The 144179-nt window shown below is 40.5% G+C and overlaps 2 protein-coding genes and 1 non-coding gene across 4 annotated transcripts; 1 reads left to right on the plus strand and 2 right to left on the minus strand.

The window, feature by feature from the left end:
* Positions 1–1583: 1583 nt before the first annotated feature.
* LOC139000002 (U6 spliceosomal RNA) lies at positions 1584–1690 on the minus strand. The gene has a single exon (XR_011469499.1). It is a non-coding gene; the product is annotated as a U6 spliceosomal RNA (small nuclear RNA).
* Positions 1691–6157: 4467 nt separating this feature from the next.
* MYEF2 (myelin expression factor 2) lies at positions 6158–44479 on the plus strand. 2 transcript variants are annotated; one of them, XM_070423431.1, is made up of 17 exons: positions 6158–6389; positions 11287–11495; positions 12717–12769; positions 14236–14243; positions 14357–14450; positions 19837–20028; positions 20704–20857; positions 21384–21433; positions 21553–21616; positions 28589–28690; positions 30620–30670; positions 30948–31016; positions 31870–31968; positions 32268–32339; positions 34101–34309; positions 34389–34440; positions 42277–44479. In XM_070423431.1, the coding sequence occupies exons 1-17, from the start codon at positions 6223–6225 to the stop codon at positions 42438–42440; spliced, it is 1809 nt and encodes a 602-aa protein (XP_070279532.1). In that variant the 5' UTR covers positions 6158–6222; the 3' UTR covers positions 42441–44479. The 2 variants fall into 2 exon arrangements, with proteins under 2 accessions (XP_070279532.1, XP_070279537.1); XM_070423436.1 differs by lacking the exon at positions 32268–32339.
* SLC24A5 (solute carrier family 24 member 5) lies at positions 42852–63493 on the minus strand. The gene is given in 9 exon segments (XM_070423442.1): positions 42852–43177; positions 43180–43328; positions 43814–43915; positions 46226–46432; positions 48451–48734; positions 50289–50389; positions 50711–50814; positions 50907–50990; positions 63417–63493. Coding segments are annotated over 9 exon segments (1272 nt in total). The 5' UTR covers positions 63484–63493; the 3' UTR covers positions 42852–43003.
* Positions 63494–144179: the final 80686 nt, after the last annotated feature.

Raw genomic sequence — 144179 nt, forward strand, 5'->3', positions numbered from 1 at the left:
ATAATATTTGCATACTATTGAAAAATCATTGCTTCTAACAAATTAGACTCATAAGTAGCCAGCAGGAATGGTGTGACCCTTGTTAAACAGAGCTGCAAAATGGTAGAATTTTTGGATTTGGTTCCATTTCATAAAAGTGAAGTAACAAATCCAGTGGCAATGCCTAAAGGCAAGGGGGGTTATTTTTCTCTCAAAACAAGAAGTTTGGATATAAATAATCCAGGGCTTATACAATGGTTCTGTATAAGGTCATCGATGTTCCAATCTCCTAAACTAATGATCTGTCATCTGTAGCTTGTAGCTTTTGTCGTCAGAACTATTGCCTCATGGTTTCAAGAGGGATATTCCACCCTGGAGCTTTGCAGAAAAGAAGGAATGCAAAGAATTTACTGGGAAAGACCCTTTTAGAATTTGTAGCATATTTGTTTTCACAACTTCTTAGATAGACTTGTGTCCTATGGCCCCCTATTTTAGCTAGGCACATTGCTACTCAAGAAAATTGGGGTTCTGCCAATTAGGGAAAAAGGGAGAATGTATATCAGATGGGAAACTTGTAGTGTTGTATGGCATAAAGCAAAGGAGCAAATAAAAACCAATATAAATGATATCTTCAGAAAAAAATCTTAAAAGTAGTGTTTGTGGATAAAAATTGAGACTCAAATAAATATATGGAAATTAAAGAAATCTTTAGTTTTCAAAAAAAGTTCCAATATTTCTTACAAAAATCAAAAGTAAATATTATTGGGCAATAACCCAGCATTGTAAAGTTGAAAAATGTATACTTATCTAGGAAATTCAAGCAAAAATCTTGGTATTTTTCTGAATTATTTGAATAATTGAGGTGAAAGTAGAATTTCTGCCTGGATTATTCAGATAATTGCCCTAATTTTAAATTTCACTTCACTGGTAGAGAGCTTTTTTTTCAGAATGTGTTTTTATAATGCTAAATGCTAAAAAATAAGATTCCTAAATTAAGCAGAGAAATGGAGGTGGAGACCAGAGAAATAGTAAATAGTTGATTGTCAGAATAAGACAATACTTTTCTTTCTAGGTACAGTAACTGTCATCCACTTTTGTAAAATCATAGAATGAACTTCTATGATGCAAAAGGAAAACTACATATGGATTTCAAATATAACGTATAGTATTTTTTAAAATATATTTTTATTGATTTCAGAGAGGAAGGGAGAGGGAGAGAGAGATAGAAACATCAATGATGAGAGAGAAGCACAGATCGGCTGCCTCCTACATACTCCATTGGGGATCCAGCCCAAAACCCATGCAGGTGCCCTTGACTGGAATCGAACCCTGGACCCTTCAATTCCCAGACTGATGCTTTATCCACTGAACCAAACTGACTAGGGCACCTGTAGTATTTTTTAATGTTATATATTCCATTTTAATTCTCTAAAGTTTGGAAACTCAATAGCTCCAAATTCAGCCATTTAATTTTATAAAGTCAAGCAAATTGATTTCAAAATCATACTATACTTTCTGTTTAACTTCATATGTTTGTTCTTTGCCTTTGAATTCTTTAAAAAAATTTTTATTTTTTAATTACAGTTGGCATATGTTATTTTTTGTCAAATATGGAATGCTTCACGAATTTGCGTGTCATCCTTGCTCAGGGGCCATGCTAATCTTCTCTTTATTATTTCAGTTTTAGTATACGTGCTGCCAAAGTGAGCATTGCATACATTATTAATTTCCAGTGTACAACACAGTGATTAGATAGTTATATAGCTTAGGAAGTGGTCACTCTGATAAGTCTAAGACCTATTTGACACCATATATATATATATATATATATATATATATATATATATATATATAGCCAGCGACAGGAACGCTGTAATGACCAGAACGACCGGTCGCTATGGCCCTATGGCCCTATCAGGAGTTAGGGTTGGCCTGCCAACACCCCCACAGCCCCTCCCTCTGGCTGGCCCCACCCCTGATTGTCCCTATCCCAATAGGGGGCGGGACTGTTGGCCAACCTCCTGCAGCCCCTCCCCCCAGCCGGCCCACCTCTAATGGGCCCCCACTACCCATTATTGGCCCACAGCCCCTCCCCCCAGTCAGCTCCACCCCCAATCGACCCCCCACTTGAATCAGGGGCAGGGCTAGCCGACCAACCACCCATGGCCCCTCCCCTAGGCCACTGGTCCCCAATTGGCCCCACACCTCATTCAGGGGTGGGGCCAGCTGGCCCACTGTCTACAGCCTCTCCCCATGGCCAGCCCCACCCTCAATCAGCCCCCACCACCCCATCTGCCTGCAGCTCCTCCCCCATCCTGCTCCGCCCCTGATTGGCCCCCCTACACCAATCAGGCCCTCCCCATGGTCCGCCCTGCCCTCAATCGACCCCTCACCCCAATTGGCCTCAGCCCCTTCCCCCAGCCAGCCTCACCCTGATTGGGCTCCGATCAGGGCGGGCCGGCTGGCCAACCTTCTGCCATCTCCTCCTCTGGACAGGCCTGGCCCCGATCCGCCCCAATTGGGGCCTGGCCAGCCCGACTCCACCCGTGCACAAATTGCTGCACTGGACCTCTAGTGGTTATTATAGTATTATTGACTATATTCCCTATGCACTACTTTACATCCCTGTGATTATTTTTATAACTGGCAATTTGTACTTCTTAATGATTTCACCTTTTTCACCTATCTCCTAATCCCCCTTCTATATGTCAACCATCAATTTGTTCCTGTTTGCTTATTTTGTTTTTTAGTGACATCATATGGTATTTGTCTGTCTTTGTCTGACATATCATTTAGCATAATACCCTAGGTCCATCCATGTTGATGGAAATGGCAAGATTTCATTCTTTTTTATAGTTAAGTGATATTCCATTGTATATATGTACCTCAAAGGCAAAGATAAAAGGATGATTACATTCTAGTTGCCACTAGAGTCTCTTCTTTGGAAGTAGAAGTCTGATTAGTGAGCCCAAATCAAAAGTTATTTGCCAACCTTACCTATAGCTGGGTGTGTCATGTGACTATGTTCTGACTTGAATGGAAGTATTTGAGAATTCTGGATGCGATCCTTCTTTCCTGGACTCCAATGCCCACAAGATGCCTAGATCTATAGCAGTCACCTTGGACCAGAGGGCGACCTTCAGAAGGGAGGCCTCATACTTGGGTGGTGTAAGGTTAAGACAGAAAGAACCTTAGTCCATGATGATGGTGGAGCTACCATATCTGCTCTGAGATGCTTCCCTCTGCACTTACTTTTCTCAAGAGAGTAATAACTTCTATCTTGTTTCAGACACTATTATTTAATTTCCAGTCTCTGTTACTAGTAGGTGAACACAATTCCTAAATGATGCGCATGTTAAACATTAATTGAAACTATTTTGGGATTTTAGGGTTAAATTCCCAGATAAACATAATGACCTCTCTCTCTCTCTCTTCCTCTCTCTCTCTCTCTCTCTCTCTCTCTTCCTCTCTCTCTCTCTTTTTCTCTCTCTCTCTTTCTCTCCCTGTTATACACACACACACACACACACACAATGTGCACACACACATTTCAATTTGTAAGAAAAAAGCTAAGTGGTTATGTGAAGTTGTATTAACACATTTTATGCAATTACAAAGGGTTACATTTGTAACAGGAACTGTAAGAAGACAAAAACTAAAGCATTACTAAATTATTTTACAGCATGTATAATTGGACTTTAAAAAGTAGAGGGAGAAAGAAGAAAATACAGAAACAGAATGTAGAGCAATAGAATGTGAATAACTATTTTTTATTTTTTTGTCGATTTAGCTAAGTACAATATTAATAGCAAAAGAGGGAGAAAAGATCAATCTATAGAGCAGTCAGATGGAGGGGTAAGGATTAATCATTTTCTCTTCAGAAGCTGCCCCCAATTATCTTCATCTTTTAAGATCCAGCTCTTCTATGCAGCTCCCAGGGATGCCCATGTAGGAATTAACCTCTGCTCTGTGTGCATTTATAGAAACAGGACTAAGGTACAATGAGTAAGGCATTTGTTTTAGGCACAAAATTTAAAAGGGGGTCAAAAGCTCAATAATCATGATACATATTTTAATGGAATATTTAATTATAACACTACAGCATGCAGGCTGGTCTCCTGTTTTTGTAAATAATTTTTTAAAACCTTTATTGTTGGAAGTATCACATAGGTTCCCCCCCATTAACCTCTTCCAGCCCGAAATACATTTTTAATTATACTTTGCTTTTATCTTTATTATAGAACTCAAATAGTGCTTTTTATAAACATCCTCTCTCAACAGGCCCACACTTCTTTTTATATTCCTCATGCACCTACTACTCTGTTTCAAGCATAAAGGCCTCTTAAAAATATTAAATTAGATCTATTGGATGATCTTGCAAAAATATACTAGGGACTGCAGGATTAAGTTTTCATCATTAAATTCAACTATAGCAAAATAATAACTAGAGTAATGAATGTTTTGAAATGCTTATAATTCAGTTCTTGGGAATATCACCTGACTTCTCTATGACTAAAACCCTGCTCAGCCTGGAGAGATAGGGAATTGTAACACTACTTTGCATTCACATAGCGCTTTGTGTTTTCTTATAATACTTAATCCTGAAAGGTTAAGTATTCCTATTCCTATTTATTGCGGAAAAATTGAAAAGGTAAGTGACTTGTCCAAGGAGTTTCAGGAAGAAAGTGGCAGAGCTCGCATTCTAACCCAGGTTTTCTGGGTCAAAATCCAATTCCCATCCTGGCTGGTGTTGCTCAGTTGGTCCCTTGCACCGAAAGGTTGCCAGTTTGATTCCCAGTCAGGGTACATGCCCAGGTTTGGGGTTCATCCCTGGTTAGGGTGCATCCCCCCCCCCCGTCTCCCTTCCTCTCTCTCTAAAATCAATAATATATATATCAAATCCCATTCCTTTCTTCAAACACTGTCATAGGATTGACTGAAGAGAAACAATTTAATAGAGTAACTATAATAGAGTGTATTGTGTTTAAGAATCTCAGTAACACCTTCAGCAGCAGTATTTTAGCAAGTGTACTTAATGATTAAAATTGTTCTGATTTTTGTGTGTTTGATGACATAGATGAACTCTTCTAGCATAACATCAAATGTTGTGATTAAGCACAGATACCTGCATATTGAAATGTCAAAGAACAGGGGGAAATTATGTAATACTTGAGTATATTTCTAACTACAACTTTACTACTAATGTGTGCAGTATTTTGCAAAGTATGTAAATCATGTTTGCTTCTTCATGAAAAGAAACGTTTGAGAAATTCTTTGAACTTTTCAGCTGAAAAAGGTTATTTCAATGTGAAATTAAAGTACTTAATAGTTAGGAGTTAATCTTAATGGATTTTTTTTTATATACTTAGGGGGAAAATCCATGCGGTATTTAAAAACTCCATAGGGTAATTAAATTAAGAGTCTATAACTGCTTCAAATATAATTTCCATCAGCATATAATAAAGACATAACTAAAAAACAAAATATCGATTATTAGCCAATCTAGTGGTTTTCTTATAAAAATTATTGGTTCTCCTCATTGATTGTTTCCTAGAGAAATGAAAAACTTGTCTTCTTTTTATAAGCTGATAGCTGAGTTCCAAGGAAAGCCTTTGTCAAGAGCAACCAGAACTCACAAGAAATTCAAAGCCATTCATTTTGGTGAATTGCAACCAGTCATCAATTACTACGTATTGAACCACAGGGTGCCTCGGCATTCAAGTGCCAAGCGACTTATTTGCATTATTCAAAGGATTTCCCAGGGAAGCCTGGAGATTTGCAGACGCCTTTAAAGATGCAAAGTGGTGTGTGCTTCTCTCATTTAAACCGCTCCTACCTGAAATGAACAGTCGGAATGGAACCGAGCTCTAGAGGTTTCTATCACCCTGAGCCGCCCCGTCTGCAAAGACCCCCCTTGGGTGCCCAGCGGGCGAGCGACGGGCTGGCGAGGGGGGCAGAGCCTGACCCCACCTGGGGCTCCGGACCGGCCCCGCCCTCCCCGCCCGGAGCAGGGCCGGCGGCAGCGAGGGCGGGCCCACCGGCCACCGCATCTGCCCTTCCCCCACCGCACTCCCACCCCCCACCCCCACACCACCTCCCCGCTGCCGGCCCCGACTGGTTCTCGCGAGATCCGGGCCACTAGGCGCTCGGGACCTTTTCAAATCGGGATCCGTTACCGCGCCCCCGGCCGCCGCCATTGTCACGCTCGGAGCCTCGCAGCGCCGGCGGAGCAGCGGCGGCGGGATGGCGGACGCGGACAAGGCCGAGGTGCCCGGCGCCGCCGGCCACGACAGCCCGCAGCAGCAGCCCGCGGAGCCGCCCGCGGAGCCGCGGCGAGAACCGCACCCGCCGGAGCCGGAGCGGCAGCCTCCGCTCAGCAGCAGCAGCGGCAGCGCCAACGGCGTTAAAATGTATTGTCTTTTCCTCGGGGGACGGGACGGGGCGAGGTGGGGGCGCAGGTCGGCCGGGGGCCGTGGGCCGGGGCCGGCCGGGCCGGGTCTCGCGGGGAGCGGCCCCGGAGGAGCAGGTGCAGCCGGGCCGCTCCCAGGCCCGGCCGCCCGGCCGCCCGCCTGGGCCCGGCGCGCGGGGTGCGGGGCCGGGGGCCCTGCCCACTCCCGGCCGAGGTCACGGCTCACCCTGGGCCCGGACTCCGGCCCTCGGAGCGGAGCGCGGCGGCCGCCGCGGTCCCCGGGCAGCGCCGGCTTTTAAAGGCCCGCAGTTGGTGTTCATCACTAGGGAGTATCTAGGGATGACATCATCGACATGTCCTCCCGGCCCGGGCCTCGTGCTGAGCTCCGCGCATTCGGTTGCTCTGTTGTTTTTCAAAGTAAAGACGAATTTCTGAACGGATAGATAGCCAGGGGAAGTTGAATAATGCGCTGCGAGACCGAATCCTTTGTGTTACCCTAGAACTGGAAGAGGGACTTTAAAAGGGGGGAGAAAAATGTGCCTTGCTCGCCCTTCCCGCTCCTCAAATGTGTGTCAACCCCTGCAGGCTATTTTTTTTTTTTTTTTAAACAGTGTGTGATGGCAGGTTCTTAATTTGGTAAAATGGCATAGCAATATTTTCTTAATTGGAGGAAATGCACTACTTTTAAGATTACACCTGTCACTAGAGCCTCTAAAGGATGGAGTTGACGCGAATGCATCATAAATTTCTAGTGACTATAAGGAAATGTTATTACCCCCCGCTCCCCTTTGTTCTTGTTATAAGAGGGTATGTGAAGTCAGGCATTTATTTGTGTATGCCCAACTCTTTAAACCTGAAGTTGAAACTATGATGTTTTTTAGTGAAAACGTTATTTTCCTTCTTCAGCGTAGAAAGCAGTGACCATATGCTCATACTACAATAGACCAGGGACATGCCCTTTCTTCTGTTTTGTGTATGACTGTTTGAAACTGTAGTCAATCGGGACCAGTCTGTTTGTTTAAGGGGTGACTGCACATAAGGTTGGTTAGGGCACTCTTGCTCTCAATTTGGCTTGAATAGGATGGGCAGTGTCTTAGCCAGAATAAGAGGTGAAGGTATGAGCGAAGGAATGTGGGTCCACCTCAGTAACTGAGGAACCAAAAGTGACTGAAGCTCTTCCTTGCATGCCTGCCAAAACGTGGGCTTTCAGGGATTTGGCATCATAAATATGAATGCAAACCAGCGAAATGATACATTTAAAATGTGCTTTCTAAAAACATCTGAACATGGGTCTGCCACCCTTTTCTCTTGAACAAAAAGGATAGCCTTGGGTTACAGAGAGAAGCCCTACTTTACTTGGATGTGAAAAGTTCTATATGTCATGGAACAAGATTCCAGTGTGTGTGGAGCCCTGCAATGTGTATGTTTCCACAACAGGTAAAGCTGGTATCTAAACTTCCATCAGATCCAAAAGTCTCTAATCCCTTTTAAATGCGGTTTAGTTACCCAGGAGAGGAGAGAGGTGGAAAAAGGATCTCTTTAACTTCTAACTGGAAAAAGAAAATGCAAGGTGAAGAAATGTAGTAAATCCAAATGCAGATCCTTTTCATATTGCTTATTATTCATCCCTCTGTTATCTTCTTTTCCAAGAAGTTGAGTGAAGAGGTCAGTTTACTTACTGGGGTTTCTTGTACTGTCTACTCTAGTCCATAAAAATATGTAATGGTCCAGCATGGGTGACCTACTCACACTGAGTAACTAGCAATCTAACAACCATTTTTTTGGACCTTATGAACCAACAGGAGTAGTTAACACTCAATGCATAAACTTCAATTGGTTTCCATATATTTTTTAATGGTAAGAATTCATAGAGATGATAAAATTACCAAATATTATCTTAAAATATATATTGCTTAGAATTGAACACAGTGCCTCTTGTTATCAAGATTGAAATGACTTTTGCTGAGGTTAATCCATAGTCACAGGATGGGGACCACTATGTCTTCCTCATCTTTTATCCCCAAGGTATTATGATTAAAAAGACCCAATAAATATTTATTTAAGAAATGTAGAAGTGAACTTTATGATCATAAAACTCATACAGAGGATTTAGTGAGCATGTTCACAACTTTGGACAAGAATTTAAAGATGTTTTCCTAGGTGTAGTTGTCTTTTTCTTTGTGCCAAATAGTATCCTAGCTCTCTTTTTCTTAAGTGAATATCAGGAGGAAAAATAGTGTTGTTGTAACTCCTCATTATTCAAGGTCGATTAAGTATGTGGATATTGAGAGTTATATTAGGGTATTAGTATAAAATATTAAGCATTGGAGAAGGGTGAAATAGTTGAAGTAGAATACAGTAGGTCCTCAGGTTTATGGCTCAAAGTAATGTGATTTTCGCTGTAGGTCGGACCCACCTACATAAGCACCTACGTCACTCACATGGAGCACATACACAGCAGTAATGAAGTGAAACAGTAAAAAAAATTTAAAAGAAAGATAACAATTCCTGACCTTTACTTGTGGTAAATAAATAATAAAAAACAAAGCACATATGTACATATGTCGAAATGAGGAACTTTTTTTTTTTTTTTTTTTTTATAAATGGGAGATGGCGACGTAACCACAAAATGACGTACATCGAGTCTGACGTAACCTGAGGACTGTCTGTATTATTTTTAAAAATCATATTACGAGTAAAGAATGGAACTGGGCTTAATTTTGGATCTCATGCTATAGCTTTATGTTTTTAAAATCATATTAAAACTATGTTTTCTTGTTTGATGTTCATTATTGATTTTTTCAGAAATTTATGTCATTGAGTAGGCATAATTCAATCATAAGAGTAGATAACATTCTTGTGACTTAAAATAGTCATAGTCTGTACAACAATATGGTGATTACTAGAGCGAGAAGGGTTGGAGGGAGGAAGAAGAGGGTAAAGGAGGGATAAATGGTGATGGAAAGAGACTTACTTTCGATGGTGAATACATGATACAATATACAGATGATGTATTATAGAATTGTACACTTGAAACCTGTATAACTTAATTAACCAATATCACCCCAATAAATTCAATGAAAATTATAAAGAAAAAGAATAGTCACAGTCAGTATTTCAAGTACATTAAGAGGAAAGTTTGTCTAAATGAATAGTTTGGGAATTATTACATGAACTTCTGGATATAGTGCCAGTATTTTCATATTACATAGCATTGTTTTCCTAAGAGATTGTACATATATTTTTACTATGTCTTCCATAATGTATTTAGGACAAAGAAAGAGTTCAGAAATTGAGTAATTGTAGCTTAATTTCTTCATCAGACCATGCCTTTGGCTCTAAACTAATCTGCCTTCCATAGGTAGTCTTAATTATTCATGTAGATGAGCCGTTGCCATTTTTGGTATTTGCTAGAGTTGGACAGGTGAGATGATCCCTTCCAAGCTCTGCCATTTTTGATGAGGGAAGATGTTTGACAGTGAAGGTGTCCCTTTCAAGGTCTGAAAAAGTGGTAAAGCAAGTGTGGTCCTAATATCCACCATTTGACTGTAAGCTCATTTAAGAATTAACATTTGTTGAGCACATGTTATGTGCAGTCACCAATGCTAGATGCTACTGCTAACAGATAGTTTTTGTTTTTGTAGAGTTTTATAAATCACGTTTGGCTGTGTTTTTTCTTGCTCAGAAAAGTGGTGTGTGAAAGTTCTATATGTCATGGAACAAGATCCTAGTGTGTGTGGAGCACTGCAATGTATATGTTTTCACAATTGCTTGGCTTAGAAGATAATTTAGACCCTGGATTATGAAGCCTGATTGGTTATTGGATTATCCAGAAAGTTTAAAAAAATTTAGATTCCTGAGTGCCATTCCCAGAGATTTTTATGAAAAATTGCTTTAAAGTCAAAGTTTTAGTTAATTTTAAATTCACTAGTGTAATTAGTGATTTCAAATAAATCTGTTATATCTGTAAAAAAAAAGATTCCTTTTGAAAAGTAAACTGCATTTTAAAAATATATATTTAAATTTTTATCTATAGGGTTTACTTTAAGTGTACACTTATATCCAGAAAAAGGTTGATGGATAGCATCACATAGTTGACTTGTGATTATAGTTTTATAAATTAAATAACTTTTCAGTTCGGGCCTCATTAAAAGGTAGTTTTATAAAATTCTGGATGGTGTTATATTTAAGTACTGCTCCCTTCCTCCACTCCATCCCTCTATTATAGATAATACTAATAAAAATGACATGATTCTATAATGTGTCCAATCCTGGTTTATAGGTTAAAACTGAAAATGTTGAGCATGAAAATATTAGGATAAGTTACCAGTTTTCTATGTTGATCAAAACTGAAAATAGAAAAAATTTTGAGTCATATGGGAGTATATACATGTACAGATATGTAGATATGCCTATGTTTTTTTAACTATATTTTTCATCAGTGGAGAAGAAAAGTTCTGGGAAGAAACTGTTAACCTTTGAGAGATGAAAATTTTCAAGGTATCATTTTGTAGAATAATTTTTTAGAGTTCTGAATAAGGCCCAGAAAGTTAATTCTCCATTAAAGGTGGCAGTTTTACATACTGTAGGAATAAAATCAAGCATTTCCCCCTCTAAAGTTCCAATAACATTTTATTATGCATTATGATGAGAAAAACTGGGTGATTTTTTTGGATGCTGCAGCTATATAATATAGAAAAAAAGGATTGTGAAATGAGAATTTTGGTAATATGCCCAAATCCTTGCTTTGAGAGATGGCATTGGGTAATTTCAAAGCCAGCAGTCTGATTCTCCAGCTGCTTTGCTGATATCTAACTTAGTGGATAGTATTGTGAAGTGAAGTGATAAATATTGAATATTTATATAGACTTCCATTTTGTTTTATTTTTAATTCATAGGGAGAATGATGAATCAGTGAAAGAAGAGAAATCTGAATTAAAGGAAAAATCTACAGGAAATAAGAAGGCCCATAGATTTCATCCTTATTCAAAAGACAAGAATTCAGGCACTGGAGAGAAGAAGGGTCCAAATCGTAACAGAGTTTTCATTAGCAACATCCCATATGACATGAAATGGCAAGCTATTAAAGATCTCATGAGAGAAAAAGGTAAACATCTATGATAAACCCACTGTTGAATAATCACATTGAAGGGGGAGGGAACTAAGCAAACTTTTTTTTATACCTCTGAGCCACACAGACTCAAATAATTGATTTTTGTTTATTTCTTGACACATGAATTAATCATTTCCTCTTCTTTCACTTGACACAATTTCATTACAAGATAGCATGGATAAATAAAGTTTTTTTCTTTTTGTTATTTTAGCAGGATAGTAGAGAGCCAGCATATGCATGCCACCAAGAATTTTGTTAAAGTGATTGCTTTGTTTAGTTGAAGTTTTTATAGATTTTTAAAGGGCTATTGCATTAGTTAAGCAATACATTTAGCTGTTAAAGTATGAATAATAAGGTCTGATAATTTTTTCCCAAAAGCTGCTTTGTTATTATCTTGGTGGAGTCTGGAATCTGGCTGTGGAATTCACTTTGTTTGCATTGTCATGAATGCGATGATGCTGTCTCTGCAGTTCAACTTAAAAATTGCGTTACTGCTGTTGCAGTTTTGTTTTCAGAATAACCTGAAAAACTACATTTTATATACATGGTTGGTTTTGGGGGAAAATAATTTTAATACTTGATCTTGTAAAAGTTAGTTTTGTTATCTCTTGAAAAATCGAGTTTCAACAGTCCTGCAAACTATGTACTTGGCTTTGAGGCTGATCTCTAATAAATTTAAAAAAAATTGCATTGGTGTATCTGTTGTAAGGTGACAACTATTTGATTGGTTTTATTCATTGACTTTATTTAGAAAGTGTGTGGCTTGCTGTGAAGCATGACTTGTAAATTTAGTTTGATGGCAAACATGATTGAAGACATTCAGGTAGGAAGTCACCTTAAAACAGCTGTTGTGTGTAGGCGACTAAAGTTATTTGAAAAGTGCTAATGTTGATGTTCTAATATGATAGGCTAAGGGACCATTTGTATGTATATGTGCATTTGTTCACCAACTATATCATGCTGGCCAAAATATGATCTGTAGTATGAATTAGGTTAATATGGTGGTTAGCTTTTTTAGAGAATGTGGATGATGTACATTTCTGAAAATTAGTAAAATTTACAGAGCCATTGACAGGAGGTATGTTGGTCTGGTTTTGATTGTTGGTGAATAATAGGTGCTTTTCTGTAGAGTTGTGCACAGGTGTGCAGTAAAGCAAGATACTGGTGTTTAAATGTATTGTTTCTTGGTATCTTCCTTTTGTATGTCTTATGTAGTTGGTGAGGTTACATACGTGGAGCTCTTTAAGGATGCGGAAGGAAAATCAAGGGTAAGTGCTGTGGGCAGTAATCTGCTTGAGGTTTAAAAGTTCCTCAGCAGTTTACTTTTTGTATAATACTTGTACCAGTTTTTTGGAAACTTAAGTTTCATTTTGTTTTACTTTATTATGCAAGATTTGAGGCTTTATATTAGTAAGTCTGACACTTATACAAATCAAGTAGCTTCCTGGAAGGGATGGGTTTTGTAAATGCTCATAAAGGGCATTCACTTTTTTAATGCTCTAGGTAATGCTTCTTCTTAGACAATAGATTTTAATATAGGATTTTTTTTGTTGTGTTTTGATGTCTTCAAGGATATTTTTAAAGTCACTGAATTGATAATATTCCCTAAAAGTCCTATGAGAGGCCTATAACTTAAAGGTGCTGATTTGGAATGTATGTTTGGAATTTATATTGAAAAAACCTAATTTGGTAGCCTACAGGATGACATAAGAGGCAGTGCTCTGACCAATTGGTGTGAATGACATTGATGATTAAATTGACATAGAAGGGACTGGGTGGTAGTCAATTTTGATTTTTAGCAGCAAGAAAAGAATATGCTGAAGAAAGACTGGAAAGCTCTTAACAGTATTTAATTTTATTAGCAAAAAACAGTTGGGTGCATGAAACATGAAAACCTTGTCATTACATCCAGTGTCACTTTGAACAGTAATAATGACAAGGAATTATTTTAAAAAATGATACTACAAATTTGTTTCTTTAACATAGGTGACTTTTTTTTGCATTCTTGAGACTGGATGCTGTTAAATTGTATGCAGCCAGTTTGAGGACTGAGTTAAAAGTGAGATTAATATTTCCTATTTTGATTTTTATAAAATTGAAAAATATACATTTAAAACTATTTGTATACAATATAGCTTTTATTTTTTTTTTTTATTTTTTTTTTTTAAATATATTTTATTGATTTTTCACAGAGAGGAAGGGAGAGAGATAGAGAGTCAGAAACATCGATGAGAGAGAAACATCGACCAGCCGCCTCCTGCACATCTCCCACTGGGGATGTGCCCGCAACCCAGGCACATGCCCTTGACCGGAATCGAACCCGGGACCTTTCAGTCGGCAGGCCGACGCTCCATCCACTGAGCCAAACCGGTTTCGGCAGCTTTTAAAAATATTTGTAACTATGTAAGGTCAGGTATATTGGAGTCTTCAATTATTTCTTTGAATTACTTTTGATTGAATTTGTGCAATTACATTATATTAGTTTAAAAGTAAAGAAGAGTCATCTAAAATGTGCTTCAAGCTTATTACACTAGATCCTACTATCTTAAATAGGTATATTTAAAATTATAGAAAAATTGTGGTCACTGCCTTTTATGTTCTGGAGGTATAAAAGAAAAAAATGACTATTAACTGATTGCTTTTAATGATTTACATGTTAGTCTCTACCATTAACTTCGTCTACTGATAAAACTTTTTCTCTTTTGCATATATTGACAAATCTACCTGGATATAGGGTTGTGGGTAAGAATTTTTTTTTTAAGTATCTTAAGTCAAATTTAAACTTCTGATTGTAAAAAAAAAAAAAATTAACCTTAGTACATAAAAATTTCCCTCCAATTTTTTTCTCAATTAAGTGTGGTTGAATTTAAAGATGAAGAATTTGTAAAGAAAGCACTAGAAACGATGAACAAATATGATCTTAGCGGAAGACCCCTGAATATTAAAGAGGTAAGAGTTCCTATATTTGGAATAATTTAAACATTTGAATATAATGTTTGGATTTTTATCTGAGTACTTTTTTTTTAGCATAGATGCTCATTATCTATTGGTGATAATTTTGCTTGTACATGATTTTCTATTTGACTTTAAGCAGTTATCCTATCTAATAAAAGAGTAATATGCAAATTAACCATCACTCAGTCACTCTGTCACAAAGATGGTGGCGGCCATGGAGCTGGAGTGATCAGGAGGCTTGAGTTGCCCCGGTGATGGAGGAAGCGAAGCTCTCTACCCGCCCTGCCAGCCCTGAGCTCCGCTCAAGGCTACAAAGTTTCAATTATAGAAGATAAATAAATCCCAGATACCTGCTTCCAGCCCGCGGGCGTGGCCAACCTGAAAACGGCCATCAGCCCCTCAACCAGGCTGGCCAGGCACCCCAGTAGGGACCCTCACCCTGAAGGGGCTGTGGCCAGCCTACAAACAGCCCTCAGCCCCTCACCCAGGCTGGCCACACTCACATGGGGTGAGGGTCCCCACTGGGGGGTTGACCAGCCTGCAAACAGCCATCAGCCCCTCACCCAGGCTGGCCAGGCACCCCAGTGGGGACCCCCACTCTGAAGGGGGTGTGGCCAGCCTGCAAAAAGCCATCAGCCCCTCACCCAGGCTGGCCAGACACCCCAGTGAGGACCCCCACCCTGAAGGGGGTGTGACCAGCCTTCAAACGGCCTCAGCCCCTCACCCAGGCTGGCCAGGCACCGCAGTAGGGACCCCGACCCTGAAGCAGGTGTGGTCAGCCTGAAAATAGCCATTAGCCCCTCACCCAGGCTGGCCAGGCACCCCAGTGGGGACTCCCACCCTAAAGGGAGTTTCGCCAGCTTGAAAACAGCCCTCAGCCCCTTACCCAGGCTAGCCAGGCACCCCAGCAGGACTCCCACCCTGATCCGGCACCCCCCTCAGGGCAAACCAGCCGTCCCCACCCATGCACCGGCCTCTATCCTATATAAAAGGGTAATATGCAAATTGACCCTAACAGCAAAACTACTGGGAATGACTGGTCACTGTGACACACACCACCAGGGGGCAGATGCTCAATGCAGGAGCTGCCCCCTGGTGGTCAGTGCGCTCCCACAGGGGGAGCTCTGCTCAGCCACAAGCCAGGCTGACGGCTGCCAGCACAGCGGTGGTGGCGGGAGCCTCTCCCGCCTCCTCAGCAGCGCTAAGGAAGTCCAACTGCAGCTTAGGCCTGCTCCCCACTGGCAAGTGGACATCCCCTGAGGGCTCCCGGGCTGCCAGAGGGATGTCTGACTGCCAGCTTAGGCCCGTTCCCCCCCGGGGAGTGGGCCTAAGCCAGCAGGTGGACATCCAAGGGGTTCCAGACTGCGAGAGGGCATAGGCCGGGCTGAGGGACCCCCCCGAGTGCACAAATTTTTGTGCACTGGGCCTGTAGTCCTATATATTTGATTTGCTCCAAATTATTATAAGCAGAGGTACACGATTTAAATAAATTTAAGAGCCCAAACTGTGGCCAGTGTGGCTCGGTTCGGCATTGTCCTGTGTACGAGGAGGTAGCCGGTTTTATTCTCAGTCAAGGGCACATGCTCCAATTACGGGCTTCATCCTCGGTAAGGGGTGTGCAGGAGGCAGTCGATTGATGTTGCACTTTCACATTGATGTTTCTCTCTCTCCTTCTTCTCTCTAAAAAATAAATAAACTATTCTTTAAAAAAATTTATAGATGACATACTTTAGGTGCTGATTTTATTTGATGTAAACATTTTCAATTTTTAGATTGTGTTTAACTTGAGAAATATAGTAGATTTTCTTGTAGTTGGTAATCAAAGTTTGCTTAATAAGGCAAACACCTTATGGATTTGAATAAAATTGATACTCACTTTTAACAAAATTAACATGAAATTATACCAGATTAAAATTTTTTTAAAGTTATGTCTGTTAGTGAAATTTATAACTGGAATGTGGAACCCCCTAAAATGGAGATGTTCCCTTTGTGTGGAATTGTTGCAATATAAATACATCGATAAAAAAACGATCAGAAAATATATTAAAAAACTATTTATAGTTAGCTATAATTGACTTTAGAAATAATTAGCTTGAATAGCAGTCATTTTCTTGTCTTCCTTTAGTTCATATTGTTAATCATATCTGAATAATTTGATCACAAACCAGACCAGATATATATATCTTTGTTAAAGTCTGTATTAAAAAAGGATAGAGGATATAACTTCGAGATCCTGAAGAGTCTCCAGAAGCACGGATGTTAATCATTGGTAATAGAGCAGTACTATCAGTCACAATTTAACTTGGTAAAATAGTGATTTGAGTCCCAGCTCTATCACCTTTTAGCTGTGTGAGTAGGCATGTTACTTATTCTCTAAACCTTAGTAATTACAATAGTTCTACAGATAATATTCACCTAATAGGGGTTTTATGAGGATTAAATGAGATACATGGTAAACCTCTGTATTTCTTTATTTTCTTATCTCTAAAATGGGAATAATACTAAAACCTATTGATAGTGTTACAAGGAATCGAAGAGTTGATATATGAATATAGCATTTAATAAATGTTAGCATAGTGCTCAAAATATTGTAACTACATAATAAATATTAGCTGTAATAATAATTACTATTGTCCTTATTCTTGTCCAAGGTGGAGATGTTACTGGTCATTATTATCTTATTTCTGAGTATGAGTTGATAATGCAGTAGTTCCATTCTTCCTAATCAGCAAGGGATACATTCCAAGACAACTGGTGGATATCTGAAACCACGGATAGTACTGAACCCTAAATATACTAAGTTTTTGTGTGTTTTTTTTACCCATACATACCTTTTCACTTAAAGGAAGCTCTGTACAACTTCCCTTTGGCATATTTGAATTGCTAGCATCACTACTCTTGCACTTTGGGACCATGATTAAGTAAAGTAAGGGTCACTTGAACACAAATTCTGTGATATCATGATAGTTGATCTGATAACTGAGGTGCTACTAAGTGACTAAAGGGTGGGTAGTGTGTACAGTGTGGAAGATGTTGGACAAAGGTCTGATTCATGTCCCAGGCTGGATAGTGTGAGACAGCACAAGATTTCATCACACTACTCAGGACAGCACACAATTTAAAACTTACGAATTGTTTATTTCTGAATTTTCCATTTAATATTTTCTGATTGTGTTGACTGTGGGTAACTGAAGCCAAGGAAAGCAGAACTGTGGATAATCAGTGCCTGTTATAGTTAAAATGAAAGGCCATGCTACCAACATATACAGGTATCCCAAACCCCCTTTATTCAAGTTTGCTTCTGAATTCCTCTAATCCTGTTTGAACCTGGGTTAATTTTTTCTCTAACTGGGAAGACAAGTATTCTAGATTTTTAGTGTCTTTAATTTTAATTGGAAACAAAGTTTATTGGATGCTAAAGACCAGGTCCATATAGTTTGTCTTCTTTTAAGTTTTAGCAAATTGTAGATCCTCAATAATATTTCAGAGACCCTAAAATAGAGTTATGTGATCCATGCCGATAAAGCATACTTCCATTTTAAACCTAAGAGGAATTAATGGTATAGTTTGGCCTAAGTAAATGATGAGATGTTCTTTATTCAGTTAACTTTTTGGATTAATATCACTAAAGGCCCCGTTTCTGGGAATAACTGATTTTCCAATGGGTGGTTGGGTCAGTGCTGAGACCTACTAGTGAGAGTCTAAGGCAGTGATGGCGAACCTTTTGAGCTCGGCGTGTCAGCATTTTGAAAAACCCTAACTTAACTCTGGTGCTGTGTCACATATAGAAATCTTTTGATATTTGCAACCATAGTAAAACAAAGATTTATATTTTTGATATTTATTTTATATATTTAAATGCCATTTAACAAAGAAAAATCAACCAAAAAAATGAGTTTGCATGTCACCTCTGACACGCGTGTCGTAGGTTCGCCATCACTGGTAAGGAAAAGTTTATTTCTAGGATTCATTGACAGGTATTAGAATTTCACTTCATACAATTCATTGGGGGTTTGTAACAGTTGTAAACTTACTATTGGCTTTCTTTTAGCAATCGCAGGCAGTAACTAGCATGTTGACATCCAAGGGAAAAGGAGGAATAAAAACTATGTTATATACAATTTGTATTATATAAATTGTATATATGTTTTATATATGTGTATATGTTTATATATGTTATGTATATAAAACACAAATCAAAACCTAGTAATATATTTTATTAATGTTATGATAAGAACAAACAACCTATCTTAATAGTTCATGAAGCATTTATTCTACTGTGTTCTCCTTCATAGGTAACCACAATCTTAAATTTTGTGTTTGTGCAAGATTTTGAAACCTTAGACCTGAAACATTTATTATTTTATAGCATTCTCTAAAAACACTTATTTCTTTACTTCTGTATTTCTTTTTATTCTTCATGGTGAAACAATATATTGGAAGCCAGAATACATTTATTCTTGCATTCACTTTTTCACCTTCTATTCTCCCAGCCTTCCTAGAGAATTTATTACCTAGGGAATGTATTAAAGTCACCAAACTTTCTTTTTATTAGTATTCCCAGACAGGCCAGCAGAGTAGAGTTGATGCTTACGTATATCATAATCATTTGGTATTGCAGATGCAATAGCCTATTAATGTGTTTATGTGCTTTTTGGTTTTTTTATTTTTTGCATTTCATCTAGTGAGATGAGTGAGAAGTATGTTTGAACTTACTTTTCTTTGATTTAAAGGTAGAATATTTCTCTTATAAAGTTAATTAAGTAAAAAAAAAAAACCATTGTTTGCTATCATTCTTCATTGGGACACTTAGCCTTTCTTTATTCCTCCTCCCCCATCTTACATCATAATCATGTTGAGGAGGGAAAGAGGTTGAAAAGTGGATAATTATATTTTGCTTGTTCAGGAGTGAAATTTGCACATTGTCATAATTCCCCTCTACCCCAATATTCCTGGGTTTTATAATATTTTGTTCTGCTATTATAAAAGCTTTGAGTTAGTCTCAGTTTGTCTACATTGGTCATGTAGTGGTAACAATTCACTTTTAGTGAATTTGGGAAAGAAAAGAGTTTGAGTTATGTGTATGTGTGCTATATTTTTACACTAGTACAGGGAAAAATTAAACTAATTTCAAGTTCTTAAGTGACTTTAGTGATTGGAAAGAGGTATTTAATTTACATTCCTGGAGACTGTAATCCTTTATCTGTCCACAGGTTTTTATGGGACTGAATTTTCTGGATGAGAAAAAAAAGCTCACTCTTTAAGAGGGCCAGTAATTTAACCCAGATGGGATAGCTACTGTAGAATTTGAAGTTGTTGTTTTAATTGTGTAGACTTTCTGATGTATCTAGTGGCATTTAACATTCAATGTGTGTTATAGGATCCTGATGGAGAAAATGCTCGTAGGGCATTGCAACGAACAGGAGGATCATTTCCAGGAGGACATGTACCCGATGTGGGATCGGGGTTGATGAATTTACCACCTTCCATTCTGAATAATCCAAACATTCCTCCTGAGGTTATCAGTAATTTGCAGGCTGGTAGACTTGGTTCCACAATTTTTGTTGCTAATGTAAGTTTAAGCTTTAGTCTAAAATTTTGTCATTCAGATATAGTTCTAATTATGAGATTATTTATTTAGATAAATGGGTTATAGCTTTATAGAACATTTTATTTTTAACTAAAGTAAGCCAAACATAATTATTGTAAGCTGAAACCTAATTTAATTATATATATTAATTATATAGAGTGTATATAAAAGCATTTAGAATTTTTTAAAAAGAACTGTGGAATTTATAAACACTTAGCAGTTCTTTTATTTTATGTGACTTTTGTTCATATTGGTAAATGGATTTCCTTAGCTTTAATATTTGATGTCTGTGAATGTGCATGTTGTAGTTGGTTTGTCATTTGTTCTAAGCTTTTGAAAGTCAGTGATCAACAATACTTTCCAAAATATGAATTTCTTTCAGTAAAAATAGGTGTGCAAATTTCAAATGTACAAAACAGGATCGAGTAGGTGAGAGACTGTTTTTGGAATTAAAAAAAATTAAGGATAAGGAACAACATAGATGTAGCTTAACTAATTTTAAACAACTTAAGATCTTTTTATTTGAATATTATTGATATACTGCTTAACAAGAATTATAGTTCTTTATAGTTTTGAGAGTTTAGAAAAGATTTGTTTATTATTTATAAATGGGGAGGGGTTTATTAGGTACATAACTTTATATAATTTTATATTAAGCTTGACTTCAAAGTTGGTTGGAAGAAGCTAAAGGAAGTGTTCAGCATAGCTGGAACTGTAAAGCGGGCAGATATTAAAGAAGACAAAGATGGCAAGAGCAGAGGAATGGGCACAGTCACTTTTGAACAAGCAATTGAAGCAGTTCAAGCAATTTGTATCCTGATTTACACTTTAGGATTATTTAATAAGGTTGAAGAAGCTTAATACCATTTTTTGGGAGTCCTGGAATTTAAGGTTTCCTGGTTTAGAAATATGTGTTAGACTTTAGTCTCCAGTACGTAAAACCTTTTCTATGTCCAAGTACTAAAGTCACTCTTAAAACTTGAATTAGCTATATTGTCCAGGCCTGGTATGAACCTTTTTCTATTTTTTCTTCCTGCCACAATTAATTGTGTATATACATGCTCTTGACAGTTATGCAATCTATTGTAGATTAATACAATTGCTTTAAATGAAGCCTTGTTAATTTTCATTTTTCAATGATTGAATTAAAAGATTACATTTTATATATAAAATCAAACTGTAAAACAAAGAATTGAAGTTTTTGAATATATGGAAGAGTCTAATACAAATGAGTAAAATATTAAAGATAGTCTGACTCAATAGGATTATTAAAAATGCTTGTATTCAAATATAATTTTATAGTTGTCTTAACTGGCTTTCCTTGACTGAACCAACAGCTATGTTCAATGGGCAGTTTTTGTTTGATAGACCTATGCATGTGAAAATGGTGAGTTCCTATATATCACTTCATCTCTCCAAACTTTTCAAATCTTTTATCTGCTGTCCTCTACATTTCAGATCATTTTCATTATATAGTAACCTTATAATCAATTTTTTTACAAATAGGATGACAAGTCTGTCCCTCATGAAGACTATCGTTCACATGACAGTAAAACACCACAATTACCACGTAAGTAAAAGCCATTAAAAACAATACAAACTATTGTTTTTCAATTTCATTATGTGCTAAGCAGAAGAGTTTTGTTTTTTTTTCATTCCAGATTGCCCAAGGTTTGGAATTAGTTTAGAATTATGGAGTTAGTTTGGCATGATTGATTAGGAAGACTGAGAAGATAAATATTTGCCACTTTTTTCTCTTTTTGGTAGCTTTTCCTCATTGTAAAAATACAATATATATACTAAAAAATTTGGTTAGTTTATATACATGAGGGGGGAAAAAAAACCTCTTTGTAATTTTACCACCCACAAGCAACCTCCATTATAACATTTTTTGGTATTTTTTTCCAGTCTTTCCTTCTATGTATATTTTTTACATAGTTGAGAATTACCATGTAATAATTTTGTATTTTTTTGTTCAACATAAAGTATAAGTATTATTCCATGTTGAAAATTCTTTCCAAATACTTTTATCAGATGTATAGTATTCTATTATATGGATGTTCCATAACTATTTCACTGTTTTGTATATTTAGGTGTTCTAACTTTTTTTCCCTAAATACAGTAATTCACGCACTTTTGTCTACAAATATTTGGTATGTTTTTGGTTATTTCCTTAAGATAAATATCCTGAAGTAGATTTACAGGTTCTCAAAGTGTACTCATTGATCAGTATTATCAAAATGTTTTCCAAAGGATTACAAAACCACAGTGTAGTGTACTTAACACATGTGTCTCAATAGAGCATCTGTAAAATGAGGATGATAATAGTACCTACTTCATGGGATTGACATGAGTATTGCATAAGTTAATCCTATATAATAAAGAGGTGATATGCAAATTGACCATCACACCCTCGCACAAGATGGCCGCCCCATGTGGGCACAAGACGGCTGGCCGGGAAGGGCATTTGGGGTGACTGGGCCGGCAGGGGAGGGCATTTGGGGGCAATCAAGCCATCAGGGGAGGGCACTTGGGGGTGGCCAGGCCGGCAGGGGAGGGCGGTTAGGGGTGACCGGGCCAGCAGGGTAGGGCAGTTGGTGGGGACCAGGCCTCAGGGGAGGGCAGTTAGGGGCAACCAGGCTGGCAGGGGAGGGTAGTTGGGGGCAACCAGGCCAGCAGGGGAGGGCATTTGGGGGCAATCGGGCCGTCAGGAGAGCAGTTAGGCGTCTATCAGGCTGGCAGGGGTGTGGTTAGGGGGTGATCAGGCTGGCAGGCAGAAGCTGTTAGGGGCAATCAGGCAGGCAGGCGAGTGGTTGGGAGCCAGCAGTCTTGGATTATGAGAGGGATGTCCCAGACTAGGGGGTGTCCAATCTGGGAAAAAAGTCCCAGATTGGACACCCCCCAGTGCATGAATTTCCTGCACCGGGCCTCTAGTATATATATAAAGCACTTAACACAGTTGTCAGATAATATCAGCATTCAATAAATACTACCTCTTGAACTGTCTTACTGTACCTTCTTTGGTTATTATTAAAATTTTTAATGAAATATTTTAAATATGCAAACAAACTTAAAATTACTCAATGTACTAGTTCTGTCATAGATCATATTTGTTTTAGATGATTTTTTAAAAATAAAATTTTATAGATAAAGTTGAGATTTCTCTACTCCCCTGCTCACCTCCCACCAGATAAATAACTTAAGGAAACAACTTATTATGAATAGTGTTTATCTTTTAGGTTTTAATAATTTGACTACATGTTTATACATCCATAAATTTTATATGGATTTATTTTGCTGGATTTAAAATTTGGTGTGTGTGACATCGTATCCTATATATTTTTCTGCAACTTGCTGTTTTTAGTTTAACATCATTTCTTTGATATTTAGTTACATGTATGTAGCTCTGGTTCATTCATTTTAACTGCTAATATCACATTTTATATATTTTTCTGTTTTTTAGTTATTCTAATTTTTATTATTAGAAATAATACTAAGTTGGGAAGTGTGTGTTCTTTTTCTAATAGAATGATTGCTCAATGTTTGCTAGAAATTACGAGTAAAACAGTCTGGTCTTGGCATATTGTTTTGGGGAAGATTTTTAACAACTGACTGTTCATATTTTCTATTGCTTCTTGAGCCACTTTTGGTTATTTCTATATTTTTAAGAATTATACCATTTTTATCCATTTAAAGATTTATTGGCATAAAATTGTCTCTTTCAAAATGTTGCCATATCTATAGTTCTATCTTTTAAGTTTCAAAAGATTGCAATTTCTCTCTCTCTTTTTTTTTTTTTTTGGTCAGAGATTTGTCACTTTCATTAGTGCTTTCAAAGAGGCATTGTGTTCTGTATCTTAATTTCTGCTTTAAGCTTTAGTATTTTCTTCTATTTCTTTGGGTTTAGTCACTTATTTTTGTCCTAACTCCTTAAGTTGAATATTTCACTAATTTGCATCTTCTATTTTCTAGTATAAGTAGTTATGACTATAAATTTAGCCACTATACACAAGTTTTTTTCTGGAGTATTTTTATTGTGATTTAATTTTTATTAAATTACCATTAGGATTTCTTCTTGTTTTCTAACTTAACTGTGACCAGAGTAGATGGTCTATATCATTGTGATTCTTTAGAATTAATTTGGACTTTGCATTTTGGCCTAATATATGGCACATTTTAATAAATTTTCCAGGTATGCTTGGTGTATGTAGTATTTTGTATATGTCCAGTAAATCAAGTTTTTAAGTCATTTAAATGGTCTTATATCTCTCCTAATAATTTTTTTTTTTTGCTTGTGCTGTCAATTACTGAGAGAGAGAGAGAGAGAGAGAGAGAGAGAGATAGTAAAATCTCCCACCAGAGTGGTGATTTGCCTATTTTTTTGTTTTTACTTAAAATATTTTAAAGCTAACTTAGTAAGTGCTTCCAAGTTTAGAAAATATATTTTTTCCCAATGAATCAAACTTTTTTCATTATAGAGTGATTTTATTACTTAGTAACTACTCATTAGTCTTTTGTCTAATATTAATATAGATAGAACAGCTTTGTTTTGTTTATTCACATTTATTGATTGATTTGGATTAATTCCCATTATCTTTTTTCTACTGTCTTGCTTTTTCTCTTTTATTGGTTATCTTAGAAATTTTAATATAGCTTTATAAAGTCTCAAGTTAATGTACTTATCTTTTACTCAATAGTAGAGTGACCTTTGAATGCATTCATTCTAATTATTTTTCTATTGAATTATATGCTATTATTGCTCAGTGTTTTATTTCTATGTTGCTTTTTTAAAATTACACAAGTCAGATATTATTATTACAGTGGGGCCTTGACTTACGAGTTTAATTCGTTCCATGACGGAGCTCGTAACTCACATTACTCGTATGTCAAATCTTAAAGTGAACGAGTGAGACACGTGATGCTGGGCTGATGTTGTGGCGTTCACTGTGACGTTCGCTGCGCCAACTAGTGGTGGGGTATCTGAAGCTGGCTCATAACCCGAATTTTAGCTCGAAACTCAAAGCAAAAAATCGGCCGAGAGATGGCTCGTATCTTGAAAAACTCGTTAGTCGGGACACTTGTAAGTCAAGTCCCCACTGTACTTAACATTTTTTTAAAAATATATTTTATTGATTTTTTACAGAGTGGAAGGAGAGAGATAGAGAGTTAGAAACATCGATGAGAGAGAAACATCGATCAGCTGCCTCCTGCACATCTCCTACTGGGGATGTGCCCGCAACCCAGGTACATGCCCTTGACCGGAATCGAACCTGGGACCTTTCAGTCCGCAGGCTGACGCTCTATCCACCGAGCCAAACCGGTTCCGGCAACATTTTTTTGTCTCATTATTTCTCTAGACCCTGGCACTAATTTTTCCTCCTAAAGCATATATTTTAAAAGCTCGCTCAGGGAGCTTTTTTATTTTTATTTTTTTATTAGTAAATTCTCTAAATTTTGTCTGCAAAGATAGTTTTACTGGTTATATAGTTTAAGATTGATAGTTATTTTCTCTTAGCACTTTGAAAATATTCCAGTCATCTGGCTTCTATTGTTGCTATTAAGTCAGCTATCTGTTGAATTGTCCTTTCTTTATAGGTAAGCTGTGTTCTTCATATAGCTGATTTTAAAGGTCTTTGTCTTTGGTATGCACTTTCACTATAGTGTGAGTGGTGTGGATTACTATTTATTGAGCTTTCATAAAATGGATACTCTTTTTAAAGGATAAGGTAGAAAATTCTCAGCACATGTATCTTTGAATATTGCCCCTTCTTTTATAGGGCAATTCTTTCCATCTCCACCAAGTTTACCTTCTCTTTCAGGGTGTTATCTTTCAAGATCTTGGCTTTATGCAGAATCTCCCAATTTACCTTTCAACTATTAATACTCATTTATTTATATAAAAAGTAAATCCTCTATTATAGTGGTTCTCAACCTTCCTAATGCCGCGACCCTTTAATACAGTTCCTCATGTTGTGGTGACCCCCAATTTCATTGTTACAAATTGAACATAATTAAAGCATAGTGATTAATCACAAAAACAATACGTAATTATATATGTGTTTTCCGATGGTCTTAGGCGACCCCTGTGAAAATTTCCTCATCTATGGATAGTAGATGTGAAAACACTTAAGTACCATCTATATATATATATAGAAGGCTAATATGCAGAGTGTCCCCTCTGGAGTTCGACCGGGAGACCGGGAGTTCGATCGCTTGCTATGATGTGTGCTGACCACCAGGTGGCGGTGTGAAATGAAGGGAGGCCCCAGGCAGCAGCCGGCAGCCAGGGAAGGGAGGCCCCGGCCGGCAGCTGGAAAGCCCCGATCGGCCCTGATGGCCAGCTAGGCCTACGTACCCTACCCGTGTATGAATTTCATGCACCAGGCCTCTATTGTAAATATAAATATGTATTTATGTCAAAGATAAAAGTAGGTAATATAACATTTTCTTTATTCAATATTTTCATGGTAATTGACTTTTCAGTTTTATTTGAGCCATTTTAAAAGGAATTCTTAGATCTTAAGTGGTTCTAAAAATTTGATAAAGTCATTTTCAGATATGTATACCACATATAAGGTGATATAATATTCAAAATCCTGTTGGTATCTTATTAGTCCTTTTCCATATGCCTTTAATTGGGATATAAGATACACTGCTTCATAAAACATCTCTCATTATTTATAAACTAGAGGCTGGCGTGGTGGACGAAATTCGTGAACTGGGGGGTGTTCTCTCAGCCTGGCCCACGCCCTCTCGCAGTTTCGGAGCCCCGAAATCAATTGCCCCACAGAGGGAGGCCCCGCCCACCCGCCATAGCTGCTGGCCAGGTAGCCTGGGCCTCCCTCTGCGGGGTGATTATAGGGCAATAGCGGGACCCCCCGACCAATCACTTCCTACCGCCTTGGCTGGCCTGGTGCCAGTGCATGTCATAGCATGGTCGTCTGGACAGTCGTTCTGTTTGGCCATTCGGTCGATTTGCATATTATGCTTTTATTATTATAGATGGTACTAGATGCCCGGTGCACAAAAATTTATTCACTTGGGGTGGTCCCTCAGCCCGTCCTGTGCCCTCTCGCAGTCTGGGACCCCTCTGGGGATGTCCACCTGCTGGCTTAGGCCCGCTCCCTGGGGGATCGGGCCTAAGCTGGTAGTCAGACATCCCTCTGGCAGCCCGGGAGCCCTCAGGGGATGTCCACTTGCCAGCGGGGAGCAGGCCTAAGCTGCAGTTGGACTTCCTTAGCGTTGCTGAGGAGGCGGGAGAGGCTCCCGCCACCACCGCTGTGCTGGCAGCCGTCAGCCTGGCTTGTGGCTGAGCAGAGCTCCCCCTGTGGGAGCGCACTTACCACCAGAGGGCAGCTCCTGCATTGAGCGTCTGACCCCTGGTGGTCAGTGTGTGTCATAGTGACCAGTCATTCCCAGCCGTTTTGCTGTTAGGGTCAATTTGCATATTACTCTTTTATTATATAGGATAGAGGCCTGGTGCACAGGTGGGGGCCGGCTGGTTTGCCCTGAAGGGTGTGCCAGATCAGGATGGGGGTCCTGCTGGGGTGCCTGGCCAACCTGGGTGAGGGTTGCGATCCACAGGTTGAGAACCGCTGCTCTATTACATTTATACCTTTTTTTAAAAAATATATTTTATTGATTTTTTACAGAGAGGAAGGGAGAGGGATAGAGAGTTAGAAACATCAATGAGAGAGAAACATCGATCAACTGTCTCTCGCACACCCCCTACTGGGTATGTGCCTGCAACCAAGGTACATGCCCTTGACCGGAATCGAACCTGGGACCTTTCAGTCCGCAGGCCGACGCTCTATCCACTGAGCCAAACTAGTTAGGGCTACATTTATACTTTATATTGTTTTGTGAGGGCCGTTTTCAGGCTGGCCACAGCCCCTTCAGGGTGGGGGGGTCCCGCTGGGGTGCCTGGCCAGCCTGGGTGAGGGGCTGAGGGCCATTTTCAGGCTGGTCACGCCCCCGGTGACCCAAGCCCCAGCCTCTCCTTTTTTTCTTTTTTTCTGGGATTTATTTATCTTTATAATTGAAACTTTGTAGCCTTGAGCGGAGACCAGGTCGGCTGGAATCCTGGGTTGCCCCTGGTAATCTAGGCTCCCAGTCCCTCCTTGAGCAGAGGCCACCGCCGGCTAAAGCAGGTATCTGGGATTTATTTATCTTCTGTAATTGAAACTTAGTAGCCTTGAGTGGAGCCCAGTGCTGGCCAGGGCAGGCGGGAAGCTTGGCTTCCTCCATCACCTGGGGCAACCCAACCCTCCTGCTTGCTCCAGCTCTGTGGCTATTGCCATCTTTGTGATGGAGTGACGGAGTGATGGTTAATTTGCATATTACTCTTTTATTAGATAGGATTATAGTGAGGGTTCACTGTTCTGCATTGCAGTGACAACAAGAACCAGTGGTCTTATTTACAAATTTGTGAAGTTTTAGGGATACTACATTTAAATTTACAGGCTTATAGCTCTTGAAAAAATTGTAGTGCCAGTTAGATAATCATAGCTGGATTGGTAATATTATTATATTTGTGTTTCAGGTGGTCTTGGAGGCATTGGAATGGGACTTGGTCCAGGTGGACAGCCTATTAGTGCCAGCCAGTTGAACATAGGTGGTGTAATGGGAAATTTAGGTCCAACTGGTAAGTACTCTAACTTTATTTCTTTTTAAATTACACATTTGCTAGGTCATAAAACTCACATTTACTAGTTTGTAATAATGTTTAAAGACTGCATTTATAGTTGATATTTAGGATGTCACTTCAGTTTAAAAAAGGATGAAACTTTGGGGAGCAGAGAACATGAAAGAGGATGGGCAAATGTCAGGAGGTTTTCTCTGAGCCCAGGTGTACTGTAGCTGGTCTTTTAGCACTGTGGAAGGCAGAAGGTGAATATTCAACATAGAGCCTTGCATATCATAGATATACATTATATGTGGAATGGCTGAAAGTCTACTATATAATAAGCAATTTAAATTTGCATATTCAGTTGGGTAGGTAGCTTTTTACATAGCATTCGGCTCTTCACCTGAACTAACTTACAGTTTATTTTTGAAAATTGGTTTTTAAACTTTTTGGTTTTAGAACTCTTTTATACTCTTAAAATTTGTTGAGGGCTCCAGAGTACTTTTAGTTATATGGTTATATTAATATTTACTATGTTGGAAATTAAAACATTTATAAATTCATTTAAAAATAATAAATCCATTATGTTATCATAAATATACTTTTTAAAAATATATATATTTTATTGATTTTTTTACAGAGAGGAAGGGAGAGGGAGAGAGAGTTAGAAACATCGATCAGCTGCCTCCTGCACACTCCCCACTGGGGATGTCCCACAACCAAGGTACATGCCCTTGACTGGAATTGAACCTGGGACCCTTGAGTCTGCAGGCCGACGCTCTATCTGCTGAGCCAAACCGGTTAGGGCATAAATATACTTTTTAAAAAAGATTTTTAAAGTTGATTTTTAGAGAGAGAGGAAGGGAGAGGGAGAGAGGAAGAGAACCATTGATGCAAGAGGGAAACATTGATCAACTGCTTCCTCCATGCCCCTTACTTGGGATTGAACCCACAACCTGGGCATGTGCCCTGACTAGGAGTTGAACCAGTAACCCCTTGGTGCATGGAACAACACCCAACCAACTAAGCCACACTGGCCAGGGCCATAAATATACATTTTAGGAAAATAAATTATATTTTCCAACACAAAAGAATTAGAAGAGTGGCATTGTTTTACCTTTTTGTACATCTCTTTAATGTTGGGCTTAATGCAAGACAATGATGCTATTTGTATTTTCCGCATTTAGTTTGTTACACTATCATATATCATGTAGTTTTTGGAAAATTCCACATTATACTCATGAGAGAATGAGAGTATAACAGTCAAATAGTTATCTTAGTATGAGTGAAATAGTTTTGACCTATTGGGCCCTCCATGGTCTCCAGACCATACTTTGAGAACTGCTTTTTTAATTGATAGACTAATAAGTGTGATCAGATTCCTTTTTTTTTTTTTGAGATGCTATAGCTACACTTTAAATTGTGGGAATAGTTATGCTAATCATTTTGATCCAAACAGATTGAGATTTTCTTCCTTACTGTTAGATCTTCCAACGTCTTAAACACATACTATTTTTATTCTTTAATTTCTTATTGCTCCCTTAGCTATCATGTGTAGAGGATTCTGACCTGATGTCTAAATCTGCTATAGTGATACTTCTTTGTTTGTCTGGGGGGGGGAATCAGTGATAGTGATATCTTTTGTCTGCTCTGCAAAAATAAAAAATAAAAATCTAGTTAGTCCTAGATATTTTCTAAGTGAACATGCATGTGACCAGTGAATTTTGTTTTCTTTTCTAATAAATATTCAAAGAAGCCTTTTTGAAGACTCATGACTAGACATCTGCTGTGGCATAGCACTTTAAACCATCCCACCTATGTCCTGCTGCTTCTCTTAGTGTTCCATTGTGACTAAACCAGTGGTATCTATTTTATTTTATTACATTATGTCATTCTTTAGTCATAAAGATAAGATTACTGAAGTACATACTGTGTATTTTATTTGAGGTATGGGAATGGATGGTCCAGGTTTTGGAGGAATGAATAGAATTGGAGGAGGTATGTATAAGTACCTGTTTTTTGTATGTACCCATCACCATTTTTAGTAAATAAGGAACTGTATTGAGAATTCCAAGGGAAAAAAGTCATGGTTTATTGTTGGCTCACTTTCTAAAAATAGCAGAAAATTGAGCCTGGTACATACTTAAGGGATATAGAAGGTGATGTGCACAAGGTAGAGTAGATGAAGAGCTTACTGGTGAGACTTAACTTTACAAATGCATCTTTTAGCTAGACAACTGATAGCCACATCTCAAAATTAATCTTTATTCCATAGGAATTGGGTTTGGTGGTCTGGAAGCAATGAATAGCATGGGAGGATTTGGAGGAGTTGGCCGGATGGGAGGTAGGTAAATGTATGTAGTGGGTTGTATATGCTACATTTTATTTAACTTAATATTTAAAAACTAGAGTTCCAGTGCATGAAATTCGTGCACTGCTGGGGTGTCTCTCAGCCTGGCCTGCACCCTCTTGCAATCCAGGACCCCTTGGGGGATGTCTGACTGCTGGTTTAGGCCCCCAAAGGGTTCCAGATTGCGAGATAGATGTCCGACTGCCAGTTTAGGCTCGATCCCCGCAGGCCAGCGGGGATTGGGCGTAAACCGGCCGTCGGACATCCTCTAAGGGATGTAGCAGTGCGCCAAGCAGCAGGTGGCCAGGGAGGAGCCAGAACCAGGGCCATATGCTGTGCTGCTCGCACTCATCCCAACTTGCTGCACCTGCTGCTGCTGCTTGGTAGTGCTACTGCGGAGTCAGGAGAGGCTCCCACCACTGCAGGTGCGCTCACCAGCTGTGAGCCCAGCTTCTGGCTGAGTGGCACTCCCCCTTGGGAGTGCATTGACCACCAGGGGGCAGCTCCTGCGTGGAGCATCTGTGGTCAGTGTGCATCATTGCAACTGGTCGACTAGTCATTCCAGTCATTCCAGTCGTTCTCTCCTAACAGTCGCTTAGGCTTTTATATATATAGATGTGCCCCCCATACTTAGGGGTGGGTACTATAGATGTCTTCAGAGGGCATTTGTGGGCACTTGGTAATAGGGACAGGCACAGTGAAATGAGATATATGTAGCATGTGAGGTAAGTTGGGTACATCACAGACCTTTTTTGTATTTGTCACTTTTGCTGTCACTTTAGTTTCAATGAATTACTGTTTATTGATATACTTGAAAAGGGGTTAATTTGTTGCATGATTTTTTCAGAGCTATACCGTGGTGCAATGACTAGTAGCGTGGAGAGAGATTTTGGACGTGGTGATATTGGAATAAATCGAGGCTTTGGAGATTCCTTTGGTAGACTTGGTAGGCTGGCTGCATACTTCTTTTCTTTACGCAGGTTATATTTTTTTAAAGTATGTTTCTCCTTTTCGTGTGAAAAATTGGAAATTTATAATATTTCACACAATTTATTACTAGAAGAAAAACACTTTATGGATTTTAATGTACTAGCTCTCTTTTTCACTGTCTTACACATTTGAACCCTATTTCTAGAAGACTGTACTTTTCAGTTACTGTACATCTTCTGAGAGCATAGTACCTTGGGACTTTTGAAGTATGATTATTTAAATTAATTAGTGTGTTATCTTTCCATCCTTGTTTAGGCAGTGCAATGATTGGAGGGTTTGCAGGAAGAATAGGAGCTTCTAACATGGGTCCAGTAGGATCTGGAATAAGTAGGTTTAAATTTTACTAGAATTTATTCAGTAATATTTGTATGCTTGCAAATGACTGCAAGAGTAGTTATTGTAGTATAGTAATACTTTGTTCTTATATGTTAATGTCTTATTATAATTTAGAGAAACTTTGATACTTACTGAGCTTTTCTGTTTGATCACTGAAATTTCTAAATAACTTCGAATTTTACTTCTTTGATATTTCTAAACTAACACCAAAGTATGTGTTAACCATAAGACAACCCAAGAATCTCCTTTCCAACTAAGAAATCTGGGGATTTCTCTAACCATGTGTCAAAAACAACTTTTACCTTTGCACCAACTTAGTTCCCTTGCTTATTCTCTACAATTGCTATTGGTTTCTAGTTTATTTCACCTGCGAATACCTTCTTTGTCTTTTGGAAAACACAGGTGAATTTCCCCACATATAACTCTTCTAGAGAGAGACCTGAAGTTGAGGGATAAGGTTGAAAGAGATGCATATTTCCTCTCCTCTTAAACCTTTCCTGTGGTAGAATCAAGAGTAGTTGAAACACTGGGGAGTGCTGAATCTCTTCCATCTGTTTCCACTACAACATTTTATGCCTTAAGGCTTAACACATAGCTTAGTTTTTGACTTCTGTTGCTTATTGAATCGTGTCTCTATGAGCTCTCCGTACCTTATTGACTTCCTTTAATTGTTTGAAAAATCACCAATAGGAAACATAGTATATTTGAACTGTTCTAAGTGAGTTCATAAATCCTGTCAGCAGAAGATACCTATTTCCATTGTCCTTTGCTTCTCATTTTATTCCTTCTTTTCATCATCTTTTCAGCCCTGGCCATTTTCCTATTAATGCTAACTTCCCTACCTTCTGGTTTTCACCTCAGTGTTTATACTTTTCCGCTAATTTTATATTTGTTATCCACCAAAAGACAGTTTGAGGGTGATGTTAATTTTTAGAATTTCTATGTATGCGGATTTTAGGTATGAGAAAAAAGGATAAGTTTTGAGAATGAGTAGGACTAGGATATTTAAAGAGGACTCAACACCTAGAATGAAGTACATATGTGCTCTGAGCTAAATTCTCAAGTTCTGGCTAAAAGGGTATGATTTCATTTTTTTGTTGCTACCTCCTCAAGTTTTGTATAACATTGGATTAAAAGTTATATGTTTCCATGGTTATTGAAAATTGAGTTGATACAGAAAGAAATTGTATGTGAAACTGAGGTGAAAGGGAAGCTAGGGAAATAATATTATGTAGGAGAGTATGATGAGAGCAACAGTTGGTGTGTTGGAGTTGAATGATCTGAATTTGCCCCATTTATTTTTGTTCTAGCAATTTTTAAGCTTGGTGCATTATTAGAAAATAAAAATTAGGATAAATACTATAACATTAATGGATAAAGTAATTGGTAGAAAAACTATATAACATTTGATGAACTTTATGATCAGAGTATTCAGTAACTTATAGAAGTATATGTATATAATGTATTATGTACTGGCTAAAATTAACAAATTCAATTAGCCATTAACATTCAACTAACCAAATGTATACCAAATTAAATTCTGTTCCTTGGAATATTGTTAAATTGTGTGTATGAAATAATTTTTATGCTTACATATTATCTAATTACATAAACAAATTAATTTTTCTCTTCCTTTCTTTCTCAAAAATGATTCTTTCCCTCTTCTTCTCTTTCTTCCTCTTCCTTCTCCTTCTGATTTGAAAATAAAAACACCAAACTTCCAAATCCTCTCATCCCTTCCTGAAAATCCAGGTGGTGGAATGGGTGGCATGAACAGTGTGACTGGAGGAATGGGGATGGGACTGGATCGGATGAGCTCCAGCTTTGATAGAATGGGACCAGGTATAGGAGCAATACTGGAAAGAAGCATCGATATGGATCGAGGATTCCTATCAGGTCCCATGGGAAGCGGAATGAGAGACAGAATAGGCTCCAAAGGCAACCAGATATTTGTCAGAAATGTAAGCAACTAAATATAAAGGATACTTAAAATTATTTTGTGCCTTGTATATCTGTTACTAATACCTTTTTTCATTCTAGCTGCCTTTTGACTTGACTTGGCAGAAACTAAAAGAAAAATTCAGTCAGTGTGGTAAGTATGCCAATGACTGCAGTATGTTGATAGTGATTATGGAGGAAAAAGTGATTTTAAACTTTTAAAGACTGTGTTTAGACCTTTACTTGTCCAGATACTTACTCCTGGGTAATCTAATTTCACTTCAAATAAATAAATTATTTTGCTTTACTCTGACTTAGAGTACAAATTACTACTAAATAACATGATTTAGAGTAGAGCTTGTCATTGTCTCCTGTGGATAAAGAAAATGCTTAGTTTAATACCTGATTATTAAAAGGTTGCTATATCATGATTGTTCACATTTAAAAAGATTTTTTATTGGGGAAATACTAATGAATGGTGTATTTGTTTTCTTTTTCTTTTTTTAAAAAATATATTTTATTGATTTTTTACAGAGAGGAAGGGAGAGAGACAGAGAGCTAGAAACATCGATGAGAGAGAAACATCGATCAGCTGCCTCCTGCACACCCCCCACTAGGGATGTGCCCGCAACCCAGGTACATGCCCTTGACCGGAATCGAACCCGGGACCCCTGAGTCCACAGGCCGACGCTCTATCCACTGAGCCAAACCGGTTTCGGCTGTTTTCTTATTTATAGTATGTCACAGTACAATGTCAGCATGACCCAATGAAATCCTGTGACATTTAAATGATACGGAGTTAATAGATGACCCATTCTATAAAACTTATTGCCTACTTAGCTAATAACACAGAAGCCACTGTCTGGATCTCCTAGACCAGTGATGGTGAACCTATGACACGCGTGTCAGAGGTGACACGCGGATTCATTTTTTTGGTTGATTTTTCTTTGTTAAGTGGCATTTAAATATATAAAATAAATATCAAAAATATAAATCTTTGTTTTACTATGGTTGCAAATATCAAAAAATTTCTATATGTGACACGGCACCAGAGTTAAGTTAGGATTTTTCAAAATGCTGACATGCCCAGCTCAAAAGGTTCGCCAACACTGTCCTAGACATAGGTATATTCTGGTGGCCTTTCTAATTCTTTTATAAACTGATCTTGGATATAATGATACTACCTATGCAACTTAATATGTTCATTAGGACAGTAGATTACATGGTTTAGTACTTTTAAAAGAGGGCCTTTTGTGTGTGTGTGTGAGTAGAACAAAGTAACAGATTTTCTTGCTAGTATTTTTCTGTTATTGGGTGGTGTCCTAGAGACTGTAATCACAATAGTAAGCTATACAGTTGGCATATAATGATGAAAAGGGGCTAAACATGGTACATTCAGCCTTTGAGAGTTAATGAAAAGTTAATAGAGTATTTGGAATATATAATTTTTTGAGATCTTAAAGGGGATGAGTTTAATGTTCTCCCACGAAAGTAGCCTGTGTAGCCACTTACCACAAAGTGATAGAACACTTATGAACAAACTGCTCATTGTGGAATCTATTACTAGGGATCCAGTGCACGAATTTGTGCACCTTGAAAGAAACTGTGGGGCCGTGAGGCTGCGGTGGGCACAGGGGCAGGTCTCGGCCCATCCTCCACACCCCCGCCTGGTGTGTGGAGCGATTGGGGCCAGCGCCAGCAGTGAGTGCAAGCGGTGGCTGTTGCCCCAATCACCCCTCAGAAGCAGGGGGAAGTGGAGAAGCCCTCAGGGGCGATTGGGGATGGCAACCGCGGCTAGCACCTGCTAACGGCGCTGAGCGATTGGGACCAGCACCAGCAGTGGGTGCGAGGAGCTGCTCCGGCACTGGCGCTGGTAGCAGGTGTGAGAGGCGATTGCCGCCCCGATTGCTGCTCAGGAGTCGGGTAGGTGGAGAAGCCCTGAGGGGCGATCGGGGCCAGCAGCCGCCACTTGCACCCACTGACGGCACCGAGCGATCAGGGCTGGTGCCGGCAGCGGGTGCAAATAGCAGCTTTGCTGCCAGCAGTGGGTGCGAGCAGGGCTGGTGCTGGCAGCAGGTGCAATCGCCAGGGAGGACCATGGCACTCGGGAGCAAAGAATTTTCAGTAACCACCAGAGGCTCGCCCCGATGACAGCAACTGGCGCCCTGCCTTGGTCTGGCGCCCCCACTCACCTGCTCCACCATCCCGCTACGGCCCATGCCTACCATGTTCCATGCTCTGCCCCTTGGTGGTCAGCGCATGTCATAGCGACCAGTTGTTTGGTGGTTCTGTGTTTGGTCTATTTGCATATTAGCCTTTTGTTATTGTAAGATGTTCTCAGAGTACTTTATACCTAACTCTACTGTGATCATCTGTTCATATCTTCTCTTCCCTCCTAGGCAGAGGCTTTTGAAGGCTAGAACTCTCTTTTTTTCCCTGGTACCTTTCATTGCCTCAATACATATAGTAAGAGTTTATTAAATGTTTTTAAGTTAGTTAAATATTCTGAGCAAATCTTTGTCTATTTAGTTACTCATTTATCAAATCTACTAATACTATATTTTTGGCAGTTTGTTGTAATTAGTATTTGAAAAGGCAAACAAAATAATGAATTATGTTCACCTTCAAAGAACATTCAGTTCTAGTTCATTTAAGATGTACTTTAGGCTTCCTTTCTGATCATCTTTTAAAAATATTTAAAGAAGAGAAACTAAACTTTTTTTTTAATAAAGAAAAGTTGTTGGAAATGAGTCAACTAGTAAATAGTCCCTACTAACAGAAGGCAGACTTATGAAGTTGTTTTGAGGTGCTGGTAGTCTTTGCAGGAGTAAGAAGACCTATCAGAATGAGTAAGCAACATCTGGCCATGAGTCTTATAGATTATAGAGGAATGAACATGCTAGGGCCTTAACTGAAGTATATCAAATGAGGAGCAATGACAGTAGGTATAGATAATCTCTGTTGTAATTTGAGTGAGAAAAAACAATCTCCAAGTGAGATATGACATTATTTAAAGAAATAGAAATGAGCCCTAGCTGGTTTGGCTCAGTGGATAGAGCGCAGGCCTGGGGACTGAAGGGTTCCGGGTTCAATTCCAGTTAAGGGCATATGCCCAGGTTGCAGGCTCAATCCTCAGTACGGGGTGTGCAGGAGGCAGCCTATCAGTGATTCTCTCCCATCATTGATGTTTCTGTCCCTCTCCCTACCTCTCTGAAATCAATAAAAAATATTTTTTTAAAAAGTAAAAATTAAACAAGATAAAGAACAAAATGGAGCAAACAAATAACAATCAAAATGTGACCAATATTGAGTTGACTGTTCTTTATCCTATTTAGGCAGATTTCCTTTGATGTCAGGTATGAGCAAAGCTTAAAGCAAACAAAGTTTTTTTTGGTGGGCTTCTACCTGAAGTGGTATTGTTTTGACCAAAAGACATCAGCAATTAAAACATATTTTCTGAAAGGAAAAATTAGTACCCAAATCTACATTTATAAAATTTGTACAGCATTTTTGGCAATAAAAAAACCAGTTAAATTATTATTCTTTACTTTGTTATTTTAGCTCTATTCTTCTGTCCCTTTTCATTAGTCTATAGTTATATCATGAGAGCAATGGTTTTTATTTTTCTTCTCAATTCTAATTGTAAAACCTGACTTTTAGATTTATATTAAGATAATACCATACTTAAATAATTTCCTACCATCTTTCTGTTTTTAATCTTGAATTGCATTGATGGGAACAAAATTAAGTTTTATAGTAATACAGAATTAAGTGTCCCATCTATCAACAACTGTGGAAATTACCTGGCTTATATGAACTGAACCATCCATTTTCCTGCTACATCACTTTGTTTTTAAATCTTAAGAGCTTTTCTTTTTTACTTTGGGAAGTTTCTTTGTAACCTGCTTCAAGCCAGCAATAGACTGTTGCAGTAAAAGGCAGGTATGTTTTTTTCCCCCTACTGTGCCCAAGGCACATAAGTATATTCTCCTGGTTGCTTCCTAGTAAGCATCTAGTGGTACTCCATGTATCTCCCCCAGACATTATCTGCCAGTAAATGGCACACTAGCAGGCCCTCTGCTTATTACATTTCTATAGTGGTTAATTGTCCTTGATGGAGCAATTACAAAGGCTAAGAAATGTTGTACTTTGGGTTATATTACCCTCAATACAACGTTTCTTCAGCCTTTATATTTCAGGAAAAAAGGTGTTCACATATTCCCAAATATATAAAAAAAAGTAATAACTGAGTATAGTAAAATAGGTCTCTTTTATCCTGCCTTATATAATTCCTCAGTGACATTTTAAATAAATTAACTGACCCATTCAGAGTTGGACTCCATTATTAGTTCAGGTTGTGCTAATGAAGTCAAATGGGCATAGTCTTAAATTTGCTCTGTTTTTGTCTATACCCTTTTAACTGTACTCTGGCCTTCTGGCTTAGTTTGATGCAGGGCCATAGCATTTTAGAACTGCAGTGCCCATTCTTAGTTAATACTGTTATAAACTATGTAAACAAATATAGCTTTTTCCCCACAGATTTCTATTATGTAGTTTTCTACCTGAGTATGCTTATTAATTGCATAGGAAATGGGGACTTGATAGATTTTATTTACTAAAAGCACATGCTTCAAGCATGAATTGTGGACTTTGACTCTAGAAGAACTCAACAGTAAAAATAATATATGAGGAACATTTATTGGGATATAGGCATTTGTAAAGAAACACTAAAAACTTTGAGGTTTTTTGGATATCTTATGTCATAATTCTTTTTTTTAAAAAAATATTTTTTATTGATTTTTTTTTACAGAGAGGAAGGGAGAGGAATAGAGAGTTAGAAACATCGATGAGAGAGAAACATCATCAGCTGCCTCCTGCACACTCCCCACTGGGGATGTGCCTGCAACCAAGGTACATGTCCCTGACCGGAATCGAACCTGGGACCCTTGAGTTCGCAGGCTGACGCTCTATCCACTGAGCCAAACCGGTTAGGGCGTCATAATTATTTCTTGTAGAATATCTGATTTTACATTTTTTTCTCCTGTGGTTATGTTACAGCTTTGCTTTAGACATAGATTTCATTGAATCATGTATTTATGTATTTAGCTTAATTTGGTCTACTTTTAAATATGCTTTCACATAAGCATTTCCCAAATTATACACCACAAGAAATTAATAGGCTAGGTTAAATGAAGTAGAAAGTTTTCTTTTACTGAAGGATAAGTCATTTTTATAACTAGTAAAAATGTAACAGCAATACATTTGATTATTCTGTGATACCAATTTCTCATTGCATACTATTTTGTCCTATACATTTGCTAAAATAGTCCTGTTTTTGTTTTTCTTGGAATCATACAAGATATTTGTAGATATTTAAGTTACTAAAGGAAGTCCTCAGAGAATGTAAAAGCCAGAGAGGTCTAATTTTAATCAGTTATTTGAAACTCATTTTTTTTCTCCTTAAATATTTATCTTAAGAAAATACCTCAATTAATGTTTTTATGGGATTAAGAAGAAACTTAGCAGACAGTTCCTCATAGTTCTGTGCCTACTGGGATTTATGGAACAGTCTGTCTGTGAAACAAGTATCTATAGGCCACTTTCTATATAGCCTGAATGTCAAGTACCTTAGCTAAGAGACCATGTGAGGTCAGCAGTTTGGGTATCTAACTAATCTCTAAACCAAGTTTCAAGTATTTTTGCTAAGAGACCGATTATATGAAGTCAGCAGTTTGGGGATCTGAGTGATGATCACTAAACCAGGACATAAATTAAAGCGGGGGGGCGGGGGGGGAGCAAAACTTGTCCTGAAAGATTGAGATAGATTTTGCAAGAGATAATTACATATTTTCCTTTGAAGTTTTAAACATTTCTTGCTTGAGTGAACCTTACTATTGCTAATAAACCTATGGTGGGATACTTATATTAAGAAAAACCCTACATTTTTAGGTAAAGTTAGAATGATGAAAACTTAATTAATTGTAAAAGCCTTAGAAAATTAATCTACTAAGGATTTAACATAAAAAGTAAAATTTTTTGTTTTAAGTAGTTCTCTTTAAAATCAATGTAAAGTGCTGCCATTTACCAAGGCATACTTCTTTAATTAAAGTCGCTTTCTTCCAGTTCCCAGCATTCAATATATTAAGAGGACTCTGGAAATTGCTTTGTATCTATGTTAAAGTTTTTAAAAATAAATTTTCCAGTTTCATTTTACTATGTTAATTAGAAAATGGGATTTCTCTCTCTCTGTGTATATTTTCATGTGTGTATATTTTTAACCATTTATAGAGTAAATATTGTTTGGGTCTATTTTAACCATTATAACTTCTCTAAGGTTTAGTCTGTTTTATAACTTTCAGAACACAGTTAAAGACTTCCTGCTCTGGTTTATAAAATCATGGTTTTGGCTCAACATGACATTTATTAACGTGGACATTTAGTTAGTTTTGAGTGAATGAGTAATTGACTCTCAGTTTTAAAAAATAAAGTTATTGTGGGGGGGGGGGGGGGATGAAAAAACAGTAGGAAAGTACTCCAGGATGTTGCAGAAAAGAATCAATCAGATCAATATTTAAAAAGAAGGGGAAGAAAACACCTTACTGGTGCATTGAGAGTAAAAGTTGTTCCCATTGCCTGAAAAGAGCTTCTGAAATTTTTTGCTAAGCCCTTTGCTTTTACCTCCCTTCTCCTTCGCCCTTAACAGAACTAAATCTGAACTAAATATGCCTGGCTCTGATTTTGTTGCCAGACTAAAACTAGCCCATAGTGATCTGGCAACTACAGTATTCAAGGGTAGGGAAATATTATGGTAAGTAGTCACACACATCACACTTAAATCTTTGTGGATCGAGCGATCATACATCCCAGGTTGCTTGGGGATAGTCTCACTTTACATGTGTTATATACTCTCTAGTGTTCTGGTTTGGATGATAGATATTTATGGCCACTTTGTATTTTGATAAATTATAATTTACTTCAAATTCCAGTCTCTAGAGTCAGCAGTGACACGAACTGTATGGAATAATTGTCTAGTTTTCTTCCTCTTTCTGGAAACTCCTCTGAGGTTCTTCTTTGTGCTCTTACCATAACTGTTTTTACCTTTATTGATTTAAATCTGCAGTGTCTCTTCTATGCCTATTTCTATATATATTTGGTGCCATTCTTACGCTTGGAGTTCAGAATGTGATACTGAGTAAATGACTTTGCCACTGTGGTTGAAAAGCAGAATTAGCGGGGCCCTTCGTGACCTGGTAAAAATTAAATTTCTGGGCAGTTGCTATTATTTTCAGGGATCAAAAAGTTGACATGGAGGGTAAAGGGTAAGGGAAAGGAGATTGGGCAGAAAGGAATAATTTTGTCTAAATAGTTTTGTTTAAATTTTTGGTTTGTTGCCCAGCTGGCATGGCTCAGTGGTTGAGCATCAACCTATGAACTAGGAGGTCACTGTTTGATTCCTGGTCAGGACACATGCCCAGATTGTGGGCTCAATCCCCAGCAGGGGTCCTGCAGGAGGCAGCTGTTCAATGATTCTCTCTTCTCATTGATGTTTCTATCTCTCCCTCTCCCTTTCTGAAATCAATAAAAATATATTTTTAAAAAATAAATAAATTTGTGGTTTGTCATTGGGCATAGGGACTTGGTGGCATTTTGTGCTAGCTTGCCTTATTGCTATAGATTTTACTTCTGAAACTAAGGATTTAACATAAAAATATTTTTTTGTTTTAATAAAATATTAAATCCTAAGCAAATTTATTTTTAGTCCAATTTTGCATATTCTAACCTATAGATATTTATTACTTTATGTGAGTTCCATTATATTCAGAATATAAAGTGATGTGAATAATGCTTATGTTATTTTAAAATCATTAATGTTAATGTTTCTAGTCAAGTTACATATCACTTCATTGGCAATGGAAAATTTCAATCCTGTGTAGTTAAATATGGAACCTGTTTTAACTTGGCGAGTAATTCTATAATTTTTCTTATACAGGTCATGTAATGTTTGCAGAAATAAAAATGGAGAATGGAAAGTCAAAAGGCTGTGGAACAGTCAGATTTGACTCCCCAGAATCCGCAGAGAAAGCCTGCAGAATAATGAATGGCATAAAAATCAGTGGTAGAGAAATTGATGTTCGCTTGGATCGTAATGCATAATTTCAAACCACGGTTGGAACATTCTTACATCTGTTTTGCTGAATCTCCTAGTAAAAGTCATTTTTAAGTAATACTGTATGCTTACAAACGTTGTAAAAATGAACTTTTAAAACTCCCACCAGCTTTTAACAGTATAGTGTTAAATATACTGTGATTTTTGTTATCTCAAGTTTGGGTTTGTAAAGACAGCAAATCTGGTCATTCAGTTTAAATGAATGGTTATACTGTTTTTTAATGAAATAAGCCATTTCCATGTTATTTTCAGTACTACATTGTGGGGTTTGTTCAAGTTTCTCCAGCTTTTATCAGCTTATTTATTGTAAGTTAAAACATGTTTTTTTCAAAACTTCTGTTATCTATATGTAATTGTTCTTGATAAGAAAGTACTCGGACAAATTAGGATATGATTTTGGTTCATTTAAATTACTTTTCTTTGGTAAAGAATTATTGTAAGTTTTAGAGTCTAAAGTTTAGGATATTTTTTATTTTACTTAGATGAAGAAATGGAGTTTTCTTTCTCTGCCCCTCCCTATCATTCACATTTCCACCTATCACTATTAATATTAACCTCCACAGCCCCTTATTTTATTATTTCCAATAATTCCAAGTTCATATAGAACTGATAATGTAGCAAGTCCCAAGTACAATAATAGACAGACTACTCCCAACTTTCTGTCTAGTTTCCAGCCATTGAAGTGAACTGCTAAAAAAAGAAAAATAATTGAAACGTTGAGAGAGAGATGGTTATGTAAGTTAGTCCTCTGCTGTTCACTTCTACAGGAGCTGATGTGTTTATAAATACAGTTTTAATCACCCATGGAACACCTAGGCACAGCATATCAAACACATTGGATCCCACGATGTTAGACATAGCCATATCTCCTTTGCCTGCAAAAAAAAAGCATGGTGTTAAAATGTGCATACCAATACTGTATTTTAATAATAAGCTTCATAAGAAAAGACACTGGATACTTTTTTGTTTGTTGGTTTTGGAAAATTGTATTAGAGCCAAAGTCTTACTGAATTTGTATTTTTTAATTTGGGGAGGTTAGTATTTAAAGTATTAACATTTATTTATCTAATTATCTTTATTAAAGCATTTTTCAATAAGGTGTGTAGATTACTTGTTGCTTTTCATTCTAGTTTAACATGTTTAATTACAATTTAATACACAATTCAGATGAATTTTATTCGGGGAATTAGATTTAGTGAAATTAATGTTCGTTATTAAATAGTAAATCCTTCCTCTTGAGTTACTCCTTTTTTTCTTCAAGTATGTTGCTGAAGAAATAAATATATTTAAAGGCAACTTTGCTTAGTGTAGTTCCAGGCTTGAAGAGTGAGCATTGCAGCTTGAGGGACCTAATTCTTACCTTTTCTTGCAACCAGCACACTTGCAATCGTGTCTGGTATGCTTGTTCCTGCTGCTAATAAAGTAAGGCCCATTATTGTATCTGGAATTTCTAATGTTTCCCCTGTAATAAATATAGATGTTATAAGTTACAAATCTTATAGGTTCACTAACCATCCTCTGCAGATATTTCAGATATTTCCTTCCTGAACAAAAAGAAAATAGGCATATTTAGATTACAGAGCCAGTATGTATATACTTAGATTTTAGTTAGCAAAATATTTGAGTAAGATTGGTAAATGGGGTAACATGGGTAGTACAGATTTTTTCTTTTAAATACTCACCCAAGGATATGTTTTTATTGATTTTAGAGAGGGGAAGAGAGAGAGAGAGAAACATAGATGTGAGAGAGAAATAGCGATTGGTTGCCTCCTGTAGCACAAACAAAACCTAGCTAGGTATGTGCCCTGACCAGGAATTGAACCTGCAACCTTTTGCTGTAAGAGGTAGTGCTCCAGAGCAGGTAGGACAGATTTTTAATAGAGAAAATTCTACCAAGGAGCAGTTTCCCTCCTTGGTATGCTTATAGAAGTTTTGGATGTCATCACTATTATATCATTAAGGCTGTTGCTTAATGTATGCTAATAAGATTGGTCCCTTTTTTTTTATTAAAAACTTTTTTCTTAAAGTGTTCAGTGTTAAGCACATTGTTTATACCTATTTTAAAAATATAAATGTGTTAATATGGTATACATTTTAACTCCTACTTTAGTGATATACCTCAATTTAGCTTTTTCTTTGAGAAATATCAAATCTGAAGAAAACAAAATAGGGTTCTTGAGTTTTTTTAACATTATAGTCCTAATTTAGTAATACTTCTGTTAAATTTGATGTCAGTTCAACATTTTTCAGTAATGTATTTATTTTAGGAAACAGGACCAATGGGAAGTTAAAAAAAAGTACATGTAACTGCTCTTTTATTGTTATAATTGAACACTTGCTTTAGAATTATTCCTTTCTAATATTAATTTAAAAAAACTAAGTAGCTGTTTATTGCATGCTAATATATATTGATATTGGACTTGATTGTTAATTTTTGTTATGGTTGGCCAGAGTTCTTATGTACATAAATAACACATAAATAACATCTTGGGGGTGTTCTATGATCTGTTACTTGATTTTGCTCTTTTCCTGTTTTGCTAATGTCAAATGTGTTCTGGCTGAGAAAGTTTGGAGAGATTTAATATGCAAGCTAATTGGACTATTTTATCTTCCTCTTTAAAAAAAGAAAAAATATTTTGTTTTTTGCTAGCATACTATTCTAAGTTACATATTAAATTGGAAAAAGTTAGAGATCAGCAAGTTTTGGGTTCTTTTTGTTTGTTTGTTCTGTTTGTTTTTTGGTAAAGGGCCAGATAGTAATTATTTTAGGCTTTGCAGGTTATAGTCCCTGTTGCAATTATCCGGCTCTGCCAATGTAGTGTGAAAACATCCACAGATAATATATAAACGAATGACCCGATTAGCAAAAAAACAGAAGACCAGTGATACTCAGGAGGTAGTTTGCTCACCTCTGATACTAGTTTATTCAGGTTAACCTTTAGGGAGAAATTCCTGAATTTTTTGTTTTACATTTATATTTAGTTTGTCCTTCTGGACTAGGAATTCTATGGGATTAGAGCTGATTATGGCCAAGCAGTAATAGCTAAATTTTAATTGTGAAAGCAGTAGAAACCTAAAATGAAACTTTTTTACTTATTTCATAATATATTTATATTGCCATGTCAAAAAGCAAATTAAAAGCCCTGCTTGGACGGGTCAGTGGTTAGAGTGTTGGCCCACGCGCGGAAGGGCATGTACCTGGGTTGCAGGTGATATCCCTGGCCAGGTTGGGGCACATGTGGGAGGCGCCCAATCGATGTGTGTCTCTCACATCCATGTTTCTCTCTTTCTCTCCCCTCCTTCCCACCCTTTCACTCTCTCTAAAAGTCAATGGCAAAAACAAATAAAAAGCAAAATAAAACGTATTCTAGTTAAACTGTGAACATCATTGTTTTCCCCAAACAGTGACATCTTGCTATATTTTCTGTTATGTGATTGAACTTAATATAAAGAGTTATGGAGCCCATGCAATGTGATTTAATTATTAGTCTAACAGACATCCTGTGAATTTATTTCATTTATGAGATGATTCCCTTGACTCATACCCCTGGGCTGTATAATTTTGAGAATATAGTTGATATGGGATATGCACTCACAAAACCTGGATGATTGGTATATTAATATTGAATTTTTTGGTGGATAGCATTATATTTACTCTTTGCTAGAAAAGAAATTTGCTCCTTAGCTAGACTACCATAGTGAATGTATGGAGTTCTTATGTGAAACTGATTATTTTCTTTTTAAATTGTTCTCTTGTATTCAATATACATACCAGTTACCGTGACCATCCAAACAAGGATATATGTAAATGCAGATATCCAAAGTGCCGACATGAAAAAGGTTATCACAAAATAATTTTTCCAAAATTTTCTTCTACAATCTGGTGTGGTTAGAAAAAGTAAAGTGATAATAGGAAGGGATAGTACCCACAAAATTCTTTTGAAATCTGCTTCAGGCATGTTGAAAACACTTGGTGGATCTGTTGAGAAAAAAAATGATTCTGAATTTCTTAAATGGCCAATTACATTAGAAATGTCCATTTAGAAAGCTATATTGAAATAAATTAGCTGTATCAGTTTTAAGAGGCTATTTAAAACATTTGAATACCTCATTACTGGTATTGCTGGCAAAAAGAAACTAATTGAGACTTTAGGGCAAACAGTGTAAAATGTGATTCTCAGCATTTCTTGATTTCGGGCCTTCATCGAAATGTCTTGGGTCATTCACTGAATATGTTAGAGATGATGTTTATGGAGTGTCAGTTGGACATCTTTTGGTTTTCTACAGTGTGGATGATCTTCAGTAACTTTTTTGCTTATGGGATAGTTGTCTCCACTGCCTAATATTGATGATACCTCAGCCTGCCCCGTGTATCATATAATGTATACTTAGGGATTATAAAATAGAGTATAATTTTTATTAAGTTGAATATTCCATTCTAATTCTTATTGTAAGTTATTTTGAGGGCTTTTTTTCATTATTTTTTTTCATTAATTCACAATTCACCACCAATCTTAGAAACAACCTTAAGAAAATAGGAACTAGTATAGAATCTATATGTAATTTATAAACTTGAGTATGTTTCTTTATTCAATCTGTCTTACGAAGTTAATGGGAGACAATAGCATATTGGATAAAATGGGAATTCACTTTAAAATTGTTTAAAATTTGTATGGCATTTACAAAATAATGTACCAATATATTTGATCAATCACATTACAACTGATGCTAGTAAAACAACTAGTAAAATCTGCCAAGCCTCAGCCAATGAGCCATTAAATAAAATTAGGTATAATTTTAGTGTAAATAGTAAATTTTAGACTGATTCTTTCAGTTTCTTGTTAAAAAATTTAACTTAGAGATGAATAACTCTTGTACCTGAAAGACTAGAAACTAATTTTTGTATGAAGGGGAAGAGTCATGTTTTAATTTTTTGTAGGTAGTAAATTAGGGTAAGTTCCCTTCCTAATGTACTAAATTAAATTTAGAATCTGTTTTATACAACCATTTTATATAAAAGTAACCCATAAATTGATATTTCTGGTCATAGATGAATTTGACTTTCTACCAAACATATTTACCTAAATGGTTTGCTATTGCTTCAAATTACATGTTTAAAACTCAACTCGTTTCTTCTTCTCACCAACCCTTTCTCCTAAATTCCTAGTTTTTGCAAGCAGTGTTCCGTTTTCTTAGTCAATTCTGATCAAAGTTTAAGAATTGTCTCTGCTCCCTTTTCTGGCCATGTGTAGTCCTTTAATTGCCTGGTCTTTGTGATGCTTTCTCTGCATTGTCTCATGTGTGTTCTCTTCATTCCCACTGCCTTCTCTCTGTCTAGGCACCTATTAAACACATCAGCTGTTTAGTAGCCTCTTATAGACAGCCGTGTCTTTTATCCCATGTTTCAGTTCTAATAACCTTCCTGCTCACAAACCTGCAAGACTCTTACACAAACATTTAATTCTAATCCTATTCCTTTCTATCTACCGTTCTGCTTTCTTACTGTGCATATTCTGCCTCAGTTATGCTAGCACTTAAATAATTAAGTGCTTTGCTTATATTATTTCCTTGGCCCCAAACCACAGAATATACTTTATATTTACCTCTGTATCATTTACCTAATAAAGACTTCAGTAGCTGTTACTTATTGATTATAGATCAGATCATCAGTTAAAATCTTAACTATTCTGCAAGGCTCAGTTTAAATGCTTCCTTGTCAGATAGTCTTTCCTATTTAACCATTCTCATCAAATTTTAAATAATCTATCCCTTTTAGGAAACACAGTTGTACTTTATTTCTTTCTCTAAATACGTAAATCCTCATATCTTAGTCACTTTCCCCCCTGCGGTATTGGAAGCTTCATAAGGATATGGACTGCCTCTTCATCTCTGGGTCTCCAGTGTCTTCTATATAATAAGAATATATATTTGCTGAATTAAATGAAATTACATTTCACTAGTGAATAGACTTAGTAGTGGGCAGGATGTGGTTTTTACCTTCAGAAACCTGATTAAGACCGTGTAAACTTATAGAAAGCTGAGAGTAACCGGAATCCTCATAAAATATTCCACTGTCATTTCTTGATGGCCGACGGATGAATGGTCGACCCTCATCTTCCCATCCCATTAGTGGTTGTTGTTCACTTCTCTCCTCCATAGCTTTGGCAAGACGGGTACAGCAGGGACTGCATTTCTTTATAATATATTGGTTAATTTTAATGTCAAAACACAGAATCAGGACGTATAATCCATATATCAAAAGTAGTAGAATGCCTTCATACCTATAAATTAGAGAAATTTGTGTTTTTAAATTAAAAAATTAAAATTATTTGAGAGTTAATAGCTTTTAAGCAGCTTAATTTTTAATGCAGCAATAGAATAATCAAATGTTTCTAGGTATATTTTGGTGTTGTAGATGTGTTACAGCATTATTATAAATTTATTGATAGGAGCTTGACTGTCTTCTCTATATTTAAAAAAACAAGGATTGGAAACTCATCTTCATTTATAGATTCCTTTAAGATGGTTGGCATAAAAATGCTTTGAAAATAATGATCAAAATTAAAGTGAAACTAATGGATAGTAATGGGTAGTCTTCATCTCAGTTCATTGGCAGAATCCATTCCCCAAAATACATAATAAGAGACTACAGCATGTGTTAGTTCATTTTAACTATCTCTATTCAAATTTTATAGTGTAGAAATTTTGTGTAAAAACTCGGAATATATTAGGCTTGCTTTGGGGTTTTCAGTTTCCTATACAGAGTTTTTTTTTTTTTTTTTAAATAAATAATATTAACTAAGAAAAGGAGATATTCTCAAACATAAAATTATACCATAGGCACTGAGAACTTTTTTCCTCCACTGGTTTCCTATTTAAAGAATTGTGACTAGCTAATACCATCACATTTGAATCTTGCATTTACCTTTGATAGCTAGTAAGTCTGCTACAGCTAGAAGCACAGAGTTCTTGATCTCCGGGGTGGAGGGAGACTCTCACAGTCACTGTTCCCTTACCGATAGCTGCTGAGTCCCAGAAATACCTTGACTGTAACTCATCCTTTTTCTTTGGGAGAAGGACTAGTGTTCAGAATGACTCATTTGGATTTTGCTCCCTGCTCGATTTTAAGTTTTTTGATAGCAGGTATTTGCAGCACTGCTAAGTTGTACTGCAGAGGGGAGCCACCTGTGACATTTCTTTATCCCTCATGATTGTCAGTGTAGTGGCAAACACCTAGTAGGTACTTGGTGCATATCAGTTGAAAAAGTTATCTGTCTACTAAGTCACTCCCGTTTTTATTTTCTCAGAACAGCAAAGCATAGGGAGATCAAAAAAAAAGAAAGCAAGCAATTTTTAACATTAAAACCTAAATATTTTTTATTCTGCGAGGAAGAAGGCTATAGTTTTTCTTCCTAAATGAACAGAGGGGAAGATGCAAGAATTCAAAGGGACTTTTACTTCCTCCATCCCCATCTCCAATCTTGTGACCATGACTGCTTCTAGGCAAGGTGAGCAATAACACAATAGATGAAAAAGCCAACTGTTAGGACTTTAATGGACAACAATAGTTGGGAGACTTCCTGGTCAGTCAGTGGGGAGAAGGAAGGATGATAACATCCAGTGACTGAGACAGAAAAAGAGACTGACCACTAAAAAATAGCAAAGAAGGGAGAAAAAATGCAGCCAGCAATCGTGATGAGGAACTTTAGCCCAGAGACCACTGGAAAGGGTGTGAAAGTGGCAAGACATTTGAGAAGTTACTAAACCATTAGAATTTCATGAAATTTTCTCTGTGATTTTGTTTTACATAACAGTGATAATTATTTCAAGCTTACCAGTACACTTGGTTGTCAAATATTATGCCAAGAACTGTTGCTACACTAATTGCATATGCCGCGCAGTCTCTGAATAGGGGCCAGCACGATAGTGTTGAAACCTATAAAATGATAATTTTGTTTCCATTACACTGCAACTTCTTCAAGTACATGCTTAATGTAATAAAATTGTTTGTATATTTGTAGCTAAATATCTTTTGCATATTGCCTAGAGAAAAAGGAACTTTAAGGAAAATTGTTTCTAAACCTCTGATTTTCATAAATTTGACCTAGAGCTATTTGTGGGTTAATCTGAAATTGAATACATGTTGGTTTTTCTACTGATTAATAAACTTGATTGAACAGATTACTAGTGCCTTGTTTGTTCTACACAGTTCTTTAATTTTTCAAGACAATACATTGTGTTGAGTTTTTGTACGTACCACATTAGATAGCAAGCCACAGGCTGCACAGATGCCCAGGAGATTATAAATTGCGGATCCAAGAATGGTGCTAATGCCAATATCGCCCTTTGTGATAAATACACCTATGAACAAGATAGTAAGCAGGTAAATTAGTGTTGATTTGAAATAGATAAAATCACATGGGATTAGCAAAAATATAAGGTGCAATATTTACCTAGGAAAGCAGTAACTAATTCGGGAGCTGAACTACCGGCTGCCATGAAAGTTGCACCCGCAACATCCTGAGACAGTCCAAGGGCTGAAGACAAATGAGATTATGTTATGCCCAGTAAAGTGACAAATGAAAGTATATACTGTCTTTATAACTAAATACAGTAGATATTCAAAACTACAGCTTTACAGAAAAGCACTCATACTTCACTGGAAAAGTAAAATATGCAGGTTAAGAAATCGAGGGATCCAGTGTCTTGCTTTCATTGTCACTCCGTGACCTAAAGCTTCCGTAGGAAGGGAGATAAGGCCAGGAGTACATGGAAGCATGCTGCAACTAAGTACTCTGAGTGCAGTATGGATCTTATGGGACCCAGAAAAGATTCCTTCCTAGTTGTAGATGTGTAGCAACAGCACAGCTTTTTCAAAATTCAATGCTCCAACAGAAGCTGAGAAAACTAGGGTAATTCAGGAATCCTAATCCAACTTGAAGGAGGAGAAAAAGTGAATATTGGTAGTATATTATGATCTAGAAATGAAGCTGAATTAAGGAGCATGTTCACAAATTGGTAATTTCAACCTTGTCTAAATACAAAAGAGGAAATTAACAAAAAACAAGATTGACTACTGTATAACAATGTTAATTTAAATTATGAAACCATGAGAACTGTTTTAGATTAGGAAATGTAGGAAAATACTACTATTCAAATTGTGTGTATCCCCCATGTTAACAAGCATGCAAATCCATTATCCTCAGTGATTGATGAGATAAGAGACTTAAATGTTTAGCCCCTTCAGTTTAGAGCTAAGGGACCTGCTATGGCAAGGGCAGAGAAAGCCATGGGGCGGAAACCACCTTGCTTAGGGAAGGCGAAGACAAGGTTGCATCAGAAATCCCCAACCAGGCTTTGCTGGTAGAATGAAAATTAGCTGACAGGTAGCATGCTGGGCCTTCTTTACCCTGGGTCACACAGACTAAAACTCAGGTACCCAAGGCTCTTGATAGCCATCCTTTGTTGATGTTTATTATTTATTACATCTATTGATTCTTGACACTTCAGTCTTCCTGGGACCCTCAAATTCTGCTGTGCTTGCTTGAGTCACCTGTGGTCAGTATTTATTTTTGCCTGTGGGGACCATTACCTGTTGCTTATTCTCAGGTCCTCATGTTCTGTTTCTCTGCTGGGACATCTACTCTTGACTTTCCTGGTTTTTTTCCTTGGTGTGGCAGATTGTATTTTACAAAATTGGCTACAGTATTTCTGCTCACATGATTTCCCAGAACCTTTTCATTATCAATAAAAAAAAAAAAAAGGTGAAGTTTATGTTTATATCTCCTCCTGGGCCTGGATGCGCCTATTGACTCATGCTTGGACTGACAGAGTGGCAGAGCCATTATATTGCCAGGCTAGGACATAAAAGGTGGCAAACTTCCTCATCCTCTCTAAGAACATTTGCTTTAGAGCCACAAGTCGCCATATAAGAATCTGGCTGCCTTGAAATCCCCATCCTGGAGAGACCTCATGAAGAGCCCAAATTGAAGTAGAGATGCTCGAGGGACCCCTGCTGTTTTGAACCATCCCAGGCACCCACCATGTGAGGGAGGGAGCTTTCAGATGACCCGCCATCTCTTACGACCTTGAGCAAAACCACTTAGCTGAGCCCTGTTTGGGGGCGATTTGTTAAGCAGGAATGGATAATGGGAACATCTAGCTATTGGTAATTTATTTATTGCATTTACTGACAACCTACTATGCCAGATGCTTTTTCATGTGCTGAGAATATGGCAGTAACAATCACAAATGTTTCTGCTCTTGTGGGGCTTTAGTTCTAGTGAGAGGAAACAGACAAGAAAGCAAACTCCGTGTTAGAAATAGTGAAGAACAAAAGCATGGAGGGGAAATGTGAAATGTCACGACAGAAAGATTGTAATTTTGGATCAGGTTGCCAGAAAGGACTTCACTGGGACAGTAACTTAACACACATTTCAAAGGGAGGGAGCTAGGCACACATACACCTGGGGTAAGAGTATTCCAGGCAGAAGGAGGGTGTGCAAAGGATCTGAGGTGGAAGCTAGCCCATGTGTTCAAGAAACAGAAGGCCAGCATGTATGGAATTAAGTGTGTGAAGGGAGGGAGGTAGTTGATAAGGTCAGAGGTAACAGGCAGCCAGATCATTAAGGCCTTGTGGATCCTGGTAAGGACTTGGCTTTTATTCTGAAAGATTTGAAAGGGATTACAAAGCCATCCACATGCTGCCTGCTGATGGTACCAAAATCAGTCTTTTTTAAAAAATCCCTGTGGGGTTATTTGGTCTCAGAGGCCCAACCAGCTCTAGTCTGAGCTGTTTGGCCACCTGTTGAGCCTTGTGAAAGTGCTCTGGGGATAGTTGAGATGATCCAATTCAGGTCCTCTATCCTATTCCTCACTATTTGCCTCTGGTCATGTCACTTGATGAACACCCACCTGCAGTGACTAATGAAGGGAGAGAAATAATAATGACCTATGAAAGTAATATTTCATAGCATTTCTTTTACTGCCTAGAGTGAGATGTGTGTGTGTGTGTGTGTGTGTATACTAGAGAGCTGGTGCACAACATTTGTGCACTGGGGCGGGGGGGTGTCCCTCAGCCCAGCCTGTGCCCTCTTGCAGTCCAGGATCCCTCAGGGGATGTCCAACTGCTGGCTTAGGCCTGCTCAGTGGGCCTAAGCCAGCAATCGGACATCCCCCAAGTGGTCCTTAGCGCTGCCGCAGAGGTGCTCGCCAGCCATGAGCCCGGCTTCTGGCTGAGCAGCGCTCTCCCTGTGGGAGCGCACTGACCATCAGGGGGCAGCTCCTGCGTTGGGCGCCTGCCCCCTAGTGGTCAGTGCATGTCATAGCAACTGGTCGTTCTACCCTTCAGTCGATTTGCATACTAGAGTTTTATTATATAGGATATCACTTTATATGATATATAACAATTATATAATTATTTTTTATGTGTGTATATATGTATACTTTTATTACAATTCTGTGATGTGTAGTAAGATCAACTGGCCATGAAACAAAATAGAACAAGATAAAACCTATTGCTCTGTGATTAACTTTTTTTCATTTTAGGTGTGAAATAAATATCTTACATTGATGGTATGCAATTCACCCTCATATACATAATTTACTAATCTCAACTATTCTCAAATATGAGTGATGCTATTTCCATTTTACAGATAAGAAACAGGTCCAGGAGGTTAAATAATTCAGTTAGGTGGATAGTGAGGATCTTAAATGTGAGAAGTTACTACATAAACCCCAAGTATATTGGTTCTAAGTCCAGTGCTATTTAAATTTCATGACAGAAACCCAATATAACAATGGCAGTTAGGCAGGCCAATTATAACGTTATTTTCTTCTCTGCCTCGTGGCACTGGCACATAACTGCCCCCAATTTATTCCTTCCTTGGGGGAAAATAGTTACTGGGAGTCAGAATGTAGAAGTTTAATAATATTGGGTATTATCATGAATTCTCTAATCAAATCAGGGCTAGATAATATGTGGAGGAAATTGAAAAAGAACAAAATGCTTTATCTTGAAGGTGCTGTCCAAACTCAGTAAAACTGAAGAGCTAATGACCCCTCTTCATTTAGCTGAAGAGTGCTAAAATTCAATCCGCAATGTGATCTGTTGGGTTGTTGCAAGGTAGGGAAAGAGGTGGCCCATTGAACACTTCTCTCAAAAGGCAGTAATGACCAAGAGTGTCGCTCTCCATGGAGCTCTAATTGAGTCATGAAAGGAAAGAACTTGCATTGATGGGCATGTACTATTTAGAGATATTTTAACAAGTTATATCTTAAGGTTCTAAGCATATTTTGTAAAAATGGTTTATACATCTGAACTTTAGCATGGCCTGGATTTGTCTTCGCTGACCTTTGGAGAGCATTTCTCTCCTCTCTATTACTCTAAAGGAATAATCACATGTTCCTTCAGGATACAGTAGAAAAGTTTAAGGTGAGTTTGCTTTATAAGTTTAGATATCATCACAGTGTTTATATAAAGTGCAACTCGATGATAATGAACTGATTACTAAAACTCAGCAAACTTTTTCTCAAGTGTGTTTGCTTCTAGGATGCCATGTAGGGAAGTTTATAACCTCTGGAAATATAGGAGGAAAAGTTTTAAACTAAAATGGAGACCTGGATTCTGGCCCTGCCAATAAGGAACTTAATATGAGATTTTAGATAAGTCATTCAGACAAGGCTTGTATTTTGCCATCTGTAAAATGGGGAGTTGGACTACACAATCCTTAAGGTATCTTCTAATTTTTTCGATTTCTACTCAAATTGTAGAGTATGAATTCTGTCTTAAATGTCAAATAATCCCATAATAAAAGAAAACCCTCTATGTTATTTAAAATTCAGAAGATGGAGGAAATTAGAAGGGGCAGAGTTACTTACATGCTTACCATTGTGTTTAACCACTGCTATCATTTTAATGTATTTCTAGTCTCTTTCACATTTTAATAGAGTTATAACTATAGGCAGTATGCAATTTGGTATCCCTTGGCATGATTTTAAAAAGTCCTCATGATAGCAAATTTTCATGCTTTGTGAATGGATCTGAGTTTTGGAAGCAATCAAAAGTCATTCGGACTCAACTCTAATGACTCCAATGGGTAGTCATACTAAGTAACTCTACTCAGGGTCCAAAATGAAGTGTGACAGCACAGCTGGTGTGGCTCAGTGGTTGAGAATCGACCCATGAGCCTGTAGGTCACAGTTTGATTCCCACTCAGGGCATATGCCCAGGTTATGGGCTCAATCCCCAATAGAGGGCGTGCAGGAGGAAGCCGATCAATGATTCTCTTTTATCATTGATGTTTTAAATCCCTCTCTCCCTCTCCCTTCTTCTCTCTGAAAAAAAAAAAAAAGAAAAAAACAACAAAACAAAACATAAAAAAATAAAGAAAATAAAAAATGAACTATGACAGCAAACCAAAGCTTTTTATGGTATGCAAAACTCATGTTGACATCAATTTTAAATATTTTTCTAGAAATATTTTGAGTAAAGTTAGCATGCATTGGAATCAATGCCTGCCTCTCAATGCCCAACTGCATGTATATGCTCTGAGGTTCTTAATAATAAATAAAAACATTATGAGCACTTTCTGGTTGCCACCTTATATTTTGATGCGCTATGATGGAGTAAATTCTGAAACCCTGTACAACGGTTTTAAATGCCTAATTCCATTGAAAAGGCACTCTTTTCACTCCCAACCTAACAGCTATAATATTACAATGAATGTCACTGTCCTCAGCCTAGCATACAAAGCCCTTGCAAGACATTTTATCACCAAACCTCCCAGTTACCTGAGTTTTGGCCCCATAATTTGCCCAGTGTCACACAGTAATTGTAGAGATGGGATGGGCACCTAGATCATTTTTACTTGAAAAAGCTGCTCTTTCAGTCATCCGTGTAGGTAAAGTGAAGAGATTAATACTAATTATCATCATCATCATCATCATCATTGCCTATTCCTGCAATAGTATCTTGGTAATATCCAAACGACTTGGCACTTTATTTAGATCCAGGCACCTGGCGTAGATTTAGCAGCAATCCAAGGGGACCACAATTTAGATCATAAAAAAAGAAAAACAAAGAGGATGAAAATGCTCTTAAGAGGAGGATGAGTGCCCCTGTGGCAGGGAGGAAACACTATTCTTAGGTTCTTTGTTCTCTGGGAAGGCTTTGCTTCTGTAAATTTCACAAGGATTAAGAAAATCAAACACTGAAACTGTAGGCTGTCCAAATGCCATACTCACAGAATTACTCAACTCCCTTTCAATTTTATCAATTGAGAACCAAATCTACCTGGAATTAAAACTTGCATTTCTTTCTTATTGTCTATTTCTGAAACACAAAGTAGAACATGGGCAAATGTTAGTTCAAAGCAGAGTGAATAAAAATAATTTTAATAAAAAAGCAAATACTTTAATTATGTTTCTCTATATCTTACTAAGATTGTTTTCACTTAAGACATGTTATACCTCAAAGGATCAGCATGGTGGAGGGATTAGAATTGTTAATTGAATAGTATATTAGTGTGACATTTAAAATGAAAACTTTCATAGCTGGCTCATTGTGAACTTTGAGCTATGTCAAGTGACCAATCTTAAGGAGTTCTCAGTTTTTTGTGTAGATAGCTTAGGAAAAGTTTAAAAACAGGAAAAGCTGCTCTGAATAGTGGTTAAATAATTCTAGGAGAGCCCCATTACATATAAAAATACTAGAGGTCAGGTGCACGAATTTGTGCACGGGTGGGGGCTGGCCAGGGGAGGGGCCGCTGGTGGTTGGCCAACTGGCCCTGCCCCTGATTGTTTCAGTCGTTCCACTGTTCCGGTTGCTTGGCTTTTATATATATAGATGTAAAAATGATTTTTTTGTTTTTTGTTTTATACTGAACTTTTGTGTTTCTAAAAATAAACTGAGACCTCGGCTCAGGGGTCCTCAAATTATAGCCCTCGGGCCACATGCGGCCCGCCCCGCCGAAAACATTTATCCGGCCCGCCTGGTGTTTTTGCCGCCGCTGCCTGTTGCTTAGCAGCCGACTAGTTTTTTTTTAAACTATAGTCCGGCCCTCCAACGGTCTGAGGGACAGTGAACTGGCCCCCTGCTTAAAAAGTTTGAGGACCCCTGGCCTGGCTGGTGTGGCTCAGATGGTTGAGCATCGACCTATGAACCAGGAGGTCATGGTTTGATTCTAGGTTAGGGCACATGCCTGGGTTGTGGGCTTTATCCCCAGTAGGGAGTGTGCAGAAGGGAGCTGATCAGTGATTCTCTCTCATCATTGATGTTTCTATCCCTCTTTCCATCTCCCTTCCACTCTCTAAAATAAAATAAACAAAAAATTAAAAAAAGAGTATTTTAAAATATATGTAATTTAAATATAAATTAAATTAAAAATATAAACTATATTAACTTATAGTCCAAAATAGGACTATTATCTCTCAGTTTATTTTTAAAAATATACTTTTATTGATTTTATTTTATTCATGGGTCAATGCTCAACCACTGAGCCACCTCAGCTGGGCAAAAAAATTCTTTAAACAATAAAAGATTGCTAAAATGGAATAAAATGGTATGTATTTTAATGTAAAAGAAATAAAAGGAACTGTAAACAATATCCTAGAGATGTTTAAGGTATTGTTTAAAGTTGCCAAGTGGGTTATTAGGTGAAATAAAAGAATGGATTTAATAAACTTACTTCCTACCTTGTGGAGTAGTACTTGCTTTTATTTGCCTTAAACTTGGTATCCAAGCTCTAGCAGATGCACCTAGACATGGTATGCGCCCCAAGCATATTGATATTGACTTTGATCATTCACCATCTTTGCCTTCATCTTTCCTGAACAAAGGATTCTAATCTTGGTAGTCTGTTCTTCTGTAATAACGGACAGTTAGTGAGTGTTTGCTATGTGCTAGGTCCTTGTGTAAGCAGTTGTATTTCCTCAGTACTTGGCACACAGCTCTATGAACTCAGAGCTCTAGTTACCCTGCTACACAGCTGAGGTAGCTCAGGCAGAAAGACGTTCAGCACTTTGCCCAAAGTCAGATCTAGTAAATGGTGGTGCTGCGATTTGAACCTAGGCTGTGTCAGGCTCCAGAGTGGACACTTTCAACCATCTCAACTATGTGGCCCCGTAGCATGGAATGGCCTTCTCTCCCTGCAGCCCCTTTATGGATCCTCAGCATTGCTATAGACCAGTGATGGCGAACCTATGAACTCATTTTTTTGGTTGATTTTTCTTTGTTAAATGGCATTTAAATATATAAAATAAATATCAAAAATATAAGTGTTTGTTTTACTATGGTTGCAAATATCAAAAAAATTTCTATATGTGACACAGCACCAGAGTTAAGTTAGGGTTTTTCAAAATGCTGACACGTCGAGCTCAAAAGGTTCACCATCACTGCTATAGACCATTTAGCAAGTATCTCATAGAGGCGTAGAACAAAGAGGACAGAGCCCCAAACAGACCGTGCCAGATATGAGTACAAGGTGATGTGACTGACTTCACAAACCAAACCGAGCAGGGGAATTCAAACTTTCCTACGTCAGGCTTAATGAACGACAAGAGACCACCGAGGCTCCCCTTGCTTCCTTGTTGTCATTTGGAATCCTCTCTATTTCTGTCTTTGTCTGTCTGTCTTTGTTTCTCTTACACACACACTCCCAAGAATATCTATACAAGTACTGTCTAGAGCAGCACAACAGATGGGAATGAGGGAGGTCTCCATAATTTATTCCTTACCTCATATCCTTAGCTCTAACTTGTCTCAGATAATATTTCCCCTCTGACGACATCTTTTAACCTCTTATCCTGAATTTCCCACCTGTTTCCCCATTTAATAACATGGGTTAATTTTACTTCAGCCCTCTGTGGTCAAAGAATCATCATGATCCTCTTTTCCTATAGAATCTAAATGGGGGAAAGAAAGGGGTTTAGCAATAGCATTTTCTCATATAGGTTCTACACAGTTAAGATGACAGCACCATGTCTCAGGTTGTCCAATGGGGTATATGCTGCTTTTCCAGTGTCGAGTTAGAGAGGAGAGATTCTGTGACTTTCATGATTTCAAGTAGAACAAGGAGAAAGGAAAGATCCTTGCTCGAAGCCTCAGGTGGTGACAGCTCTAGAGGACATTGCCAGACCAACGTATACAGCTATAAACAAAGAGCACTTGCTTGCCTGAGCTGGGGCCGGGCCAGGGTGTCAGCAAGAGGCTCTGCCCTCCCCCTCCTCCTTCCCCTGCACAGAGATTCCATTCCTGAACTCTTCTAGTCTTCACCTTCTGGAGCCCCTTCTGCTGGCCAATGAACCATTGCTTGTGACTTGAGGAGGGGGTAATGGGATGATGGATCTGGGTGGGCCATGGTCCTGCCAAACCTACCACTGTATTCTAGGTTGGGACTCAGAACATGTCCCCCACAGAAAGTCATTGTATCATACATGATTTATCAATCCCCAATAGGTTGCCAAAAGTCTGAGCTGATTTTTCAAAGTGGATTCTCACTATTTTGTAGTATACTTTGTCCATTATTAAAGTGAGTATTTGATAAAGGTTTTCTTTGGGGGGGGGTATTTTTTGGGAGGGTTAACATTTTCAGTGCCCTTGGAAGGGACATATCTTTAAGATTGTTCATATAGAACAGTTCTTCTGAAACAACCATGTTACAGCAGCTAATCTGAAACAAGGATGTATAAAATTATATCATATAGCAATCAAGAACATTCTTGAGTTTGGGCGCAAGAGAGACCAGGGCTTTGCCATATACTGACTGTGTAGTCTGGAGAAATTGCATATCTTCTCAGCCTCAATTTTCTCTTTAATAAGCCAATCTAATAGTCCCTACTTCATAGGGTTTTTGTGGAGACTAAATGAAACCATATGTATTTAATTTAGAACCATTCTTTTATCATTGTTTTATGATAACTAATAAGATGAATGAATGAATAAATAACACTCCAGTACTTTGTGGAATGCATCAGTAAACTATTTTGAGAATAGTATTAATTAGCTGATGGGATGGGTGAAACTATTTCCACTCAATGCTAATCAAAGAACTATGGGGGAATGTAACACATTTGCATACTTCTCTGTGGATGTAAACCACTTTCAGGGAGATTGTTTTTTTATTGCTGATGTTTAAATGTGGATGAGACCATGCTAGATCTTGAAAAGAGAAATGACAAAGTTAACTTATAGGCGTTTTAAAAAGAATTGAGCTAGCACTATTTCTATCTCCTTTTGTTGTTAGTATTTCCAGTACTCAAGACCAGGTCAGTTCTTAGCTGCTGAGGAAGATTTGGCAGTGGCGTGGCATCATCCGTCAGTCACACATCTGTAATAGCTACCGTATTCTATTTCTGAGCCAGGAGTAGTGCGCTGAGAAGTGCATGTTGTTGATGATGTTTCAGAGTGATTCCACAAGTGGCATGGTGGAAGTGATTGTTACAGATACTCTGTGAAGTCACTCACTGAGGATTGTTCTAAAGTGGCAATCTAAACTTTAATGCAGTAGTCTCTCTCTGTAGTGCTAGAAGAGTTTTTATTTACCACTGTGAAGACAATTTTTTATGCATTTATTCTTTCAGTCAAGTCATTTTTTGATAATGTGAAAGCAAAAATGTTTTAAAATGATAATTTTACTTTCCAGAAAGAGAAAGATTCTAGGTGGGATAGTACCTTGAGTTGAAAGTCTCTTAGACTTATGTAATTAACACTAGTGGCCCAGTGCATGAAATTCATGCAGGGGGGTCGGGGGAGGATTGTCTCTCAGCCAGGCCTGCACCCTCTCCAATCTGGGACCCTTCAGGGGATGTCCGACTGCTGGTTTAGGCCCGATCCCACAGTTGGCCTGATCGCCCCCAACTGCCCGCCCCCCGCCAACCTGCTCACCCCCAACTGCCCCTCCCCCACGGCCTGCTACCCCCAACTGCCCTCCCCTGCCTCATCGCCCCTAACTGCCTCTGCCTCGGCCCTGCCACCATGGCTTTGTCCAGAAGGACGTCTGGAAGGTCTCCTGGAAGGTCTCTCAGTTTAATTAGTATATTACCCTTTTATTAGTATAGATTATCTATTTAGGTTTTCTATTTAAAAGTACAGTTCTTCCCACAAGGATGAACAAGTGGGTTACTGCAACAGAGTTGAGAGTATAGAAACAGGTCCACATGTATATAAGAATTTAGTATATGAAACTGATTAACTTTAGAAAAAAATAGCATTGTGTCCTATAGCAAAACAAATTCTTAGGGGATGAAATAAATAAATGTAAAATATATATATATATATATATATGTAAAATAAATATGCCAATTTTTCTCACCAATGGATAAAAAAGTCTAAGTATAAAACCAAAAGGAAAATCATAAACTATTTATAAGTTTACTTAAAATATATAAAATTTCAATGTGATAAACACACAAAATACAAAAGCAAACAACAAACCATGAAAAAAACATATGATATAAATTTTGTATTAGAAAAATGGTTTGAAAAAGTCTTGGAAACCAATAAGAAAAAGATAAATTACTTCCACCCGCACCCCCATTAGAACAGGGGCAATAAAACACAAAAGAAAAAAAATAAATTTCAATACACTTATAAAATGTTAACCTCAGAAATGGATAAAAGATAAATACAAACTTTATAAAATAAAGTACCATTTTTAAAGCAACTAACGAAGGCATTTAAAATGATATTGTTCATGGCTTTCTGGAATGGAAGCTACCACATATTCCAGAGGTTTAGGTTTGCACACCTCTGTGACATGCTTTTGGCAATGTGTAAGATAAAGCTTAAAATAGGCACAGCTCTGCATCTTTACCAGGAAATGACCAGAGAAGTTTGCAAAGATTTTTTTGCAAGTAGGGGCATAACATTATTTAAAACAAAGAAACTTAAAAAACAAATCAAATGTTTCATAAATTTATAATGTTAAAAATTATAAATTTCTACATGGTGACTACTATGCCTAAAAAACAGTTTTCGGTGATCAAGTCCTTTACAAAAATCCCAAAGTATAATGCTACCTACCATTAAAAATAAAGTTTTTGAAGAGCATTTAATCCTATGGGAAATGTACATAATTCGATATTACATGACAGAAAGGAAAAGACCTTAAATAGTACCTATCGCAAGATCCAAAGGCTGAAAGGAAATACACCCAGTGGTAACTGTGGGGAATCTCTGGGTGATGGGAATGTAGATGATTTTTACTTTTTTCTTCTATTTGTCTTGTATTTCATCAATCCAAGTAAAAACACTATGTTAAAGTAATTTAATCTCTATTAAATGAAAACTATCAATATCAACTTAAAACAATGGCAGCCTAAAAATGCATGTATTTACATCTACGTAAGTTAAATAATAATTACAATAAACTTATGCTGACCTACTCTATAATTTTTTTTTCATTAAACAGATATGTGTTGAGTGTCCCCACTGTTGCCAGGTCTTGGTTTAGGTCCTAGGGGACAGCTATACTCTAGTGAACAAGAGAACGCGCTTGGCTTGCCTTGCAGCGGGAGTGGGGGAGGAGCCGTGGGTAAAGGAGAGTGTTCATGCTCTTCTCTGTGAAGAAATGCGCACTGTTTCTGTCCAATGGGTGACTTGACCCTTGACGTAGACTTGCTCTGAAGTGAGCATGCCTCAAGAATGAAACTAACCATGCTGGCATTTTTGCTTATGTGGCATAAAACCTCTCTGATACCTTGATTTTAGGGACCAGGGTACCCATGGAAGCTCTATGCTCAGAATTCTATGTGATGCCCGTAACTGAAGGGATATAAACCGTGGATTTAAGCTGGTAGATCTTATCTTCAGATTCCAGTAATGAAGCCGAATTACAAATAGTGCAATTCTGCAACCGGTTGAGAGGGACAGCTTGCTGCTGAGCTATTTCAAGGACAGCCATGCCTATATATGTGTGTGGCACAACTATTCTGGATGGTCACCCGGGAGATTCCCAGCCACTTACATTCACTGATGAGTTCCAAGGAGGGCAGGAAGTACTTGTCACAGACAATAGACAGGGCCAGGAACATGTAAAGGATAATTAGGAAGTAGATTACGATGCCTCCATCTTTGCGCTCCTGTTTTGTGAAAAACCCTTCAGGAAACTCCGATGATGGAGAAAAAACACATTGGGTGCTATTTCCTGGTGAGGAAAAGGAGGTCAGAGTTTGAAGGATGTTGGAGTCACACATTCCAAGCTCACAAAGGGAAATTGCTTAAGAAATCTGTAAAGTATGGGGTTTCTGGGTGGAATTTTAAGAACCCTGGTGACAATGTACATAGCCCTTTTGAATGTGATGTAGTTTTAGATCCAAAAAAAAAAAAAAAAAAAGAAGTCTTTGAGACCCGAAAGAGAGGCTTTAATGAAATAAGCTGATGATAGTGGAAGAATTAAAAAGAGGAAATCATGAAGTCACTCCTCGTCTGCTTCATTTCTAAAAGGGAATTCCAAACCCCTCTTCCTCCTCAAGTAGAAACTATAATCTCTGATTATTAAGATTTCTAATATCTGTACAATTTCATTTTCCAGTTGCAGAACCCACGTTGTCCCCAGGCCCACGAACAGTCACCCAACTGTCTGCAGAGTGAGTTTCTGGGATGAAAGATTTTTTCTCACGATGAAGTCTCCAACAATAAAAACGGAGGCCGCCCTGCTTCATGGTGTCTGTGAATTATTTCGGCACTATCTTTGAGGCTTATTTGAGGGATCAAAAGCATTTCATATTCTTCCAAATGCTAAAAATCAGAGCAAGCACAGGAGGAAGCATAAGCCAAGGGGGTCAAGGGAGAATGTCCCTTTGTCCCTTCATTTATAGGCAGCGGCAGCAGCAGGGGTTGCTGACCCCAGCACCCACCTACCTGTGGCCCGTGGGAGACGCTGGGGCAGGGAGGCCCCCGGGGGAGGCAGGCGTGCAGCTGCCCAGAGGATGCCGAGGAGCAGGGCCCTTCTTGTCCACCGTGGACCCCCTTCTGTCTGCATGTCTGCGCTCTTACTGCAGTGTGCCGCCTGAGGAGGAGAGGAAAGGAGGGTTAAGCTGGATCATGTGAGGAGTCTCCTTCCTGCCAATGCTCTGCCCCAGACACATTTCAGCAAAGCCAGTGCAGGAGGGAGGGGGGTTGGGGCCAGCCAAGCCTCTCTGATCAGGATCCCCAAGCCCCAGGGAGGCTGGAGGAGGTAGGGAGGAGAGCGGGCAATCCTGTCTACATCTGCCCTGGGCCCACAGGCCCTGCGGTTAGATCCCGGCAGCTTGTACTTTATGGGGTCTTTATTTATTGTTTTCATACTGGCTCTGCTTTCGACTTTCTCTAGATTTGTAAAGATCTGAGCTTTTACACCTGCTCCCACTTCTCTCCAGCTCTTGTGTGTAGAAATTGTTGGGGCTGGTGTATGTGTCTTCTGTGGCTAGCTTGGCACCTTTTATATTTCTGTGTTTGCCATTCATTCTTGTCTCCAATTATTAGGACTAGACGCAGGAAGGTAACTTAGGAGGCTACTGCCATTATCTAGTGGGGGAATGAATGATGGTGGCTTGAGCCAAAACAGTGGCAATGGGCATGGAGAGGAATCAACAGCTTCAAGAACTGTTAAGGAGACAGATTGGATGCTACTTGATCATTGATGAGCTGTGCTCTCTGCCAGAAGTTACCCAAAATGGAAATTCAACAAGGCAGGGAGTGTTAAAATACAGACCTTTATCTTCCCCACCCTAACGCTGACCAGGCTTGTCAAGGTGTGAAGAACTTGTGCCATTATAGTAACGTGTAGCTAATCTCACAGGTTCTACAGCTAGACCACTTGGTTTGAGTCCTATTACTGCCACCTATTAGTTATGTGACCTTGGATAGGTTATTTAACCTCTATGCTCCTCGATTTCACTATCTGTCAAATGGGAATGGCATAGTACCACCTATATTTGGGTGGTGGTGAGAATTACATAAATGAATGCATGTAATCTGCTTAGAACAGCCTCTTCTACAAGGTCAATGTTATCTCTCCATTGGTCTATATAATAATAATAAGAATTATTATTATTACTTTTACTCTTGATTGAGATAGAAGTTTCTTGGCCTTTAAGGAATTTCATAGCTTTGCAGCTCTCATAGTTCCTTTGCTTTGCAGAAAGTGCATATGCTTGCTAACGTTTAGATTTAGAAACTGGGTTTTTCTGGAAAATAGTTGCTCCTAGATATTTGGGATCTTGGGTTGGTAAAAATTCTCAACCACCCTTTAGTTCTGCTGGGAATTGGTACCCACTATAAACCTCTCTGAAACTGTCATTTCGAGGAACTGGCTATTCAGATGTGTGGTGTGGTTGTGAGGCTGGGATGATGAGTCACTAAAGTGAAGCCCAGTAACAGAGTAGAGTTTCTGCTGCCCACACCCACGGGGGAGAGGGACTGGCCCACTAGACCGTGGCTCAGTACACAGTGGCTAAGACCAGGGAGGAGGCCATTTACTTTGGTGCTGAGTGGAAGTGTTTCATGAGCCTTTCTTCTCCAAAATGCATATAGTTCAACCAATGAATAAAACTAAACATTATAAAAAAGCAAAATAGCACACAAATGCAACCCATCGTGAATACTTCCAACGCATGGTGTTAATCCTGGAAACAGGAAGTATCTGAAGATATAAGCCTGTTACAATGGGACAGCAATGTCTTGCATGCAGTAAGTCCTTAATAATCATTTGCTGATTGATTACATTGTAGTGATTCTTAAAAATACACTTTATGAGCAAACATGTACTTGCTTTGAGTGAAAAGCTATAAAATAAAATAAGAATTTACCAAGAAAAAAGAATTTAGGATGCTACTTAAATTTGCTTTATACATTTATTCTTCATACTCTTAAAAAGCTTTTTATTGTAAAATAAAACACAAAGAAAGCCACACAAAATAACTGCAGTTTATTGTTATATTATTGTTGTTGTTATTGTCATTTTTATATGATAAACACCCCAGGTTAAGAAACAGTACTTAGCCAACCACCCTAGAAATCTATTTATATGCCTCGATCTCAACTCCCCCTTTTCTCTGAAAATAACCAGATTCCTGACTTGTATAGTCATCACTTTCAATGTGTATTTTTAATAGTTATCAGCCACCCCTAATTGGGTGTCTCCTTCGGATAATACAGCTTAGCCTTTTAAAAAAGTCCTTTAAGTCTCTTTTAGGGTAAATATTTCTTGTCCTTCCTTTTCTTTTCCTTATAATTTATCTGTTGGAAAATCCAGGCATTTGATCTGCAGAGTTTCCCAGATTTTGCTGATCATGTCCTATAGGACAGCTCGATATGTTCCTCTGTTTTCTGTATTTTTGTATTGGGCAACTGGATGCATAGGCTTGATCAGACTCAGTTCTGGCCCTCTGGCAAGATAGACTGTGGTGCGATCTTTCCTCAGAAGCACACAATGTCTGCTTGTTTCTCTTTTGGTGACGTTAGCAGCCTTTCACGCTTATTGACTTAATCCATTCATTCTTTAGAGGTTGTCTAAGGGTGGCATTCTAATTCTATAATTTCTTTTTCATTTGTTACTTGGGATATTTTATAATGATATGATTTCTATCATCTACTCTATGGGTACCAGGGATACCCAGTTTATATAGAAATGACAAAAATACATGTTTGATTCTTTTCCTTTTTATCAATTCTCCAGATTATTGGTTCTTTGTTTTCTTCCAAATATAATCAATTAGATTTTTAAAATTATTATAAATTAATGTATTGAAATATATTTGATGGGTTCTAATTGCAATTATATATTTTTTATCTTCATCCGCGGATATGTTTATTGATTTTAGAGAAAGGGAGTGGGAAGAGAGAGAGAGAGAGAGAGAGAGAGAAACAATTGGTTGCCTCCCATATGCATTCCAACTAGGGATCAAACTCGAAACCTATGTATGTGCCCTGTCTGGGAATCAAACCCAAGACATTTTAGGCGTATGAGACTATACTCCAACCAACTGAGCCACTGGGCCAGGGCAGCAATTATATTTTTTGAAGCTTGAATTTTCTCATCTTTAGCTGGTGGGAGCTTCTTCAGGTTGACTTCTAAGGACCTTTGACATGATCCTAATAGGTTTTGAAAGCTTTCTCACCACCTGATATAAAAAGATGTTCCAGGCTCATCTCACACATAAAACCAGCCATGTATCAAAAACACCTCTTTATTTTTTAATTGAAAAGTGTATTAAGACCACGATGAAAAAAAATCTAGGTTCCTGGAGATGCTCTTTGTTATGGGGCCACTTACGTTATCTGAAGGGATGCTATTCTGCCCCTTTGTTTCTTTTATTCTCAGAACTTTGTGTAGGATTTGACCTCCACACCTTTCATTTCCTCACTTCCATGAGAAATTAATTTTTCCTGAACGTTTAGAAGAAGGTGTTCAGTATAGCTTTTCTCAATGCACAGAAATCCCTCTGCCATTGTTTACCTGTAGTGAGATTCACTGGCTATGTCCTCCACTCCTATTTTTATTGGGAACTTCTCTTCCCCTTTTTTCTCTGATGTCTCTATCCTGCTCAGCTTTTATTCCATGTCTAGAAATTTTAAATCTCTATGCATCAGCCTTGACCTGGAAGGGAGCCCTGGTTGACCAGTTTTTATAATTCAAATATGTCAGACCTACTATGACCCCTGGTACTCACCCACTGTGGGACTGAGCCAAACCTTTTTTAGTATTAACTGCTATTCTCAGATTTTCTGTGCCTTTACTGTGCTTTCTCCCATAGAAGCTGCTGCCATGCATGTCTGGTGTCCAAGAGTGTTTTGTCCCCACTTATTTGTATTTGGGGTTTTGGAGATAGCTTGACACAATTTTACTTAAAATGTTGTTCATGGGTCTTTGGATTTGCTATCTAGTTGCTTTGTCTGTTTTATGTGGAGATTCAGCAAGAATGAAAAACCATGCCACTTCTGTCTCCATCTCGAAAAAACTTTTTGTTTTCAACCAAAGGAATGAATAGATTTAAGAATGGCCATGAAGTTTTTTTAGTACATTGAACAAATGCTTTGCTTTACAAAGATTCTATTTACATACAACCAATGGGAAAGTTATCTGTTACGTAAAGCTGCATACAGCTAAATTGTTAGATAGGTTCGTGCTGAGCTAACAAAACAAAGCTGAACCTATTGGGATTTTGATCTTGGGAAAATAACTTCACTTCTTAGGGCTTCCTTGTTCTCATTTGTAAAATGCAAGGGCTGGGCTAGATATTATTTTAAGATATGGTCTTAACTCTTCTCCTTACTAGCACCATATTAGACATTATTAAACTCTGAGTGGTGGTTTGTCCTGAAAGTGGAGATTAAATTAAACAGAGAAGTTCCAGAACAAGCGATCTCTTGGAATGGCCAAGTAAATTTAACCCATTAAAATGAGCGGTGAGGTGGTTATTGAGCTGTGATCAAGTTGTAGATTGGTAGTCATATTTGTTTTTAAAGAACAACACTATCAGAATTATCTTCAGCTCTTCCTTGCTCACTGACCAACTTTAGGTAAACAGTCTTCTCCAAGATACCTGGACCTCTCTGAGTTAGACAGCACCTGCGATGCCTGGGCAGCAAAGCTAGCAGTTATGTGTTTACTGAACGGAGGGTCTTCATGTGCATCATTCAGTACAATGATCCCATCATCTCTAAGGATAGAGGAGTAGGTCTCACTGGCTGCTCAATAGAAGAACCTGATGGCTTTTAAACTTACTGATGGTTTGGCACTTACCCAGACCAGTTGAATCAAAATCTATGGGGGAGGCTCTGGCACGGATATTTAAAAAGTTTCCCAGATGACTCTAGGAAGGTTGAGAACTACTAGATGCATATTGCTATCCATGCTTAACAATGATAGAGTGAGCCAATTGCCTAAAATCCAAAGTTATATAGTTCTCAACTAAATAGCAGAGCCAGGATGTAGACAAAATTCTATGTGTATCTGCTAAGCAGTGCCACCACATCAAGATGGAAGTTCTGTGAGGGCAAAACCATGTGTAACTTCCTACTGCACTTCCAATGTTCAACCAGGGCCGGCTGAGCACATGATGGGAATCGAATAAGTATTGTTGAATGAATAAATAAGAAGTTCCACAATGACTTTTCCTTGACTACATCTGCATAGGAACACACAGGGTGTTTGTTACTTGGCCCTTTGCTCCCATCAAAAGCCATCTGCTCCATTGTCTAAGCATTAGTGTCCCCTTTCTGAGTGGCTCAATTAGCTCTGCAGCTCCACCTGCTGATGCTTCAAACACAGTTGGAATTTCTAATTTCTTGTTGCAATGAACATGGGAGAATCTAAGAGCCCTTTGGAATCTGTCATTTGAAAAGATCTTTGACTCTCCTTCACGGAATGAAGACTAGGAATGCTGGCCACTTTCAGCCTTGTATTTTCTGCACTCCAGCACTGAAATGGAAGTTTTCATAGGCTGCCGCTGTTACTGTGAAGACAGAGGAAGGAAAAGGGAGCAGATAGCTCAGGTGTTCCATGCTGTGACTCCATATATAATATATAAAAACTATATAATATACATTCAGAAAAGTGTACATATTTTGTCACTGCCCTTTGCAAATTAAATATGCAGAGTTGAGACCCATGAGGTAACACTTAATAAGGTGAGGGATTGATTGTCACCATGTTAAGAACAACCTGGGAAAGCTGGGGTAAAGGGTGTGCTGCATGTGAATGCATTGCTGTAGCGCAGTGATGGCGAACCTTTTGAACTCGGCGTGTCAGCATTTTGAAAAACCCTAACTTAACTTTGGTGCCGTGTCACATATAGAAATTTTTTGATATTTGCAACCATAGTAAAACAAAGACTTATATTTTTATATTTATTTTATATATTTAAATGCCATTTAACAAAGAAAAATCAACCAAAAAAATGAGTTCGCGTGTCACCTCTGACACGCGTGTCATAGGTTCGCCATCCCTGCTGTAGGGAGCCTTCAATGTCTCAATTGCTGCTGTCCCACGAATGGCCCTCCCTCAGCTGCTCGCTGAGTAGCCTGGGAACCCGTATGACTCAGGGGTTTCAGTTCAGTCTACACAGCTCCTTCATATTTTTCCAACCATCACAGGAGTTGCTAGCTTGAGCCCCAGCCATGTCTGCCAGCTGGTCAGCATTCCATTCAATGGTTCACGCATTTAAAAGGTATCTGCCAGCTTTCCCTTGCCTCATCCTTAGTGAGTTCACCAGCAAAAATCGGGGTCAAGCAAGGGTTCAGAGCATGACTGAAAACTTTCCATTTTTAACCAGTTCATATTGGTCTCATTCACTGCTGTGTGGACACAACTCAGTGAAAATTATTTAAAATATTTTCAACTCCAAGAATACCTTCATGTTGCTCTCATTCCCCCACCCCCCTTTTCATGAGAAGGCATATTCCAATTCCCTGAATACTAAAGGGGAGTTCAAGGTTTGCAGATCAAATGTTATTTAAAATAAAGATATTTTAGAGTGCAAATAATTCTAGAATTAGCTAAACCTGAGTTAAATCTCCACTCCTTCAATTTATTTATTTATTTATTTATTTATTTATTTATTTATTTATTGAATCTACTGTGGTGACATTGGTTAATAAAATTATATCCGTTTCAGGTATACCATTCTACAATATATTATTCTGTATATTGTATTGTGTGTTCACCACCCCAAGTCAAGTCTCCTTCCTTCACCATTTATCCCCCCCTTGACCCTTTTCTACCTTCCTCCACCTCCCCTTCTCTCTGGCAATCGCCATGCTGTTGTCTGGAACTGAATACCTGGGGGACACCGCACATGCTATTTAGGCTGTGTGATTACAGACCTAGAACATAGACATTCATCCCTTCCCCCTCTGCATTGTAACTCCATGGGATCACAGTTTATATTACTAGAACTTGGCAGAGGCTTAGCTGTCAATGAAATTGAATGCACTGGACAGGCCATCAGCTAGAGGGAGGGAAAATAAGAGATTTTTATTAGCTATATTTAAAAAAAATTGAATTTAATTTTAGAATGTTTTTTAATATTGTTGCTCCCACTTCATTTATGCTAGCTTCGCTCTGTCTTTGTTGTAAGAATTTAAATAAAAGCCCTGTGTGAGTGTTCCAGTACTTGGTCTTGTACTGAGTGACCTGGAAAAAGGCCCGCCTCAGTCTGGCTTTGTCATTTTCTCCTCCGGCTCTATTTCATGGAGATGCTCTGAGGGACTGGTGAGTGAGACAAGAAGTGGAGGGGCCCTGACTCAAACATGCTGGAGTGTGGAGATTTATTGTCTTTACTTTAATATAATAAACCCCCTCAGGGTCTGAGTTAGCATCATCATTTTTCCTTAGTCTGCTCTGTGAAGGCTGCCAAATCTACGTGGAGAGATGGATGCCTCCTTTACTCTGAATAATAGGGACAAAGGCATTCATCAGGGATTCTTCAGAATTTGCTGGCCCTAGAATTTCTCCCCAAGGTTTGGAACTCAAGTGCCCTAGAGCATTTAGGAGGGAATGTAAGAGAATGTGGTCCTGAAGAGGGAAAGCCGGTAAGTGCTTTGTAATGCTCTCTGTGCTGGGACAGGCTGTTCACATTACTTTATGTATTTTGAAGTCCTTCCTCGCTAAGCAGAGGGAGGTTGTCATAACTCTGTTGTGTGTGTGGTGGGGGGAGGGGGCGGGGGGAGGGGGAGCTGGAGGAGTAGGGAAGTTGACCAGAAAGCGACTATTGCAATACGAGTAGCTCATGTTCCAGTCCATGACTGTTGTTGGGACAGACTGTGGTACTCAACCTGATCTGTTTTTAGCTAGATATTTCCAAAGAACTAGAAGTGTATTACCATCATCTGGAACCCAAGGACACACATATCTCACCTTTTGCCCTTCTCTCCCTCCCCCCGCCCCCCCCCCACAAATTGATAGGTCACTATGCCAGACAGGCAGGTGTACCTCCCAGGTTCTCCTCGAGGGAGGGCTTGTTGTCCCAACTCGGGGGTGGGGTGTTGTCAGCAGGTGGCCTCCAGAGATTGCCTGAGCTGTAGAGAGATGCCTCACCTGCTATCACATCATCCCCAGCCGTCTAAGCAAGACGGGGACGGGGATGTAGAAATCCAGCCGTTTCAGCCTGACACACAACTCTGATGGGCAGTGCTTTTCGGAGCTCCCCGTTGGCCTAGGCTTCGTTGGACCTGCCTTGAAGTTCAAGTTCTTCCACTTCCCAAGTCTGCTTCCTTTCTTCCCTCTCACAAGTGCTGAGCCCCAGTAAACATTATATGCCCCAAGTTCTATGTTCGTAACAACTTCCAAGTGCCCCACCTGTGAGAGGCTCTAGCCTGCCTGGTCACTGGTAGAATCCCATGCTCAGAACTCCAGCCTACTCCTGATATGTAAACAGTGAGTTTTAGATTTTAGAAAACACATTTTTCCTCTAAAACAAATCTTGGCTTTGAAACTTTTGTTGTCATGGATAGGAGAAACAAAACACAAATTGAATTTAAAACTCAAACTTGAGAAATGGCTCCTTTGTTCTAGGCTGTGTTTATCCTTTATTTTATTTTTTTTTTGAAGCAATGAATGCCATTGATTCCATGGTAGATAGCCACAAGGCAAGAGGAAATAAAAAAAAAGAAAGAGCTGGAAAGTATTTATAAAACATTGTCCACATTATAGCTACGATGCAGAGCTTTGTAAACTCTAGAGCACTAGACAACCTCTGTAGCTGTTGCTCTTTTGATGGAAGAGTGCTGTTCTTTCCGCCAGGTTGTTGTCCATTGAACAACTGGGCTGGCCGCGACTTGGTCTCTTCCTCAGCAAACGCTGCTCCAGGTGAGTCGGGAGGCTGTGTAGTGGGATGAAGCAGCAGCCACGATGGCAGGAATGGCTTTAATCTAGTTAGAATATTTTAATTTCAGCCCGTTTTTTCTGCCCTTCTTTTCTCAGGTGCTTATTTCCTGGCTCTGGAGTGCCCTTCTAATCCAGAGATTTTTGGACTTCCTCCGAGATACATAGGGAACGACAGGTTCTCTTTCAAAGGGTAGCCTCTTTTCTGTGCCTTCTGTGCTTACCTTTTGACTGTGACGGAGCAGCCATCAATTTGTCCTATGTGGGGACTCCTGTCACTGAGAGGTGTGGCCACTGGAGAACCCAAGGGACCAGTGGTCTTGAATTCTCTTTTAAAGGAATTTAGCTGCAGCATTTAGCATTCTTTCAGCAGCCCCTTAGCATCCTTGGCTTCCTTTTAGGAAGGGTCACGATGAGGAACAGGTACTGAGCTGCCATGTGGATCGAGTCTCTCAGCTGACTGTACTTTGTGGAGTAAAGGCCTTTATATGCCTGGGATACTGAACCAAGCTCAGATGTTGTGGCCAATCTCAAAATTCGTAAAGACCCATGGTTTTCTTTAAAAAACAAATTGCAAAATTTGGCCCTTTTACATGGTAAAGTAGATAAATGTTCCCTAAAAAAAAGAATATGAATTAAAAAAAAATATTTTTATTGATTTCAGAGAGAAAGGGAGAGGGAGAGAGAGATAGAAACATCAATGATGAGAGAGAATCATTGATTAGCTGCCTCCTGCACGCCCCCTAAGGGGATCTAGCCCGCAACCCAGGCATGTGCCCTTGGCTGGAATCGAACCTGGGACCCTTCAGTCTGCAGGCTGAGCCAAACCAGCTAGTGCAGAATATGAATTTTTTAAAAAGCTTTTTTGAGCATCTACTATGAGCCATCTCATGTTCTAAACCTTGACACATTATTGTATTTAATTCTTAGCAACAACTCTAAGAGAAAGTTTCTACTAATATTTGCATTTTATACAGAAAACAGGCATCCATCTGGTTCAGCCTCTCACTGTTCATAAGGAGTTGCTAACTACCTTTCTTTTTGAATTACTCAATAACTATTCACTGAGCACCTATTGCAGGGGTCCTCAAACTTTTTAAACAAGGGGCCAGCTCACTGTCCCTCAGACCGTTGGAGGTCCGGACTATAGTTTAAAAAAAAACTATGAACAAATTCCTATGCACACTGCACATATCTTATTTTGAAGTAAAAAAACAAAATGGGAACAAATACAATATTTGTATTTGCATGTGACCCCCGGGCCGTAGTTTGAGGACCTCTGACCTATTGTATGCCAGGTGCAATGCCAGTACTGGGGGTGGAGTGCGGAATAAAATACAATCACGGTCCCTGCATTGTTGGAAGTCAAAGATGGTTGGAGTGTGCAGTTCTTGAGGAGCAATACTTGCATATCAGATTATTTTTGTTGGGGAAAAAACCTCAAGCCCTCTGCTTGCTGCCTAATCCGTCTTAAAGGCTCAGTTGGGAGAAACCAGGTTTCTGGAAAGTTTCTAAAGAATGTATTGTATGCAGCCCATTTTCCTTCCAAGTTTCTGGTCTTAGTGAATGACACCACTCTGGTTGTCATCCTTGACACCCACTTCTCCCTTCTCCTACCACATTTGTCAATCACTGAGTCCAGGAGCTCTTTCTCCTAAACATCTCTTGGGTCAACATATTCTTCTCCATATCCAGTGCTACCATCACCTGTTGCCCAGACAACCAGGTGATGGTAGCCTCCTGACAAGGGTATCATCCCTACAGCCCACTGTCCATTTAACACCTGTGTGTGAAGTGGCCAGTTGGATATACAAGTACACAGCTCAGAGGTGCAGCCTGGTGGAAGAAGAAGTGTCAGCAAATGAATTTCACAAAGAGGGTTACTGAGGTAGAGGAAAACCAGAGGAATGTGGTGTTGCCAGGGTAGAAGATGGGTTGTTTCCAAGGAGGAAGTGATAACAGGTTAATATAAAACACAAAACAACCCATTATATTTGCCAGCACAGGGATCATGGATGACCTTAACAGGTGTTTCATTTCCCTGTGAGAAGGAAAGAGCAGAGGTGGGTGGTTGTTGTATTTTTCCTGTGTGTGAAAGAGAAATTGAATTAGCCGTTGAAGGAGAATATTAGATGTGGGATTTGTGTTTTTGTTTGTTTATACCATGGGAAATTCTATAGCATGTTTGCGCATTGATGGGAATGATCCAATAACAAGCAAGAGACTGAAAATGCAGCAAAGAGAGGGAATCCTTGAGGAGGTGCTGAGGATGAGGATCGGTCCCAGAGCCCCAGAGGACAGGCGGGCCTTTGTTGGAGGAGCTCTGTTTCCTCCACTGAAACTAGGGAAATGGAGAAGATAGAGATGGAAAAAAGAAGATTAATAGATTTTGTGGTAAAGAAGATATATGCATTCGTATCTGATGGTTTCTATGTTTTTTTTCTCTTGAACAGCATTTTACTTTTTAATTTTATTTTCCAATTACAGTTTACATTCAATATTATTATGTATTAGTTTCAGGTGTATAGCATAGTGCTTAGATAATCATTTACATTTGTTATAAAATGTTCCCCTGGATATTTCCAGTAACCAACTGGCACCATACATAGTTATTACAATATTATTGACTACATTCCCTATGCTGTACTTTACATCCCCTTGACTATTCTGTAACTACCATTCTGTACTTCTCAATCCCTTCACCTTTTTCACCCAGTCCCCCAGTCCCCCCAGTTCCCCCTCCCCTCTGGCAATGATGTATATGTATTTTTAAGCAAAAAATCATTTAAAATACCATGTTTAATTCACATTTGAATAAGGTTTGAGGAACAAGACTGTAAAAAGGTATAAAATAATCATTGAGACTGGAAAAGCTTACTAGGGAAACATAAGAGGAGAGTCAAGTGTTTTGTCCAGTTTGAGCTTTTGATCATGAATTTAAAGTGAAACTGGTCAGCTATATTTTGTGTGTATGTTTTTTCTCCAGTAACTATTTTTAAAAAATCTTTATTGTTGAAAGTATTACATGTGTCCCCCTTCCCCCCTTCCCACCTCCAACCCACTCCTGCCCCTGCCCCAGGCCCTCACCACCCTACTGTCTGCGTCCATGGATTATGCATGTATGCATACAAGGTCTTTGGTTGATTACCACCCTCCCCTGCCTTCCCTCAGAGATTCTGCACGCTGTTCCATGCTTCCATGTCTCTGGATCCACTCTGTCCACCGGTTTATTTTGTTAATTAGATTCCATATGTGACCAGTAACTATGTTTTAAATGCGGTGTGGATAAATTGGACTCAGCTGGGCTTGGTTTCATTCCAGGCAAGAGTGACAGAAGAAAGAGGTGTAAAGGAGGAGAAGAAATTTTCAAAGAGATGATTGTAATTATAGACATGTGATATAAATGAGTAAGAAGGAAAAAAAGATGAAACTTACTGGTGGATAATGAGAATAAGGTTGATGGTTTGGAGGTATCAATAGGTTAAAGAATTACATCAGTGAGCTGAATATAGAGGAGGGTCAGAGAAACCGATTTGGAGTTGATGCTGATTGTAATAATGCCAAGGTAGTGTGTAATAATGAGACTACTGATAGATCAGCTGTCATAAAGTAGAGAGAAAAGCAACTGGAGAGGAGGGACTCAAGGAGCTGAAAATTCAGAGTTTAGATGTCATCTCATTTTGCATACATCTCAGTGTTTTACAGTTGTTGGTCTATCTTTTGAACAAGTACTACATTTTTCCTGTCACGGCTTCTTTCCTAATTCCCAGTATAGTACCTGATCTATAAAATACTCAAGATATATTTACTGAATGCACAAATAAGTTCATTCTTTTTAAAAATTTCAAAGTTTCTTTTGAATCGAGAGCTGCACCCTGGACACCATTGTTTTGACTCCTCATGGACCACTTTTTGTGAGCTGCTTCGAGGGTAATGAAATTTACTGCTGCCATGGATGCTCTATGAAGCACTCCTGTTTAATTTTCCACAGTATTTTAATACAGGAGTATGCTGAAGAAGTCATTCCCGCCCTCACACAGCATTCTCTTCATTAGGACCCACAAGGGGAATTTTCCTAGGATTTCACTGCTAGGATAACCTGTGACTCTCCTAAGTGAACGATGCTTTGTGAGTCTCAAAAGCAAGCATGGTTTCCTCTTTGCTTTGCCCATTTTAACCAGATTTATGGCTCAGGCTCAGCTTTAGCAATTATGCATAAAAATGTGGTATGTATTTCTTAGGAATGATTTTACCCTTTGCTTTATCTGATTATCATTTTCTGATTTCCTCATCATGGTGACTTCTTCTTATGGTTTTTTCCCCTTCTATTCTAGACTCTTTCTTGAGTATTTAATGCTAAAGTGTGTTTCCCAAGTTTTAGCTACGTGAAATTTTCTTTTAACCACTTCAATTGGTGCAAGTTTCTGGTGATCATGGGGAAAGCAAACCTGTTATTTTATAAACGATGATAGTAAAGATTCATCAGATTATGGCCATTTATAAATAATACATGTTTCTGAGGATTTATGGAGCTAATCTTTTTGAGTTATGCTTAGAATGTCTACAGCATATAGTTTTAAAAATGTCATCTATTTTGGACTTAATAGCAGGCACAAAATTGCTTACAAAAAGTGAATGCATTTCTGAGCACTTCTCAATGAAGTAAAAAGCTCCTATCTGAGACTGTTAATTTAATTAAGGAAACTCATGAATTTTTGATCATATATTTGCTTAATCAAATGATATAAGAAGTGTAAAGAGAATTGAATCATGACCAAGGAGTCTTGGAGCCTTGTAAGAAGAGCACATGCAATACTAAGCAGAGGTCCGATGACAAATATGGACAGAACCACTGTTGCATGGGAAGAATGAATGAAACAGAAAGATAAGTGAAACACTGCAGGACTAAGCACATAGGCATTGTGGACACAAAAATCTACAGACTGTAAAGAAAATGAAAGGGGGATAAAGAGGAAGTGTTACAATGTGAGTTTTGCCATACAACAAATTGGAGAGTCATTAAATATAGTAAGTACATTAAATACTGTTGCCGGGGTGTTTCTCGGCATCTAGAAGGGTTCAGGAATCTGGAAAAGGGGCTGCAAGTAAATTAGTAAAGAGACTAGACATGATATATAAATTTGGAAGGCATTTTGGGGAGCCAAAGGAGACCTAGATTCAGTAACCAAGTTTTCTGAATCTCTGGAGCGCTAGCTTTTTATTAACACAAATTGCCCTAAAGCAAAACAGATATATATATATATATATATATATATATATATATATATATATATATATATATATTCCAGGTAAGGTTTGGTATACAGTAGGCATTGTCAGGTTGGGGGAACTGCTTTTGGCTGTTCAGTTCTTGGCCAGCAGCAGGTAATAACATGTAGATTTTCAGGTTTGGGGAAATGCCCTCAACTGTTTCAGCAGCAGGTAATATGAGTCAGCCCTGCTGAATACAGAAGCCCATCAACCTTTTGAGAACTTCTTGCATTTTATTATGCTCTGCTGGAATTAGCTTCCAGCATACTGTCACTGTGGGAAAGTTGAATTCATAACATTAGCTGAGACACCTACTGTGTTTTACAAATGTCCTTTTCCGCAGATAGACATGCAAGCCTGCGGGACAAAGAACAATACATGGGCACCCCTCAGCAAAGGCACGTGCGCCGGCGGAGTGAGACCCGACCACTGCGCGTAGGTTGGTTAGGGACAACTGGAGGCTTCTTTCTCTACAGTTTGATCACTAGTCTCAGTACGTGCTGTATAGAGAAGAATGAGATTGTTAATGGTGTTTGCAGTGAAATATAGGAATGAGTAAATAAACAGCATTAGAGTTTTATCAACAACTGTAAAGATCTTCCAGAAGGGTATAAGGTATATTGGCACAGCTAGTTTTACATATTTTTGTAAGCTACCGCCAGTCCTTTCTTGGGAGAAGCTGGGTTACTCCTTAAAGAACATAAAACAAGACTACATAAAGTCATCTGATCACTACTGGATTTTTAAAAAATGACTCTGGGGATGGAATGTTTATTGTTAGTATTATTAGAACTACTAGCGATCACACATTGTGTGCTTCTGATTTGTTAAGCAATATGCTAAACATTTTTATGCCTTATTTAATCCTCATAGCAATTTGATGATAAGTACAACCACTATTCCCATGGATGCAATCTGGAAATATTTAGTGAGTTCTTAATATGTGCTGGCAACTTCTCTAAAGTGAGGGAGACAAAGACCTTGCTTTCTTGGTGCTTCCCTTCTAATGGAGGACAATGAACATAGTAATGAATGCTAGGAGGGGAGTTCAGTTAGACAAGGGGATGGAGAGTGACAGGAAATGCCATTTCAGACAGGGTGATCTGGAAGGACCTCTCTGAGGACATGCCACTGGAGAGGAGACTGGTATACAGAGAGTGTGTCGTTTTTCAAAAGAGGAAAAGGCGAAGGAACTTGCCAAGGTCACACAGATGGAAAGTGATAGAGCTGGAAATTCAAGTCCAGGCGGATCAAACTCTGGAACCTTCACTTTTCACCGTTAACTTCACTGCCTCCAGGTTCCAGGCTAATTCCACTGCAGGCCCAGAGGGGAATTTTGAAGGTAGGATCTCAACTCCTGGAATTACAGCTTCCCAAGTCAGGGCTTGCTGCTTGTTGAGGCTCAGTGTGGCCATCTTGCTATGGCCACTGCAGTGTGGCTAGGCTACAGTTTCATGGCTGGGAATCCGTTTTGCTGTGTGAAAATAGTGGGAGGGGAGTGTTTTGGAGAACTGCGATGCACAGTGTTGGCATTTCTAACGTGCTGCTTGACTGGGAACCTGCAGAATGTTCAAACTGCTTGAGGGTAACCCACGCTGTGTTCTTAGCCTGAGCCCTACATGATAAAATTGGTAGCAGCGGAAACACATTTCCCCCCTCTGAGCTCCTATCATTTATTTTCAGTCATGCTGTAGTCACTGCTGGAAGGGGATGCGACTCTGTACCATTTACGCTCACCAGCCTACATTTGTCCAGGTAGAACTCCTGTAACCTTTCCATCTCCCCCTTGGTATCCCCAGTGTATATGTCAGTCTCTGGTGGTCCCATGGCACTGTGCATATAGGCTGGGTCAAATCACCTTCTCTTCCAGTCCAGGGATGAGCATTAGTAGTAGGTGCTTGTTCATAAGAAGGAGGGAAAACCATTCTATTGAGAGTAGCCTGGATCTGGGATAAGTTCCAGAAGAAAACCTGGCCCCTAAGACGTGCAAAATAACAGTCTTCAAGTGGATGTAGATTTGAATACATTGATGTCACAGATAATCTCAGAAGAATTATAACCTGTTCATTCATTTGCTCATTTATCAAGGACTTATTAAGTACCTTTAATCGGCACATCACAATTCTTAACGCAGGAGATACAGAGAGCACATGGTCTCATGGGAGAGAGAGAGACATGAACAAGATCATTGCATTTAGTGTTATAAGTGGTTTAAAGGAGGCATAGCAGGGTGATGTGGGAAAAACAAAGAGTGACACTATCGGGGAATCCAAAAAGGCTTTACAGAGAAGGTGCTGTTGCAGGTGGACCTTGATGGATGAGTAGAATTTGCCAGGGGAGGGAGGAATGAAGGGTAGTATAGAGGGGATGGCTTGTCCAAAGACACAGACTTCACACTTGACCTGGATTACTCAGAAAACAGCAAGGGGACCTGAGATGCCCCTGCAGGGAACTGGGGGAGGGATGACTGGCAGAAGGCTGGCTTGACCAAGGGCTTCTGCTCCCAGCCAGGGGGCCGGGCCTTTTTCTTTCCCTCCGTGGAATGGAACCATAGGTTTTGGGAACAAAAGGGCCCTTATAGAAATCTAGTCGATAAAGAACCAAGACTCAGATGGTGACTGAATTAAACTAGAAATTTAAAATAAGAATATGATTTAAGAGTTACTGTCAAAGGAAAAAAACCTCTTGAGGATTTCTGTTTTGATTCAATACATCTTTATTATTTATCAATGTAAACATTTTGTTTCTGAAATGTGCTTGTGTTTCAGTGGCGGACACTGAGTTGTAAAGATATCAGATTCTTACAGCCAAGTTGAGTCTGTCAGCAAGTTTACCACACAGCATTAAGATTAATGCTGTGGCCATGCACCCACACCACACAGGTGGGAGGATAAATTGGAACAGTCCTCCTGAAGGGCAATTTGGCAATGTGCATCAAACAACCTGTGAAACCTGAGCAGCGTTGACCTCTAAATTCAGTTTTAAAGAATCTGTCCTAAGGGAATGGCCAGGAACGCATTTACAATATATTTATTCATTGTAGTGTTGTTTATAATGTCAAAAAAGTAGGTAACTTACACTTTCTAATAAAATAATTATGGTACAATGGAGTACTTTGTAGACGTTAAGATGATTAAATAAAATTACTTGTTTATATGGAAATATAGTTCTAAATGAAAAAAAATAGGTTACAAAATAGTAACCCTAAACTTGTAATATATAAAAGGCCAAGTGACTGACCGTCTGTCTATCTGCCATCCGACCGACTGACTGGCCGGTACATATGACGTGCACTGGCAATTTAAAAATAAACGTTGACTCACACATGCATGATACATATAAAGCTCTTGCTGGTACCAATTGCGTACATGTGTTTTGAGCTGTCATTGTCCATCGTGAATTTGGTTGATTCTTCTATTATAGATAAAGGGCGAGTAACTATATTAAAATATTTCTTCTAATTAATTTCCTTTCAATGTGCATGAATCCATGCACTGGGCCACTAGTCTTGTAATATTTAGATATATAGTTTACGTATGTGTATGAAAAAATTTAGAAAAATATATACCAAGATGTTAATAATGGTTATGACTGAATGGTAGAAGAGCCAATTCTTAATTTATGCTATTGGTTTATCTATATAATTTTTAGATACAAAGTATTCCAATTAACATGTATTACCTGATTACTTGTGCAATATAAAGTTATACATTATTTCCCCCCATGTGTGCAGACTGTCTGGTTGCTTGTTCACCGCACCCATTTAAGACTCTTCTGTTGTTCCATTTAAGACTGGCCAACAACTGGGGGAAAAGAAAATGGAAAAGTTTGGAAGCATATATTATGGCTGAAAAAAACCCTGCCTGTGTAGGCCATGTCTGTGATGGGAAAGATAAGCTAGGCTTCTCTCTACTTCTTTATGGAAAACACAGATCTTTAGATTAAGCATGGCTGGCCAAGTTCCAGAATTTCCATTTCCTCAGTAACTGAGTGGTGTAATATTTGGATAAAAGCATCTGCCATTTTTAAAATCCTCTATGCTGAGCAAAAGTCTTACCCAGACACCTGGATTTCCTTTCAGAAATCATGATTTTCATATTCAGCATATAGAGATGGAAATAATGTGAGGTTAAGCCAGTCCTCTTAGGGGGAGTTGCTCATTTGTTCTTTTGCCCACTTATTTTGATTCTGGTATTCAAATGTGCATCACCCAAATCTAGTGTCTATTTCAAGCACTTTTAGAAAGAATTCTGTACCTTGGGTTTTATGAAGATAGTGAAGGAAGAAGAATGAATTGAAACACCATCCACTGTTATTTTTAAAAAAAATATATTTTGATTTCAGAGAGGAAGGGAGAGGGAGAGCGAAACATCCATGATGAGAATTATTGATCGTCTGTCTCCTGCACACTCCTTACTGGGGGGGTCAAGCTTGCAACCCAGGCGTGTGCCCTGACTGGGAATCAAACTGTGACCTTCTGTTTCATAGGTCAGCCAGGGGTCCATTCGCTGTTCCTATGCACAGACTTCAAGACGCAAATAAAAGGTATGCAGCAGATTCTGCCCTTTTCTCTTTTCCTTCCTCACCAAGGATCTTAGATATAACCTTTGATTACACTAATTCTGGTCCAAACTTAATTCTTTTCTGCAGGTCTCATGTTGTTCTTATGTGAAAAGATCTGCATCCTGCTTATGCCTTTATTGCAGAGTCTTTGCTTATGCCAGAATAAAGGACTGAGATATTGTGTAGATTTTCCATTTTTTCCTCTGTATTTCAGATGGTAAACCTAGTTGTTTGTATTTCTTTAGCCTGGAAACTTGCAGGTAAGAGAAGAGGAACTGCTTGAGAACAAAGGCTGCTCCCATGTGTTATACAATCTTGAGCTCATCAGAGAGACTGAGTTGGGTGCAAAACAAGGGTGGTACAGAGCGAGCACCTTCACGACAAGGTGAGAATAGGGGACTCCCGGGTATTAAGAGGGGTCTGGAGACCCGCCAGTCTGGAGAGCAGTTGGGACGCAGCCTGTTCCCTGTGCTCTGCAAGGGGCGAGACTTTGAGGGCGAAGGGCAGGGGAGCATCTGGGCAGAATGGGCATAGGTTCTCTGCTTCAGAGCAGTCAGACTTCAAGGGACCACGTGGACATAAACTTTGAAGATGTCAGAGAAGCCGTTAGAAAAATGAGGACCTGCCCCTGTTTTCAAATACTGGAGGCTGGAATAAAGTCTGAGAGACCATATAGCTCCAGCCCTGAATGGCACGAGTTTGGGGTATATGTGGTTGATACAAAGAAAATGTTGTTTCTGGCTCCAATGTCATTGGCTCCGAGTCCATCAGATACACTTCTTAGAAGGCCTTGTTTCCCTTCAGTTTTCCCTAACATGCTGCCTGTGGTCTGTATAGACTTCTGCTTGTTGTGGCCATAAAAAGAGGTTGGTTGAACTGTTGCATTCCCTTTGTAAGAATTGGTCATTTGTGATCCAGAAGCTGAAGTTTTAAGGGCTGTGATTATTAATGGAGTTTGTAACTCTTGTGCGGGAAAAGCCACTTCCAGTTTGGCGCTAACAATAGATAACCCATTTTTTTGTAGCTTCATGAGATCTCCTATATCACATTATTAAACATCATCCCTCCCCTCTATATCAGCTCCAGCTATAATTGTTTCTCTGTGCCTTGGAGCAGGTAATCCATTTTTAGTTGCACTATTAAAAACTATGCCATTGATTATTCCTTGGTTTATGTCATGGTTCCTGAGGCTATGATTTAAGTCACTGTAAGTCTGGATCTCTAATAGATGTTGCTTATGCATTGGATGGGACTGTCAGCACAGGCTGAGGCAAGGAGGACGACACACATGGAAATGCACATGGGTTACTTACTCCCTGTGGATGAGAAATAAAGCCAGGAGCCCTGACCTCAGGTTTCTGAGAGCTCAGTGGAAAAGTTAGAACATAGTTACCAACACCTTTAACGCAAAATAACCTTAAAATAAGGCAGGAATTAATAAGGGTGAGAATTAAGTTACAAGGCATTATGGGCATTTAAAGAAGGGAGAGTTTATTTCTGGATGGAATACTTGTAGAATAGTCATGGATGAGGCATAGGATTTGTGGAGGTGAAGGAAAAGGTAATTTCTATGTCTGTTTTTGAGGAGGCATTGCAGCGAAAGCCTGTGGATTTGGTTCTTAAGATAACCCACAGGCAATCCAATCCACCATATTTTTTTTTGTATCTTAAGCCTCAGTTGGAGGTAGATTGGAGCAAGGTAAAGTCATGTTCCGTTTCTTTTTAGGGGAGTTTGAATTCATTCCATTTCATTTTCCCTTTTCATTCCTTTTAACAGAAGATCTAACTGAGCCAATAGTGTAAGTTCAGCATTCTCCAGAGATAGGGCATGACTGGGCCAGGGGAGGGTTAAGACCTCCCTTACCCCTTGGCTTTCCCCATGTGAGGTATCCAGCAATTTATGGTGAACAGCCTGGAGACACTGACTCTTCCCCCACCCCGCCCCGACTTCTTCTCTGCTCTGGTGCCACTTTTAGGCCCAAGGGAGTGAAATGTGGAGAACGTGATTATCACTACAAGGTGCTCTCCACACGCGGCTGAGATCTTCAGTGAGGCAATGGTGAAGAGGAGAAGCACCTGGATAGAAAAGGCTCCACATATAATGGCACCAAGCCTGGCTGTTGTATTACAATATAAGTATAGTATCTGATAATTACTGAGCACTCGCTTGCCACAAAACCCTTGGCATACATTATCCTATTTACTCTGAATCACTACCCTATGAAGGAGATACAACTGTTCTCCTTATTTTACAGATGAGGAAACTTAAGCAGAAACGTTAAGACAACTGTCAAGGTTACCAGCTAATAAGCATTAAAGTCTGGTTGTAGAGTCCCAAAGCATAATTTCCTTTTTTATTTTTTTAATCCTCAACTAAGGATATGTTTTCATTGATTTTAGAGACAAAGAGGAAGAGGGAGAGAGAGAAAGAGAGAGACAATAGAGAGAAAGAGAGAGAGAGAAGGAGAGAGAGAGAGAGAGAGAGAGAGAGAGAGTTAGAGAGAGAGAAAGAGACATTGAATGGTTTCCTCTCATATGCACCCCAAACAGTAATCAAACCTGCAACCTAGATATGTGCCCTGCCCAGAAATCAAACCCATGACTTTTTGGTGTACAGAATTATGTTTCAACTAACTGAGCCACACTGGCTGGGACTTAAGCTGCACTAACTGCTTTCAGAGAGCAGAGCAGGGAGTGTACAGGGAATTTCTGCTAGTGCTCCCAGTACTCTAGTAGGTAATGGAGATATTGCTGAGTTTACTTGCATTAGCAGAGATAATTTAATGAACCGCATTAAAACAAAAACAATGGTTGTACTCACAGAATTCACGTCTCTCATTTCCTCAGATGTTTTCTCTGTCTTCTGCCGTCAATAGGGCAGTGGCTAAACTGGCATTTTAAAAAAGCATCAATAATGAATTAAAATAGCTTTTTGATGGACAAAGTATTGATAGCCTATAAAAGAGTAACACGTTTAATAACTTGCCTGGAGTTGACTGACAACAGCAAATGAAACACATTTGCAGCATGTTGTATTTTGTTGGTTTAGATTCTGAAAAATAAATAAGCCAATAAACTCACCTATTGAAGATTGCTGGCTGTGTGTCTTGAGTTACAGGACTGTAATATTGATTCTCCAATCAGGAAACATGAGTTTGAATCCCTAAATGTGCCTTTGCTTCTCAGACACGTATTTGTATAATTCTTCAGCTTCCTGTAGTAGGACTGATATTGAACCTATAACCTATGTTCACTTGTCATTTAGAGGTTCACAGTCAATTCTAGACTCTATTTCCAATACCAGAGAGAGAGGGAACATTTCTAAGAGAACCTGGTTAAAGGGAGAAGGTGAGGAGCGTAATGGTGTGCTGTGCATGAGTATGATTTGATAACTTCTTTAAAGGGGAAAGTTTAATTCTTTGTTTTTTAGTCAGGTCAAAATATTCTTGTATTAAATTATCTGCATCAAGATACCATGTGATGGAAGAAAAGGAAAGCAGTAGTTGCTATGGTGAGGGGATGGGGCTAAAGGGACCTATATTTTTCAGTATATATGATTAATTCTTTTTGCACTTCGTAGTGTGTGCATGTTTTACCTTTTCACTAAAACACAAATGAGTTTCCTTTAAGACTGTGTATGCTCTTAATAGACCTATTGCCCTGGGGTCCTAGAGAACAGTGCATGCCAACTCCAGGATCATACAAGGTTAAATTCCTTAACTTAATTTCAATGTATTTGCATCACAATCCACAATCTCTCTCTCTCTCTCTCTCTCTCTCTCTCTCTCTCTCTCTGTCTCTCTCTCTCTGTCTCTCTCTCTCTGTCTCTCTCTCTCTCTCCTTTAAGAACTTGGATTAGGGAGACAGGCAAATATAAAATCTGCAGAGTGGGCCATCAGGTTGCAGACCAGGCAGGGAAGAGCCGATGTTATAGTTCAAGACCACCTACTGTCACACCTACTGTCAGAATTCTTTCTTGCTGGGGAAGGTCAATCATTGGGGGGAGAGGTCAATTTTTTGTTGTATTTAGACCTTCAACTGATTGAATGAGGCCAAACCTCACTTGGGAGGGTAATCTGCTTTATTCAAAACCCACTGATCTAAATGTTCTCATACTCCAAAACACCCAAACAGAACCATTCAGAATAAATTTGTTCCAATATCTGGGCAACATGGCCCAGACAAAATGACACATAACATTAACCATCACAGAGACCTAGACACACAGGGATGAAGATGATATGAAGGATGATGTGAAGATGCAGGCAGAGATCAAAGTGATATTGCGTACAAGCCAAGAAATGCTACGGATTGCTGGCAACATCCAAAGGCCAGAGAGAGGCATGGAATGGTGTCTCGCATGGGACCTCCAGGAGGAATCAATCTTGTCAACACCTTGATTTTGAATTTCGGGCCTCCCAAACTGCGAGACAGTAAATTTCTGGCATTTTAAGGCACTTAGTTTATGGTAATTTGTTCCAGTAGCCCTAGGAAGCTAAACTCAGTAGTGACATGGCCTTATTTTCCAGTGGAAATCAGACCTGATGTCCCACTAGGAAGGGGTTGCATGTTCACGATGCCAGGCACATTGCAGAACTCTGTGTGGGCACTGGGGAGGGCCAGGGAAGGGAAAGGAAGGCTTAGAGGTGGGGTTTCCAGGGTACACCAGGACCAAAAGTCAACGCAAGCTACACACTGAAACAAGTATGATAGGAAAGTAGGGGTTCCTTTTCTTACATATGAAAAACTGCTGCAAAAAAATGTAATGAGAAAAATAGAAGTGCCTTTTAGAAATATGAGGAAAGTTGAGAAACAATATCCAAAGAAAGAATGACAAATGACTACTATATCACCACCTGGATGACCTGGCTCATTGTGCATCCTGACTTACATTAAATTTGTGCTCAAGATTTACTCCTTTAAGTGTGTCCCAAAGAGGCATGTTCAGAATCCAGCTTGTGAGCAGACCTACATCAGGCCAGATGAAGTAATGGGGGTGCTCACAGCTAGATCCATCAGCAGGAGTGCTACTGCTGCTGCTCAGGCATCGTGCCAAACCCGGAACCAAGGGTGTTGTGAAATATGAAAGCATAATCAATTGATTAATCAATAAAGAGGCATTTATTGAAGACCTCTTTTGTCTCCCACTCTGCACTGTGCACTCTGAGGAGCAGGAGAACAACATGTCCCGCTCCAACTACCCCCACCCCGCCCCTGCCACGGAGGAGGAAAGACTGGGGTTTAAGAAAGAACAGGACCACAACCCAGGGAGGATGAATTGATCGGTCCAGATCATATCAGTTCTGGCTATACATTAGAATCCCTAGAGAGCTTTTAAAAAATACAGATGCTACTAGAATGTTTCACCGCAGCACTACTTACAGAAGCTCCACACTGGAAATTATCCAAATGCACATCAGCAGTAGTGTGGCTAATACCTATGGATGACTCATAATGGAGTGGCAGCATTTAGCAATGAGCATGAGAGATGACAGCTACATGCAGCAATGTTGATAAATCTCTTTAGTATAATGCTGAGGGAAAGACACCAGATAAAAAAGTGTCATACTTAAATGGACCATTGTAACGTAAGACGTTAACAACAGAGGCAACTTGGTGCAGGGTATGCAGGATCTTTGTACTACTCACACTTTTTTCTATAAATCTAACCTGTTCTAAAATTTAAAAGCTTATTTAAATATAGAAAAGTCCTACTGTATGATTCCATTTGTGTCAAATGCAAAAACAGACAAAACTTGCCCTCTGCCATTAGAAGTCGGGGAGGTGTTCGCACTGGGAGGAATGGTGTCTGGAAGGGCACATAAGGGGGCCCTGGGGAGCTGGTAATGTTCTGTGCCTTTATCTGTATGCTGCTTACAAAGGCACGTTCCAGTGTGAACATTTATCGAGGTGAACACTTATTTGCACTTTCTGTATGTAACATTTTATTTCAATAAAAAGTTTTAAAGCTGGTCTGATGTCCGATTCTACCTAACTAAATCAGATTTCTTGGAGGAGGGCTTGGGCAGTAGTGTTTTATTTTTTGTTTAAAATGTATTTTTATTGATTTCAGAGAGAAAGGGAGAGGGAGATAGAAACATCAATGATGAGAGAGAATCATTGATTGGCTGCCTCCAGCACGCCCCCTACTGGGGATGAGCCCCCAACCTGGGCATGTGCTTTGACTGGGAATGGAATTGTGACTGCCTGGTTCCTAGATGGAAGCTCAACCACTGAGCCATGTATACAGGGCAGTAGTATTTTTTCTTTTGTGTGTGTGTGTTTTAATTTAATTTTTTGTTAATCCTCACCTGAGGATATTTTTCCATTGATTTTTCTAGGGAGAGTGGAAGAGAGAGGGAAAGACAGAGAGAAACATCGATGTGAGAGAAACACATTGATTGATTGCCTCCTGCATGAGCCCTGACCAGGGCCCGGGTCAGGAAGGAGCCTGCAACCAATGTATGTGTCCTTGACTGGAATTGAACCTGGAACCCTTTGATCCACAGACCGATGCTCTATCCACTAAGCCAAACCAGCTAGTGCCAGGCAATAGTGTTTTTAAAAAGCTCCCTAGGTTATTCTGTGCACCCCAGATGGAGAGCCCTACTATTTGTCCTGTGGGCAGTGAGAGGAGCCAGAAACCAGTAGAGCCTGGAGCTATGAGTCCCAGCTTCCCAGAGAAGGCAGACCATGCCTGGATCCCCTAAGACTGTGAAGGAATGATGAGGCCAGTAGGGGTCCACCATAAATGAGCATTTCCAGCAGAGGAATCATTCAATTTCAAATTCTCATTTTATTTATTTATTAATTTTTTGGTTGTTTTATTTTTCTGGTGGTGGCTGCATTTTCACTTAGAAACTTGATTCCTCATCTCAAATGTTCTTGTTGAACCTTTGGATTCAAGGGTCTCACCAGGCTTCATGCAAATAGAATTAAAACATTATTTTATCTATTTTTTACTCTTTTTTATTTTATTTCTACTCATGCTTTAGTAGGCCCTCTAGAAAGCTTGCTTGAAATAATGACCAGAAAAACAAGCCTCGGCATTTAGGTTGCACCATAGAAGCAGTCCCTGTACTATTAGTGATCAGCTGCTAAGACAGAACACGTTTACGACTTCTCAGGGGCAAGGATGGATAGATCCCCAGCTCACAGCAGCTCTTACGTCTGAGAGTGTGTCACTGTTTATGATTATTTTTAGTTCAGACAATCCAGTTGAGTCACTGATGAGTGTCACGAGGGGCAGGGAGCTAAGGAATTTACACTAAGAGCATCTGTGAACTTGTTGGCATTTTCATTCTCATAGCCTTTACTTCCTTGGGAGCAATGATGATAACAGCTGGCCTTTATTGAATGTTGACATCACACCAGGCACTCTGTCAAGCCCTTTTCATGAGTTATCTAATTTAATCTTCACTTCAATCTCTTGCACCCCCACTTGACAGATGAAAAAACTGTTGTACAGGATTAATAACTCAGCCAAGAACCCAATAACTGTTAGAAGCAGAGCCTGTTGTGTCAGAGTAGTTGACTTCCAGACAGCACTTTTAACCACGGTGAGATACTGCCTGTGGTTGTCCCGTCAAGTTGGGATGATGTGACCCTGTAACAACTTGTCCTTAAAGCCCTTACCGCCTCTCCTTCCCTATCCTGATTACCCCACCCCACCCTTCATCTTACGATTTGTCACCTCATCTTTTCTTCTCCCTCTGGCTTTCTTTTTCCATCTCCCGATACTCAAACATTTATTTGTTTCTCCTCTCCCACTTTTTACCTCCAGATGAGTAGATGATAAATTAAATCATACTAAGATGTTGGGATTTGCTGAGTAATTTCTTTCAAGAGCAATTGCATTTGAAGAGAAACTCTGCAAGGAGGATAGTGCTTGCGAAGGTGAAGTAAACTAACCCAGGGTTCAGCAAACTACGCCTGCAGGCCAGGCCCTGTTTTGGTTAAAAAAAAAGTTGTTTGGGATAAAAGCTGTGCCCTCTTGTGTATTTGTTATTTATGATTACTTTGGTGCCACAGGGACGAGTAGAGTAGTTGCCACAGAGGATTGTATGGACCACAAAGCCTACTTGCTGTCAGAGCCTTAGAGAGGAACTTTGCTCACTCCTGTGTTACCCTGTGGAGATGCCCTAGTCAGAACTGGGTGCATAGGTGCTCAAGAAAGGCCAGTTTCCTCTTCTGCAGGTTTCAGGTGTCTCCCTGCGGTGAATTGTGGGCAGGTTCTGAAATCACCTCTGCTCATTCGTGGTGGGCATAGAGGCTGCAGTCCTCATGGGATATCCATTTGCACTTTGGCAAGTAAAAGGATGACAAGGGTCCTCAGAGAAACAGAGCAATGCATTATTCATTTTGCAGAGAGCATTTCCTGGTATGCAAGCAGCAGGGAAGCCCAGCCTGGAGGGAGCAGCCAGGAGTGGTGGGCTGGATGGCAGGAGCCATGCCCCCGTGCCACAGATGCAGGGCAGTTAGTGTCCTGACAGCCGTTTCTTTCACCAGATAGAAGAAGGGACTGGATTTCTCTTTCTAATTATGTTTAAAATATCAAAAACTGAAATTAGTTTTCAAGCACTTGAAATTAACTGTAGTATCTGCTTCTTTATTATACTTTTGTTAAGGACCATTGTCCATCATGCAATCCTTGTTTTTCATGGATTAGTGGCCGGGGAGGTGTGGGAATTGTGGACATAGACACAATCGAAAGGCTAGGCTGCAGAAGTACTTGCTACTGGCTCCATTCCAGGAACCCACTAAATGCAACCCCCATTCCTCCATGAATTCTACTTTCTCTCATTTGCACTTATGGACCATTTTTCCCCCCAGGAAATTCTATTTCCCTTCCAGGGGACACCCAAGTACTGGGATCTAGTCTTTTCTCCATGATAACTTACCTGTTAAATCCATGAGCTGGGACTTGCTCTTTCACACTGTGCTTCTCAGCACTCTAAATAACACCGACTCCGTGTGGCTGGTTCAGTGCTGGAGATGGGAACTAGTAAGAAATTAATTCTGCCCTAGCCAGGTGGCCTAGTTAGTTGGAATGTGATCCTGTACACCAAAAGGGTTGTGGGTTCCATTCCCGGTCAGGGTACATACCTAGGTTGCATGTATCGGAGGCAACCAATCGATGTTTCTCTCACATCTATTAAAAGTTAATCCTGTTGTCCTAGCCTAGCTTCCCTGGAAGGCAGGCTTCCTGGAACAACTTCATTCCTGGGAGCAAGAGTGAGGGAGGAGGGCAGTGAGGCAGGGGGGAGGAGGTGAGGACCAGCTGTAGAGCTGGCCTCCTCTGAGTGAGAAGGATCGCTTCATCTCAGGAGAGCCTTTTCCAAGAAGTTGTATGAACTGGGTCTGGGAGAGTTGATCCTGAGGAGAGAAGTGGGGGAGAATTTATCTACCGGTTCCCATCTTCCCTACCAGCCCCTGAAAGTGTCATTCATGGGCTCCCATGCCCCGTGCTTCCTGACTACAGGCACGGGCCCTGAGTGGGGTCCCAAGAAGTCCCAGGGCTCCTAGGCACAGGGGTAGTCACTTGGTCAGCACTGTGCGGGTGCCCCTTGGCACCCTTAATTCCTCACACACATTGGCTCTCCAGGTGAGCACCACCTGCAGCTCTCTGGTGAGGCTTTCTCTAGAGCAGCGGTTCTCAACCTGTGGGTCACGACCCCTTTGGCGGTCGAACGACCCTTTCACAGGGGTCGCCTAAGACCATCCTGCGTATCAGATATTTATGTTACGATTCATAATAGTAGCAAAATTACAGTTATGAAGTAGCAGCGAAAATAATTTTATGGTTGGGTCACAACATGAGGAACTGTATTTAAAGGGCCAGAAGGTAGAGAACGACTGCTCTAGAGGCAGGCGCATGCCTGTCCCATGTACCAGGATTGGAGAGTTGGTGGCTAAACACTGCAGCATCACTCCATTGGGTGAGCCAACTATGAAGCCTGTGCTGTGCATTCTCCCAGAGGCTTCTGGTGGCCTGGAACCCTGCTCTCCACTGCAACACCCTCTCTTAAACACACCCTGCCTTGGCTTCCCTCTCCTCCCCACCTCACTCCCCCACTCCCTTATCAGTGCTTCTAGGATCATCTTTAAATTCTTATCGCAGCATCTGTTTCTGGGAGAACCCAACTGGAGGCAACAGAGAGGCCCTGGAGGAAGTGCCACTGTGTGCTCTTCCTGAGTAGCTGCTCCAGCTGCAGTGACAGCTGGGGCGGAAGTCAGGCAGCCGAGAGGACCTGAGGTGGGCCGACAGATGTCTGATGGGTTCTACTCCTGGCAAGAGGATTCCAGTTCACTGATTGTAAGTGGGCCCCCAGTACATTTACCTTGTGCAGAGACTGTGCTGAGCACTGCCTGTGGATCACTGCACCTACGCCTCACCGTTGTGAACCAGGCCCTGTGATCATCGCCCACATTTTACAAATGAAAATCCTGAAGCTCAGAACAATGCAATAACCTGCCTAAGGCAATATAATAAGAAAGGGCAGAGGCGGAACTTGAGCCCAAGCCAATCTGTATCCGGAGCCTGTGCTGTATGTTAATGGTTAAGGGGGGTGCATTTTAACCATTGCTGTTGGCAGGTGTATCATGACCCAGTTTCACGTTAGGGTACAGGGCCTTCCGGGCAGCCTGTTCCATGGGTCTTTTATCAGGCTCCGCTTCTTACTTGAGTACGTGAGCGTGTGAGAGTGTGAGTGTGTGTGTGAGTGTGTCTGCATTGGGTGGTGGGAGCACGGGCCCTGGGGGGTTAACATGTAGCGACCCCTTTCCCTGCAGGGTGACTCAACGCAACAACCTCCCACAGTCTGCAATCAAAGCAGGAGCTGGTCGCAGTCTCGTGTCTGGCTTTAGGTCCTTTTCCAGGACCACAGGCTATTTCTAAATTAGACTCTAACTTACTGGCCATCAAATAGCACAAAGCAAAACAACTTTTTGATGAGTTAAGTGTAAATGAGTCAGAGGCAGGGAGATTAAGTTTTCCCTCAAATACACATGGGTTAAAAGAAATTATAGTCTCCAGAGGCGCCGGCTCCTGAGGCCCGAGTTTCTGCAGAGTCAGCACGTTGAGAAAGTTTCTGACTGCCAAACCCCAAGCGCCACTGGCAGCCGAGCCTCAGCTTCTTGCTGAATCCAGAAGGAATCCATCTTTCTAAATCCTTGCTGTCCGTCAGGCCCGGGAGCCCATTTCTGTGCAAATGATTCCTTGTTATAATTTGTTATGTCACCGCCTCACAGACTCAGGGACTTTTCCTTCTTTTTGACACCAGTGCCTATGTAGTATTTCAACACATCTCTTTTCCTCCTCTGTCTCTCTCCTGCTCTACCACCGTCTCTCTGTGCCCAGAGTCAAAACAGGAGTGTGTGCCCTAGCCAGTTGCTCAGTGGTTAGAGCACCGGCCCACAAACCAAAGGGTCACGGGTTTGATTCCCGGTGAAGGGCATGCACCTTGGTTGCAGGCACAATCCCCAGCCCCAGGTTGGGGCGAGTTCAGAAGGTAGCCAATCGATGAGTGTCTCTCACATCAATATCTCTCTCTCTGTCTCTCCCCTCCCTTCTACTCTCTCTCTAAAAGTCAATGAAAAAATATCCTCGGGTGAGGATTAACAAAAAACAAATAAACAAACATAAAAAATCACAGGAGATAGGGCTTTCTTGGAGGCCAGCCCCAGCCTCACCGTGCCTCTGGCAGCACATTCCTGACAGGTGCAGAGCAGGCAGGAGAAACGACAGCACCGTGCAAAACGCAAGCAGACATATAGCCTGCATCGTGTTTCTCCTGCTACTGTCCCTCTGGGTTCCTGTGAAATCATCTTTGGAGACAATTATTATTATTTTACTTAAACAGAGACATCACTGTACATAGCATCCTCCAATTCCACTGTTAAGAACCAACGATTGGAAAAGGATGAGATGATTTGGAGTATCTGGATACTTCCCATCCCAAGATTTGGGGTAAAAATTGTCCCCTGTCACAGGGTGGCTATAAAAGTGCAAGAGCAGGAGGACCATTGAGGTGTCCTTGAATTGTGCTGGTAGGGGGCAGCGGCATGGCATTTATAAGGAGCACACAGGCTGGCCGGTGTGAAGACTGAGCACAGACTGGACCAGCTTGCCTGGATTTGCTCATTTGCAGGCAATTCCAGTTCCAAGGTGGGTGAAATGAACAATCCAGAGCCAAGAAAATAAACTTCTTCTCTTTGCATTTCAATACCAATGGATACGGTTTCCAAAACTGAGCCACTGGCACCGGCCAACTCCTTTGCCTTTGGCGTGAGTGTTAATGAGCACCCAGACTATAGCTGTCTCTCAGGTTTTCTGCACAGGATCAGATGATGGCTGGGAAGCCCACTGGTAGAGCCTACGCCAACCCCACCTGCAGCATTCCAGAGGGCTTGTCCAGAGGGGCACTTCTCATTCTATTGACCCTGGAAGGTGGTTGGGTCTGAGTGTGGGGCAGAGTCCAGAAAACATGCACATCAACCTTTCAAGTGTTCTGTTGGATTTGGTGGCACACGCTGGCATAGAATTGTGCTCACTTAATGGTCTGCACGCAGCCCATGAAAGGATTCTGAAGTGCTGCTTTCTCTGACACTGAGCCGTCCACGTGGAAGCCTTGGTAAAGTTGAACAGCAGATGGAAAACTCCATTGAACTTTTTATTGGCCATTTGTCACTTTTGAGTGTTGGCCAACGCACTAACTTTGCAGCTAATATATAATGATTTAAACAGCAGAAAGAACAGCTGCACTTTGGTGTCTGATGCCCTTCCTCCAGGTGGCTGGAGTTTCTTGAGCCGCTTTCTTTAACCCTGTGAAGCCTCTGAATCTCCACCGGGTGCCACCAACTTTGGAGCTGCAGCCAGCTTAGTTGGTTGATCTCTCTGCCTTTTCCTCTCTGAGGCCTGAGGTTTATACTTCTTTGAGATGATCATTATTTAATTGATAAGAAAATGCTGCAAAGCACAAGACACGAATGTTTTTATACTTCTGCCTGCTTGGCTCTTTCTCTTCTTGGATGCAGGGCCCCTTGCATTCTCTGTTGGGGTGACTGGGCTGGCCTTCTGCTCAGTCTGCAGGACGTGTCCTTGGAGGAGACTGTGGGGGGGCGGCTCGTTCTGATTTATGAGGACATGACCTGGGATGGTGTGCCTCTGGAAAAATTCAGCTCTTACTGTCAGAATCTTCTAGAAGGAAATGATGAATATGAGGAATAGGGAGAACAGGCCACCTCTTGGCAATTTGGTCTCTCCTGGCTCTCCAATCCCACGCAGTTGAAGTGCCAAGTCTCCATCCCAGCTGCCGTGGACATGCTGGCTGGCTGGCTGAGTGCTTGAAGCCTTGTGCAAAGAGGCTCCTTGTTATCAAGTGAGAGTTACATGGTCGTTTCTGGGGTCAGTGTGCTGGAAACTGCCAGGAAAGAGGAGGAGAACAATATGAATTTAAACTTGCATGCCTGCCAACCACTAACCCAATAACTCACTGTAGGAATATATGATTGTTGAAGTTGTGTAGATCATAAAAAGGCTCTATAGTTGTCACTCTAACAAACTCCAACTCAGGTTTCGGCATATTAATTCCTGCAAAACTCAGCTACCTCCCTATTATTATTCAAAAGACTTTGGACAGCATTGTGGATAAAAATTATAACAGAGTACATCAAACCCAGTGATTTCTATAACATCTGGAGCGAAGCACATTGCGCGGGGACTAAATAGCACATTCATCATGGGTGTTTGGGTTTGTTTTCTGTTTTTACAACGAGAGGAAGTAAGAAATACCTTTCCTACAGGGATTTTTAGTTATCTGTCCCTGTGCTGAACTGGACACCTCACAGAAAAATTATAGCCTCGGTTTCTGTATTTACAGGAGTTGATTCTCTTTATAGGCTTGATTAACATTTTGTCCTATAGTAACTTCACTTTGGGGAATTTATCCTACAGATAGAACTGCTCTGTGAAATAACATGTGTACACGGCTAACCATTCCAACATTATTTTATGAAAGCAGGAGATTGGAAACAACCAAAACATTCATCAGTGAGAGTAGACTGATTTATAACATATTCATACACTGAAGGCAGCTGTATAAAAGAACCAAAATGCTCTCAGTAAACAGACATGGAAAGAGCTCCAGGACCTTTGGTAGTGAGTCAGGCACAGAAAGTAGTGCACAGTGTATTATATTTTGATCCATGTAGTATGTGTACACACATAGAGAGACTTTGGGAGGGTGCATGAGACAGTAGGCTGATAGGACAACACGACCAGAGACCCATGGCTTCTTAACCTCTTGGAATCTGGCTTTTGTAGCCACTGTTCTGAAGGAATTTTCCCTCCTGGCTCACATACTGTGTTCTAAATGCCACACTCTCACCCTCCGTGGTGTCACTCCCCTGGTTGAGCGTAAACTTCTGTGGAACAAGGTCACTCCAGTGTAGTACAACCTGAAGTTCTGTCGCCCCCGAATTCTGTGTGCCTGGGAATGCTGCTTACGGTTCATGAGCCTCAGCAGATACAGAGAGCAAAGAGGAAGGAGTGTGTCTGAGTTCCTGCTATCTTTGCAGAGCATCTCTTTTAATCATTACAATGGCCTCTGACATGGGTGCCATTATTATCTCCATTTTCAGATGAGAAGATGGGAGTTCAGAGAACTTAACTGATTTGCCTCAAGCCTACATAATAAGGTGGAGACTTGAACCTCAGATGACTAGTCACTCATGCAAACTTGTAAGGGCTCTTGTGAACGGGAAATACAGCAGTGTTTCCATTCAGCTCTTTGTATTTTCTTCTCCCCGAGTCTCCACTAGACTGTTTCTTCCACTACTCTGGCTGCTTATTTCTTGGCTCCCTTTGTTGGCTCTTCTTCTTCTCCTCAAACAAGATTGTGCCCAAGGTCTTGCCCTTGCCCTCCTAGCTAACTTCCCTTCCCAGAAAAGTTTTCACTCGCACCCTGTGAGTTTACCTTCCAAGCCTGTGTCTGTCTCTCCAGACAATTATTTCCACTTGCTTGAGGGACATTTCCACCTGGACATCTTGCTGGTACCTGAAGGCCAAAACTTCCCAAGCTAAATGTATCCTCTTTCGGCTCATAATTTGGTTCTTCTTTTTCTTTCCCTTTTCTAATAATACACACCCCAAACTCCCCATCCCTTACTCTCAAAATCTAGGGAAGGCTTTGATTCCTTTTTCTCCCTTGCTTCCAGTTTCCAGTAAGTACAATATTCTGCTGTTTTGACTTTGACTGCCTTCATATAGCTCAGTTGCTCATCGCCTCTTCCCCCAGTGCTCTCTTAACTGGCATCCCACATCCAGCTTTGTTCCTCTCCTAACTGTCTGACCAATAATCTTCATACAGTGTGGCATGCACACTAAGACCTATGTGAGTTAGACTTTCAAATGCTAATGAAGGACATACTCACAAAGACTTCCTAAATGAAAAGGCCAGGAGCACAAATTATTACAAAGTTGCCAATTCTCCCAAAATTAATCTATAAATATAATAGGGCCTCAATAAAAATACCAACAGGGCTTTTTCATATTTTTTGGTAACCAGGCAAGCTGACTTGAGAGTTCTTATGAAAAAATAAATATGCCAGAGTATTCCAGGAAAATCCTGAAAAGGAGGAATGAAAAGGGAGAACTAATCCTAAAATATATTAATATCATTATAAAATGACTAGAGGCCCAGTGCACAAAAATTGTGCACTTGGGGGGCGGTCCCTCAGCCTTGCTTGCACCCTCTTGCAGTCCGGAGCCCTCAGGGGATGTCTGACTGATGGCTTGGCCTGCTTCCCGTGGGGAGCGGGCATAAGCTGGCAGTCGGGCATCCTTAGTGCTGCCATGGAGGTGGGAGACCCCAGCTTCTGGCTGAGGGGCCCTCCCCCTGTGGGAGCGCACTGACCACCATGGGGCAGCTCCTGCGTTGAGCATCATAGCGACAGGTTGTTCCGCAGTTCGGTTGATTTGCATATTAGCCTTTTATTATATAGGATAGTAATTAATATGGTTAACATCTGTACATGAATAAACAAGCGGAACAATAGACAAGAATAGATTCAGAAATTGGTCCCAATACTTTAATGAGAATTTAGTATTGATAAAGGTTGCATATCTTAATCAGTGGGGAAACATTTACAATTCAATAAACGGTGTGGGAACAATTGGGTAGCCATCTGGAAAATAATACAGTTGTATTTCTCGTAACTCTTTACACCAAAATAAGTGCCAGATGGACTATCAACATGAAAATGAAACTAGCATGTTTTTAGGGGGAAATGAGGGAGAAATTTTAATGATCTTGGGGTGAAGAATGTCCTAAACATGATAAAGTTTAAGAGACATAAAAGATGGATAAGTTTGGCTCTAAAGACCAAGCATTTCTGCATGGTAGGAAATATAAATAAAATCCAAAGACAAATCATAAACAGGGAAAATATTGTTAACAGATACATCAAACAAAGGGCTAAATTTGTTAAAAAAAATATATAAAAATAACCCTTCTACAAATCAATAAGAAAAAGATCAACAGTCTGACAGAAAAATTGGCAAAGGACAGGAGCAAATACAGAGAGTAATCCCCCTTATCCCCAGAAGATACATTCTAAGACCCCCAGTGGATGCCTGAAACCATGGAACTTTCACCCGTTCACTTAAAGGAAGCACTTTACAGCGTTTCTTTGGCGCATTTGAGATTCCAGCATCACCACTGTTGCACTTTTAGGCCATTATTAAGTAAAATATGGGTCACTTGAACACCGGCACTGCAATACCATTACAGTCAATCCGCTAACCGAGGAGCTACTAAGTGACGAATGGGCAGGTGGTGTGGACAGTGTGGATCCGCTGGACACAGGGATGATTCCCGTCCAGAGTGGGAGGGAGAGGGACAGCTTGAGGTTTCACCACACTACTCAAAATGGATGCATTAAAACTTATAAATGGTTTCTTTCTGGAATTTTCCTCATAATATTTTCGGATTGCAGTGACCCTGGATAACGGAAAGTGAAACGGCAGAGATGGGGGGTGCCTGGAACTCACCAAAGGAAACACAAAGGGTGCTAAGACAGTTGGAAAGACGCTAGGTTCCCACACAATAAGCAAATGTAAATTGAAACTGCATTTCTCCATCCAATATCTAGAGTTTCTTAAAATGTATTTTTGACAACCTGTGTTTGACCAGGGTGCTTGGGAAACAGACATCTATACATTTTTAAGGTATGTAAATTGATACAACCTCTAAAGAGGGCAATTTCAGAAAATATTCCAAAATTTAAAATGTGCCTATCCTTTAACACATCAATTTCATATTTAGGAATTTCCCCTACAATTATATCTAAGCTTGTGCCTGAAGAAATATAAAAGGATGTTCACTGCTGTACTGAGTGTAATAGCATCTTTTACCATCTCAAAAAAGAAATGAAAAAATAAAAAAGCATGGAACCTGCCACATTTAGCCTCTACTTAAATTTTCCGGATTGTTTCCCACCAGCTATTGAAATTTCTGTCATCTGGCTCAGCCTGCCTTTGCTGCCTGTACCGTGCTGCTCTCTGTTATCCTCATGTTGGGCCGCATGAGCACATGATTTGCCCTGCACCTGCCCATCTCCTCTCTTTGTGCTGATCCCATTGCCTGACACAGTCCTCCCAGCCTTGCCTTGTCCTCATCTGTGTAAACACTAACTCTCCTTTGTCACATGCTACCTCTTTCTGAAGGCCTCCCTCTGTAATCCCTCGTCCCTAGTTGAAAATCTTTGCCTGTTCTGACTTTGACATGACCCCATGTCACAGCAACTTGGGGGCAGTCTCTTGAAGGGTGGTGATATTTTGATGTTCTCCCTTTGATGCAACTGCTTAATCTTGGGACACTTCGTTGGGACTTTCGTAAGACACCATTAACTTACGTTTTCCTAAGAATGAAACTATTTTCATTGTTTGTTTCTAATAGGCACATACTCAAAAAAGTAGAAAAGCTCAGGACTCACGTGTATGTGTGTGTGTGTGTGTGTGTGTGTGTGTGTAACAGAATAAGGGAAAATAAATTTCCCAAAGTAGATTATTATTCCCAAAGAATATACATATTTAAAATTTTGACATATGTTGCCAAACTGTTCTGTGGAATGACTCATAATTCATTCAACAACATTTATTGAGATCCTACTATGTGTTAAATACTGTGTGCTAGGTACTTAGGACACAGTGGTGAGCAACACCAGATGTGGTCCCTGCCCTAGTGGTGTCTGGTATGTTACTAATGAGAGATACATAGAACTGTTAGTACAACAGAGAGGATTTGGCTTAGTTGGGGAATTCAAGGATGACTTCTTGGAAGAAGTGACATTTTAGATAAGGACTGAAGGGTAAGTATGAGCTAACTAGACTAAAAAGGGATATAAGAGTTCTTCAGCCACAAACTAGGCAAATATGGCAGGACAAGGAGTTAAAGTGTGGCTGGAGTGGAAAGTGAGGAGGAGCACAGTGCGAGATGAAGCTGGAGATATGGGTAGAGAGCTGTAGATGAATATGTAGGTCTTATGAAAGTTTTATTGTTATTCTAACCTTGAGCAGAGGTATAAGCAAGACTTAGGGATCATATTTGTGTTTTGAGAAGATAACATTGGCTGAGTAGAGGGAACCAATAAACAAGAAAGAATGAATTCAGATGGACAACTTAGGAGGCTGTTGTACTAGTCCAAGTGACAGGTGATAGTAGTTTAAACTATTCTCATTTAGACAATACTAGCAGAATAGTCAAGGCATAAGTACAGAAAAGTGGATGATTTTATAATTTTACCAATTAGTATCATAAGTAGTATCATTGATTGCTTTTGTCTTTGTTAATCCAATGTGTGTGTAAATATATATATGTTATATAGTATGTATTACATATAAAATTTTTTATTATTAGTGAGGTTGGTGATCTTTTCTTATTTATTTTCTTATTTATTCTTTTGAATTATATGTACACTAGTAGCCCAGTGCACGAAATTCGTGCACATTAAAAGGGAATTAATTGCCCTAACCAGTTTGGCTCAGTGGATAGAGCATCGGCCTGCAGACTCAAAGGTCCCAGGTTTGATTCCAGTCAAGGGCATGTACCTTGGTTGCGGGCACATCCCCAGTGGGGAGTGTGCAGGAGGCAGCTGATTGATGTTTCTCTCTCATTGATGTTTCTAACACTCTATCCCTCTCCCTTCCTCTCTGTAAAAAATCAATAAAATATATTTTTTTTTAAAAGGGAATTAATTAGCGGAGATATTTTAATATTGCTATTTGCCCTTTCTCTATAATAGAAGTGTGAGAGATGAAAGGAAATTAGTAAAATGTATATGAAAATAATATATAAATTTATTAATAAATAAACAGTAACAAAAGGATATAACAACAACAGAGGCATGATATAAAAACAACAAAAACATTATATGAAAACAACAAAAACATTATATAAAAACAACAGTGATGCAAACAATGACTGATAAAGTGATTAAACTTATTCTAATATCTCCCTGTACACCACATTAAGAGTGAAAACACTTTCAGAGTGCTTGACTAATTTCCCTTGTGATGAAGTATTTAGAACTTTAACTGTAATGTCACATGCTCTTCAAACTCAAGAGAAAGCAAAATATAACTGACCATGTGCGAAAATGGGTTCAGGTAGGAATAAACCTACTTTGTCTAGAGTTTGGCCTTGTGATTTATTAATAGTCATCACAAATGCTGGCATCATGGGAAACCATCGTCGAATCAATTTAAATTGGAGGCCAGTGTCAGATGGGGACAAATTAATTCTTGGAATCAGAACAACCTCTCCCACTGCAGATCCTGTTAATACTTCAGCTTCAATAATGTTAGGTCATAATCTTTTGATAATAAATCTGGTACCATTACAAAGACCCCATTTACTATTGAGATTTCTCAAATGCATGATGATTGCACTCACTTTCAATTTTAATTTATGACATGGCATTCCCGAAGGAGTAATACTATTAAGAAATTTGATGGGAAAATTTTCCTTTTCAGCATCATCTGTGGAATCAATGGAATCATCACTCAAATATGTGTGAAAATCTCCATCGAGTATATCCAAATTTTCTTCACTTAATTTTTGAACATGATCATTTTTTGGACAAATAATTGCATGTGTAGATATATTTTTAATATTATCTATAGTAGTGGTTCTCAACCTTGGCTGCACATTAGAATCACCTGGGGATCTTTTTAAAATCCTGATTCCTGGGCCTCATCCTCCGGAAATTCTGTTTCTTTGTTTTGGGGTGGGAACACAACATTAGTAACAAAGAAACAGAATTTCCGGAGGATGAGGTCCAGAAATCAGGATTTTAAAAAGATTCCCAGGTGATTCTAATGTGCAGCCAAGGTTGAGAACCACTGATCTATAGATATAGTATTTCCAAAGGTAGCTTCAATAATCGATCCATTACAAATCATTTCACTTCCACGCTCCGCTCCAAGGGTAGGTTCCTGCCTGAAACCTTGCCCTGAGGGCTGGTTCCTGCCTGAAACCTCATCCTGAGGGCAGGTTCCTGCCTGAAACCTCGCCATCCAGGAAACAGCTGGGGGCGGGCGCAGCCATTTCCAAGATGATCCCTGCAGGACTGACTTCCTTCCGGTTGGTCACACTTCTGGCCGTGATGTTACACCCAGGGTTTTTATATAAGTAGATATCTATTGTCCATTTTCTTGTTGGGGTGTATGTCCTTCTGTTCCAGGATGCTGTCCAAGATCCCACATTGCATTTCTTCATTGTCTCCTCTTGTCAATGACAGTTTCTCAGGTGTATCTGTTTTTATTAATAAACCATTTGAATAAACCAGTGATGGCGAACCTATGACACACGTGTCAGAGGTGACACTCGAACTCATTTTTTTGGTTGATTTTTTTTTGTTGTTAAATGGCATTTAAATATATAAAATAAATATCAAAAATATAAATCTTTGTTTTACTATGGTTGTAAATATTAAAAAATTTCTATATGTGACACGGCTCCAGAGTTAAGTTAGGGTTTTTTAAAATGCTGACACACCAAGCTCAAAAGGTTCGCCATCACTGGAATAAACCATTGTTATACTGAAGCAGTGAAGAGCTTGGTAAGACACCAACTGCAAAATCAAGGTAAATTTAAAACCAATATTTTTTTAAAAGCAAATGACCATCTGTGATATATGTTGCAAATATTTTTCCAGATTTTTAAAAACTTGCATTTGTGTATATGTGTGTTTATGTGTGATACTATAGTCAATTAATCTTTTTCTTTATTATTTCTGGTTTTGGTATAATGCTGAAAAGTCACTCCATCCCAATAGATAGAACTATTAAAATGAGTTATCTTCTACTACTTTACAACCATACATTTTCAGGGTATATCAAGAAAGATGCAAAAGAGACATCCCCACACTATTCCTTGTTCTCCCTGCCTTCAACTGCACCAGATGGGGCAATAAGAATCAGTAGTGAAGTTGTGCTAGTGATATAAAACCAGCAATGTCAAGCCCTAACTGGTTTGGCTCAGTGGATAGAGCATCGGCCTGCAGACTCAAGGGTCCCGGGTTCGATTCTGGTCAAGGGCATGTACCTTGGTTGCGGGCACCTCCCCAGGGGGGAGTGTGCAGGAGGCAGCTGATCGATGTTTCTCTCTCATCGATGTTTCCAACTCTCTATCCCTCTCTCTTCCTCTCTTTAAAAAATCAATAAAATATATTTTAAAAAAACCTAAAAACCAGCAATGTCAAAATGACAGTGTCATAGTGTCTTGCTCTGCTCTGAACTGCTTTGACTTTGTACTTAACTTGGGTGCTGACCAAAGCCTTCTCTGTATCAATGCTATTCTTTTATTGTCTTACCAGTCCTACCACATCATGAGCATCTTGAGGTCAGGAACCACTTTGATTTCATTTTGTGTAAACACCTGTAGCTGGGTCTCCTAACAGTCTCTGCCAACATAGCATTTCAACATATCTATCCCCATGAAAAAAAAACAAAAACACAAACTCTAAACACATTGATGAAAAACCTGATTTTCTCAAAAGTTTTCTGAGGTATTTATTAGAAGTGAGGATGCACATAAATCATACAGCACAGCAATCAAATTTCTACATCAGACAGTATTTTTGTTTATTTCTTTTTCCCTCTTCTCCACAACCTCTCCAATGAGAGTAATGTCTACTCAGCAAAGTAAAATCCTCCAAGTTAGGCTAACAAAGACTGTTTATTTTTCCTTGAACCTGCCTTAAGGGTTTCCAGTTCTTCTTATTATAGCTGTATCCCTTGATGAGTTTATCACAAAACTTTGTGTCTGACACAGAGGCAATAAGTGCTTATGGGAATCAATGAACGAGGTAATCATGCTGTTCTGATACTGGACTTATGCAGTGACTTAGTTGGTATCTAGGAAGTAAAAAAGACTATTTTTTTCTAATTCTTCCTTGTTCTTATGGAGTCAGGATTCTATTGGAAAGCCCTCCCTAGTTTTATGGGCTATCAGGCCCAGTTAATGATAATAAGGATCCATCTTAAATTCTTACGAAAGGGCTTAGTTACTGAAGAAGCATTTTCTTAAGAAGTCCCTCAGCACAGACACAGAGGACAGTGTTACTGCCAAGTGAGCAGACGGTCTGGGTGAGTTGAAAATGCGGACATCACTGGTCTGTCCTGGGTGGCCTGCAAGATGCAGATCCATCTGGGAGAGAGCCTTTGGGCTAGTAGTTAACAGCCCCCAAATGGAAAGTTTTATCTCTTCCCTGAGGTGTGAGAAGAGAGGAGTTGAGACTCTAGTGCAACACTGGACAGAGAAAATCTTGGTCCTAAAGAGGAAGCCATGCACCCACAGGTGAGCAAACCAGATTAGAGGGGTTGGGAGGGTAGATGCTTAACTTCAGGCCACTTGATGCCTCATTGAGGGCTAGGTTAAGCACCAGGACACAAGATGGGGTCAAGTTCAAGTTTTTAAAGGACTGGAGCCTGAATTTTGGCCCAAATAATGGGGTCCTTTCTTCTTTTTTCCTTCCCTCTTTCATTTCCTACTAGCCTCACTCTGCTCTGTGGGCCCTTCTCAGTCTTAATTTATCTGTAACAAGCTTACATTAGGTGAACGTATTCTCGTGAGTGATGTGACCTCTAAAGAAATCACTTCCTCTCTCTTAGCCTCAGTTTTCTCACCTGAAAAAATGTAAGGAAGATCATGAGAGACACTGTGGGTAGAGCAACCAGCACAGCACCAGGCACCTAGTAGGTGCTACTGTGGTTCACCTTAGAAGGAGCTGAGGCTGCTTCCAGATTTCCAGATGCCTGAGTTGTCTCAGGCCTTTGGATGGGGGATGCCTGGAGCAGCAGAAATACCAGGAGCCTTGCTATTCTCTGGTTCCTTGTGACATCAAAGTTCTCAGCATTTAGACTTCTTGCCTATTTTGAAAGGCTGGATGATGGCTCCCTGGTATCTCCTCACATGCCACAGCCCATGAGTTACAGCTTCTGCTCACCTCTCTGCGGGGCAGGACAATGGGCTGGTGACAGCTGCGGGAACCATGGTAAAAAGCCAGCAGTCAAGGCTGCCACTGGGTTAATGACACTGTGGCGTTGGGTGGCTATCTTGAGGATTATAAAAAAAGGAAGGAAAGAAAGAAAAACAAGGGAAAAAATCCCAAGCCCCAAAACAAAGACAGATGTTTTGACTTAGGAAAAGAGCATAAAGAGAGAGCAGTTTAGAAATTTGTTTTCCTAAGAGCAAAGAAATGACACTTAATTGGTTTAATATAAAATAAATTGGAAGACATTTTACATTTACATCAAAATTAAGACAAAAACATAAATGAAGATCTGGTCCTCTCTACTTCTCCATTTCTGTCTTCATTTCCTCTCCCTTCCTCCAATACAATAAACGCCCCTCCACCTCCTTAATTATCCCATGGTGCCCAGGGGACTGGAACCGGTGCTGTGGGTGATGTAATCCCTAAATGGGAAGCTTGGAAATCCCACCCCCCAGCTTACGCTGCTAAGTGTGCTTGAATTTGACTGAGGCCGCTGAGTCTGTTCATTTAAATGTGAGTTTAGCCCTGACCGGTTTGGCTCAGTCGATAGAGCGTTGGCCTGCGGACTGAAGGGTCTTAGGATCTATTCCAGTCAAGGGCATGTACCTTGGCTGCGGTGGGAGGTGTGCAGGAGGCAGCTGATCGATGTTCCTCTCATCAATGTTTCAAACTCTCTATCCCTCTCACTTTCCCTTTCTCTCTATAAAAAATCAATAAAATATATCTTAAAAATTAAATAAATGTGAGTTTAGCATGCTAATGACGTCAGTGGAGACCCGTTATCACTGGCGTTTGTGGAATAGCGCAAGGACCCCAAGGCTGGGGTTCAGGACACATGGGTTTTAGTTCTGAGTTGGCCCCTAATTGTTGAATGACTTTGGGAACACACTTCAACTTCTTGGGGACTCCACTCTCTACTGTCTCTTCCTCGTCTCATATTCAAAGTCTGTGCCTTGGGCAGAGTTGCTATTTAGGGTTGTGAACCTTAACAGCCCATTCTGGGCACAAGTCAGGGTTGCAGTCCGGCCTCTGCTCCATTTCCACGGCTCTGCCTGCCCAGAAAGGGGGCACTGGCTGAGGCCCTGGTAATGGGCCTGGTAAAGCTGGAGCAGAGAGGAAAGAAAGGCAAGCATTTTTAAGAGACTGGGTCCTGAAAGCCCAGAGAGGTGGCTGTGCTTGCAGGATGGTCAAGAGTGACCAGAAGGCAGGGGAAGTCTGCAGGAGAGCTGATCTGGAGTTTAGGAGAGTGAAGAGGAGGCTGAGAGGCGGGGAGGGGGGTGGGGGAGGCAGGAGTGATCAGAGAGAAGTCTGTGGAAGGCAGGGGGAGGATCCCTCCGAATGTCAGGGTGACTTGGAGTACAGCCCAGCCTCCCTGCAAAGATAAGACACAGAGAAACTGGAGAGGGAGGCCGGGGCATTCCCGACAGCCTACACAGTTAGGACAGAGGCGGTGTTTTGGCGGGTGGACAAATAGTGGCGGGCTGGGCTATGGGGGTGGGGATAAGATGAGAATGGCACAGACTCAAGCCTGTGCTTTCAGGGAATGCAGAGCTGGGATTTGAATAGAGAGTCTTCCACCCCATAGGAAAGTGGCTTTGCCTGACTGACTGGCCCCAGGTTGCGTTTTGAGGTCCTAAGGTGCTGAAGAGAAATGGAAGGCCCAAGTGGTGTTAAAAATAAAACCCTCTGCTAGGGCTCCCCTGGACTGGTTTGCCTTAGAGGGTAAGATGGTTATGACCTGGAAAACCAGGGCAGGAAACGTAAATAATTTTTTTTTGAGTGGCTGCCAAGAGATGGGTGAATCCTAGGATGTCCCCAAAGAAGGCTGGGGACAAAGTGAATAAAAGGGAAAAGAAACCTCTTCTCAAGATACACTCAGACCCGTGGGACCGGGAAAGTGGGGGGAGTGCTGGGGAATGCAGGGGAGTGAATCAGCAGCTTCGGGCGGAAGCACTGTGGAGAGGTGGATTGGACCTGGAGCTGGGATGGGAGCGAGGTCCCTTTCACCACCTGCCTGGAGGCCGAGGAAGAGCACACAGGGAGTTTGTCATGGAGTGAACACGTCACTGGGTTAGATGAGTGAGATGTGGGTGCTAGCCCCTCCCTGGGGCTGACCTTGCTGACTAAATGGGCCCCTGGGTCTTAAAGGCTCTTTTTCATTCTCTGAGATTGAGAGGAGCCTCGTGCCCCTTTACTGAATGCCCTCAGCTCAGCGCTCATGAAATGCCAGAGGCTTGTTCAGAGGGTGTCGTCACAGCAGAGGCGCCCGTTCACCCTGCACAAAGCCGGTCTCCGGGCTTGATGCCTCCCCTGCAGCCCTGCCTGAGGGCCCCGGTGCCCACTGAACACCCAGGGCTTGCACACACTGCCCAGAATCCCGACATCATTTTCTTACGGAGCAGATGAGAAATTCAGAGTTCAGGAAAGGTAAGAGGCCTGATGTAGTCACAGAGCCAGCAGCCAGACCAGACTATCTGCTCCTATCCCACCTCATCTCCCCGATGAAGTCCAGCTCCATCCTCAGGCCTTGAATTGCTCTCATTTCCTCAAACTCCCAAATGTTTCTTTTACAAAAGGGATTTCTATTTCTTGTAGCAAACACACCTTCATGGATATACTGGTCACCAGAACAGACACACTCACACAAACACACCCTTGGCAAACATTGTCAAATGAAGATTTGCAGGCTGGAAAAGAAAATCAGATAAAATTATATTCTCATGTTTCTTTAAATCTATCATAAAACCAAAAATATCCTATGGACCAGAAAAATCTCCCCATAAAAATCATTAACTTAAAAGTAAACTTTAAAACTTGACTGACAATCAACAAGAATAAACAGAAAACTTAAACCCTTCAGACTATAGCAGTAATTATTTTATTGATCTGAAGGATTAAAGCAAAGGAGGAAACTTGGCAATAGATGATGCTGGATGATTGCTGCCCTTTTGTCTGGGAACTTTGAGACATGATGGGTGGTGAAGTTTTAGGACCCCTGGAGGGTCCCCACCATGAAGAAGTTTCTTTCAACAGGTTTCTTTGGGGTATAACCCAAAGCAGTATTACTAGCACCCGCCTTTGTGGCCATATGATCAGATAAAAATGCTCTGTGAAAGGTGTTACAAAAGCAAGTGGCGCCTGAGTCCTGGAGGCCAGACTTTAGATCTTGCCTACTGTTACATGCTCAGAGGTCCTGGACTCAGTAAATATTTGTTGAACGGATGAGTCAAATATTCTACAGATAATACCCTTCTTTCTGAGAATACTCCTGATTATACTCAAGGATTGGGAGGAGGCAGGGATGCTCATTTACCTTTTATTTGCAACCTAAAATCTGCCCTCAATGACTTTATTGCATCCTATTTTGCCCGGGGAGTCTTATAGAAAAGGACTCCTGCCCTAGCTGGTTTGACTCAGTGGATAGAGATCGGCCTGTGGACTGAAGGGTCCCAGGTTCGATTCCAGTCAAGGGCACATGCTCGGGTTGCATGCTCGATCCTCAGGAGGACGTGTAGGAGGCAGCTGATCAATGACTCTCTCATCATTGATGTTTATATCTCTCTATCCCTCTCCTTCCTCTCTGAAATCAATAAAAAATATATTTAAAAAGAAAATAAAAGAAAAGGACTCCTTTTATTGAGAAGCAGAATGGAGGAGATGACACTGACGATCCTTTCAAGGGCCAAGATTCAAGGACTCATTGTGAACTCATTGGGGTTCTCCTAGTGACACCATGTGATTCCCCTCACCTTGCTCACCGCCGCCCTCCTCTGGTGGCCCTTCTGGGCTGACTCAGGGTTCATGTCCACCCCTAGAAACTCAGACATCACTTGATTTCTGTGATCTATTCCTCGGAGTTTCCTTTCCCAAACCATATGTAAGACCATTGAAGGTACACTGATGTAGTCTTTTATGTTTCTCTTCACTCATTTAGTCAACAGATATTATTGACCACTTATGAAATGCCAGTAACTCTATTATTGAAGTTCCAGTCCTGAACAACACAGACCAGTCACTCCTCTTCTCATGGAACTTGAAGGTTGGTGTCTGGAGGAAGGGCCCGGTCCCCAGTGGGCTGGGCTGTGCTGTGATCTGCCTCCACCTCTGCGGCTCCTTTGCATTCTGATTAGCCCTGGAGACTGGGATGCTGGTGCAGATGCCACACAGAGAACTGCTCCCAGCCATGACTGCCTCCTCGCCTGTCCCTTCATCACCCCTGCACCTTCGCTCTCTTTCTCTGTAGAAGTTGTGCAGCACAAATGGATTGGTTCTGATATCCACTGAAACTCTTTGGCTTGGGATGTAGGAACAGTGTTCTGCCATCTTGTTCTCAAAGGGTGCCCTTGTAGGAACCTGGCTGCCTGGACACTTTCTTCTCTCCAAGGAGCCCTGTACTATGGTAGCTATGTGGTACTAGATCTCAGCTGTGCACTAGGGTGATGAAGCCATGCACCCACAGGTGAGCCTTCTTCCAGGGTCATGATGAAGCAAGGCTTTACTCTGCTACAGGAGCTCTGTGAGGATGCTTGGCCTCATGAAGCTGTGAGTTCTCACCCCCTTTGCCCTGGTTTTCTGCAAAAAACTCGCAGGGAAGGTGTGGTCCCCACTAAGACTCCTTGCCGTCTTGAACTGTAAGAATTCGTGTAGTGAGACACCACCCAAACCCCCAAGGAGCTCTGATGAAAGGAGCTGTCAAGTCCAATGATTGGGTCCAATTTCTGTGTGAAATATTTTACCCCAAATCTGGAATGGTTCCAGCCAAATTGTCAACTTCATATTTTAGGAGTCCTTGAACAGATTTGACCTGGTCATCTGAACTAGTTTGAGAACCTGGCTCCATGCCCTACCTCACTCCCAGGAAGCTTGAGTCATTTGGTCAAAGATTTGGGAACTCCAAGAGGTTATTTAGTCAGCCACCAAAATAAACAATTCCTTGAGGCCACTTAAAATCCATTCTAGAATAAGGTGAGGTTATAAATACAGAAAATAATAAAAATAAGGAATTGATATTTGGCATTGAGGGATGGACCATGTGAGAGTGAAAATTTCCCATAAGTTTGGCCTTTGCCATAACAAGAATTTGTCTTGTAGGGCTCTGCCCACTCTGTCCTGTCCAGTTGCCTGGTTATGTATAAAATGCCCTCTCTGTAGCGAGAACTCTGCTTCCCCTTTTTCCTCTTCCCACCCCTCCCTGAAAATGGGGAAGCAAACAACCAAGACTCACAGGAACAACGCTAAAAACTACAAAGCATTAATGGAATAGTCACTCGAAATGAGATTTTTAAAGAGGCACTTTAAATGCAGCAAAGACCTTAGCACTGACATCAATGTTCCTGTAAGCAGAAAATAAAATCTACAAATAAAGTTTTGTTGGAGGGTGTATCATTTTATTTCGTTAATATTCACATTCCGGACTCATATAGGCAATGGTGGAAAACTTCATGAGACAATTTTGTTGTTCAGAAATAAACAGCAGCCCCAGAGCAGCTTAATAAACATTCAAAGCACCATCCACACTGGGCACAGGTGTTCTCCAATTGCTGCCTGATCTGATGTGTAGTGAGCTAGAGCTCCAAGCGTTATTACCATTTCTGTTCTGGCTTTGCATCCCACGTGCCACTGGAATGAAATTGGCCAATTTGTCCTGCCTTTGTGTTTGTGGGGACAGGCCTGTCTCCGGGACCCTCCTAGTCATAGACCTGACTCCCAGTTTACCATATTTATGGTAAAAATGACACATCTCCCAGCCCCCCGACTGTTCAAGGTCAGGTTAACCCTGAAGAAAGGTGCTTGAGAGTATCCTGGTCCACTTCTCTGTTTGATGTGGCCTCTTACAGCTGAGCACTGGGGAGGCCTTTAAACCTCGACTTAGTGACCTTCTCTGAGCAGGTGTAAGGTGGTGAGACAATGTATATCCCCATCCACAACCTGGAGAGTTTGAATCTTGGATAACCTGACCTGGCCTGGGAGAGAATTTATTGGGCTATAGGAAATGACAGCGCTTTGCTACTTACAAAAAACAAACATATGCGCTGTGTTATTCAGCCTTCATGTTGGCATTCCTGCTATCCCCGGAGGCACCGAGAAGTGGCTTTACAGGCTCCCAACACGGGGCTCTTGTTCCCAAGTGCAGTGTTACTCCTCTAATTCTACAGCTGCCCCAAAGAGTCATAATTCCCGACGGAATTGCCTCTACATTAAGTTCCTTCAGGTCATGTCGGGGGTAGGCCTGCAGAAGGAACATCCAGATGAGAGACCCAGGGCAGAAACCTGAGGGAAAACCAAGGGTTTCAGCAAAATGCATTTGAATGGGAAGGGATCCTAGAGGCAGGCCAAGGGGGAAGCCACACAAATTACAGCTGAGAAACCAGGGGAAGTGTCTGACCTAGATAAGCAGGGTTTGGTTTAATCTCTAGATTCTGGTTGCTTAATTCCTGGGCCATTTGCTGTCAGGTCTGCACAATCGATTGGCCTAAGGAGATAAGAGACCTGTTGAGATTCATGTCGGGAAGAAAAGCCAGCACACTCCGGTGGAAGTGTAGGTTTTTCTCAGCAAGTAAGCTGAGAAAGCAGAGCAAAGAGGAGGTGCTGATGGTTCCACTGCATTCCACCCGACTGGTCAAAGCTCTGGACCTCCCGAACCCTGTCCCTACCTCTCTCCCCACCTGCTGGGTAGGAATGAGGAGGAAGTGAGCTCACGTGAAGAGAGCACTGTGAACCCAGAGCCGCTGCATGAGGAGGGCACAACCCTGGCCTTGTTGAAGACCAAGGACTTGTCTGTAACCTCAAGGAGCTGAAGGACAGAGTGGCTCAGAGCACAGGCCTCCGTGACTGGTTTTGTGGGATCACATCTAATGATGCCACTCTACATTGCACAAGGGCCTTAGCTGCTCTGAGTCTCAGTTTCTTCCTCCCTAAAATGAGACTAATAAGACGGATGTGTAGGTCAGGTGAGTAACATACTATTTGCAACAGTGCTTGGAAATAGTGTAGTAAGTGTCTTCATGATCGCTACTATTGTTATGTTTGTTGTGATGGCCTATCCAGGTTCCATTTATCCATATTCTTCTGTTTCAGTAGCTCTGAACTGAACTGAACTCTAGATCTAAAGAATCAGGATCTCTGTGGTAGTAATCTGCATTTTAATAAATGCGCCAGGCAAGTCTGGAAAACACTGGCCCGCTGAGCCAGTTCTTCATCTGGGCCCTGGAACCGATTTAGGATGACGTCCACCTCTTAGGCCCACTTCATCTCTCCTCAGCTACTCTGCCCGCTGGCCACACCTTCCTTTGTGACCAGGAAGCATTCTGTTTTCCCATCCTGTGTGAGGAAGTGCTGGTTTCCTCCGAGAACCTGTGGACTTTCCTGCACCCTGGCCATGCTCAGCTCTTCCTTCCCCTCCCATGGCCAAGCCTTCCCCAATTGGCCATATACCAATAGTAGGCATTTTTTCTTCTTGGAGGCCTTCCCTCTCTCTTCGCCCTTGTCCAGCAGAATTTCTCATGCAGCAGAGCTAGCGATGACCATCTTCTCCATAGACCTGTCTCCCAGCTCACCTGCAATGCCCTTTCAGTTGGAAACTGGACTCTGATGGTGAGAAACTAAGGAGCTGTGACCCCTGTGTCACCAGCTGGTGTCTCTTCACCCAGTGGTGGTGGGTGTGGCTGAGGAGAGGATACTATTGTCCCAGGAGGCAGATCTTGCACTTACTCTCAGACTTGCAGTACTGATCTCACATCACATGGCAAACCCTTGGGCCCTCCACACCCCATTTAAGTCCTTTACCTTGTATTGGGCCTAGTTCCCCAGAATTGCTCTGTTGTCACTTTGCTCTCTCCACCATCACTGCCCACACAGGATGTGGGTTCTATCTCTCCTGCCTTTGCTCAAGGTCTGAAACAGCCGGATACAACCACCACCTTGGTCTGGCTGGCCTGGGGTCCCTGCTGAGCTGCCAGTGGGAGAGAATTTTGAGTCTAGATTGTGAGGTCCGTGGTGATAAGGAGGTCAGAGAGGAGTCTTGGGGCCACAGACCAACCTCAAATGGCAGACCTCCTTGGAGACACGGAACTGGCTAAGGGCAGCCGAGGGGCAGACATTCCTGGTGTTTCTGCTGCTGCCTCTGCACCTCCTGGGGTTCACCACATGCTTATTTAGATCTGTTGCTTGACTGGCTTTGTTATCAGAGCCTGTCTCCCTCCTCCCAGCCCTCCCTTTCCTCTATCCTTTGCCATAAAGGGGGTGAGGGTACAGAGGCAGGGGGTGAGGTAGAGTGTGTAATATTTCATGCCCTATCATGAGGCAAGGAAGCCCCCACGTATGGGAGCCATGGCTCGGGCGGGGTGGGGCGGGGTCAGCTGTCTTCTCGCATTATCATTTCTCCAAGGGCAGGGAGAGGGCAGTGAGAAGGCACAATGATGGTGTTTATATACCAGGACTATTGACTAACTTCTTGTACAGATTCTATTCTTTCTCCAATAATCAAAGCTGACTTTTTGTAAGAACAAATACATGACTTGCTCTTATACTTATTCTTTTGTTAGCAAATATTCACTGAGAATGTGCTCTGCCTGGGCCCTTGGGGGAGAGGCACTGAGAAGAAGCCTGGGAGGGTGGATGAGACAAGCCTGTGGCTGACACAGCACCTGAGGATGGGTAGGCCTCAGAGATTGGCTCTTAAATGGAATCAGGCAACTCCAATGAAGGTGCTATAAAGAAAATATGTAAAGGTCAGAAACTTTCTTGGCTGCAGTGCTTAGGGGAGGTATCAAGGTTAAGATAGGACTTGAGGTGACTTTGAAGAACAGGTGTGCATATCACCTGCCAGGTGAGGTGGACATGAGTTGGCCTGAGCAGATATAGGGAACTGGGAGGGTTCTGGCATATTTGGGAAGTGAATGATGTTTAGTTTGACTAAAGCCTAGCATTTCCTAAGGGAAAGCCTATATAATAAAAGCCTAATATGCAAACTAACTGAATGGTGGAACGACTGGAGGAATGACCAGTTGCTATGACGTGCACTGACCACCAGGGGGAAGACACTCAATGTAGGAGCCTCAGCCTGCAGGTCCCAAGCCAGCCAAGGAGGGTGCCAGGGGGGCCCCGATCACCCTGCTGGTCACCCCTCAGATTAGCCCTGATTGCTGGCCAGGCCTAGGGACCCTACCCATGCACAAATTCCGTGCACTAGGTCTCTAGTAGTTAGCTAAAAGTCTGGAAAAGCTGTCCAAAGCAAGGCAGTGGAAGGCCTTAAATACAAGACAGGGATTTCAACTTGATTTGGTCAGATAGGTAATAGACAGATGAGTGAACATGGCAACAAATTTTGCTTTAAAAAATGGAATCTTGCCTTCTAGATCAGGAAAAACCATTAATAAAAATGTTTGGGAGGAAAAGGGTGGTGGCAGTGTGAGTACAAAGGAAAAGATGAGATATTGCTGGTGGCCCTGGGGAACATGGACCATGGAGGAGAGCCCAGGCTGGCTCACACTATTCTCATGGGAAAGAAAATCAGAGATGATTGAATACTTTGTTTTAAATACTTCATGATGTGTTGGATGAGGGAAAAGGTATCCAGGTTCACTAATTCCCTGGATCGTTCATTAATTTTGTTTGGCTTTGTTTCATTCAGTAGCTATTTCTTCTTTTTAAAAAAATTATTGAATTTACTGGCTTGACATTGGTAATAAAATTATATAGGTTTCAAGTATACAACTATAATATAGCATCTGCATATTGTATTTTGTGTTCACCACCCCAAGGCAAGTCTCCTTCTATCACCATATACACCTCCTTTACCCTCTTCTACCCATCCCCTTCCCTCTGGTAATCACCATACTGTTGTCTGTATCTTTTTGTTTGTTTGTTTATTTGTTTTGCTTACTCCCTTTACCTTTTTCACCCAGACCCCCAACCCCATCCCCTCTAACAGTTGTCAGTCTGTTCTCTGTATCTATGAGTTTGCTTCTATTTTGGTTGTTAGTTTATTTTGTTCATTAGATTCCACATATAAGTGAAATCATATGGTACTTGTCTTTCTCTAGTTGCCTTATTTTATTTAGCACTAGAGGCCTGAAAATTCATGCACTCAGGAGGGGTCCCTCAGCCTGGCCTGTGCCCTCTTGCAGACCAGGAGCTCTTGGGGGATGTCCACCCCCACCCCCTATCACCCCACCACTGCTGCTGGTGGCCTTCCTCTGTGGGAGGCGACTGGTGGGGCGATCGGGGGATGGCGCCGGCCTGTGAGTGGCTGGCCCCACCCACAATTGCCTCTCTGCCACTGCTGGCTACTGCCTCCCCATCACCGTCCCCTCCCTCTGCCTGCTGGCACCTGCCTTGGCTGGCCTGGCGCTGCCTGCTTTTTGGGCTCACCCCCCAAACGTTCAGCTGTTTGGTCGATTTGCATATTAGGCTTTTATTATGTAGGATAATACTCTCCAGGTCCATCCATGTTGTCACAAAAAGTAAGATTTCCTTCATTTTTATGGCCAAATAGTATTCCATTGTACAAATGTACCAAAGCTTTTTTATCCACTCATCTACTGATGGGCACTTGGGCTGCTTCCAAATCTTGGCAATTATAAATAGAGCTGCAAAAGACATAAGGGTGCATATATTCCTTCAAATTAGTGTTTCAGGTTTTTTCAGACTATTCTCAGAAGTGGAATCAGTGGGTCATAAGGCAGTTCCATTTTTAATTATTTGAGGCAACTCCATACTGCTTTCCACAGTGGCTGCACCAATCTGCATCTTCACCAACAGTGCTCAAAGATTCCCTTCTCTATACATCCTCATTAACACTTTTGTTTGTTGATGGTAGCCATTTTGACAGGTATGAGGTAATATCTCATTGTAGTTTAAATTTGCATTTCTCTGAAGATTAGTGGTGTTGAGCATCTTTTCATATGTCCTTTCATCAGTATGTCCTCTTTGGAGAAGTGTCTATTACAACTGTATCAAAGGAAAATAAAATACCTGGAAGTAAATCTAACCAAGGATGTAAAAGACCTATACTCAGAAAATTATAAGATGCTGAAGAAAGAAATTGAAAAAGATACAATGCTCAAGGGTTTGCCCATTTTTTAATTGGATTGTTTGTTTGTTTGTTTACTTATTTATTTATTTGGTGTTGAGTTGTATAGGTTACTTATAATTTTTGGATATTCATCCCTTATCAGATGTATCTTTGGTAAATATGTTCCCCCATTTAATGGGTTGTTTTTTCAATTAGTTGATGGTTTCCTTTGCTGTGCAAAACCTTTTTAGTTTGATGCAGTCCCATTTGATTATTTTTCTTTTGTTTCCCTTGCCCAAGGGGATATATCAGAAAAAATAATGCTATTAGAAATATCAGGATTTTACTGCCTATTGTTTTCTTCTAGAATTTTTATGGTTTTGAGTCTAACATTTATGTCTTTAATTCACTTTTAGATTATTCTTGTGTATGGTGTAAGAAGGTGGTCTAGTTTCATTATTTTGCACATATCTGTCCAATTTTTTCAACACCATTTATTAAAGAGACTGTCTTTACTGCACTGTATGTTTTTGACACTTTTGTCAAATATTAATTGGCCATAAAGACATGGGCTTGTTTCTGGGCTCTCTAGTCTGTTCCATTGGTGTATATGTTTGCTTTGATTACTAGAGCCTTATAGCATTGTTTGATATCAGGTAGTGTGATTCCCCCAACTTTGTTCTTTCTCAAGATTGCTGTGGCTATTTGGGGTATTCTGTGGTTCCATATAAATTTTTGGAATATTTGTTCTAGTTCTATGAAATATACCATTAGTATTTTGATAGGAATCACATTGAATCTGTAGATTGCTTTGGGTAGTATAGACATTTTAATGATGTTAATTCTTCCTATCCATGAACATGGTATATGCTTCCACTTATTTGTATATTTTTCAATTATTTCTTCAGTGTCTTATAATTTTTTGAGTATAGGTCTTTCACATCCTTGGTTAAATTTATTTCTAGGTATTTTGTTTTCCTTTGATACAATTGTAGTGGGATTGTTTTCTTAGTTTCCCTTTCTGATAGTTCATTATTGGTGTATAAAAATACAACTAATTTCTGGATCTTTATTTTGTATCTTGCTACTTTACTGAATTCATTTACCAGTTCTAGTAGTTTTTTAATGGAATCTTTAGGGTTCTTAATATACAGTATCATATCATCTACAAATAATGACAATTTTACTTCTCAATTTGGATGCCTTTTATTTATTCTTCTTGTCTGACTGCTATGGCTAGGACTTCAAGTACTATTTTGAATAACAGTGGTCAAAGCAGACATCCCTGTCTTGTTCTTGATCTTAAGGGAGACACTTTTAGTTTTTGCCCATTGAGTATGAGTTGGGTATGGGTTTGCCATATATGGCCTTTATTATGTGAAGTATGTTCCCTCTATTTCCACTTTGCTGAGAATTTTTATCATAAATGTGTGCTCCAGAATCTCAGTCACTACTTGTGAGAATGGGGCCAGCCCTTTTCATGTCTCTGCTTTTCCTACCAGTCTTGATGTGGCTTCTTTAGTAAGTCCTTAGTTATAAGACTTCTCTTTTGCTAGTCTTCAGTTCATTATCCAGGTTGCTTGCTCTCTATTTTAGTTGTAGTTCCAGTTTGGTCCTAAGAGGAGGTGAGTGTGACATTCACTTTTTCTGGTGCCATCTTGAATCTCAGTGGCTATTTCTTTTGACTTTATGGTGGACTATAAATGAAGTCACAAAAATGAGTAAGAGTCCTTTCTCTCTCTCTCTCCCTCTCTTTCTCTTGGTTCTCCCAGCTTTTGAGGTTGATCAGAGGAGCCCAAAATAACTACAGCCTGGAGTCAGGAAGAGGACAGAAGCCATGGAGTGTGGGACTGAAAGGCAGGTCTGTGCTGTAGTTGGGGAAAGGAATTGAGGAGAGTCTTTGTCAGAGATATGGCATTTTAGCCGGGTGGAGTAGATCAATAGGTAGACATAGCAGAGGTGAGAGTGGCATTCCTGGTGAGAGCAATGGTGAGGAGATAGAGAGCAAGGGGCAGGTTTGGAACATGTTACCTGGTCCTGTTCAAAAGGTATAGAGGATGAACATAGCCTTGCTTATAGCTAGGATTTTGTTTTGTTAATGAAGTAAAGAATAACGGTTGGAAATTCAATTGAGTGGCTTAGAAATTGTGGTTTAATTGTTTCCAGTTATACAATGTTCTGATTTTTTTGTTGGGCCTAAAGACATTCTTGTCAGTTAGCCAGCTGTCAAGTGTTCTTTGATTAGGAGATTTTTCTATTCTTGCCCAGAAGTATATCTGTTGGGCTTTGACTTTTGGCAATAATGTGTTCTTGGGAAGGAGACTTTCATTATTCACTACCCAAGGGGTGCAAATCATGCTGTTTTCTTGAGGGAGTCTGTTTAGGGACATTAAAATGTGTGGGTGACTAGACATAATGAGGAAATATATGGAAATCACCGAGTTTCATAAACATATTCATGGAAACTCAAATGCTCAAGGCCAGGACCAGGCTGAAATTAGTCTTTTGTACTCTCTTATGTCATCATTGTGGATTTTCCTTCTCTCTCAGAGTTGTTGCTTCATCAAAGAACAAGTAGAAATATTATGACAGTAGTATCTTTTTTATTCTAAATAAGAGGACAAGAAGGACCACCCAAGGGTAAGAGACACAATTAACCAACTTAATTATCAGCAGTAAATTGTCAGTAAATCTTAACTATGTTCTTTTGGTAACATTATGTGCTGGTATGATTAAAGTAAATACAAGCATATATATATATTTTCTCTTTGACAGGGCATGGTAGGAGGATGGTGGTTGCAGTGGGGAATTGCTTATCAAAACAGAAAGGATTCTAATGAAACCACAAGAATCAACTCCTAGACATGTTTTCAAGAATGAAGTTTTGAACTTGGTACCTGATAATATTCTCTTCCTAGGGCTGACATAACAAACTACTACAAATTAGGTGACTTAAAAGCAATAGAAATTTATTTTGCCTTTTTGGAGACCAAAAGTTTGATATCATGATGTTTCCTGAGACCACATTTCCTCTGAAGTATCTCAGGGAGAATCTTTCCTTGACTCTTCCAGCTTCTGGTGGCTCCTGGTGTTCCTTACCTTTAGGCTGCATAACTGTAATCGCTGCCTTTTTCTCTGTCTGTCTATGTGTCTGAAACCCCCCTCTGCCATTCTCTTACAAGGATATCTATCTTTGGATTTAGGGCCCACCCTAAGTCCAGGATGATCTCTGAGTTCCTTCCTTTAATTCCATCTGCAAAGACCCCTTTTCCAAGTAAGGACATCATAGGTTCCAGGAATTTGGATATCTGTATCTATATCTATATCTATATCTATATCTATATCTATATCTATATCATGTATATGTATATGTATATGTATATGTATATGTATATGTATATCTATATCTATATATTGGTGTGTGTGTGTGTGTGTGTGTGGTCGGGGGAGGCACCATTCAACCCATGGCACTGAAGATGTATTCTCTCATTCTCTGCTGGTACAAGGATGTGGTCCTGGATGTTCAGCTAGTCCTTGTTGATGGACAGGTCATCCTCAGGACAGCAGAGCAGGGTTGGACTGGATTCAGTGCAGGGAGACTGGAGGTTGCTGTGAATCTCTCTAATTCAGCCACACTTGGAACAGAAGAAGTTATATTTTTTACTGGACAGAGATTATAAATTCATTTCACTAATCACAGTATGTTCCTGAAACTTATCAATAATTTTCCTGATAGACTCCATGGCTGGGAACTAGAGATCCCCAAAGAAAGTCATTTATCATTCATAACACTTCGTTGTTTTTTTCCCCCCCTCTGTCTTAAAAATAGAAAACTTTGAATTGATCCAGTTGGACATATGAAAGCCTGAGAGCTCTGAAAGACTGAGTCCTATAGAGTAAAAAAGTGCATTTTGAAGCAAGTCTCCCTACATAAATGAAAGGCAGCCCCATAAATAATAGAAATCTAAGAATTTTTCAAGAATATTTAATGGCACCCCATAAGGGTGAAAGTTCCTTATTTTTCATAGGGGGATATTAAGACATAGAGAAGCCAGAGCCATAAATGCAAAGTCAGCTCCCTAAACAATAATTTCAAGATCCCTTTTCTCCTCTGGCTGAGAAATATAGCCACTCACATATTTCTGCCCCTTTCCTCCAGTGTTCTGCGGTGGTGGTAGAAAATTGCCAGGAGACCATTGACTCACCGGAAATGTTCTTCTTTCTAAGGTAAACAGCAAGAATGAAATCATGTCAGCTCCATTTGCCAATTTTATTTTTAATTGCCTAATATGCCTCTGATCACTGAAGGGGAAATAAGTGAATGAGGGGTGGCGCAAGCTTAAAGACCAACATTATTACCTTGTACGTTTGTTTAGATCATTTTCCACCATCCACCTGAGATGCAGTTATTTGTTAGCATAATATGGTTACGGATCTATCTGCAGGGCTTCAAGCTGGAAATTGAAACTCGGGCATGATTTAGCTGAAAGTTACTGGAGCATTCATAAAGCTGTCAGAATTACAAGAGAAAGCACATTAAGAAAACGCCAGGGCTAGTTGCTGTTAAATGGATATTCAAACATTGTCAGCATTGTTATCCAGAGAGGGCTGGTCTAATTTATAAGCTCCTGTACAAGGGGATAATGGTAGCTGCAGGTTCAAAGTGGATCATAGGAATGACATTAGGAAGAACGATCACATGTTTTAAAGCATAAATCAGGTCACGGGACAAAGGACTTTCCCCTGATTTTTAATTTATTTACATCTTTAGAAGACATTCTCACTAATAAATCACATTTATAGAAAACAATGAATGGACCCAAAAGGCTCAAACTCAACTCTTACTCACTTATTATTGAGTGTCATTTGTATGCTGGGCATAGTTTTAGGTGTTAAATACCATGTGAACTAAACAGACATAATATTGGGATAGATGGTATTCAATTGTCTAGTCTTAACAAAGCCTTATCGAGTGGCATGGACTATGGTTGACATTCTATGAATTCACAATCATATACATTTCTGAAAAATGTCTATTTGGGAAATGTGGTGTTACTGAACCCACGACCCTGAGAATTCTGGGGAGTACCCAGGTGTCTCCCATGAGTTGGGTGACCACTCTGCCATCCAAACTAGAGATCTGTAGCCTTGGGCCTCAGTGTACAGAGCAGCTGTTCTGACTGAAACTTTGTTCCCATTTCTGTGACTGCCTCCATGTCTATAGCCTCAAGGCTGGTGGAGCTGGAAATCTGGGTGTGCCCCTGGTACCCCTGGAACGGAGCCATGTGTCTGTGTCAGGGACTGTGATCTGTGTCATCACCTTCTCCAGCACACAGCTCAGGTTGCTTGGGCCCCAAGTGTTTAGTGTTTGGCCAGGCAATGCTTTCAATTCTCTTTCGCAAGCAGAGACTCCACTGTAATGTTGCATCCATTTGACCTGTCTGTATCCATTTCCTCAGCCCCACATAAATCGGAAGACGTCAATGTGTATAAGGAGAGTGGAGACACCTCATTCTACTCATTGTGGGCCCCTGAGACCTGGACCCTGCCAGATAAGTTATTACACATACATGCATCTTTGACAACAGCGTGGCCTGAGAAAATATGGGGCAGGTGACCTTAGGAATATAACCACTAGGCCAAAATCAAATGCCACAAAGCACAAGGTAGAAAAGCCAGTATTCTATGAAAATAGACAGGAAGATGAGCCAGGTGTCCATTACAAAGGCAGGAAACACATCTGGGTATGAGCCCTATCAGAAATGAGGTTAGAGTGCAATAATTAGAAACATGGAAATTGACATCTAAGATTAAATTAAATTGACAAAGAGCATAATGATCTGCACCCAGATTTTCACTAGGGGGAATTATGACTTATGTTTATTCTGCCATTTAAGATATGGCTATGAGCGCCTACTCTGATGCAGACTCTGGCTTAGATAATGGGAAGATGAGGATAATGAGTCCTTGTCGTGCCTTTAAGCAGCATAGAGTCTAACACTAGGTCAGAAAAGAACAGCCTTTGGGACAAACCCAATGCACTTCCTGTTTTGGTACAGCCTGTGAGCTGACAGTGGCTTGCCCATTTTTAAATAGTTGGGGGAAAGAAAAACAACAACAACATTTCCCAACATGGGAAAATTACATTGACTTAAATGTCAGTGAGTATAAACAGAGTGTTACTAGAACATAGCCGTGCCCATTCGCTCGTGTATTCTGTGAGGCTGCTTTCCAACCACAGCAGCAGAGTTGACGACTTGTATGAACCACAAAGCCTGAAATACCTCCCACTCCTGATCTAAGAGACACAGTGCATGACTTAAGCGGGAATTTGGAGGTGAAGAGGTACCCAAGGCTGTGCCTGGGGCATTGAGGAGATGTTAATGTAAAAGAAGCACACTTTTTAGTTTCCTTAAGGCCACTAGAACAAATGTCTAATTAACCACAGAGAATTTTAGATCTTTTCTTCTTGCTATCACCTAAACAAAGAGCCAAAGAAACAAGGGGGGGGGGGGGGGGGGGCGGGGTTGCTATTTTCCAGCTTAACTCTTCTGTTTTTCTAACTTATTTCATTATTAGTTTTAACACTATGATATTTCAGCTTTCTCTTACTACCAGTTTATACACACAGGTATAAATTTTGCATTATTACCAAATAATAATAATAATTTTAATAATTATTAAAATTATTTTTAATAGTTTTTAATTATTAAAACAATTATTTATTCAGGAAATCCTGCATAGGTGTTTTTTTTTTAAAGAAAGCTTTTTTAACGTGTGAGTGGTCTGAAAGCTGTGGTCTGGAGCAGCCCAGCAAAGCTGCTTCACTGCACATGGATCTAATGGCACATCTTCCAGTGAGAAAGGGGTGCCCTGTGAGCGGTGCTTTTTTTTGGATTGGTCTTCTGCAAGTGGGGAGGGTGAACTTGGGCACCCGCGGGTCAGAGGTGTACCAACCGTGGCAAGTAGCTGTGCCTGGCTGACCTGAGAGGCACTTTTAAGTAAGACCTCTTCCATATCTGACCCAAAAGAGCTGAGTAGAAAAAAACCAAAACCAAACAAAAAACACCACACAGATCTGGGGCTTTGCTTGCCATTTTGCTGTCTCCCTTTTGGCTTTCTCTCGTCAAAGTGTAAGCCTGTGCTCTAATGGGCAAGTAGCCAAAGACAGGCAGGTAGTCCACATGGACTCACCAAGAGGCAACGCTGCATTAGCTATGGGGCTGGGATGCCTGGATTCGAATCCTAGTTCTGCCATTTAGCAGCTTTGGGAACTTGACTTAGCTTCTATGCTTCAGTGCTTGTTAAGTGAGGAAACAATAGCAGCTATCTCATAGTGTTATTGAAGATTAAGTAAGTTAATCCATGATAACCATTTGGAGCAACTCCTGGCACGTGGCTGAGTCTTTAACATTTGCCATGATGATGACGATGATGATCACCATTACCTTGCTGCCTTGGAGATATCCATTCAGAGTCAACCCTGAACACTATCTTTAGGCTCTTGACATTTTTCCTGACATTGCATTTGCATAGTGTTAGGTTAGGTGGCTCAGGAGGCGGTGAAGGAAATAAAGAGAGTTGATCAGAAAAGGAAGGAAGGAAGGAAAGTTTATTCTGCATCCCCGGGAGACCCACATACCCCCAAGGACAGGGCACATGGATTCATGCCAACATGGAGGGGGGCGCTTTTTTTATACTACGGTTTGGTGAGGGGCGGGGGACATGAACTGAGGTATTCAGTTGAGGAAGTTTCAGCTGCAAGGGGATCAGCAAGGTATTCAGGAATGAGTCAGCATCTGTGTGGGGGTATGTGGATTCAGGGAGAAGAAGCCGGTATCTGTGTCTGGCACGTTGATCTGTGAGAAATTCCAGGGGGAGTCCATTGTCTCATCACATGTCTGCATGTATCTGATCCTGGGCTCTCTCCGACCTAACACATAGGTGAAAGCTTTCTCTGTCTCTTCCTGTCTCTATATTTTTTCCCGAAGTCTTTCCTGAATTCTGGCCTCTTCCATTGCCCGTTATCTTTTTCTCTTACTTCAGTCTTTTAAACCCTGACTATAGCAATCTAGCATATAAGCCCAGGCCCTAACTTTTATTATCCGAGTGAGGGGGAGCCCAGGGGAGTGATTAAATACTCGGGAGCAATATCATTGATGATCCAGTTTCTGTGTTAAAGGAACAGTCATTTTCTTTGCAGCAGAAACAGTGACCATTGCATACTTGTTAGATTGAATTGAATTCTATTCTTGCTCTGACAGTGATCAAGATTCCATTCCCCAAAATCTATTGCTGCTTTAAATTAGCCGAGAGCTCAAAAACTGGACAGGCATCCATTCATTTACATTGAACTACCTGATTCCTTCTGCCTGACTGTTCTGTTTTGGAAAACAGAGTTAGGAATCTCTGACTCCTGATCTACACAAGGTGTGTGTGATGATTCTTCAGACGGAGGATCCTTATCACAATTTCCTGGGAGCCTTGTTTGAAGTGTATCCTTACTAGGCTCCTTATCTGTTCCCAACTGATTTGTTATTGACTCAGCTTCCTCCTTTTCCTTGCTCATCTCTGAGTTTCAGAGATTGCCAAGGGCTGATTTAGGATTGTAATAGAGGATGAGCGAGTGTTTTATTTATCTATTTCTATGTAGCAAATGTAGCAGCTTGAAACAACAAACATTTATCATCTCAGAGTTCCCGTGGGCCAGGAAACTGGAAGTGGCTTAGTTGGGTTATTCTGGCTCAGGATCTCTCCCAGTGCTGCATTTGAGTTGTCAGTCAGAGCTGCAGTCACGTGAAATTTGATTGGGTGGGAGGACCCACTTCCAAAATCATGAACATGGCTGTTTGCTAGAGGTTTTATTCAGACCCTGGCCATACTTGCCTCTCTGCAGGGCTGCACACTGGGTAGAGCAATTAACTTCCTCCAGAGGGAGTGAGCCGTGTGAATAAAAGTGCCCAGGACAGAAGGCACAGCTTTCATAGGCTGACATTAGAGGTGGCACATTATCATTTCTGTATAGCATCGGACACACAGATCAACCCTGCTGCAATGTCGGTGGAGAATGCACTATGGAAAACAGAATGTGGATTCCTTGGGACCATCTTGGAGCTTGGAAGTTGACTACTCTATTCTGCCCTCTGGTCCCTAGTGATTCATGTTCCCACATGCAATCTGCATTCATTCTTACACAAGGCCCCCAGAGTATCCCCCTGAAGCCTCCGCTTGAAATACAGAATCTTGTTGTTTAAACCAGGTCTGAGAGAAGAGCTCCTCAGGTCTAGTTCCTTAAGTGCAACTCCTCAGGTACAGCTCTTCTTCACTGACAAAATCAAGGAAACAAAGTCATCTGCTCCCACTCCCAACATACAATGGCGGGGGGGGGGGGGGGGCATATATAGGGACCGCTATAGACATTCTTGTTTAAAAAGGGGGGGGAATTGAAAGCACAAAAAATGTCACTGGTATTTCAGAAACAGCAATTCTGGACCAGCTGGACAAATGTCAGATGTTGTTTGATTATGTATTGAGGCCTAAGAATAATTCTTTGTGGCTCTCAGCTCTGCCTTCACAATCTCTCCAGGGAAGAAAAATACAAAAATTTCAAATAAAAAGAAACATTTTTTCTCCCACCCTTAAGCTGAAAGTAAGGAAAAACTGCTGTCCTGGAATGACAAGAGTACAGGGAAATGGTCGTTGTCATATAGCTAATGAGAGTGTGAAGCAGTACAAATTTGCCAAAGAGTTGTTTGGCAATATTTAACAAAAGGTTTGACCCAGTAATGTTACTGCTAAAAATGATTTTAAGAAAATGATTTTAAGAAAATGTACATTAGAGGCCCAGCGTGCAAGAAATCGTGCGCCAGTAGCTCACTTCCACTTGCCTCAGCTGGCCGCCCCACCCAGTGCTGCTGGTAGCTCACTGCTCCGCTCTCTGCTGCTCATATCTCTCTGCTGCTGGTAGCTTGACCCCTGCCTAGCCCCCAGCAAGAGCCACTGCTTATTTGGTCATGAAGGCATTAGGCGTGAGGGCCACAGGCCTTTTATATAAGATATATATATATACACACACATATATATGCTCAAATTAATATATATATGCAAACTAATATATATGTATATATTTTTTCTACTGTACTAAACTATCATTAATGACATTAATGCATATCTAAATTAACCCAGGAAACTGTTTGGTTTAGCTATTGAGTAAAAAAAGTATATGTAGTGTCTGTCACATTTTGTAAGTGTAGCTCTAGATATAATAACATGGATGGCTGTATCTAGTATCCTCTTTTTGCTTAACTTTAGATTCTTTTTTTAAGATTTTAAAATTGATTTTTAGAGATAGAGGAAGGGAGAGGGAGAGAGAAACATGATGTAAGAACTGAACATCCATCCTCTGCTTCTTGCACCCGCCTCTTGGGGATCAAGCCCGTAACCTGGGCATGTGCCCTGACTGGGAATTGAACGAGTCACTTTTCAGTGCAAAGGATAATGCCCAACCAACAGAGCCACACTGGCCAGGGCTTGTCCTTAGATTCTTATTTTTCTATGAATGTGTATGTCTTGTGTAATAAAATATAAATTTTCTTCCTTGATTGAGTAGATTAAATCTGATTCTGCTTAATCTGAATCTTCTTAAATCTGAAGCCTTTTTGGAAATAGACAAGAGCAGTCACATTTCTAGCTGGGTGTTTTAAATTTCTGTGAAATGCGATTCAACTTGCTTTATTTTTTAATTCAATTTCATTCATTAAATTTCAACTTAGATCTTTTTTTTTATTTTTTCTTTCTTTTTTTTTGCTTGGGTCCTCTGTGATGTCTCCTCCCTGTACCTAGAAAACTTCCCTTTCATTTGGTAAGTAAAGCAGTCAGAGAACAAAGCCACCAATGTAATTTGAGTAGGTGTGGATCAGAATGAATTAAGCTGCAGGAAATGGTTTGGGACTGTTTTTCAAGATCTTTATTTTTTTCAGTCTTTTGTATTCAGGGAAGATTGAAAGCCCAAGTGGGAGAGGAGGGCTTTCAGGTTCTCAGGTTTTTAAAATGCAGGTCTCGAAGGCTTCCTCAGCATGACAGGAATAGATTTGGTGCAAAAAGCAAGCAAATAGCCTTGATGTATCCTGGGCTTTCTCTCCTCTCCTCCACTGTCAAACACCCCTCTGCCTTTTTTCTACTTCTTCCTCCTTCAAGCTCCCTAAACTGCCAGTGTCCTTGAATTTGGACATCCTCCCAAAGAAAGGAGAAGCTCTGAAAGAAGTAAGGAAAGAAAATGAGAGTTTATTTCTCAGTTTTCAGGGGCTGTTTTTTGGTGAAACAAATAGCTCAAGGGCTGTGCCAAGTTTATGTGTGTTGCTTTGTTTGTTTATTTCTGCATACATGCATTGCCCTAATGCTATATCTCTTTTACCCTTCTCACCTACCCCCTCCCTAAAACTGCACACTCTTCTCACCCCCACAGTGTTCCTAATGGGGTGGTAGTGGTGATGAAGAGAAGGGGAGGATGAGATACACGGGATAGTGTTGTCATTGACAAGAGGTGCAAAAGCATTTGAGAGATGGTCTGAGCAGAACAGGCTACAGGATGTCAAGATACAGACATTCCTGTTCTTTTCAGATTTCTGTATTCATTTGTTCATCTTTAATTTATTCACCATTCTTCAGACACCAGTGTAGTTCCTACATGTGTCAGACACCTTACCAGGCCAATGGAATAGATGGATAAACCTACTTCCAGCACTCAAGTCATTCATAGTCTACAGCCATGCTCGCTGAATATGGGTGTTCATCAGAATCACGTGGAGACCGTAAGGGTACAGGTATCTGGGCCCCGTCTCACATCTCCTGAATCCAAATCATCAAAGAAAGGTTTCAGGAATTGGTATTTTAATCAAATTTCCCAGATAATTTTGTGCAGTCAGCACTGGGAAACTACAGGTAAGGACTTGGTGATGCAAGAAAGAAAAAAAAAATAGTTAAGAACTTGAAGACAGTGTAATTGCCAGGCTAGCCAGCTCTTCGTCTTGATGCCATTGCAATAACCTCGTTGTTACTTAACAGGAAAGAAGTGAAAGGGGAGACCAAAAAACATAGGATGCCATTTATACAGCTTTGCCCAACAGCTGCATTTAACTCTCTTCAAGTCTGTTCCCTGCTGATTGATGGGGGAAGGGACCAGACAAAGGCAGTTTAAACGCATGCTCAGTAAGGTCTGAATGATCTGGGAGGCTAATTGTCCATCAATCACACATGGAAACAGGTAACTGGCAAGGATGGTGATAGATCCTCCCTTCCCCCAACTGGTGGGCGGAGTATGACGTAACCTACAGCCCAGAAATACCTGAGTGACTAACCATGTACCTTATATGGACTATACATTGGACCACCAATCCACACCTGCCAAATACCCTAAGCCCTTGTCCTATATGGACAATGCAGTAAGCCACCAATCAGTGTGTGCAGAGTACACTAAGCCCCCCACCCCTTCCTATTCCTCCCCTCAAAATGCGTGCGAACCCCTGCACGTGCTGCTGTCCTCCCCTTGTGAGACAGCCGGGCAGGTGCTTCTCCTCTAATAAAGCCTGTAGTCCTGGTTTTCGCCCTCTGTCTGATTTTTCAGATGGGTGTGGCCACTGCAAGTGCTGGAAATCTAAATATATAAACTAAACATATAAATTTCCAAACAAAGGAAGTTCGAACCCCCTTCTCCATCATGAGCTGGCCCTCTTGGGACTCCTTCTGCAGGGGGGCTGCTCTCCCCTGTGGCACATGGCACATGGTCATATTGGACTCCACACATGGGCTGATGGACTGTAATGGCCTGAATACTAAACCACACCTGGCTGCAACATGGAACAGAAACTCTGGACACAGGCCCTGCTTCTGGCTCTGCTGAACTCCCAGGTGCCCCTCTTCCAGGACTGGCCTAAGCGGCAGGGGGCTTGCGAACCCAAGAAATGTAACTTTACACTAATAAAGCCTTCTTCCACATCCCATCCTCCCATGTTAGCCTTAGAAAATTCATTTTCTGAAGATACTGCAAGAGCCTCACTCCCACTGGTTTCTGGCCCATTTGTTTCTCCGGCATCACTCTCTTCTCTCCTTCCTACCATTCCTCCTTCTGTGAGCATCCGAGTCAAGGATGGTGTGTAACAAGTTGCCCCAAAACTTAGTGCCTTACAACAACAACAATGAGTTTGTTTTCACAAGTCTGCGGGCTGACTGAGACCAGCTGGGTGGTTCTGTCCCACATGTTACGGCTGAGGTCACTCAATTAGCTGCATTCAGCTAGGAGTCCAAATTGCTCTCCTATCCTCTATGAGTTCCTCTCCACAGGGTCTCTCATAACTCAATAATCTAGCTCAATTCTCTTTGCCACTTTTGCAGCTGACTTGCTAATAGTTCTTTTAAGGTCTGTGTTCAGATGTCCCAGAATATTACTTCTGCAGCATGTCATGCATTCTATCCATCAAAGCAAGGCACAGGCCAACCCAGATTCAAGGACAGGAGAAAGAGAATCACCTTTTATTGAGAGGAGCGGAAAAGAATTTGTGGTCATCTTTAATCCACCATAGATTTAAAGAAATCCATAGGGATTGTTATGGTGATTTATAAGGCCTACACAACCATTGACTTCAGAAATGACTTCAAACTAGGGGTTTCGAATATGGTTCTAGAAATCAGTCATCTTAGACCAAGACCTTGGCTAGTTGTATAAGCGGCCATAAATGAACAATAAAATTTAATAGGGACAAGATGGGCCTACTTCATTGGGACTACATAAAAAAGAGCTAAAGATAAATAATGGACAAACAAGGCATGAGAATGTAATCTAGCCTTCTTGCCAAGAAAGCTGGCATGATATTGGATATATCCAGAAATTCTAACCATGACTAGACTATCACATCCACTTTATGGGCCTTTATGGTTAAGAGTCAGAGTTCAGGACAGGAATAGGAATGATTTTTTTCTTTCTCCAAGGTGTCCACAATTTGCACTGGGAAATGAGGCGTTTGGATGAGTAAAGAAAGGCAGCGGAATGCCAGGCCATCAGCCACCTGTTGACTCTGTAGAGTCCAGACTTAGGATGTAAATTAGCCATATCTCTTCTCTGTTTCTCCTCCTTACTGAGGTTTCTTAAAGTCAAAGTCCCTGCAAGAGCCCTCAAGGCCCCACCATGGCTGGCCTCCCTATCTAACTTCTTTTACAAACATTCCCCTTTCCCAGGCCATTCCCACCAGAGCTGCCTTTCTGCTGTTCCTTGAAAACTCCACACACACCTGTCTTTAGGCCTTTGCCCTCACTCTCCCCTCTGCCCCGAAAGCTCCTCCTGCAGATCTCGGGACAGCTCACCACGCCCTCACTTCTCTCTTGTCTCTGCCTATATTCAGTATATCACCCCACACAGAGCACTCATCCATATCCCCATTACCCTGCTTTGCTTCCCTCCTAGCATGCACTGACATACGTTAATTTCCTTCTTTATATATTTGTTGCTCTCTCCCCCAACTAGCGCAACTAGCGAGCGAGTTAGCTTCAGAAAGGCTGCAGCACTGTTTTGTTTTCTGATATATTTCTGGAAGCCCTAGTGGTGCCTGGCACCTTATAGGTACTGAGTAAGGGTTTTTTGAATACATGAACGGGTCTACTTGTGAGGCTCAGGGAACTGAACGCATGGCCTGGATCCTCGCGTTCTTTCCTTGAAGCTTACTGGATTGACTTGCTGGCCAGTGTGTTGCAGAGTCCATGGTCCAGGAGACACAGGTTTAACCCCCTGTTCTGCCTCTGACTTCTTTGTGACTTTGGCTAAGTATTTAGCCTCTCTGTGTCTCATCAGGCATTTCCCCCATAAACCTCAAAATTTCAAGGAATCTTAGATGGGAAAACGTTTGAAAAGAAAATGACCAATAGGCTTATATTATTCTTGGAGAGTCCTACCTGAGGCTCTAGGCAAGAGAATTTCAAACCACTCTCTCAGTCCAGTTCTTTGTGTCTCCCTGGTGAGGAGGGACATTGTCAGCCCAACTCATTGTTGATGCTGGAAGTAAAGGTGATGCTGGGATTCTCAGCAAGGGGGTTGGGGGAGTCGCAGGGTGGGTGAAGATGGCAACATCCCAGACACTGGAAGATGTGTGTTTCATCACTGTCAGAGTAAGTTAGAATGCACATCTGGAATACTTGGGCAGGGGTGTATTAGGGTTTTGAATTCCTCTTTGGATAGAAATGGTAGTTATTCTCTAAAATGCTAATGAGTGTAGTAGGAGCAGGAGCTTAGATATCAAATTCCCTAGGTTTGAATTTCATTTGACCACTTATTTACTATGAGGCCACAGGCAAATTACTTAATCTTTTTATTTATATTATTTTTAAAAATTTTTTTATTGATTTTTATAGAGAGAGAGGAAGGGAGAGGGAGAAAGAAAGAGAAACATCTATGTGAGAGCAGAAAATGGATCGACTGCCTTCTGCACACCCCCTACTGGGGATCAAGCCCACAGCCCAGCCTGGGCATGTGCCCTGACCGGGAATTGAGTTGGCAACCTTTTGGTGCACAGGACAATGTCCAACCAACTGAGCTACACCAGCTAGGGCAATCTTTTTAAATCATAGATTCATCTTCTGTTAAATGGAGATTTTAGAAACTCTCTACCATGCCAAGTCATTATGCAGATTAGATAAAATATTTCATACATGGAACCTATACATGTTTATTATTGTTATCATCATTATTGCTGTTATCAGGAATCGTAGTAGAGTCACAATAGTAGTTCCAGATCTACCACTTAGTAACTTAAACCCTCTGAGTCTCTTTTTCCACTCAATGAAATGGATGGTCATCTACATTACAAGGCAGTTATCCAACCTTGCTTTGGAAACCAAATATTGGTGTATGTCAAAGAACTTTGGAAATGTGTAAGCTTTATCCAGATGTTAATTATTATGGAATGTTAAGATTCAGCCCCTGTCACGGGCTCCATCTCCCTCCCCCATAGAGCATGATGGCCCCTCAGCCCTGGCTTTGGCCCCACAGTTTCCAGCCTCTCCAATTACAGTGTCAGATCATCCTCCAGACCTGAGGGGACCAAGGACCTCAGTCCCAGATGCAGTAAAAACACAGGCCTTTCTTTCATCAAGTCTCCATGAGGGACTCTAGAAACCATGATGGAAGAACCTATGGTAAGGGCTACCACTGCGAACTCATCTGAGGGTTGTCAAACGTATCAACAAAGAAGGCTGTCGAGTTTCTCTCCCTGCAGTTTTAAAAAATAAAGTCTTGCCTGGAGATGAGTCTGAATTATATGACCTCTCAAGACAATATCTCGTTAAGATTCCGTGTCACTTCCTGGGTTTGTATAGCCTCTTTTGGGAAGTTAGGCCCTTCAGTAATTGAACATCTGAAGGAACTGGGCATTCATTATCTGAGGATTAATTCTGAAGGCAGGTCAGGAGATTCTACGATTTCAAATCATTTTGGTAAATGGTCATTTGATTATTACCCAGCTGATGCAATTAGAAAGAGATCTTTGAACTCAATCTTTGTTCACATCCTTGTTCTTAGCATTTCTGTGTATAAAGGTCTTTGATTAATTTGCTGTTGAATTTCCTTTGTAGATACGTCTGTCCCCTCTGTGATATAAGGAGTGCCTTGGGGGCTGGAAACCCATCTTGTCCTTGTGTGTGTCTCACTGGGTATAAGTTATACAAAGTCAATGTTTTCTTTTGTTTTTAATAAACAAATGAATAAAATTTCAATTAACCATGACCAAACTTGGGATTGCTACTCAAAACTTTCAGCATACATCTTGGATTTGCTTTGTGGTTGTCTGTTATCTGGAAACAAAATAATTGGCAAACATCTTCAAGTAAACTTTTCTAATAATTTGGAATTAATTTTGATGAAATTAAGTACATTTATGGAGTTTGCAGAAATCATTTCAACATGTGAGGCTTATCCACAGAGACTAGAATGAGACTCGCTTTCCAGACCACTCAGAAAGTGGGGCAGAAGAAGGTCCCTAGTTGTGTTAGCAATGAAAGTAGTTCTGAAATTCTTGTGCTTTGTCATTGGGTTGAAATGAAAACATCTGGCAAAAATTGACAACTGAGATCCATTTTTCTGGGCCAGGAATTTCTTGAAGCAGGGGGATAGATTGAAGTTATGAGATTTGAATCTTGATTCTGACTTTAATACTGTGGACCTCAATTTCTTTGTGCATATATGGGGGTGGAGTGGAGAGGAAAAACTCTAATATTCTGTGGCTCAGTGGTAGGTTTCTGGTAACTCACCCCCAGAGTGTGGAAATAGCAGGGAACTTTATGGTTCCGATGGAGGTCCTTGAGACGAGAGTGTTTCACAGAGCCCAATGCCTGAGAAGCGGTGAGGAATATTCACTGCCTCGTGGGTTCCTGACTGAGCTGTGGTGGTTTGGGCACTGCCTTTGAGGATAGGCTGAACTGGGCTCTCTTCTCAGATCCGCCACTCATTAGCTTTGTCACTTTATTTATGGTCACATTTCTAAGTCATGGTAACATCTTAATATTCACATTTTATTGCAAAATGGAAATAAAAAGTAGTGCCCAGATGATAGGGGTATTGAAAAGACTGAAATGATGAGGTATGTATTAAGATGATGTAAGAAGCACCCAGTACACAGCAAGAGCTTAACGACAACAACAACAGTGGGGAGGTGGTGATGGATGGAGATGACGGTAACCATGATGATTAACCGGAAGAGATAAGGACATCAGTTTCCTGTCTGTCTCTTAGATTGCCAAGAGGATTCAATTAATTAACTTTTGTAGAGAGTTTAGCAGAATACCTGGCACACGGAAGAAAATACGAGAATATTTCCATGCCCGCCAATAGAAATCAAGCTTCTGCTCCACGAAGCCGGAGAGAAGGAAGGTGTTTGCTGCCATTAAGACATTTTCTGGGCAGTGTTGTTCAGTTTCATGATCCAGAAGGAACAGTGTATTCCCTCCTGGACGTGCTGTTGTCTCCATGGACAACAGGTGCTCTGCCAGAGAGCACCAAACGCTCCTTTCCCTTCCTCTTTCCTCCCACTCCCCTTCTTTTGTGTTCTTCCCTCCCCCTTTGGTTTGCATTCAAGTTACTTTCCCTCTGCTGTGATCGTCCCCCTCACATCTGCCCCCATCTCTCCTTCCCCGCTCCCCACGTGAGTCATGAGGGCCGCTCTGACAGAGGTGCAACTGTTCTTTGGCAATCAAAGCTCTTCTCATGCCCTGCACCAGTCATACGGCAACGCTGCAAATGCCAGCTCAAATGCCAGCACAGAGCCGGACCCCCTTTCATCTCTGCCTTTTGAAGAAATTCTTTGTTGAGGTCTCCGCATAAAACACTATCTTGAGACAGAGTGCATGTTAACCCATTTGTTTTGCTTTTCTTTCTCATTCCTTACAGAGGGACTGGAAAGTTGGAATCTGTGAGAAAACTCCTGCTCAGTAGGGAGAGCCTCCCACGAAACTCCACTACAAACCTGGGTTACAAATGAGGTGATTCAGGAGACCTCATCAGCCCAGGTCTTCCTTAGGCCTTACAGGTTTCTCGTGGACTCACCCAAAAGATTATGAACTTGTCTTTCGAAATCAAATGGGTTTTCTTGTTTGAAATTTGCAAATCTGAATTTGTTGTGTCACATCCGTTTTTGTTTTAAATGTTTTAAACTGGTTTGCTATAAACCACTAGGAATACCTCAGGCTCAAACTTATTTAGAGAGCGTATTGGATTTTGAGAATAATTCCAGCAGCTTGTCCTTCTGTTAGGGCTTTTGTAAAGGGCTTTACTCCTCACACAAATAAACACCCGAAAATGAGATCAAGAGTCCTTCTAAGTCCCAGCATTTAATACTCATTTTTAGTTACTTGTTTACATTCGATCCGAAAGGCCTAACGTGGATGTGATAATGTGGGAGGAATTAACTGTCTGAATTCCAGAACTGAACTGATACTTTCTCAACAGGAGATTCTGGTGGGGTGTTCCCAGCATAATTAGGAAGAGCCTGAAAGATGGATGGTTTAGCCTTTAGTCTTATTCTAGTTCTGACAAGCTTCATTCCTCTCCAGGTCCATGTGTGTCAGCAACCTTTGCATGAGCAATATAGATCATTTCTGCTTCCCCGCATCTGACCTCCAACCTGGACTTACAATTGGTATTGGGCATCTACTGTGCACTCCTACATTATCTTTAACCTTTATAAGTGAAATATTATCATCCTAATTCTTCAGGTAAAGAAACTGAGGCTCAAATAATCCAGTAATTTAACCAAGTATGGGAGATTATCTTTTCAAAATCTGGTCTCAGCAGTGTTTCCAGTTGCATAGCTTGTCTAAAATCTTGCCACTTTCACATCCAGAGGTGAAGTTCATTCTCTCTCCCCTTTAAACTTGGTAGGCCTTTGGGATGGCTTCGTCAAGTAGAATGCTGTGGAAGTGATGCTGTAGGAGTTCTCAGGCTGGGTCAATAAAAGGTGACAATTTTCTATCTAGCTCTTTCTCTCTCTCTTCAGGAATACTCACCATTGCAACCCAGCCACCATGTTGTGAGGCCACATGGAGAGGCCACGTGCAGATGTTTTGGCCAGTAGCCCTGACTGAGATCCTAGCTGACAACCAGCAGCAATTGCTAAGCTTTTCAATGATTCTAGAACCCAGCCTCAAGCCACCTCAGATTATGCCTCGTGGAGCAGAGATCAGCTGATCTTGCTAAGTCCTGCCCAATAAGAAAATAAATATTGTTGTACTAAGATTCTAAGTCTTAGGGTGATGTGTGACATAGCAATAAAACCAACACACTAAGCTTGTACAGCTAGTCTATGGATGATCCAGGACTCCAACTTAAATCTGTATGTCTTTACATCATTGTAGCCTGGTCCCTTTGTCCTAGGTCAGTGATGGCGAACCTTTTGAGCTCAGCGTGTCAGCATTTTGAAAAACCCTAACTTAACTCTGGTGCCATGTCACATATAGAAATTTTTTGATATTTGCAACCATAGTAAAACAAAGACTTATATTTTTGATATTTATTTTATATATTTAAATGCCATTTAACAAAGAAAAATCAACCAAAAAAATGAGTTTGCGTGTCACCTCTGACACGCGTGTCATAGGTTCCATAGGTTCGCCATCACTGTCCTAGGTCCTTATTCTCCTAAATCTTACTTCTCAAGGAACTCTTCTCTCCATAGTTCTCTTTCAGCCTAGAACCCAAAGCCATCTGCCTCTGCTTGGTGTCGGTGTGCTTATTGCTAGTCAGCCCCTAATTAACATCTAATATATAGAAACCTAAACATCAGCATACACACTCCAGATAGAGTTTAAAACTCTGGCTTATAAACTCAGGAAACTTTCCACATTAGATTGTGCCTTTCATCAATGTTTCCTAAGGGCATAAAAAGAAGTCTTCATAAATATAGTTAGCATTGTGTAGTGGTAAGTATACAGTTTCTGAAACCTGAATATCTGGGTTCAAATCTCACTTCTTCCATTTACCAATTGTTTGACTTCAGGAAGTTTAACGTCTCTATATCCTAGTTTTCCCATCTATAAAATGGGGCTAACAACAGTCCCTATCTCATAGAGTTGCTACAGTGGATTAATGAATTAAGGAATTAAATCCTTAGATCAGTGCTTGGCATATTAGCTTTCAGTGAACATAAGAACTGTATTTCACCACACACTTTTTCTATTCAGATTGTAGGACAGGGAAAAAAATGTTAGCTTTTCCTCTTGTCTGTTTTTCTCTGTGATTTTGTCTACACACTTTTGTGCATGTGTGTGTGTGTGTGTGTGTGTGTTTTGCTTTGTTTTTATGAATCCATTCATCTATTTCTTTATTCAAGCATTTAGTGAACCTGAGTAGATCACACTTTTGTTCTGTGTGGAAGATAGGGCAAATGCTGCTGGGCATGTCTTACAGTGGGGAGGACTCCCTTCTAGGCTGGCTAGAGACTTTGGCATCTGAAGTTCAGCCTTGCCCTTGTCTTAGCTACATAAACTCATAGGCCAACTGAGAGTGTTTGGTTTCACTGTTCATTGTAGTGTATGTGAATAGATATGTGAACTGAAATGTATTTTGGAAGACACTTGAAAAAATTGAGTATCTCTCCATAAGGACTCAGGAGAACCAAAGGACAGACAGCCTATGAGATGAGGAAATCTTCCTGCCTTAACACAGACAATAGAGAAACACAAACAATAGACTAGGACATGGTGGTGGCTGACACAGCACCAGTGGCCACACAGAATTCATAGGTTCTTTAGTCCAGTCTCCTCACTTGCAGGTGAAGTCACAGGGATAAAACAACTTCCCTGAGATGTTACCACCTGCATGGACTTTAAGAATCTGGTGGCTTGATCATGTTTGTCCTTGACCACCAACGACACGACTTTAGGGTCCATTAATGAACTTAGATTATGACTTGGATTTTCCATCTTCAGTATTAACTCTCTGTAGAGTTTCTTCTGCCTGAAAAAAAATGAAGGTAGACAGGTACCTGCAATAAAGTGATGTATATTTAGAAGTGCCATTTGCTGAAACTAGCTGAGCGTCAGAAATTGTGGGAAACATGTAATTATCCAGTCTGTCTCATGGCTGAGGAGCCCTGTTGGTGTGATGGCTAAATTAGTTTCTTGATATTATTTCTGGCTTCAGATTTGGTGAATCTAGAGATCCCAGGAGGCACACAAACTTTCTGCCATCCCTGTGTTTTCAGGACCTGTCCTTGCTTCAGGGGAACAAATGTGATATTAACACAAAATATAAGTGGAAAAGCTTCCCTTGGCCCTGTGTGGACCGCCTGGCTTTTTATACCACTTACTTGATTTCTATCACTTGTCTGTCACGCTCTTGATGTCTCTGTTGTCTCAGTGTGCTGTTTAGATGCTTAGTGCCTGCTCTTTGGAAATCCATTCCTTCGGAGCTGGTGTTAATGAGGTCCCAAGAAGCACTACATTTTTGCAGCACAGTTTCCATTTCCCAGAGAGATGGATGATATGGAACAGGCGAAAGGGCTCCCTCAAGTCGGCTTGGAGAACAGGACCACCAGGAGCCCTGCGTGGAATGCAATCAGGTGGTGCCATGGATAGGGGAGGGAGGAGTGATCTTTTTGACAGGAAAACAAATTGGAAGGGAAAGAAAATCAGAAGACAAATGCCAGTTTTCAAAATGGGGGCTGGGAATGAGGGGCACTGCGTTTGATCAAATCAAGGCTCCACACCGCAATGGTTTTCTAATATTCTAAGGGAGATTTCTCTCTGACATTGCACAGGGTCTTGATTAAGGTGTCTCCTGGGGAAAGAAACTTGCCTGTAGAGTTTTTGGGTGCCATGATTAATCTCAGTTCTGATAATGGCCCCCACTTGGGTGGTTAGAGAAAATGCACAGATAGGCGGTGATTGTACCTCCTTCCTTCTCCTGTCAGCTTGCATTGAATGGCAGTCCTTTGCAGATAAAAAGTTGGGAGTAGAATTCTACCACATGCATTTGCACGCATGCGTACACACACACACACACACACACACACACACACACACACAGGAATCTGAGAACTGAAGGAAGTTTTAGAGGAAGGCGTCCTTGTTATTTTCTTAAAAGTAAAAATTGCACTGGCTAAAAGATGCATAGCACATCTGAGGGCTCTTTGTAGCGTTTTGCTTCTCTGCCTCGATGTTCTATGCATTTCTAAGCAAGGAGACTTCAGGGAAAGGAAAATCTAGCACACGCTTTTAGGTTTCAGCCAGTGAAGTTAGCTGTGGGTAGTTCTAAAGCCAGCAATTTGCCATTTGATTCACGTACAGCCTAATGACTAGGAGATTTAGACAACCGGGCATAAATCCTGGCGCTCCCATCTACTTAGCAAGGGACCTTGAGCATTTTCATTAACGATTTTGAGATTCAGTTTCCTCAACTAAAAAAAAAAGCAGATAGTTAACACTGTTGCTATGGTGCAGTAAGGACTAATGAGATAATCTATATAACTGTGTAGCATGCTGCTTGCCAAGCAACAAGTGCTCAAAAATCACCACCAATTTATTACGACAACAACAGCCTGGACTATTGGCTTTGGTGCCACATATGAGAGAGCAGCTTTGGAGATAAAATCTGAGGTTATGCAGCGCCAGCAAGAAAAAGACATTAAAGAATGAGCTTCACCGAAAGCGACCTGATTTGGACTATAAGGCTTTGTTCGTATGGAACAGTATCTCACAAGTGGGCTTACATTAACATACCTTTACAATACACAATGTGACCAGTTACATTAGACAACTTATCTTCTCAAAATGCGTATGAAAGGAGGGCGGGCAGTGGGTGGAGTGGGCACCATCGCTTCTCAATTGGAAATGAGGACCTGAGAGAAGGTGCGCCTTACACATGGCTCTCAGACCTGAAGTGCAATCCTGTATACTACAGTGGTGAGGACCGCCTGCTCAGCTAGAGGATAGGACTGGGGCTTTAAAAAAAAAAGATTTTACTTTATTGATATTTTAGAGCAGTGTTTCTCAATCTTCTGGCCCTTTAAATACAGTTCCTCATGTTGTGACCCAACCATAAAATTATTTTCGTTGCTACTTCATAGCTGTAATGTTGCTACTGTTATGAATCGTAATGTAAATATCTGATATGCAGGATGGTCTTAGGTGACCCCTGTAAAAGGGTTGTTCGACCACCAAATGGGTCGCGACCCACAGGTTGAGAACCGCTGTTTTAGAAAGAAAAGAAGGAAGAAGGGGAGTGAGTGAGAGAGAGAGAAACATTGATGTGAGAGCCAAACATCCATCAGCTGCCTCCTGAACACCCCCTACCAGGGATTGAGCAAGGAACCCCAGGCATGTGCCCTGACCGTTTTGGTGCACAAGACGAAGCCTAACTAACTGAGCCACACTGGCTAGGGTAGGGCTGGGGCTTTTGACAGTGAGAGGATGGAGAGGTTGTGCTATGAGACAAAAGTCCCTGGGATTGCGACATGACAAATGTGGTTGGTTGTCCTTTGATTCTGCAAATTGGGTCCTTCCTATGTTCATGCCATATGGAATAACACACTGCAGATGAGAAGTGTATTTAACCATGATGCTGCTCTTTGACATTTATTCATCATTCATTCATTCAACTAATGAGCACCTCCTTGTGCCAGGAACAGAGATCCCCATCTCTGTACAAAGTCTGCATCCTCTGCCCTTATATTTCACATCTTAGTGAACAACACAGCCATGTGTTAGCTGCCTGAGCCAGGTACCTTGGTGCACCCTTGGCTCCTCGCTTTCCCTTACTTTCCATTCCCAAAGAAAGCATCTTGCTCATTCTTCCTTTCTTCAGATTTCTCAATTCACTGCTCTCCTCTCTTCCGACACTGTTGCTGCCGCATCCCTTGTTTGGCCTTCTGATCTCCCTTCCCTAGTTGCTTCCCCATGTGGAAACTAAACCAGAAAATTCTTCAAAGGCTTCTTCAAGAATGATGCTCAAATCCTTGTGTGACCTGAAGCGAAGGGCCTTTCCCAATCTGACCCATCTCTACCCGGACACACCCCCTGCCACACCCCGTCTATCTCGCTGCTTCGGGAACACAGGCAAGTCTCCCAGCCCCGTATGCACCTTCCTGCACCTCTGCTGTACCCGGACTTGCTCTGACAGCCTGGGAAATGCCCATGTTTCCTTCATGATTCCTCTTAAATGCTGCCCCCACTCCTCTGCAAGCCTTTCTTTTCTTTATCATATCTGTACAATTCTGATTATGTTCTCCACGATCATCCTTCTCTGAGTATTCTTCCAGTGTTGAACTAAGCACACTGGACTATAATTGTTTGCATGTAAGTCTATCTTCCACATTAGACAGTCCTCCTCTCCCCAAGGTCAACAACCATGTCTTCTTCAGTGCTTCAATAAGAATTATAGAATTAATTAGAGAAATCTATCTATTTATGGTGGCCATATTTGAGGACAAGGGTTATGAAGATATTCTCTTTAAAAGTCGCTGTATTTTCCAGAATGCTCTCTGATGATTTGCATGTATGTCACAAATGTTTTCTGGTTATATAGGTAGTGAGGATGCTGGCCTCAGCATCACTCCATCTTATCAAGTCAAGAGATGTGTGTCTGCTGTAGAGGCGAAGAAATGACTAAGGTTCCTAATTACAGTATGGTAAGAAGATTCAGAGTCCAGAAACCTAAAGGGTGGTTAGCAAGAAAACAGGAAAGAGGTACAAATGGAAAAAATGAAGCAAAGAGGGGATGGGTGGATGCAACAAGAGACAGCAGGAAAGAAAAAGGAGCAGTGGTGGAATGGGAACATAGAACCAACCTAAAAATAGACAAAGGTTTATTGCAATGGACACTTCATTGCAGCTTTGAGATAGCAGCAAATTCAGCTTTTAAATCTTATTGCTAAGTCTCTTACTTCCTCCCCATCTTCCTTTTTCCCTCCCCTGGGTAGGAACTTCATCTTTATGTCACTTCATCTTTTTTCCCCCCGCTATGAAGTAGGTTTTATTTTTAGAGCAGTTTTAAGTTCACAGCAAAATTGAGAAAAAGGTATAGAGATTTCCCAAATAGCCCCTGACTCACACATGCAGAGTCTCCCCTACCTCAAGATCCTCCACCAGAGAGCTGCGTTTGTTACACTGGATGAACCTATATCCCACATCATTATCACCCAAGTCATTGTTATCACCATAGCTTACCGCAGGGATCACTGTTAGTGTAGTACGTTCTATGGGCTTGGACAAATGTGTAATGACATGTAACCATCATTATAGTATCATCAGAGTATTTCACTGCCCTACAAACCCTCTCACTCCATCTATTCATCCCTCCTTCCCTCAACCTCTAGAAACCACTGATCTTTTTACAGTCTTCATAGCTTTATTTTTTTCAGAATGGCATATAACTGGAATCATATAGAATGTAGACTTTTCAAGTTGGCATTTCTCACTTAGTAACATACATTTAAGTTTTCTCCATGTCTTTTCATGGCTTGGTAGCTCATTTCTTTTTAGTGCTGAATAATATTCCATTGTCTGGATGTAGCACAGTTTATTTGTCCATTAACTTGCTAAAGGACATCTTCGTCATTTCCAAGTTTAGACAATTATGAGTAAAGCTGCTGTGAGCATCAGTGTGCAGGTTTTTGTGTGGACATAAGTTTTCAGCTCATTTGGGTACAATCCAATGGGCATGATTGCTGGATGGTATGATAAAAATATGTTTAGTTTTGTAAGAAACTGCCCAACTGTCTTTCAAAGTGGCTGCACCATTTTGCATTCCCACCAGCAATGAACGAGTGTTCCTGTTACTCTACATCCTTGTCAGCAATTGGTGTTGTCAGTGTTCTGGATTTTGGAGCACTTTGGTACCTCATCAGTATTTTTTTAAATTTTATTCCAGAACTCAGCGTTTTATTGGAAGTGTTACAAAAGAGGCTTAGTCAGAAAGGTCAAAGCCCATGCCATCCCCAGGCTCCTCAGATTCTTCTTTCTTTGCCTCCACTTTCTTCTCCTCAGCTGGG

Source organism: Myotis yumanensis, unplaced genomic scaffold, assembly GCF_028538775.1.
Source record: "Myotis yumanensis isolate MYYU_CA2020_CCGP unplaced genomic scaffold, mMyoYum1.0.hap1 SCAF_1, whole genome shotgun sequence".
Classification (NCBI taxonomy): Eukaryota; Metazoa; Chordata; class Mammalia; order Chiroptera; family Vespertilionidae; genus Myotis; species Myotis yumanensis.

Coding starts and splice junctions, on each gene's coding strand:
- MYEF2 (XM_070423431.1), top strand. CDS start 6,223: ATGGCGGACGCGGACAAGGCCGAGGTGCCCGGCGCCGCCGGCCACGAC. Junction 14,451..19,836: donor GACCCCTGAATATTAAAGAG/GTAAGAGTTCCT, acceptor TGTGTGTTATAG/GATCCTGATGGAGAAAATGC. Junction 31,969..32,267: donor AGATTCCTTTGGTAGACTTG/GTAGGCTGGCTG, acceptor ATCCTTGTTTAG/GCAGTGCAATGATTGGAGGG.